General features: G+C 39.9%; 4 protein-coding genes across 5 annotated transcripts; 2 read left to right on the forward strand and 2 right to left on the reverse strand.

Annotated features, from left to right (window-relative positions):
- Positions 1 to 19,013: 19,013 nt before the first annotated feature.
- On the forward strand, positions 19,014 to 69,142 carry RXFP1 (relaxin family peptide receptor 1). The gene is made up of 18 exons (XM_075421631.1): positions 19,014 to 19,070; positions 37,254 to 37,409; positions 49,737 to 49,841; positions 50,663 to 50,768; positions 52,057 to 52,128; positions 53,748 to 53,819; positions 54,981 to 55,052; positions 55,893 to 55,964; positions 56,808 to 56,882; positions 57,157 to 57,228; positions 58,296 to 58,367; positions 58,939 to 59,010; positions 60,253 to 60,324; positions 62,480 to 62,551; positions 62,788 to 63,017; positions 64,261 to 64,671; positions 65,189 to 65,407; positions 67,475 to 69,142. The coding sequence occupies exons 1-18, from the start codon at positions 19,022 to 19,024 to the stop codon at positions 67,771 to 67,773; spliced, it is 2,298 nt and encodes a 765-aa protein (XP_075277746.1). The 5' UTR covers positions 19,014 to 19,021; the 3' UTR covers positions 67,774 to 69,142.
- Positions 69,143 to 69,475: 333 nt separating this feature from the next.
- On the reverse strand, positions 69,476 to 71,123 carry C5H4orf46 (chromosome 5 C4orf46 homolog). The gene is made up of 2 exons (XM_075421630.1): positions 70,959 to 71,123; positions 69,476 to 70,831 (listed from the first exon to the last, which is right to left on the reverse strand). Exons 1-2 carry the CDS (start codon positions 71,118 to 71,120, stop codon positions 70,676 to 70,678), a joined length of 318 nt encoding a protein of 105 aa, XP_075277745.1. The 5' UTR covers positions 71,121 to 71,123; the 3' UTR covers positions 69,476 to 70,675.
- A 308-nt stretch (positions 71,124 to 71,431) lies between these two features.
- Positions 71,432 to 92,602, forward strand: ETFDH (electron transfer flavoprotein dehydrogenase). The gene is made up of 13 exons (XM_075421633.1): positions 71,432 to 71,539; positions 73,342 to 73,488; positions 74,341 to 74,570; positions 75,486 to 75,567; positions 75,843 to 75,961; positions 76,273 to 76,350; positions 78,586 to 78,732; positions 80,125 to 80,265; positions 82,259 to 82,402; positions 87,647 to 87,815; positions 89,630 to 89,812; positions 91,299 to 91,520; positions 91,805 to 92,602. The coding sequence occupies exons 1-13, from the start codon at positions 71,506 to 71,508 to the stop codon at positions 91,966 to 91,968; spliced, it is 1,860 nt and encodes a 619-aa protein (XP_075277748.1). The 5' UTR covers positions 71,432 to 71,505; the 3' UTR covers positions 91,969 to 92,602.
- Positions 92,603 to 92,745: 143 nt separating this feature from the next.
- Positions 92,746 to 108,431, reverse strand: PPID (peptidylprolyl isomerase D). Of its 2 annotated transcripts, none has more exons than XM_075421634.1 (10): positions 108,288 to 108,431; positions 107,113 to 107,253; positions 106,571 to 106,677; positions 101,974 to 102,162; positions 101,077 to 101,199; positions 99,341 to 99,447; positions 96,734 to 96,875; positions 93,658 to 93,744; positions 93,534 to 93,576; positions 92,746 to 92,975 (listed from the first exon to the last, which is right to left on the reverse strand). In XM_075421634.1, the coding sequence occupies exons 1-10, from the start codon at positions 108,370 to 108,372 to the stop codon at positions 92,887 to 92,889; spliced, it is 1,113 nt and encodes a 370-aa protein (XP_075277749.1). In that variant the 5' UTR covers positions 108,373 to 108,431; the 3' UTR covers positions 92,746 to 92,886. The 2 variants fall into 2 exon arrangements, with proteins under 2 accessions (XP_075277749.1, XP_075277750.1); XM_075421635.1 differs by lacking the exon at positions 92,746 to 92,975 and adding an exon at positions 93,018 to 93,125.
- Between the last annotated feature and the right edge of the window lie 4,930 nt (positions 108,432 to 113,361).

Below are 113,361 nucleotides of genomic sequence, written 5' to 3' on the forward strand. Positions count from 1 at the left end.
CGTAATTACATGGGCTGTTACTCAAAACTGAAATAAAAAGAAGAGATAGAGGTTTTGATATCCATTCTGCCTTACCACAAGCATTGAAAATTCTAGGAATGGAAGAGGAATAGGATTTTCTGTGAAATTCAAGTGAAATTTAAAAAATAAAAATTTTTTTTCATTCATTTGGAAGATTAATCGTATTAAAGAATATTTTCCTCGGAATATTTTTAATCAGTGTGACATAGATATCAACTATCCTGTGAAAATTAATTTGCTAACATTTTGAAAGTAATTAGTATTTAGCATGAGATGCTGAATTTTTTTACTTTTACCAGTTAATATTTTATTTGAAGTTCAGTATAGTTTTTAATATACCATATTGTCAGTGTTTTTGTTGTAATAACAGGCTCAGACACATGGTATTCTCTATTTATGAAACAACTAAATAATCTGTCATTCCCTACTAAAAACAGAACAAGTACAGGAAGATTATTTTTAAGCAGTCTAATGCTAAAATCCTGAAACAATTTTAAAGTGCCTTTTTTTTTCCCTGTCACTTTTTTTAGAGTGAACAGGGTAGTCACGTAGTCCAGTTGAAGCTACTACCACTATACCCAGCAGCTGGATCACATAAGAATTTCAATCACAGCGAGACAGAATCACGGTGAATTGACTTTTGATCAATACGAAAATCTATAGAATATACAGAGGCAAGTAAAGAGTATATTAATTAAGAAGATTCTGCAGAAAAGACAAATATAAGTAACAATAAAAGGAAAAAAGAATAACAGAACTGTCCCTGTCTTGAGCTGGTGATAGAACTAGGGAAATAATCTCAGTGAGGAGCGTGGAGCACTGTTTTCAAAGTCTTGCACACCATGACAACGTATTTTTTATCCTTTTGTTGCAATAATACAGTAAAAAGCAATGTTTCCTGAGTTCATAAAAATGATCTCCAAAGTTCCTGTACCAAGGTGTCTTCTGTTGCTTCCTTAGGATAATTATGACATTTTAAAAGAAAATGAAACTAAAGGGAAATTCATTAACTCCTTGTAATATTGGAAGGTTACATTTCTCGAAAGAGAGTGAAACAAAATCAAAGTTTATTTCACATCTCTGCCAGAACCAGAGTATATTTAGCTATTTAAGTCTTAGTCCATGAAGTCTGGAAAAATGATGAATGGATCAATAAACGCCGCTTGCCCATCTCTATCAGTGCTGACTGCCCAGCATACCTGAAGAGAGACAACATAGAGATTTCTCTTGATGGCTTTTATTCAGTCTTAGAATGAATTGGCTGAGGAAAATGTCTGCCCAGGAGAGTGCTGGGCTTTTTGAAGAAGACTCCAAAACAAATCTGTTTTTCCAGTTCTGCAGTTTTGTGTTATTGCCCATCTATGTGCTAGCTAGAATTTCATGCTGCCAAATCTGATTGTAGGATCAAAGTCATAATTGTTTAACATTCCTCGCAGGAGAAGTATTGCAGAAGATGTAATCTCCATTTATCTGTCCCTTGTACTTAAATTGTGTGTTCTACAAAAAGAGAAAGAACGAAAAAAATCAAATCTCTGGAATCTCCAGAGAACTCACTGCAGCTCTTCAAGCTAAGAATTTCCTCAGCTAAGTCACAGCAGCTCATGGCATTTTTCTCCTGCAGACCCCAATAGTGTTTCAAGCAAACCCTAACACTACTGCTAAGGCAGGTTCTCACGGAGAGCGACTGCTACTGGTGTGAGAGTTGCTCCTCCTGTCCCCTGCTTTTTCCTACTCTTAATTAACACAGGGGGACCCAGCAAGGAACTGAACAGCAAACCAGCATAAAACACCTGCACCTGCTCAGTGGCGTTTGGGCAGGTCCTGGCAGAGGGTGTGCGGTTATTGCGAGAAGAGTATCAAACAGGGACATGTGTTGCACTGCAGAGCTCACCCAAAGGGGTCATCTGCCTGCAAGGCTCTGTGGCTTCTCTTCCCAGGTAGCCACCAAGCAGTTTTCCTTTTCTCTTTTCTTTTTTGTTTGTGGTTTGTTTTTTTCCCCCCAGAAAATGAAATTTTCACTGTTAGAGTCTCTGTGTGTAATCAGCCATGAACCCTCCAATAAGTCTTTGTGCACATAAGCCTGCGTAAGAAAGAAATAAGAACGCAATGTGATCACTCTTTAAAAATCCATCTTGACATCCTCTAGGACTGTATAATTACAACAGCATAATACATTCAAAGGCAAGTAGCGTCCTGATGTTGAACTAAACTTTTATATTCAGATGTACTCTGAGGACAGCATTTTTCCTCTGTGAGTTGTATTACATCTCTGCTATTTTAACCATCATTTTTGACTTGTGATGTAGCTACCATGACTAACAGCTAGAAATGCGAGAAAAGTGCCTACGCAACGTGAAAATATGATCACATACAATCCCATATATCATGTAAAGCTGCAGATTCCAGGGTAACCAAGCGTGCATTCCTCTTACTCTTTACTGCTACTTTCTTTCTGAGTCTAAACAAGAATCAAAGTAATATTTGAAATACAAACAGATCTGAGGAACAACATTAAATAAAAATTATGTGCTGCTTTAATAAAAGTGTAGAGACTTAAGTGAACTATATAAAAGTGAATATTATTTATCATGCTTTTCTTTTTTTAATATACTGACTGCAGACTTTCTTAATGAGGGGATGAAAGCACACAGGTGAGACTGGAAAAAGATTCATTTGGAAGCAGGTGAACTTATATGCCCCCAGCAGCTAATTATTCTTTAAAAGAAAATGTAAACCAAAGGATTATTATTCTTACATTCTTTTATTACTTGCTGTTAAAATAATTGTGTACACCCAACTATTTCAAAACTCAGACTTGAATAAGTTATACTACTGAATGTATATTTAGATACTCAGTTGATTTTTTTTCAAATGCTTGATTTAAAGGTAGTTCTGTACAAGAGTTTGTATAGTTTCCAACACAAGGAGACTGTAATGTATCATACTTGCTAAGCAGGAATTCTTTCTTCAGGAAATAAGAAAGGAGACCATAGGCAGAGAGACGAAAAAAGAAGAAACATCATAGGAATGCCGAGATAGTTGTTTTCATCAAATAGATTAACTCGAGCCAAATTGAAGGCAGCCTGGCAGACTGAAAGTGTGATGTTAGCAACAGTATTTGGTGAGTATAAGTAAAAATGTAAACGTAGTTAAATTTTATTTAACACACTTCAGCAGTCTCCAGTATTTTATAATGTCTGTCTAGAGCTTCTGGCAGTGCATATATAGAAGCTAACTCTAAGTACCCTATCACAGCTCCCTACAGTCAGGTGAACTTCCCAAAAGAAACCAGAAAACTTTGAATAATCCTTGTAAATTCCACTGGATACACAGGAACATCGGGTTCCTATCACAGACGTCTAGATAAGGCACCTAAAGCTGGAGTACGTGAATTACTTAGTTTCAATAATTTGCATTATTTTTTTTGAGAGAAGGAGCTATTGATACAAGTCAGACACAGAAATAATCTTCTGTTTGTTTCTGTACATGACTAACCAGGGATGCTAGGAAGTCTGCTGCCCACATTTTTTGGCTCAGCTGTTTTTGTTCCCAGATCAAATTCTCTGGATGAAACATATACTTATATCCAGTTATTACTTTGGAAAAAGGCAGATTTAGAGCTCAGTCAGGGTTATATGACTCAATTTCTCCTCTAGTCTCTGCAGTAGTGTTAGGAGGCCTTCTAGGTATTGCCTTCTGAATCACTACAGGGCAATGGAGTTTCCCCTGTAGGCCTTAGTGGAAGAAACTATGGCAGAGCCACATATGAGATTCATAGGCATTGTGTGCAAAAAGCTTTTTGTGCTACTGATGTGCCAGGTCACAGCCTGAGATCTCTTTAGAAGGGTCTTGCAAGAGCAGCCCAGCTTTTTACAACTGTTGCTTAGAGAATTTACCAACAGGGTAGACAGTAAGGATGCCAACATGAAACATAGGAAGGAATGATGAATGCAGTGGTTTCTACTTTAACGCCATGTATAAACTGGCATTTCTTTAGCAGGATAAGCCTAATGGCTGTCCGATCACCTCGCAAATCAGGAATAAATAATCACCATTTGTGGCCCGCAACATATAATCGGTGAGGAAACTGCATGAGGTTTAGCAGTCTCAGAACTTTGTGCAGGCCTGTTGCACTGCCTGCAATTATTTTTAGACTCCTGCTGTGAGGGGGAAGACCTGGATCGGTTTAAGATGTCATACATTAACTGACTAAATGCCCGCTCTAATGAGACCAACAGATGTAGTTGCAAAAGGATCTTCATGCAGATGCCATGGAAAATTCACTGCACTCATATGAAAACCACTGACCAGCACACAACAGCAGAAGTCTGAGGAAATCTAGCGTATGAGTACTGGCAAATGTTGTCTGTATGCCTGTGGCATGCTGCGTCTTCCAGAGTCCATGTTCTCATCAGCAGTGAGCCTAGGAAACCGGTGTCCAATATAGTAAAACAGGTTTAAAGTCTCAGGGTGGCAAAGGAAATGAGAGATGCAGCACACGATCACCGTCCATGGCACATGGGAAGATTTTGAATGATCAGCTACTATGTCACGTGCCATTTTGCTGATTTTGAAATATGGTGAAGCACATTGTACTAATACGCTTGACAGCTTTAAAGTGCCTGCTGATTTTATTCTTTATGCCCCTACAGAGAGGGAACTGCTAATCTGTATGGGGTATATTGTACCTGGTTAATTTTATAGAACATGTTGAAGAGGGGCTTATGTCTTTGCTGGATAAAATTTCAATTTAAATGTAACTCTCTGCTTGTTAGTCTAGAAGCGTGGAGTCACATTTAACTGGCTAGCATTGATTGTTTGAAACTGCTTATTAGTTTAATACAGTGTTTTGGCAAAACAATAGCTTTCTGCTTCCTTTCAAATAAATGGAAAGAGAAGTTAGTACTCACACAGAATTCTGTTCAACTTTTCCATTTCCTGATGTATGCAAAGTGGATTTATAACCTCTGAAATTTGCTGGTTTTTTTAAACTATGCACAGAAGTGAAACCTGCTTAAAAAAGAAGAACACGTGGAGGCTGACAGATAAGCATTACTTGTTTCTTCTTTATGAAGTGCTTGATCTACGTAAGTCCCGAGGAAATACTAACGATTTTGAACAGAGATAAGAGTAGTGCACCAAGAGAATCAGAGAATGGGAGCCTGCAATATCTCTTACACACAATTAAGCATTTATAAAGGGTTATGTGCAACACTGAAGACAAAAAATTCAGTTCCTCTATCTGTGTAAAGGTTTTTCAAACCTGCTGACCATTATTAGTGCAGTGTTCAATTAAAAATTGCTCTGCCAACTTACTAAGCAACTAAATATTCTGCAGATAGCACCTGCCAAAGTGAGAAGAGAGAAAAAGCAAACATAAACCTGGTGAAATAAGTACCACTTGATTTCTTGAACTTCCGTTGGTCTCATTCTCAAGAACTTCTGCTGAAGAGGAAAGATAAAACCTGACTGGTCTGCACATTGCCACTACTTCATCTTCAGAAAAGCTGCAATACTCAGGAGCTTTGCTGAAAAAACCAGGATCTGTTGACTGTTTCCAAGGGAGGGAAGCACTCCCTTAAAGTCAGGAGCTCTGTCTCTGGTAGTGCTCAGTAAACTCTTCAGCGTGGTGTCATAGCACAACCTTTATATTTAAGTCTTCGAGGTATATACCAGGGAAAAGAGACTTCTTGCTGCCTCAGTGGTCTGGTTAATAGGGATTATCAGAGCTCTGATCATGGTACATTCTTCTTCAAAGCAAACTTTCTATAGCACTAATGGCTTGATTGTTGTTTATTCTATTTTTACACCAGCCTTGCCTGCTGGGTCCAAATAAATTACACATTCACACCTGAAGATGCCCCTGTCCTTTCTTCATCTCTTGTTCACACTTCTAATTGACAACTCTTTTGAACTATTGAGTGACAATACCCACTGAGATGTTATGTGGACTGTACTAAACTGTAGCTTGTATTATGAAACTTGCAGTTTTGTATACTGGGTCGGACTTTTGCTGAAAAGGCCTTTAAAGTCCAGACTAATAAACATGGAGCTCTTTGGCGTAGCATTATTATGTTTTCACTCTTTGAAATAAAGGAGCAGAGTTTTCCAGATTTTCAGTGATATCTACACAGCATCTGTGAATGAATGGGATTCTATATAACAGTACCTGCCATGCCACAACCATATGTTTGTACTTAATTATATATTTGTACTTGACAAATGGCATGTCATGCTTTTATAAACCTGTTATAATCCAAATAAAATACTCATGTCTTAGCTGGAAAGAAGCCAAACTCTGTTCAGGTGATAAGTAATAAATGCGTATTCTTATTGTGAGATGTAATCTACGGCTCCTGCATGGCATCGTGGTCCCAAACGAAAAGGCATACTTATGCTGTTGTTGGTCATATGGATAAATGAGAAGAATTTCACAGGTTTTAAATCCACAATCAATAGCTGTAGGGAAGAGGGAACATAGCACACTCAGTTCTACAGAAATTTCCCCCAAATGAGCCCAAATTATATGTGTGTTGACTAAAGCATGGTTTATATAATGCTTCCTGTGGTCATTTATTCCACTGATTAATAATCCTCATTATTAGAAAGCCATATGTTATTTCTTGTCTGTGCTTGTCTGGCTTTCAGCTCTTAACTGCTGCTTCATATGACATCTTTCTCTGTTACATGAAATAGCCCGTTAGTACCCAGCAAAAGTAACTCTGCAAGGAAATGTTCATATACCATAATCAAGTTACCCTTTGATTTCTTTTTTGATAAACTACAGAGAAGGACTCACTAGAGTTCTTCTATTATTTTTAATAGTATATTCTCGGCATATTTTCCTAGTTTTTAACTCCCTCTTCCACATATTTTAGTTTATACAAACTGTCAGGAAAGTAGGTCAAGTATTCATACACTTGCCTGTTTGCAAAGATAACCATTAACCTCTCTAATTGACTTAGCCAGAAGTTCAAGGCACTTTAGGGTGAAGATCATTGGGCCAAGACAGTAGGAAGATATTTGACTTATTTGTATATACCCCCAAATGTTCATTACCTTCTTGCACCTTTTTGTTGCTCTTATGTTGGCTACCTAATCACCTTGAACTTTTGAGTGAAAACATCCAGATAAAGACATAGAACCCCTTGAACATCTGGCGAAGTCAATTAGAGACAATACATTTGTCAGTGAGCACTGTCACAATCCCGTCCTTTCTTTTTAAATTACTTGTCCAACAGTTTCTTGTTCTTCTTGATGCCCCTTGCTAGTTTCACCTCGTTTTGTCCTTTTGGTGATCTGATTTTGGCCAACATGCCTGGTCTATACCTTTGTACTTATCTTCAGCAATCTGATTTCATTTTCCTTTCCATTTCCAGTACAGTCCCTTCTTGTATTACAGGGCAACAAAAAGTTACTGATTAAGCTCTGCTGATTTTCTATTGCTCTGCCTTTCTTCCCCCTAGAATAGTATCGTTTACACTTTTACTCTAAATACTGAATCTCTAAGGAGGTGCCAGATTTCTTCAGCTATTTTTTTTTAAGATCAGTATCCCAGAAGATTTCACCTATGAAACCTCTGATTTATGAAGTCTGCTTTTGGAAGCCTGCTTTTTTTTTTGTGCTGCACCAGCTTTTGAAGCCAAAGCTTCTCCACAGCTGTGTTTTCTCCAACATGTCAAAAGTTTCAGACCGTTTTTGTTTTTGTTAGATTACATGTGGATGGTATAAAGAAGCAGTAACAGTCAAGTGCATGTAATAAGCATGAAGGGAACAATGACTGCCTAAAGGTGGCAGCTTCTTTGTCAAAATATTTTGTGATATTTTTTATTTCACCTCATGAGGAAATAAACAGGAGAGGAAAACTTGCCCCAAAGGAAAAACTGTGTGTCATTGCAACATAGTTTCAACATTTAAAAAGTGCATGCGGTAGTACACATGGCTAAAACTATGTGAACTGAACCAAATGGGAATCTTATGCCAGAAGAAACACAGAAGTCAGTTAAAGCAAAACAAAAATTTATTTTTAAAAAATTTGAAGAATAACCTGTCCTACCTAATGACTTTTCATGATCCATCCATGAAGAAAACCTCTGAGAAAAACTTGGAGTTCTTTTAGTAAAAATTACTCAGACTTCTATCTTGCTTGATGATGAGATTTCCTAGAACAGATTTGACTTGATGAGGAAAGAGCTTCCATAGAAACAGAAAGCGTAGATACTTTGTGTAATATCTTGAACCCTTCATTCATATGAGCAGATTTTGAAAACTTGAGAATAACTGCTAAAAATCTACTCAATTTCACTTCCCTGATTACTGCCTTATCCACACACTCAAAACCCTGGCACAGTTTCCTAGAATTTATGACAATTACCAAGAAGAACTTTCAAAAGTGTATTCAGTGTTTGACAATCTAGTCCCTCAGTCAGAATTTTGATGCTATAATACTTAGTTTCCATTTTCTGAGGTTAATATTCATTAAAATACTCTAATTTCCCAATCCAAGTGCATTTAGCTTTAAGATGGTTCGGTAACAGGAAAGTATTTGTGAAATAATATAATTAGGGGATAGGGAACTATTTCCAAAATTAAAGATGAAAAGAAACGACAAGTGTGAGCCATACAGTAACACGGGACTGACTGGTATCCAATACCAACGCGTTTCTACTACAGTAAGAAGGTGTCTTAGGCTGTTTCAAAGTAATAAGCTTCATGAGGCTGCAGGACGAGTGAACTGAAGTCAAGTCCTATCCCCAGCTTCAGTCTGGAGGTATTATTAGCAGCAGCAAAGACATTCCTGTAACAATTTGTAGTTTACAGAGGGCCATTTCCAAGTGCCGCCTGTATTCCTAGAAGCAGATAATAGATTAGATTATCAGTGCAACACTTGCAGATATCTCAGAAAAGGGTTGCTCTATATCTGTGCTGGAAAATAGAATCATTAATTCCTACAGGTCAGCTGCTCAAGATGGGGAGAAGCGTCACCCAAATTCTTACTACTTTCAGATCTTTTTGTGTTGCGCAGTCCATGCAAGACTTTTTCTAATCAGTCATTATGACCACTGTAAAAGGATACCAAAGGATAACTAAATGCAGGCTAAAATATAGGAAAAAAAATACTGAGCTTTTGTTCAGAACTTGAAAAAGTATTATATATTTCATATTATTCTGAGAACTAACTTCACCGTTTAATCATTTCTTACTTGTTTTCTAACATCTTCTGTTCTAAAAAGAGGTAGAATAATGGAAGCATTTTACAGTAAAGGTCAGGTAGGAATAAATTAATCATCACGTAAGGAGAACTACTTAAAACCCTTCCCTCAGCAATCTGTCTTTTGACAAGTGAAAAAATGTTACTCTCTCCTCTTTGTTTTTTCTATGTTGTTCTGTATTACGACTGTTCTTGGGGTAGGTGTATTTGTAATTAGAGGACAGTATCAGGCATGTTCTGCAGCCTTCTTAGCTGTGGAAGAGGAAGCTGTTGATATTCAGGAGCTCTGCTCATGCTTCTTAAACGCACCATAATAACCATATTTAAGGAAAAGTACTCATCTGGATCAGCAGTTACTAATAAGAGACTGATTTACACTTTGCTGATGCAGGTAGAAGAAAAATGAGCCAAGTCAATACAAACTTATTGTGCTGCTCATCTCAACAAACTAACCACTGACCTGATACATAGGCATCGTGTATACCACATGCACAAAGGAGAGAGCTGGTGTTTGGGCAGCACATGGGAGCGCAGCGTGCTGTGCTCGTGTTCGCAGCATCCAGAACTGCTGCATAGACCTCTGGAGACCACTCATGGCCTCGTTGCCCTTGACTTTACCTAATCCCCTTTGAGCTGCTGACACTGTCAGGCTCCACAGCAGGTTGAGTGCCTGCTGAGCAAAGCATTTGCCCAGGCGCCAGGTCATGCGAACAGACCAGGACACAGGAACCTGCTGGACACAAGACAAGAAGCTACTGGGTGTGAGAAGCTGCTGAAGGTCACCGAGAGCTCCCCCCTCCCAGGGATGGCTGGATTTCACCGGAGGGGATGGCTGGGGATCCTGGCAGCCCCACGTCAGGGCCAGTCCCAGGCCTGGTGGCACCTTCCCAACACCTTCCCGACATGATGAAGTTCTTCTTTCTCCCTGGTGCAGGGATGCCGGGCTCACCACCCTGGTACTGCAGTATTTGAGTTTCACTCTATTATGCCTTAGGACAATACCCTAATTAGTGAGTGGTTAGAGAAAGGCGTAAAATCATACATGCTTTTTGTCCAGTGGTGTTTCATGAGGAAACACATCATTTGATGTAAGGAAAAACTATTTCAAGAGAGATTCAGGGTGGCAAGCGCTGCTCGCTCCAGTCCCATGGCAGAACGGTCCATAAGGCACTTCATTCTCCTCAGCCTTTGCTAATGGCCATGTCAGGAGGGTCCCTGCCTCAGAGGCCACCATTTTTACCTGCCTTCATCTCCCTGCGTGTTTCACACAGCTGTGAAGTCCAAAAGGTTGCAGTGGCAAAAATCTGGGCACTGTAGTTCTTTAGTGGTTGCAGGGTTGTAGCATCAGCTGTGACATAACGCGTTACTGGAGTTGACAAAATGCAGACAGTAGCTTACGTGACAGCCGAAGGTGCTGCTCTAAGTTGCACGGGCTCACCGAAGCCAGCGTTGCATTAGCCGGTAAAACTATCATTGTGCTGGGGCCTTGGGAAGATACCCCAAAAGCTTGACTGGTTTTACACTTCAAATAAAGTGTAACTGTTGTCAGCTGCAGCATTATTAAAATCTAACTATCTGATTTCAAAACCAGGTATATGTTTGTATGGATTCCCACCAGATTTTTAGATTGCAGGTTAGAAGAACTTTTTTAAAGAGGTGCAAATTTCCCAGCTTGTTGTGGAATGGCACAAGCGTACCTTTAGCTGTGCTGAAAGTGGACGGTCCTTACGCTAAATGCCTTCTGCGTAAGGTTTTCGATTTATACTCTGTGTTATTGGAATTCAGTTATTTATGCTAAAACTGTTTCAGCACGCAGTTATTGATCCATCTTTTATAACAACAAATTTAAAAGGCTTTCTATATTGATAGATACAGATCTGGCAGAAGCCAACACTACTACCAAGACGTTTAAATGATGCCTGGATAAAGCACGCGCAGATCAGAAATACAATAGTTGTTGCTTCTTAGAATTGTACCCAACAGTTCCCATTTATTTGTTTTAACATTTTGGGCAATTACAAAGTTGAAAAAGGAATAATAACAGTTAATCTGTATTTCCTCAGAGGCCTGAAGAAAAAAGCCAATAGTTAGAAATGTCAGTGATCAAAAAATGTACATTAAATTGTACAAGATTAAAATCTGTAGAAATGTACCACATCTTTTAAGCAAGCAATAAGGGCTGAAGCTAAAAAGGGCACCAGATTTGTTGAAATCACATAACTTCTATACAAGTAAAATTCATTGCTACATTGCTGCTTCCAGGCCGCTGGAGACAGTTTGTTATGTTCAGGTTAAAGCACCTGCAAGTTCTATTTCACTTTACTTCCACAGGATCCAGAAACTAGGTATTCATCTGCCTGAGCCCTCTGAAGACTTAATTTCAGAGCACACCTATACACCAAAACAGAGTCCGTCCCCATACAAAGCGTAATGATGGCCCCTGCTGTTTCCTTTAACATAAATGTGTGTCAGCACCAACCAGTACTGAACATGTTGCCTCCTTTCATGTCATAGCCCAACATTTAAAGCTTTTGAGCATGATGCAGAAGATTTCATTCAATTCTCTCATATCTTAGAGGTGCACACAAGGGATCAAGAGGATGAGAATGAACTGTTTCTTTTACTGAAGCTGCATTCCTGAACAAAAAATCGTCCCAGACTGAGCCAGAAAGAGAACACAAGGTACAGCATGCCACTACAATGCTAGTAGTTCAAGCACTTTTCTGGGATTTTTGTCTTATTATCCCTACCCCAAGGATATTTTCTGGAATTAACACGGAAATCATCCTAGAATAAAATACAGAGACAGGCTAAATATACTGTTTAAAGTTATCTCACTATCCGTTAAGATTATATTTTATAATCTTAATGGTACTAGAACATTCAAGGTACTTAGAAAAAAATATCATCAAGGTGAAAAATTATTTTTTTAGTGTGAGCCAAGCACTCAGGGAAAATATCAAATATTTTTACTCAAATTGTTGATTTTGTAAAACTGTCACTCAGTCTTGCAAACCTAGCAGTTTCAGCTATATTTCAAACTAAAATCAGACAACAAAAGAAAAGCTAGAGGTCATAACTTCCCATGACTTAACCATGCATTCTACACGGTTACTTTGAAAATATTTTCTCCACTTGTATCACTCCCAGTGCTTTAGAACTGTATGATTAATATTGAAATCAATTCCTTGTTTTGGCTGAAGCTGCTCATAGAAATATTGATTATTTTCACGCACAAATTAGTTGGAAGAAAGGAAGAAAAGCTCACCTAAGTAAAAAAATCTCTGTTAATATAACCTACTTCACCAAAGGCTCTCAGCTATTCTCAAAACCAACATCTTTCTTAGCTCTGTCAAGCAATTTTTGTTTCATGTTTGTCAAAAGCTGCAATATTAGATACAGATAAATGCTATGCTTTCTTTGCTGATTGCATCAAATGTGTATCTGTGTAAAACAACACATCTAAATAGCACCCCAAACAATGAACTCAAAGCCCCAGTGCATTTAGATCCTGTATATTTACTGGCGTTAGGACAAAGTTATTTTACTGGTCACTTGTAATTACATAGTGATGACCTTGGGATTTCTGAATTTCACAGCTCCCTTGTGCTCTTTCTATTCTGTTTTCTGTAGGCTGTTGCAGAAATATGAAATTAGAATTGTAAATTAAGCTATTACATAAAAGCCACTGGATTGTAAATCATACCTACTTCACAAAAGGCAGGTTCATTTTGCAGAGTTTATTTTCTTTATAAGAGTGCAGTGGCAAACTGTGGGTATGGATAGTCCTACAAATAATCTCTCAAATGTATTCTTCACTTCAGTGGTTCCTACTCTTAATAGTGTCTTCTCATAATATGTATTTGCCCTTTAATAAGCCCGGCTTCCTTATATTGTAACTCTCCTCTTCCTTCTCACTTCTTATGAGTTTTGTGGGGTTTTGGTTTTATTCTTTTTTTTTTTTTCACTTTGGTAAGTGTTTATCCTACATCTCTATTTGGCTGTTCCTTTTCTTGAATCTCAGTTAAATGTTTCCTCAATTCAGTTTATACCTTGCAGGGAACATTGTGGGTTCTCATATAAAGTCATGGATGAGTATGCAAGCTGTAAGCAGTCCAGGAGGCTCTTGGAGTTGTTGAGGGTAATTTCATAATCCAGGTCATAGACAGCCCAACGGTATGACCATTCTGGTACCACACATCTATTTCTCTCTGACTTTAAAGTTGGCTTTAATGATTGTGTAACAGAAAGGTTCTCACAGCGGAGTTATCAAAACGCCTTGCCTCCTCAAAACTTTCTAAACTGCATCTTTTTAGAGTTCATTCAATTGAAGTGTGACTTAATTGTCAATGGTCATACATTTGGTACCATCTCATGTTAAAATATGTAAATATATCTCTAGTGAACATTTTATAAACTTCACGTCTTCTGATATTGTATATTCAGCTATTCATATTTGGGAAGCTTACCTTTTCTTCTAGAAGTGTAGGTGCTGTAAAACAAAAATTGCAATTCCCCAAATATGACAGAGATAACATGGAAAAAGAGTCACTCTGAAAAAGCAGGATGTCATATACAATTCCTATGACATTCCCAAACAGTATAGTAACTTATCAAAGCCATCATGCCTGTAGTCATACACAATCACAGAAATACTGTTACAATCTTTAATCAATCAAAAGGCTGAAAATGGCTGATTAGGAAAAGATATCATTGGCAAAACTTATATGTTTGGTTATTTTGAAAATGTGCTTTCTACATTCCAGGAGCAGCTTTGCATCAGACACACTGGTGAGTTTTTATCTGATTTAGTCAAAACACCCAGCTGGAACAGACATCTGGAGAAAACTGGGGAAAGCAAGGGAGGCAATGAGTAAGTTTGCTCTGACTGAGCACCTTCCTCCACACCAGCTATAGAGGGACAGCTGGACAGGGTCACCAAACCACCCAGCAGCAGAGAGTACCTTCTGCAGAAGGAAGGAAAGCATTTCAAAGAGCTCAGGGCTAGCTAGATGCTACTGCTTGTACACCATTGTCTACAGCCAATCTAGTGTCCCATTTACAAACAGCAAAAGATGTATGAGACAAGTAGTCATCCCTGAACCCTTCCTCCTTTGCTGTCTGCCTTTCTCCTGTAGAAAAGTGAAACTCGTTGTCTGGGTTCCCCTCCGTAGCTACAGCCACAGACAGAGCGAGGGAGTTAGGATCAATCTGCAGCTGGGAGCTGGCATTAGAGCCAGACTTTGTACAATTTCTTTAGCTTAAAATAAGGTTGGCAGAACTGGTTTCTGTTCTGAGATACTTGGTGAATATACATACGTACTGAAAAAAAAAAATTCTGTACTGTCCCTGTAGTAAAGCCCTTCAGAAGAGAACACGTAGCTCAGGTAGTTTTTCCAGCAGAGGAAAGTCTCTCCCCTTTCTCCAGATGCAAATGTCATTAATCACAGCTCAGCTGCAGCTCATGCTGATAAAGAGGGTCTGGAGAGGGGAGTGAGCAGTCAGGAGGTCTTACAGCAAGGGTGCCTGTGTGGTTAGCTTAGCCTGTTAGGCTAGGTGTCCAAGGCTCCGCAAGGTAAATCCTGTTAAATCTCTGCAATTGTACAATGGGGAAGTGTTATCTTTATGAATATGTTTTTACAATACTGGTTGAGTCATAAGTGTCTGAGATAGATAAAGGTACTGTAGCACAGCTTGCTGTTTGGAAAGAACTGCTGTAGATGAGGTCTTTTCTTATCTTTCTGTGCTTAGGCTGCTTAGATATTCTTGTACTTTTCTTAAGAGGTCTTTTAGTTTGATTTTTGGGGAATCTGGATGTAGGTGTTAAATAAGGAATATAGCCTTCAAAGGTAACGGTTGCCCTGTAAAATATAAATGTCTGCAAAGCATACTGATGGAGCTTTGAAAGCAGTGTAAATTAAATATAATTAAGCCAATTATGTTCATTTGCACAGTTAAATCTTTTGGATTGTAGGATTGACAGAAATAATAGTGGGTTTACATTTTAAATGCTATGTCCTGAAGTGTTATCTGTACATTAATTGTTCATATTGCTATAATACAAAACCAAAGGTTTGGTCATCAAATGGTTGAGAAAGCCAGAGGTTCACTTCTTGGGGAATCGCTTTTGAATATCAACTATATAGGCTTCATAACTGTGTATGGCAACATGGCCCAGTTTTACTTTCAGTGCTTCTCTCTGCACTGCTTGTTTTGCTAGGGCCACAAGTCAGCTCATGATTCAGTCAATATTTTCAGCTAAAAATTCACTTTGCTTAATGAGCAACTCTTAGTTCTAAAATAACCTTTGCCACACGTATTGTCTTGTGGGTCTTTGATCTGATACATGACATAAAGCATCCTTGAAACTATTCATAATTAAACCAAGGAAAATTCCCACATTAGGAAGGAGCAATGAGACCCATACTACTCAGTACTTGGAGCAGCATGGTAGCAGGTAGAGTTTGCATACCTCTGTCTGCCCCATGTAGACTAAAAGTTAGAGATACCTCTGCTCTCACCTGTACTAAATCTCCTTGAAGCTTATGCACTGTAACTGAGTTTGGTAGAGTCAGAGTTTGAGGTAAAATATTTGTTAACCTCCAAGGGAGTAGCTGCAGCCTGTAGGTAAGTAAACCTTTTTCTTCAAGCTGAAAAGGAATTCTAACTTATTTCTGCGATGATTTACAGCATAGTGTATTTTTATTTTTAAAGGTAACACTTACAATGGTGATGCATACAACTAGGATTTGTTTACTTGTAGGAATCCCCTTCTATGTAGCACCTAATGTGAATTACAGAAAAATAGACTACAGGATGCTAGAAGTTTGCTAGTAATGCTTATCTGCAAGTGCCTCAAAATTACCATTAATTGATTCTAAAACCTGTATATCCTATTTAATTTCTAACATTTTGTAATGAAAACATGAGGTGACTCTTCTCAGTAAAACAATAGCCATAATTATTTTGATAGCTTGTGGTACTGATGGCGCAATGTTGGTTGAATGGTTGGGGGTGGGGTGTCCCCCACAGATCTGACAGGTAGGTTCCTACAGTTTTAGAACTGCAGTTTTAGACCAACTCTTTAGACCAGTGCCAGACAGCAGGAAAGACAGAAAGTCAAACTGCCAGCGTTTGTCAGTAACCGATAAAGAAGTCAAATGACACCTTTTTTATTCCAGTGAATTCAGTTTAACCTGCTCATTTCTTGTAATTCAGAGGTAAACATCTGCATCATAACCCATACTAGAGTTTTCTATGATGTTTTTGGAATTTTAGTTGTAGAATTGCTGTAAGTAGAAGTACAAGCCAATACTGACGATCCTAATGATTAAGTCAAGTATCTTCTCAAAGTTGTTTGAAACAAAAACGTAATTCTGATGTGTTATTTCTTTGCTCTGTAAGGAATTAGCATATAAAGCCTATCATTTTCTTGAAAAGAGAGTTCTAATACACCAAAATGTTATAGCTTTTTATGTTTTAGGCAGGAGGGAAGTACATATTGCCTTTCTAATGTGCAGAAGTGCTTCTTCAAAGAAGAAGTAAAAATGCTTTCAAGTAAGGCAAGCCAAAACTATTTTTCAAAAGCTAGTAATGTCCTAGTTAATGGTTTGTTCTAATAATGTGCTTGCCTCTCCTCCTTTTTCTGCTCTGCATTCCAGAGTGTAGCAGTGTGCATGTCTGTAACTCTAGCTTCTTGGTTTAAATATAATTACACTGAGAGAATGGCCTGGAAAGTGCTGCTGCTTTATGTATCCTTATTATGAATGTATAAGCAATTTAGAAGAAGGAAGATCTCAGTGGATTTTCCACAGAGTGAGTGTTTGCAGCAAAATTATCTTTAATGAGTGTACTTGCTAAAGGTCCTTGAAAAAGAAGAAGACTGGAAAGTGACAATTCCCATTGGGGCAGAGCTTCAGAAAATGTATGTGGTTGGTATGTACTGCATTTTGGGGTTTTCCCTGTTTGCCCTGAGGTAGAAAATCTTGAGCTTTTATAGTGAGTCAGACTGCTTTTTGAAGAAACAGCTTCCCTGATTTATTGTATTATCAGGTAAAAAAAAAATTCCAAAAACACACATGATTCCTACACATCTCAAATGGAGGTGACTGAAGCAGAAAGCCACAGAGGAAACTGTACTAGAAAAACTTTCTGTAGAACATCAGTTGTGTCTTATCCTGCACTAAAGGGGTAGAGCTTTTATTTTAATTTTCCATGAAAGTATATTTCTCTTATTCTTCATATTCTTAGTTCAGTTTCTTCCTCTTATTTTCCCACCTTGGAAGCTCTTTTCAGCTCAGGCATTAGCCATGGAGTATGTAAATGTTAGCTTAACTCTTCAATAGTTGTTTGAAGCAACTGTTGTTTTACTTGATGTGCTCCAAAACTAGTCCCCACCTTATGAAAGATACCTTTTATAGGTCCCTAATCAATTTGATCCATTTTTATCTGTAGACTGCCTAGTACTGGTGTTGGTACAGTAGATGCCAACAGACTTTTTGGGGCTTTCATAGGCAAGAATATTTTGTTTTAACCCCTTCTAGGTCTTGTATTCTTTTATATTAGAAATCAAGAGACTGACAGTTCATAAGATCTATTTTATACACAACTTTGCCATAGCAACGATGTGGACTTTGCTTTTGACTACGATAGAGATTCTTCCCATTCTCTAAATTCACTGTTTCATGTATGTGTCTGTGCATGCACGTATTTCCTTCGTCTGAGAGGCTTTCTTCCTAAGCACCTGGTGTAGCTGCTGACATGTTAGCAGTGCTCCCTGACCCGTGTCATCCTGACAAGCTATTGAATCTATCAAGCTTTTTTTAAAAAGAGGAAAAGATAAAAAAATCTGAATCTGTTTGTAGGCAGGTAAAATTTAGCTCCTCATCTTGAGTTCATCTTAACAGACTGTCTCATTTTGAAATATATCTTGCTGTGCTGATGGGTCTTAGCCTTCACATTGTAAAAAAATATTTTTAATCGTGTGACTGTGTATGTGATCAAGTATACCATGATCTACTTGTAACAGCAAAGCCAAGGGTCAGCGGGGAGTGTCTCAAAGTCTTTAAGGAAAGAATCTGTGAAAAATCTTGCTCCCATACAGTATATGTTTCCGAACATCGCTCTCTGCTCTTTCAGATTGTTTTCTTTAGCATTAGTTGTGAAGAGTGGTTAATGTGTAAAAATAGTGACATGCTGTTATTGGAAATAAATTACATTGTGCATTTTTCTGTATTTCAGTGAGTGACCAATTGCTACAAAGGGACTATGTTTATAAATTTCACTTCCCCTTACTTAAGAAACCACCATTTTTCATCTAAACTATAGCAAATGTTTAGTTTCAAAGAGATTTGCCTAAATAAAACTGTACTTTTCAGGCCTCTAGCAGTATTGTGACTTAAGGGGAAAAAAAAATGAAAGGAAAAAAAAAATGTGGACTATTGATGACAATTCTCTGGACCTGGCTGTGTTTTGTGCAGCAGCAGCTTTCCCTGGGGCAGCCCTGCATCCACGCACACAGCCCAGCCTTCGCCTGGCACAGAGCAGACCCCATCCTGCAAGGGAGAGCCTGAGGAGCCGGTGTGATCCTGGAAACTTTCTTGTGTGTGTGCCAGAGAGGGAGACTAGAGCAGGGGAGAGTAAGGGAGGAAGGCAGGGGAGAGAGGGGAGCTTGCTTCATGCACTGCTGAAGGCTGTCGCAAGCAGAGCGTACGAGCAGCGCACTGGCTGGTGCGCAATTTAAGGGACAACGTTCATTGACTTTATTAATTGAATTGCTGAAGGACAGATATGACATCCGACTGCTGCTTCTATATGTTCTTGCTTATTGGTACCAAGGGTAAGTGTAGCTGGCTTTTTCTCTTGTTCTTGTTTTGAACATTGCACTTCAGCAGTGGATTTTTAAAAAAACTATGCTATCTGAGTGTTATTTTACTGTTCTTCACAGCAATTATTCTTTGATAGAATTGAAATATAATGCAGTCTCTCAAGGTTACTGGTTACATGTAAGGAGAAAATATTTTTATATTTAATGCTTTGAGAGTTACTACTAATAGTTACAAGCTGAAATTAAAAAATAAGAAAGAGTTTAACCATAGCATAAATACTTGCTGTAAATATTTAATGAAGATACATATAGAACTGACTCATTTCATATGCCTTGAAACCCACATTTTAGACTCAGTTCTGTAGTTTGTAGTGATACTGTGCAGTGCTACTGGAGTTGATATTTCTTAAAAAGTAGATTGTGTTCAGATAAGAGGAATTTTTACTGTCTGATTCAGCATGATCGGTAGTAGAACATAAGATGGAGACTGAATTAAATTTAAGTTTTCCTTCAGATGTAAATCCCTTCAGTGTGGTGGGAGTTATACCTGACCTTCTGCTTACTTTAGTAATGTTTTCTTCATTTAAGTAGAGTACCCTGTTCGTAAGTGCTGCTTTTGACTTGGGTAAAGCTGTCCCTGTGAAGCCGTTGATACTGATCTGTATCTTGGATTTCCTAATGATTATCATTTTCTTTACTTGTAACTTTTGTATTAAAATATATTTTTATTGCATTTTAATACTAAAGTAATGTCTTATTGATTTTTGTAGATGAAATCACTACCTTTTGCAATATCAACTATTTTATCAAACTAACAGGAGCAGAAGGTTGAATTCTGTCGTCATCTTCTGTATTGAACAATAGCTTGCTCTCTCTCTGCTTTTAAATTAAACTTTTTGGGTTTTGCGTGTGCATACTGTGCTGCTTAATGTAAGATTTGTAAGGGATTTGTATTGCCCACACGAGGAGTTTGGGAAACAGACCTCCACTTACACCTATTTTTACAGTTGCAAAGCTTAGTTAAATCCGTGGAAGAACTCTAAGCTGTTTATATCATGTTTGGAGGAATACCTAATATGCAAGCTGCAAGCGTGAAAAAACAGCAGTCTTACTGTATTTGGAACTAAGTAGGCTATGGCTATGATAATGAGATCTTATCAAGCCTGTGAGCTTCATATGCATTCGTGTTATCCACGAGCAATAATCCAATATTTAAAGGTAGTACGTGAAGGTACGCAGAACAAAACCTAAAGATTTCAAACAAATTAAGCCTTTCACATCACTGCTTTCTATATCAAAGCAATAAAATATTCAAACATTCATGCAAGATGTGCAAACCATTACTGGCATAATTTCTGCTGGGTTAAATTCTTTTCAGCTGTGGAATTTACAAACCCTTTCAAAATATATTAAAGCACTGCAAAATAGGATAGCAGGTGAGGACTGTGAAAGACTACAGGCCTTCTAGTATTATAGTTCTGATGGCCATTACCTTTTCAGGTGTTTACTGGCTCATCAATATATAGCATATTATACCACTTGTAAGAAAACCACATGGCCTGTTGAGATTTGTTGGAGAGAAGAGGTGCAGGGATAGATTAAAGCACGTGCGTGCCTGGAGTCTCTGTTGCCTGTCAGTGCTCTATTTTGCACCAAAATGAGTTCCTGTTTCGTGCCACTTCTCTGAACATCTCTGAGCACAGTTCCTAGCTTCGCTGCCTTTCAGAGTTTTAGCTGGCAATCTGAATTGTAACCTCATCTACAAGTTGGCTGGTTTCATCCATGCAGTAGATTTAAGCTTTGCTCAAGTCTTTAGGCTAGCTGATATTGAAACAAATGCTCCTGAAGTAAGTACAGTTGTGCTTAGAGATTAGGCTTGCTTATGGACCGCTAGAAGTTCAGTTGTAGAGTTTTGTTGTGTTCTTGGTTTTGGTGTGTTTTTTTTTAATTTCTACAGCTCACAGATGCTCCTAATTCTTAAAAAGTAAAATGATAAATATCTGTTCTTGCGTGGTCCATCCATATCAATTCAATCTACATCTGCTTAGTTTTCCATTCAACAGCTAAAGTGGCACACAAATAACTCCAATAGCTCTCTTATTTTATTATCGGCCTTCAGATTCTTCATTAAATCTCTTTATGTGAAACTTTTCCTTCCAAAATCCAAATAATCAAAGTACATGACTTTTTATGCACCTGCAATTCTCAGCAACTGCCTGGTTACTTTCCCATGTGGAATACACTATACCAGGTAGAGGGTTTCTCTGAAAACAAAGCAGCACCGTGGCTTTTGCCAGCACAAGAGCATCAATTGTACCATGAAGAAAAGCAAATTCCAGACTCCAGTTGTGGAACTGGCAGCATTGAATGGGTAGCCAGGACAAACATCTGCCTGGGTGGCTCACCCGCCCCGCGAAGCTAGCAAATTGCTGGGGCATGTGGCTGGTGCTGCACTGGCTGCTGCATCTTCTCTCAGTAAAATAATCAACTGTAGTCTCTGCAACCACTGTAGTGCACATTCAAGTCTTTAGGGCCACTTTGATTTGTTTTCTGGGGACAAACACTATTTTGTCTTCCTGGACTTTGGCTAAATGACAGACTTTTAAACAATTCGTTTATCAATCACAAAGTAAAACAGAAGAACCTTAGCATCTAAAACTATTCAAAGTGAATTCCAAGAGGGATTTGGCAGGCTCCTCGTGGAAAACAATTGCGATGGTTACTGTTTTAACCCTGTATGCTCTGTGCCCCTGCCTGAAGTTTTCAGATCCTATTTCTGCTTGTACCTACAGTTCCCCTTCCCTCCTCTTTCTGTTCTTCCCCTAGTGTATTTTTTTTTTTCTTCCCTTACTCTCCCTTTAAAATGCCAAGGAAATCTTTCTCAAAACCATCTGAAACTTGTTAGCCCTTCTGGTGCTGCATGCAAGTGACAGATGTTTTCAAGGCCAAGATCTCTCATACCAAATGCTTTCTGTCAAACGTGGGAAAGAGACCATCCAAAATAGTTTGGAGAAGTGCAAGTTTATAATTCTGCAGGATAGTGCTCTTGTTTACATAGTTGGTAACAAATTTTAAGATCCCTTCCAGATTTGTAAGTAGGAAAGCGCAATTACTTCAGCCTTTGCAGAAGCTTAAATAATCATTGTGTAATAATATTTTTTTGTTAGTTCCTCTTTGCTTTCATTTGACTTAAGTGTTATTCTGACTGGCTTCCCTGTGGCTAGAAGAATAACGTGCATCTTGTATGGAATCACAGAATCGTTTAGGTTGGAAGAGACCTTTAAGATCGAGTCCAACCATAAACCTAACACTGCCAAGTCCACCACTAAACCATGTCCCTAAGCACCACGTCTATACCTCCAGGGATGGTGACTCCACCACTTCCCTGGGCAGCCTGTTCCAGTGCTTGACAACCCTTTTGGTGAAGCTGGCCTCTCCTGGTGTAACTTGAGGCCATTTCCTCTTGTCCTATAGCTTGTTGCTTGGGAGAAGAGACTGACACCCACCTTGCTGCTGCAACAACAAAAAATAATATCTTTACAGAAAATCAGGGATGAAGATGATTTCCTGAGGAAAATTTCCACTAATGTCAGTTGGACGGTAGTGAAAAGTCTACACAGGGAAGCTCTGAAAGTCAGATTGTTGTCATCTGCACAGGCTGGTCTGCCTGCAACTGCTGCATGAGCCAGGCTTCTTGCACCTCTCAGCTAACAGTGCTAGGGGTACCCACATCGCAAACCGGTCTTGACTGTTCATAGCAACTCTACCAGATTTCAACCATTTGCTCTGAAATTTTGTGGGCAATGTGGGCTTTTTTTCACCTTCAGCAAGAAGACAAGAAAAGCCTTACCAAAATCATTTTAATTTTTCAGAAAGTGAGAAATTGATACTTCGCTAATGTTGAATGATTCTGGGAATCTCGTATTAAGCAATGCCTTTTCTTAAATGAGTAAGGGCTTCTGCAGTATCCCTCTACAGAATCACTATGTCTGAGAGAGAGTCCTCTGACAGGCCATCCCATTAGAGCTAATAAGCCTATTCAAGCCTGGTTGCAGTAGCGAAAAAAATTAACCTTCTCTGATGGATGTTTCTAGATGCTAGAGACAAGTGTGAAACTCATCTCGGGAACTGTTACCAGTAATCTTGTCAAGTGTTTCCTGGTGGTGCCATGAGTCCTACCCTTTGAGGCCATCAAACCAGACTTTGAAATGAGGGGTTTAAAGTGGGGAGCTGTAGGATGCTGAGAGGATCAGGGAGTCGTCGTAGTTGTGTCTGAAAATGAGAGAAGGGGAAAATATATTGGGAAAGGCTGAAAGCAGGGGCTAAAGGGAGAGGAAGGTGGGAGAACGGAGCAGAGAAATGAGGGAGGAGGCCAACGCTACTGAGGAAAGGGATGTGTGAGAGGGACCCAGCAGGGAGCAATGAATTAATTAAAGGAGAAGGACAAGGAATTCTGAGAGAAGGGAGTGTCTGAAGAACACAGGCAGAGAACGGTGAGACCTGAACTAGACCCTATGCGGACAGGAGGAGACAACAGGATGGGAAGCAGGTAGTGATTAGTCAAGAAAGGATGGCAGTGAGGTAAGCAGTCAGGATGAGGAAAAGTTGAGACTGAGCAGAAAAAGAAGCTGTGCTTGATGGGGTGAACACTGTTCTGCAAAGCCAGAAGGAAGCTCAAGATTGTCCTATTGCTTACTGTCTCCTTGCAAAATGTCTCCTCCTGCTGTGTAACAACTCTGCTCAGAGGCTGGTAATGAATGCTGTTGAATCAGCCCAGTCTCTAAATTGCCAAAGATCGAGAGAGCTCAAGGTTCTGAACTAGTGATGCTGCAGGGTGTCATGTTTTGAAACATCAGAAGAGAATTGATTTTCTCTTTTAATATTCTAGGATGCTACCTATATCAAAGAACATTATTAATTTTGCAAGCTTGGTGCTTGGGAATCAAGATGAAGGATGCAGTCTTAAATTGTCCTATGTGCACATACTACATTTTCTACATGATACAGCTCCACGAGAACTTGTGCTTCATGTACTGCATTCAAAGAATGAATCAGAAACATGCAGTGAATTATGCTGCCTGTGTATCCCCTTATTTGTTTGCTGTAGAAGATAGAGATAAAATGTGAATGACGCTGGGGATTACAAAGTGATGGCCATGTGATGAAGGCAGCTGAACTCTGGTGTGGAAGACTGATTTCTGTCCCTTTTCCTTTCCCCAGACAGTGATGCTCTAAATGCTTCATAAGTGGATAATAATTATGTGGCAGATTTTCTAATTTTTTGGCTTGATAATCCTGACGTGGCAGTGTTCATTTCGCAGCTGCCACTGAAATCTCTAAAAGCTGTGCTTTAAGTAGTCTGAGAAGCTGATTCTGAGAGTAGGAATCTAAAATTATCAGAAACATTAGCTGTACATATGTTAATGTCTCAGCTCCCCATCTGAGCAATAATGCCATATCCTAAACTGTAATCTAAGAAATCTGTGAGGACTTCAAGAACTAATTATTTAGTCTAATTATTGTAGCTGTATGACCAAACTAATGAGGAATGTAATATTGTAATTTAGAAGTGGTTAGACCACAGAATAAGCAGCAGGATGTCAGTAATCCATCAGAAGACTAATCAAAGTGTAGGCAAAATGCCTTTGGTATTATATGGAGGTGCATTTGCAGAAATGGATGAAATTCAAAACTGTGTGACAGAACTGGCATGTACACTGCTAATAACTGATGTTTGCACATGGTTCCTACCACAGGCAGAAAAGAAACTGTTTGGAAATTGTGTGATAGCCAGTACAAGGAGACAATGTATGATGTACAGAAGAGACTTTGTTTATGCGAATACATGACATTATGCTTGCTACCTGCTGTGTTGTCCTCAACGCTCGTGAGGCATCGAGCATGCAGTTGACTTGTATGACAGGGCAAGACACAGATACAGGGAGGAATGACTGGTGGGAAAACACAGATTTGAAAGAGTTTCTGGAGACATCAGCTGTGGCCTGTTGGGGAGAGCTGGCCCGGGAGGGCAAATTGTCCCCGTAGACCTGACGTCACGGGAAGACGGTGGCCAGACAGCGGGGAGGAAGAGCCCAGCGGCAGCTACGCTGATCCTGGGGGACCTGTGCATGAGAGACCACTTAATAGAACTTATCGAGATAGGATGTTAAATCATCGAGTCCTGTATACCACAGGTCACTCTGTTCCACCTGCATACCCTGTAGCAATCCTGAGGCTTTTTTTGTTGTGAAAATTGTGAAAATGTTTATTCTCAGTAAAGTAAGTGTTTCCTCCAGCGGAGAGCAAGTGCTGCTACAGCACTAAGGATGGCAGAGGCCATAGAGCCAGACTGAGACTTGAAGATGTGCATAGGCCTGTCAAAGCAGGTGATTTTTTTTTTTTCTTTCTCCTCTATTCTGCAGAGAAAATGAAAGCACTTGCTTGACCTGGCAGAAGAGTTTTTCTTCCATTACAGACTTAATTGCCAGTGCTGTGCTGAATTTGGGGAAAAAGGCACAGCGCTTAGAAGGATTTAATTGTTCTTGTTTTTACATAGAAATATACATACATTTCTGTTTACTTTGTTTTCCCATTGCAATTAAAAAAATAAGGCTAAAAATAGGTGAGAGAGCAGTAGACCAGCTCCTCTTCAGAATCAGCTACTAAGAGCAGCATCTTTTCTTGGAACTTAAAATCTGGCCACAACATAGTTAAAGCCAAATTTTGCACTGTATGGGAGGGAAAAAAGGGACTAGGATAATGAATTTAATAGCCATGTAATTGCAGGTCAACTGCCTTGATTAGTCTGAAGGAGTTAATAATTCAGTTGACAAAGATGATCTGCATTTTTAGAGGTTTGTTCAAGAAAGCCTGTCTACCAGGAAAGTACACTTTCTGCCATCATTTCTTGGTCTCCAATTCCGTGTGAAGACATGTGAATTAACTGTTATTAGGAAATATAGACACTAATTTTTCAGAAACTTTCATCCTTTTTTAGTATTCATATAACACTGCAAGCTTCTAGTTCTTTTGGTATTTCCTTCATATTTCAAGCCTTGTTGTATAATAACATTAGTTTCAAAGTGTTTCTCGTATAGTTCCTTTCAAATTCCTCCTATGGCTGATTTGAAAATATTTTTATTTAGAAATGCTGCTTTATCTTCAGTAGAGATTTTCAGCATCAAGCAGAAAGGATACAACAACTTTCTTTCTTCCAAATACCTACCAGAAATGGGTGCTGAATAGCTGGGCTTTTCTACACTCCTAAGACTTAAATTTCACGTGAGGTGGTTCTTTTTCCTAATATATTTTAGAAAAAAAAGTTATTTTTAAAGAAGTTCTGATTATTTCTTTAGCATGTCTACCTACATGTTTTTAGAGTTTATCAGTATTTGATTTTTATTTTCATTTCTTTTTAAAATCTTTCATTTACATATTCACTGCTTTCACATCATCTTTTAACCATATTGGTTTCTTGCCCAGAGAAATAGCTTTTGTATCTATGGATATACAGTTTTGGAGAATTTAAGAGATATTTTTAAATAATACCAAGTTACGAAGGATTTAATTTTCTAATCAGTTGCAGGATAACTGGGCATTGGGATATGATCTTGTAAGTTACAAATATGTTATCCTGATATAATTGCCTTATTCAACCCGTCAAAACAAAAAAAAAAATGTAGTCAGAACGTGACGTCCAGTAACAGACAGCTGTGTACCAGTACTCTTTCTTCTCCGTGCCCTTTCTAATGTCGTGGTGTGGCTATTACAACAGTCTTTTATGACCCCTGCTGAGACCAGGGCTGCATTTTTCTAGGCACTCTTCTGCATGCCTTGCCCCGAGAAGCCCACTGTCTGAGTCGGCGAGTCAGAGCTGGGGTGGACGGAGACCTGGCAGAAAGGCGTTGCAGGACCATGGTGACACATCAGATCACTGCTGGGGCGAACCGCTCCTCCTCCTGGCCCTGTGTCCTGCCTCCTGTGCCACGCTAGAGCTGGATCGTGAGCGCGCGACTCTCGTTGAAGCTGTGTTTCACAGAACATGGTTTTGATTGTGCTGACAATGAGAAAGCACTCAGTGTCAGGAGTGGGCATCATCACGTGTTGATTTATCTGGACCGGCGTCAAAAGGAAGTGAAGGAGAAGCTATAGCCTAAGTGGAGGCAAAATCCTTCCGTAATCCATGCAAATGTATTGTTTAGCCAAACTGTATTTAAAATGGAGACAAATTTCTGAATGTAGTCTCATGTTATCTTTTCTAACTTGGTTGGGAATAATTGATATCCAGATAACTTACACCTATATGCTGCTAATGCAACATTTCTTTATGTACATTAATAATTGTATAAAATCTAAAAGTTTTAATCTTAAAATCTATAAATCTTAGCCTGCATGCACATTTTTGTATAACCTGCAAAAGAAGAAATAATCCAGATGTCTCTGATCACGGTTCAACCAGCTAACTTTATTTACTTTAAGAAAGTCAGAAATCCTATTAGCTTGGGATAATTTCTGTTTTATGGCACTTTAACTGGAATGTCACAATTTATAGCAGTGAGTTATGTTTACTCATAGTAAAATATAGCACAGATTGGAAAACTTGTGATTTTTAAATTGTACCAAATATTCTTGAGTTGGAATCCAATAATAATGCATTTGTTTAAGCACAGTGTCAGCAAATTGATTTTTCACAAAATAGTCCCGTGAACTCTCTAAAATACTTTCAATTTATTTTACTTCAAAACAGAACAAAGGATTCCATTTTTATAATAGATTTATAGGGCACAGCAACCTCCCAAATCTGAACTTGTAGTTCTATATTAAATTTAAATTCTTAATAGTTATAAATGGCTGTTAAAAATATGTGAATAAATAAAATGTATCAGATAATCCTGTCTTAGGCTCACCAAGAAATAATATATTTTTATTGTTACAAAATTACTCTTCAGTATGCTTCAGAGCCTCATTTTAAGTTATGCTGGCTTAGTTCCATTGTAAGAACTATCATTAAAATCTTTTTAGCCTTTATTAAAGGCATGATGAATGAAAAAACAGATTATGTTTCATATTCTAAATATTTTCTGTAAGGCTCCCAAAACTCTTTTTTCCACTTCTCTCTCGGGATCCTAGATAGAAAAAGCTTACCTGAGAGTATTTCGCAAAGATTTATTTAGGATTATGGTACTGAGGAGAAGACGATAAATATTGTGGCTGAGGTGCAGCTTGCTTAGTTCAAATGACCTTGTAGCATAAAGAGCAAAAAAAGATTGAGAAAAAGAAAATAAAATCTCCCCCTACCCCTCTTCAGATTCCTTTCCTCAGCCTGTGGTCAGGCTGGCTTTCTCAAATCTATTTTACTGGCAACTCTGTGAGATGTTCATTCTACAAGTCTTTTTCTTTTTTTTTTTTCCTTCCCATCACAAGAGCATACCAAAGTTGGAGATGAAAGAAGTTACATCTAAGTCACGCAATTTTGGGGGTGTGGGGAGTGGAGGGTGGAGAAAAAAAGGAAGACAGTTTTGCCCTTTTTGACCTAAGAAAAGTTAGGCAATCTGTTATGATCTTTTGGATTGCTTTCTGCTGCAAGAAGTTAATGCTAGTCACGTAGTTCCTTGCCAGTCTGCTCATTTACAAATAATGTATTCTCGGAACACCATACAGTTAGAATATCAGCAAGTAATTTTCCTGTTCGTTGCCGTTTTAATTTTATTCCCTTTTTCACTGCAGCTTTTGCTTAGGCCTTTGCTACAAATACTTTCTGCTTCATCTCCTGAATTTCTTTTTACTTCCGTGCATGAATGCACATGTGCACAAATTCCTCTCCTGTATATGGTATTGCGTCATGAAAGGTCACTTAAATCTGCCTTTTCTTTATGAAACTGAAGAGACATATTACAAATGTCTGTTATTTGTTAATTTGCTTAGTTTTAGGTAATCAGTGTTTCACTTTTGCTTACTTTACATATGGCTATGGTTGACTTGTGCAAAGCAACATGTCTGAAGCGAACTTCTTTACAGTAATCTCTCATCACTATCATTATGCATTTAAATTCAGAATGCTGGTTATCCAGCTGAGATGAATGACTGTTGCTTGAGGGACACTAATTTATCGATAACCAGCTGTTCTTGATTCTCTAAACTAAAGTACATTTTAAATTATTTGATTGCCCAGATTCAAAAAAAGAAAACAAAACACCTTCATTATCTTTCTACTAAGCGTGCTATGAGACAGGAAAAAAAAAATGTAAGATACACAGCAAATGCTGCGAAAGAAGAAACATTTTAAACATTTTTCTCTGGGATTACAAACCATCAGAAATACCATTCCTGGTGTGAAGCTTCAGAGATTTTTTTTTTTTTTTTTTCCTTTTGTACATGCCTTTAAAGTATTAACTCTTACAAACGTGGTGTTTCAAAGGAGGGAAAGAAATTTTTATTATAACAGATTTCTCTTGTCTTTGGTGCTCAAAGAGCCAGCCCAAGCGCACTGCTCAGTGGTTGGAGGAAGAATCCCTTCCCTCTTGGGAAGGGAGCTTTCCCTGGTTTTGGTGGCGAACCATAGCCTCTTCTGGGCCTTTCAGGTGGGATGGTACTGACCAGCACAATGTATTTAACACATTTGCATTGGTGCCTTCATTTTTGTTCTATATCTAATGCCACCCAAACAAAACACTAGGGTTTCATGTGTCGAGCTTTAGACTTGATATTGCACCAGTGTGAAAAAGAAATTAGTGAAATCAAAGGAGTTACATCAACCTAAAACAACACTAGGATAAAGGAAAGTCTATCTTAATGTATTTTCTGTTGGAAATCATGTCAGAATATGGAGAGAGAACTTGCTTCTAAATAGAAATAATAGTCAGACATCATTTAAATTCTGTGTATTTGGGGAGAGCAAGAAAAGGGGAAGGGGAGCAAGTAAGGTTTGGCTCTGCTCATTAATATGTGTCTTTATTACACATTGTGCTGAACCCTCATCCTCTGGGAATGCCCTAAAAAATTAGAGTTTCTGGATAAAATTCCTCATACTTCATTTTGGGGCTTTTTTAGATAGTCTTTCAGCTCTTTCTGTACATTAGAACCTTTTTATTCTAAGTTCTGTATAAGCAGAACAAAAAGACAAATTAATAAAAGGTATAAAAGCCAAATCCTCTGGCAAGGTGCCATGTGATCAGTCTGAATTACTCTACTGATAGTTTCTGGCGCTGGAGCAGATTTATCTGGCAGTTATACACAGAGGATCTTCCAGTACTATAGCTGGATTAATTAGACTGAATTATCTGATAACTAACTTCAGTAAAGTTTTTATGAGATTAGAGTCTGTATTGTCTGAAAGATACTACGAATCTTCTGCTTTGGAAAATGCTTCTGAAATGAAAGTGCTGTGAAACCCACAGTAGGACATAAAGGTACTATATGAAATTAAAATTCAAGATAACGACCAGATTGGCATGCAATATAGGCAGTTGTGATACATGTATCTTTTATATTAAAATCCTTTGCACTGTACTGTGTTTAATGAAAACAAACATTTGATATACTCAGTCTTCAACTTAGGTGTGTAGTTCAAATACTACATATTCCTACAATGACATCTAATATGGTCTACTAAAGATAAATGTAATGCAATAAAACTCAATATGTAAATCTGGTTGCAAAAGTAGCAGCCAAAATATAAAAGTTGCTAGTGTTTTAGAAATGCAGCTGTTGCAACTATTTGGCATTCTGAATAAACAGCAATGTGTCACTTGTACCGAATAAAATGTAAAATGACAAACATCATTTATATGCTGTACAGATATTTAGTAAATGCTGTAGACATCAGAACTAAACAGTTAGCAAAGGAGAAGAGGAGCAAATCACAGAGAAGGCAATGTAGTGGTAACAGTTTAATTAAACTCTCATGGGGATCCTGTACAGATGTTTAAATCTGTTAAGTCACTGATGCTTTGCCTCAAGGACTAATGCTAAAGCATCTGTCACCACTAAAGCAAGGTCTATTTTGGTCTACAAGTTTTGCACAAGGGGAACACTCCAAATGCGTACATTAACAGCATTAAAATTCAAGTGCATAAACTGTTTTTTATTCTTGTGTGAAACCAGAATCTATTTTCAGTATGTTACTTATGAACAGTTTTTAAATGTTAATAAGAATAGTTTTAATAGTAAGGAAATCTCATTACATATTCACAGAAATCACTAGAAAGCATTTCTAAAAGAAATATCAGGTTAGGAAAGTCTTTATAAAATTACATGCTGAGGGGGGGAAAAAAAAGCATTCCCACTAATAAAGCTGTAATAAGTAAAGCATACTGAAGTTAACTTCATTGGTCTATCCTGAAATACACTGGACTAAATTCATCCTAGTTTATCATAAAATGCTCAAAAATTTGTTTTTTTAGTAGGAAGAATCTCAATAGTTGAGAACAAACCCAGGAAAATTAACATAAGACTGAATGAAATATCATTCACTTCTAGGTATTATTGTAATGGACAAATTCAGACAAATTATTTTTTTAAAAAATAATATCTTTTTAAGTTGTCCTATCTTTTTTTTTCTGCCATTTGGTGATTCAAATGCTTCTGATCAGCGTTGGTCAACCACTGCCACTGCTATTCTTTGTCAATTATTAATTAACTATCATTTAAGTTAAAGGAATTCATAAGTGAAACTTGTTTTCTAGACTTATTCTGATGATTTATCTTTGAAAATAAAGATTACAGGCCTGTGAGTTCTCCTCGTCTGTATTTCACTAAATGTCCCTCCAAGTCAGTTCACATGCCCTTCAAATAGCTTTCAGCAGAAGAAGAGGAATTTTTTAGTCTATGGTCATCTTGAAGTATCCAGGCTAGCACAAAAATGATGGGCAAAATCGATTTCAACTTTAATGTTTTCTTTATTGACTCTTGGTTTTTGTTTTAGTTGAAGAAAACATTCTGTTTCAAAACAAGCATTTCAAATGAAAATTTTCAATCTTCTCTTGCTCTAGCCCATTTCCCTTTGTGTCTAGAAGTACAGCAGCTAAAATAGGTTATAGGAGGGTGGGAAATTTCCTACTAGTTGATAAATTGCATTGGTCTCTGAAAAACTTTGGCTTTTGCAGGTAAAATAACTTTTCATCATGGTAAGTACAGGGTGGATTCTTCAGTACCATGGTCATTCCTTGGTCCTTTTCATGGAAGGACTCCTTTTTAAAAATAGTTGGATTTCCTCAGCCCTAGTACTCTTAAACTGAGAACTTACTCAAAGTGAAGAAAAACATGTTAGCTTATTTGATTGATGGAATTTGAGAGTGATTTTAGACTCATGACATTGGGTCTTCAAGCAATTCAAATTTTTGAAAATAGAGAAATATTTTCCTGATATTGTCCTTATTTAAACCTATATGCAATACAGTTGAGACTGGTGTGACTAGCAAGTACCAAGTGATGAGTAATGCTGCTTTCATTAGTTCAATTGCTTATGAAGCAGTCTAATCAGCACGGTATTTTTCCCATTATGGAGTCATATTTACTTGTTTTAGGGAAGTTACAAGTAACTGTGTTAAGTTCATGTTCTTCTAGTGCAGATGTCCCTTCTTTGGCTTCCCAAAAAGCATTTGTCACCCAATCTGTTTTCAAAATTTGGTGCCACTTTTCATGGGATGCACAAAAACATTGAGCTTCATGAGTCAATTTAGTTGGAAGGAAAGCTGTGTTCTCCTGGGAATATCTTGTTCTTGGCTTTCCCAAATGCATTCCCTTTTTTGCTTTCATTTTACGAGAGCTTAAAGAGGGCCTGCTATGTTCTTTCCCCAGTGATTCTTCACCAGACAGCAGAGGAAAGGGCCTTACCATCTTATACTAGGTGACAACCCAACTCTTGCTTACTCCTTTAAAATAGGAAAGCAGCGGTAAATCAGTCTTGCACTTGAAAGATTAGCAGGAGAAGACTTGTCAACTTTCTTCAGGCTAGAGGAATGATCACAGATGTCTGCCTTAGCAAAAAGTCCCTCAAAGCAGCAGGTCTGGACAAGCTTAAAAGGTGTATGACATGGATTCTTGTTTTGCTTTTAAAAGTATGAGAAGAATTGGGAGACAGAGGCGGAGCCTAAGCACATGATAGTCAGAAATATTTAATTTGCAGAATCATAAACATGCACTACTGGGTAGAACGTTGTTTTGTATTGAGATGGCAAACATCTTGTCAGAAAGATGTTTGTTTGTGGTTTTGCCATTTGTACTGATGCCAGTTCGCTTATTTCTTTTCTATTTGTTCTAGAAATGTTACAAATATTTTAATATTTACTCTGATCACTACAAGAAAAAAAAAATATTTGTTGGTACAGTATAGCTGAAGTTTGTGAAATTATGTCTATGTCACCGTAAGGCGGGAGATCATTTCCTGTATGAACTATACAAAGAATAGATTTTTTTTTTAGAGTATCTGTAAAAGCAAATCTTCTGACATAATCAAGTCTGTCACATATTTATAATTTTCATCTTCATAATTGAGAACTAAACAAATCTATCCTGAGTTTCACCTTTTCTCTAGTTTATACCTTTGTACCTAAATTCTTTATACACCAGTTAGAATTCTTTAGTCTCCCTTTACCTACCAGTCTACAATTGTCATCTGTCTGAAGGACATCACTTTTTTCTGTTGACTGTGTAAGATACCAATATTAGCCCAAACTTACTCATCATAAAATACAAATCATTTATATTAATCAAACCATATTAGGGTTCAATTTGATTTATAGTACTTCTTTTGTGTTATAGAGGGGCTCAAGTTTTACCATGCTAGCTTTGTAGTATGAAGCAAAGGTCAGATATTCTATCCTGGATGAGCTGTAAATGACAACTTATAAAACAGTAGAGGTACCTTTGAAGCTTGATACACAAATGGAATAGAGACATAGTCTACAGACTAATAAAAGGAGTACAAAATAACATTTTTTTCTTTTCCTTGATTTAACACAATGTGAAATAGCCAGTGACATGGTGCAATGAAATAATCATTAATCAATATTTTTTAGAGCTACTAGGATGTTTGGCTGCTAAAAAATGGACAGTGAAACAAGATACTAGAAGAGTGGTTCAATTTTTTGTTAGTGGAAAATCAGTAACAGGTAGAAAAGTCGACACCTGTAATACTGCATCACAAAGACAGCATGACAGATCTTAACAAGATAAACCCCAGTGTCAGCAAAGTTTGTATTTGCAAAATAAGAAGCATGGTTTTTTGTTGCTGTTGTTGCAGTGCTATCTTTATCCATTTTCTTCAAATAAAAGACACCATTTTAATTTCCTTAATCCAGAATAAAATTATTTGAATATTATCTAACATTTTACAACGGATTTTACTGTCTTATCCCCTGTCTCCTTTGGTCAGCTTTGCCAAATATTTCCTCAGAGGGTTGTGGGTTTTTTCCATTCATAAATCTCCTGCAATCTGCAGGGTCCAAACTTGTCTTTTTTTGCATAAACAAAGTGATATTAACAAGTCGATGGACCAAGACCAGTGCTTTCAGTGATTCGACTAGGATGAAGTTGTTAAGTGTTGATGACTTGTTATCTTCTTTCCCAGGCAGATATTAACTTGACAGGGTAATCCGACATAGCACAAAATGAGTAATGCAGAGATTCAGAATAGATATCATCAAGGCTATAAATTTACAGAGGATTCAAAACATTAAACACAGTGAGGGATTACGTACTCTTTCACAAAGAATGATTTCTAACCTGTGACAATAAATTCATTAATTAGTTCAGGGATTAATACTATTTGACTAATTAGTAATAATTTCTGGAAAATGCTATGCAAATCCATTGAATGGCACTGTGACAAGATAAATTACACCATTTGAAATTTAAACTATGTGACCAACATCTTTAAAGACAAAGTTCTGCTCAGTCTGAATATGTCTCCAGTGTGTAGGGTAAAAGTCTTGACAAAATGTAAGGGGTTGTTCGGTGGTGGTTTTTTCACTTACATTTAAATTTTCCATATTGTTGTCTTTTACCAGGTGTTTCAGTATTTACTCATATTGTGACAGATAACTGCAGTGAGTGGAGCCTCCATTGTCTGTGACTTCTATCCTTTTGCAGCAAGAGACTTTAGACATTGAGCATCACACATATTGTTTGCTTGACACTATGCCTGCTGAGATTTTTTTGCTACTTGTTTTTAGGTGGAGCAGGTGAAACACAATCTTCTGAATACAAGCAGAGAACAGCAGAGAGGTTTATGAACAATATGCAAGTGTGAATTCACCCTAATATTAGAGTATAGCCTTATGTTTGGTACCTGGACATAAGAGGGATAAGGAACGAAGGCAAAAGTCTCTTTGAGCAATTGCATGGGTTATAGAGTTGTGGATAAAAGCAAATCAACTTTTCAGAATCATATGGTGATTGTTAGCTGGAATATATGACTTTCTATGCAGGGTGCTTCTGAGAGCAAAGATTATTCTGTGCGTGTAGGAATAACAGAATGTTTTTCTCAATTTCCTCCAGATACTGCTCCTACATTTAATTTTTCCATAGTTGTAAACACTGTCAGGTGTTTAACATGTGAAAGTTCTTCCAGAAGATATTTGTTATGAATCTGAAGTACTTCATTCAGTTTCAGGTGATTCCCCGACTCCAGGAGAAAAATTAGGACAAAAATCAGATGTTGTATAATAGCATACTCCTTGTTAATCTGAGAAAATTTTGTAAAAGGTTTATACTTTATCTTATTAAAATGGCCTGAAAAAACAGTTGCCTGTTTCAGAAGTAGCAGTTTACTATCTCAACAAGCATCACATCACAGTTAATGAAGTTTGTATGGAGTATTTCAAGTGCTCTAAGACAGCAATGAAACTCAATATATAATTTGTATTGGAATTTTTATCTTTTTTATTGTAACAGTATCCACTAAGTCAAATGCTAGCTACAATGAGGAAGTTATATTCCTGTTTGTCACCGTTTAGAGCAGGGTTGCAATAGTACTTGAAAAAAAAAAAGAATCTTCAAAAATTAAATTAGCAGGCTTTTGCAGAATGGCACTTTACTAGGTAGGCTTACTGAAGCTTTGCGAGCACAAAGAGCACTAGATAACGTTCTATCCTGATGATGCTTTTCTCCATGTTCAATATGTTGGAGACTGAACAAATTGCATTCTAGAGTAATTTAAAACCCTCTCTATCGTATTCTCCTGGGAAGAAGCTGGTCTTGTATGACAAGAAGTCTGAGTTGGCACCCGGCAGTCCATTACAAAAGCAGCAGATCAGTTGCGCTTACCCTGGAAAAAGTGGTGGCGGCAGAGTTTGTCCCTCAGGTGCACTGGAGGGACTGGTAAGGCATCGTGCATCTAGAGATGTGGGTAATTGGAGCTGCTGTAGCACAGAGAGCTTAGGAACAGAGAATGGGTAGAGTCTTCCAGCTGTCCTGGCTGTCCCTCATCAGCACCCTTCTATCCCATCAGCGCTGCTTGAATGAAGTCCCTGTCCTCTGTGAAATTACTTCCTATAAAGCATGGGCTACACAGAACAGCATCTGTATGTCTGAACTTCAGACTAATAAGTTCTGACCAGTATCTCCAAATTTTTTGAACCAGGATGAGAACTCTTCTAAAGAATTCATAATGGCACCTTTATGTCGTCTTACTCATTCTTCAGCAAAACGACGTCACAGATTTGATCTTACTTTCCTTGTTCTTTGATCCTTGATCAGTTTACATCTAGTAATTGCTTTAAAATTAGAATACATTTAAAAATACATATTTCTGACTTTATATAAAGAAGACTTATCTATCTGGGTCTAAAATTTCAGCACAAATTAATATAATCCATATCTGCATAGCTTATCTGTTATATTGCTATAATAAATTAATTTTTAGTGAAAAGCCAAAAAATCCTTTTAAATAGTAGCCTTAGGTCGTTTGTCTTGTATAATTAACACTTTCATCTTATTCCTAGGATGTGTGGGGAGGAATTACCTGGTTGCTTTATGTCAAGGCATATTTTAATTAGCTGACGATACAAATTTTTCTCGCCAAGTTACAGGTGCTTAATACACTATTGTAATTGCATGTCAAATGAACTAATATGAATTTATCATTCGATATTCACATTCATATGTAAATGAATGTTTATAAAAGCATAATCTCAACGATCTTTAAACATCCAGACAATGTCTTAAAGTAAGCATATTCTTTTTTTTTCTGTTTAGTCATCCGTGACTCTTTGGAAGATCACATTTATGGAGTTGGGGTCAGGTGCCCCCTGGGCTACTTTCCGTGTGGCAACATCACAAAGTGTTTGCCCCAGCAGCTTCACTGTAATGGTGAGGATGACTGCGGGAACCAGGCTGATGAAGACAACTGTGGTACGTGGCTGAGACTTTTCTTTGTGTCTAGCACCTGAAGCTCCTGCACTGCTCACACTGCATAGAGAGATGTGGACTGTTAGGAACAGGAAAGTTAGATGTTTTGCAGAGCACACAGCAGGTGTTTGGCCAGTTTGTCCAATTTTATGCTTGTTTTGCACTTGTTTGCATGTGTCATTTTGTTGTGTACGTATGGATGTACATGATCTAGCAAAGACCTTTGCTGAGGAAAGGTAGACATAGGCACTAACAGAGTTATATTAAGCTTAATGTGACTTTTAAAGTTGTTTGGGAAATGTAATTTAGAAGAATTTTCAAGATTTTTCAGAAATCTGTTATGACCTAACTCCGGAGAAAAAAACATAACTGTAGGAGTGTGCTGTGCAAGCTGTACCCCTCCTAGGCTTCGGGGTTTGGAGATGTCAGAGTCTGAGGGAATACACATTGTCAGGCCACTGCTGCTGGCTGTTGGGAACCTTGTCACTCCCAGCCCCACCGAATCATAGCTGAGAACTTGACTTGGTTCGTAGGCTTTACCCCAGCTGCAGGCTGAGTGGGGCAACAGCATGGGCTTTGCACTGGCTTTGCCTGTCCATGCTGCGGATTTGTGGGCATAGCCCCGGCACAGCTTTAGTCTGTGCTGAGCAGCATCTCTCACGCAGAGTCTGGACACAGCTCAGAGGGTGGCACAGACCTGGGGTAGCCTGGGAACGACCTCCCCCATATTTTGTGAGAAAAGAGCTTAGCCATTTGGTTGTGAACTATGACTACAGGGAGAGAAAATCAGCCCTAGTACATTTTATTTACTGGTATTGTCAGCTTACTAACAGCCTGGATAGCTTCAGAGTTACTCTCCAGAACAGTTGATCCATGGCAGATGGGGAAATGAGACTTCCTACTCCGTAGTAGCTTGCCTGTAGCCATGGAGGGCAGCCAGATGCATGATGCCCTGCCTCGCACGCTGCCTCCAGTTCCCTGGAGCCAAGCAGGTGAACAGTCTGCCTGTCCCAGCCAGGCACGCTACCATCAGAGCTGCGGGAGGGAGGCAAAGAAAAAAAGAAATTAAAATATGAAGTGAAACTTCCAAGCTATATATACCAAAAGAAATTAGGAAATTTTCTGAAAGACATTTCAAACAAAATATGGTGAAGATATTTTTCATAAGTGTTCTCAGCAAAGTCAATGAGATTTTGAAAATAGCAGTTCTCACTGTATATATGCAAAGCTGATTTTTGTACATATGTGCAGTATCTTTATGCCTATCAATTTTCAGTGTCATACTCCATATGAAAGTCAATTTTAATTCTAATCCCATCTAATGGACCTGCAGCTTTTTCAAGAATGGGTTAGCCTCAGAGTCATTGTATTGACTTACTGGGAAAACTATGCTGTTAGTGCTTTTTTCGTATCTTGATCCCATATTCTCATTTAGAAATGCGTGCCACGTATAAACACATTAAGGTCATATTCAGCAGTAAATTTTTCTCAAAAACTGGTGTTACAGTCAAACTTTGTTCTTTGAATAAAGGAAGAGTCGTTTCCTTGCCTGAGAATATGGAATGTCCTGGCGAGATTGGAATGTCCTGGCGAGATTTTCTGCAACACCCCTATGCTGTAGTAAGTGTGGGGATCTTTGTGGGACAGCTCTGTTTTGTGAGCATTCATCCTGCTTAAAATCCAGGAAAGGAAGCCTCGTTGATTAGCTCCCAAGACAAAGAAACTACCCAGCTATTTCTTTTGCTGCAGTTTCCCAGGACTACTTTAGTATGCCTTGCCTTATGCCAGCAGTTATATCTGGTTCCTTCGAACCATTTTTTAAATTTACAACTAGTTTTCAGTTCAAGTCATTGCTCCTGGTAACAGAAAAGCAATTCAAAATGAAATTATTCCAGTGTAGCCATTGTTTCATGCAGTACCATTGGAAATATTAATCTTATTCACGAGGTACTCTAATAAAGTAGCTCAACTTCTAAATTCTTCCACACTTTCATCTTGCATAAATTTGAATAAGAGCTTTGAGGTGGCCAGTCTACAACATTCAACCCAACAAGTGTGGGGAGGGAAAAAAAATCAGTCTAGACCTTCAAAGGCATTCAGATTTTTAATTTTTTTTTTTAAATGCATGTATCTCAAACATAGCTAGGTAAAGCAACTGCTTTACTGACAATTTCTTCAGGAATGATAAAGCACTATCTTAAGCCTACAGAAAAATGTTTTAGTGAAGACTTGCAGATATCTTACATACAAACCAGTATTATAACATAAGGAAACACAAAGCAAAAATTTTTCATGGACAGTTCTTTCTCTGATGGAAAGGACAACACTGATGCAGAAGAAAAGGAAGAAAACCTGCTTGTTTTAAAAACCATAATACCGTGTTTGAAAACAAACCCAGGTACTCTAAATATAAGAAAATCCAAAGTCCAGCTGTTCAACATAAGCCTCTAAGTGTGCTGAATATTAGCAGCAACTGCTATTACTGAAACAGTACTTTTAAGAAACATCAGTGAATGAAACAAGCAGAGAAGCAACTAGCATAAAAAGCAAATGTAGATCTTTAAGAGAGTCACTTTATAGAAATCTTTAAATGCCCTCAAAACAAAATAAAAGGCATCAGTGCAAGAAAGAACAACTAGGTAGGAGACTCTGAAAATACTGAAACTGGTCACTCCAACTGTCTTATAGTAATTCTGTCCCTTTCCTCTTTTAATGAGTAAAGTTCACTTGTTCCCCACTTCATTCCTATAGAGATATTTATTGTTGTAATCTTTGAAACTATTTGCAATATTGGTCCTGTTTCATGCACTGCCTGCCCAGTAACAGCAAAACATGATTGTATATATTTCACACTAAACCGAATCCTCACGGAGAGAAGTGTGTTCGGATGTGCTGTAATAGCCGCTCACGTCCAACCCAGGCATGTGAAGACTGGCTTCATGATGCCTTCTTCATATCTGCTTCCTCTTCCACTTCCACCATGCTCTCCATGTTGAAACAATAAATGTAAAACTAAGGTCCATAGAAATGAAATTACCTGAAATTAGGATCACAGGCAGAGTTGGGAACAGACTCTAGGTCTAAGACTGCTGCATTAGTGCTCAACCTCAGGGTGTAGACTTACTGCTGGTCAGCTCATCTTCAGCATTTCTTCTACTTATGGAAAGGAGTGAACTGTAGCCAATATGTTACACTAGAGTGAAGCCACTTTTTCTTTGAAAACTCACATGCCTTTGTCACCTAGTTGGGTTTCCAAAACCAATAAAATACTATGTGTGATATGCTGATGGGGAAGAGCTTGAGGCAATGTAGTAAAGTGCAATACGAAGAGGAGGAAGATAGCAATTTATCATGCCCAAAGTGATGAGAGGCTCTTTTGGAAATATCACTAGATAACCTTAAATGTGCATAGAAAATACAGCCTTACCTTTTGAACTTGAAAACATAGTCCATGAAGTAGAAGGGGGTGTCTCTGGAAATTTGTCATGAATATGATATTTTAAAATAAAAATGTTTTATTTAAAGTTTCATAATTTGTCGTAAAAACTTGTGGGTTTGAGGACTTTCCTTTTTTAGGCTTGAGTATGGTAGTAAATTTTTCTCTGCTGTTCTGCCCTGTGCTCATCCTTTCTGAAGCACTGAGTTCTTGAAAAGGCCGAGGAGGTAGTTCAACAGTTCAGCCTGTATCACACGTTTCACTTGGAGTTGTTTTTGTATCTGTTAGCAAAACTCAAAATGTATGGAAAAAAAATTACAGCAATTCCAGCATCCGTCTGTGCTCAAGCTTGATTAAAGCTCAAGCTGGCAAAGCAGAGCGAGTTTGATAGTGTTTAGTTCTACCGAGAAGACATTTAATTTCAAACGTAATGGATTCAGCCTAATTTTGCAGAGAAGATCTTTTCCTGTTTATTTACAGCTGTAAGATTTGATCCTGTAGCTACTTGATATTTGTAGATGGGAGGTTAGAACATTTGTTTACTTCATTGCTTTTTTAAATGTGAGCAGGAAGGATAATCACAAATTCCGCTCACCTAACACTACGGCAGTGTGGGCATGGGAATTGTTCCTAAAGCAAGTAAAGCATATTTTTTTACATCGAAGATATTACTGCAGTGTTACTGGTAATGTATTCTAAATAATCTCCAGGTAAAGCCTTTCGAAGCCCAATGGCACAGTAAAAGTGCTGACTACGTATTCCCAAGGATGTATTCATGGAAGAAAGCATTTTGGAATCTCTGCTTTCACAGTGATGCTTAATGATAAACAAAACAAAATTAAAACTAACAACAGTAGATAAAAAGCAGAGTTGTTTAATGCAAAACAAAAATAGCAGAACAACGGTATTTGTGATGTAGCTTTTCACTGAGTCCACATGTGTTTTATTATCTTAAAGTGCATGGTTGTTTAGTTGAACAAATTCTGACACATGACAAATTGCAAAAACATACACAAAGTTAAATCATAGCGTAAATGTACTCTGCAGATTTGGACAGAAGGCAAGGAGTGTTGCCAGTAATCATCGATGGATACTTTTGTTCAAAATACTAACTCTCTGAGTAGCTTTAGACGAAAAAAGATTCTTTAATCTGCTCCCTCATGAAGTGTTTAGAATTTAAAACTTCAAATTTTCTTTTTTAAAGTTCTGTGATATGCCATCTGCTTAGAGGGCTGAAAGAGCAAACTTTTGTCCTAGATAAGGGTCAACTTTCTTTGAATAAAATGTTCCTACTTTTACATGCAGTGATAAAAGTGTAGTGTTATCTGTCTAACAATTTCTGTGTAATTAGTTGTTCTAGATACTTCACTGGGTCAGTTCTCATTCTGTAGTCATATCGTGCTAATTACAAAGTGCTGCAAGAAATTCTCAATGCAGTTAATTTTTACACCACTGGGAGACTGAATATTTGATTTTCCTGTGTGACCTTCGAAGACCTTTTTTGCAATTGACCCTAATATTCTAGCCATTCTGCTGGACAGTCAGCATGGTTTGTTCATTTTAACAGTAAATTAGATGTGATGCTAATATTATGCCAGTTCTTGGGGACAAGCCTCCCAGTAAATTGCAGTGTAGCTTACCTCAAGTTTCCTGTTCCAAAACCACCCATCAGCTCTTGAATTTAGTTTGGTACAAAGTTGTAAATAGGGAAATATAGAAACATAATCAGATCTGAAAAGGTACTAAGCTTTTCTCCTTTCAGGGGAAACTCTGGACTTTACACCCTACCTGGCCAATTTGAAAGCATATTTTATGATATGACTGGAAGTCCAAGATTAATCCCTACTGCTTTTTGTCTGGTATATTTAGCACTATGTGTCAGCATCCTGTGGTTACAGGTTCTGAAAAGCCCTTGGATGTAAAGTATAAGTACACTCATTTCTTTATAAAGAGTCCTGCTTTCAGATTTAAAAGTTTTTCCTAACTTCCATTAGGGTTTGATAGTACCCAAAGGTGCAGTCAAAATCTATGTAGTTATTGAATTTATGATGTTCTGTTCTAATTTAGAATGCAAAAAATAACATTGATATAAAATCTTCAGTCACACCTCCTGGTCTTTTGACCACAACGTGTCTTACGAACCAAGGCTGACCCTGGTGAGAACTGACCTGGACTGACTCCACTAAAATCAATGGAAAGGCTCCCACCGTCTTCTGTCAGCAAAGAATCGTAACTTACCTAAATTAGGAACCTAATGAAAAGCTCAGGTGTTTCAAAAAAAGTTTGTGACTCATATGCTAGCCTTCCTAAATAGTACTGGATAAGACTGTTTAGAAGGACTGTGCTAGTGGTGATTATTTTTTTTGCCCTTTAGATGAGATGAAGAAATCTAGGTTGTGATCTCCTGCAAGTTATCACAGAAACAGGAGATATAAAATATAGTATCTTGCCATGCAGTCTGTGATAAATAACTCTCGTAAATAAATGCCTTATTTCTTCTTTTCTTAAGCTTAATTGGGAATTCAGTAGATATGGTTTATGCTTTGTTTAAAATTAGAGTTACTGTCATTTCACACTGCTGAATAGCTCTTATGCTCCATCTCAGAACTGGTTGTTGAAATAGACTCTATGGTTATTACTAGTAAATCTCTGGAGGAAATGATTATGTGCAAATAGCACAGGTATAAGTCATATTTAGAATAAAAAGTATTTTAGCATAAGAATTGCTAAAATGCAAACACCAGAATTCTTATTAATTTCAAAACACAAATCACGTGCATTGGGCCTAATCCCTTGCACCTATGTAGACAGGACTGTTTCACCATGAATGGGGCATGAAAAAAACAGTGACTGCTGTTACCTATTTGACTCCCACTCTACTTACTAGCAATAATAAAAGGGAAATGGAAGGAACACCATGCTAGGGTGTTTCATTTTATCTTTTTTTCACAAGCAGGGTCTTTAATTATGTAGAGTCATTAATAGAACAAAGTAGCCTGAGTTATTTTGAGAGCAGAAGTTTCTTCATTGTTTAGAAATTTGGCTTCTAGACAATTTTGCTGATAGTTCTGCAAAACTGTTTTTTTGGCAGATGGGCAATGGTTGTAGTGTGTCTGCATTTGTTTTTTAATCACAATGTCATAGCCACATTTTTCCAGTCCAGTGAAGCAAGAAAAGGCATGCAGATTTAATTTAGGATGTTCCTGACTCTCCAGAGGAGTTCTTTACTGGTTAAATGTATTTACCATTGTGTTTCTCCCAGGCCTAAGAGGTCTCCGAACAAAAGGCAGCATTCAGCTCCTCAGTTGTAAAGTTCATTTATAGATGTTCATTAAGATCTGTCTAGCTTATAGGCTGGAAATCACAGAGAGAGGTTTCTGAAAGAACTGGGGCAGGGAGCAGCCGTTTGAAGTCTTGCACCTATTTGCCTCTAACAGCACAGGCCTCATGTTACTGTGTGCCATGCAGTCATCGGGTGACTGGCTTGCCTGAATTGAGAAGTTATAACACACTACCTCTTTTTTAAAAGGGCCTATAAAATTCAACAGGAAGAAAGCAATAACAATTTGTGCAGATGTCATGCTGGTTTTGTATGTGTTTCTTTGAAGGTCTCTAAACTTACAGAGAACTGTTGCAGTTCTGTAGAGTCACTAAATCATCTTCTAGGTTTCCATAGCAGAAATCTATATTTCTATGGGATGTTTCAAAACATCTATATAAAAGATGTATGTTTTAATATTACAAGATTGCTTATAAGGGATTAGAAATTTCGGAAGGTCTGAGCTTCCCACCTTTTCCTCAGCACAGTGCAGAATAGCTTGATGACTTTACAATTCAAATCAATACTAATAATGAATAATGTTATTGTTAGTCTCATCTGTTCCTGCCATGGCATTTTTTTCCATCTTACTTAAAATATGAGATTTAATGTATGAGACACCATTCAGTTTTGAGCCCTAGATGGTAAATTCTGCTTATGAAGTAAAAAGAAAACACTTGGACTCCAGCAGCATGCTCAAAATGTAGCAAATACTTGGCAAAAGATCAGATTTTCAAGCTTCACATTGAAATTTTTCAGATATGGCCAAATTTTATTCTCACTGTCATTGCCATTCATCCACACTATATGGCACTGAAATAATCAGGTTTACACTGACGTTAAAATATCAGCAAATGGGATAGCTTTGCTGAATTTCTGGAGGCTTTTAATGAATTTCGTTATTGAGATCTTTAAATATTGTTGATAACTAAAAGGAATTTATACATTTCACTAAACTTGTGTCTCTTCTGGTCTCCACTATAGTGGCTTACTGCTGTGGGAACTTTCAAGCAACTCAAGGTTTTACAGATATATTCATGCTATTAGCTTATTTTAATTTTTTCTGTCACATTTATTTAAAAATTGTAAATACTTTGAGAAAAACAGAATAGAAAATTGGACTAAGCTATATAGATTGTAAGTGTTGTTATATAAGCTGGAAAACTCCCCTCCACAAGTGTTTCATAGGAATAAAGGTGCAATACTGAGAAAATATTTATCTTTTAGAAATTTGAGCCTGCCTATTTTTCTTAGAAGTTGCACTGGATTAGTGAAGTTATTTTAAAATCAAGAATAAACTTGTGTAAGCATGTAATCTAGCTCATCCAAAAGAAGTGTAAATCTTATTCCTGCCTATTTTTCTGTGATTGCATTGTCACGTATAAGTAGGCAAGCTACATTTCAATTAATGTAATTAATGCTTCGGCAGGGGTGCTGGACTAGATGACCCACAGAGGTCCCTTCCAACTCCTGCCATTCTGTGATTCTGTAATCAGCAGGTACAGGACACAGCCAATGTGCAGTGACACACAGTTTGGTGTGGGGTAAATTGCCTTTGCCTTGCCTGGTAGGTGTCCAGTTTTAGGTTCTTCATTTTTTCCACTTGGTATCTAAACTGGGGCTGTGAACTTCACTCCCGGAGCTGAATGCTCTGGCCACTGCAACACTCCGCTTTGTAAAATCTCAGTGTGCTTTTGGTCTTACTGTAAGTTATTAGACTGTATCAGTATGCCCCAACACTGTGGAAAAGGGCAGTTCTGTTCCTTTATCTGTATGCATTCCAATTGCTGCTTGTCTGGAAGACACAGGTTTTCCTTGTTGTACTAAAAGGTACCTTTGTGAAAAGCCTGAGGTCATTTCTAATAGCAAGAGAAAGTATATTTGAACAAGCGGCAGAAAGAAATACGTCCACGGGTTATGACCACCAACAGCAAAGGTGAAATCAAAGCGCAACACAGTGTCTCTCTAGGGTGCTATGCATTTAACTGATATCATTTCTCTGCATAATAACCTATGAAGACGTGGCCGAGAGAAGGGGAAAGTCGTATAGATAACGTCCTGTTCATAAGCTCCATACTAAATAAGAGATGTGTCTTTAATTAAGCAAAGCTGATGTTTTCTCAGATCTGTCACTGAAAGGATTATCCAAATCCGTAGTTTGTCAGGATTAACATACTCTTTCTCATTCCTTTCCTATCAGAAATGGTAATTGACAACTTTCAGCAAGGAACGGTGTATTAATCTGTAGTCAGATAAATCCAGTTTACAATTACTTATTTCACTTATCCCGTGTAGGGGAAGATTTGCTGATGCCTTGTTTTCTCAGATCTCTTTTTTTGCAGAAGTGTAGCCAACATAGTCTATTTTAGAACTGGCTCACAGCAAAGCAATTTCTCATCTGAGCTGTACTCCCCCAAACGATAGATTTAGGATTTCAGGACCACTACTATTACCAGTCATTTCTTAAAGTGTTTGGAGAACCTCGTCTCAACAGAGAGTAAACAGATCACAAACCCACCATATAAACTCTAAATGATCACAAGTGATTTACAGTTCTGGCACTGAGTGCTTCACTGGACGGTTGTACTAAGTATAGTTATTTGCACAATACATTCTTCTGGGATTTGACAAAACAGTTCGTATAAAATAAAGACTGTCTCAGGCTTGAGCACAAAGTTTGGCCCAAAGCAAAGATTTCTGAAGGTCAGAAAACTTTGAATAACTTGTTTTGTTATATTGAGATATGCCTTTGTGTTTCTAATAGAAGGCAGGAAAAATCAATGCCATGAGAAAAGCCCGTTATCTAACATGGACTGACCAGAAACTCCAGATAACTGGAATACTTCCAGTACAAAATAATCCATCTTCTCTGTGTTTTTTCCCCCTTCTCTTTTGTGGCCACCCAGAAGTGCACAGCTGCCTCTGGACTTCCTTGAAAACGCTGGTGAACTTCCCCTGCATAGGGAACTGCTCTCTCGTTCCCATCAGTGCAGGAGGCACTGCTCATCCTTTTTCTCTGCAGACAGGAACTGCAGCAGTGGTCACCTCTCGTACATGCTTTGTCACTTGGAAAAGCATTTTAAAAATATTAAAAAGTGGAACAAAATCTCATCTATCCCCTCTTTAGTGTCAGAAGCGGGGAAAATGCAGAAAAATGATACTTCATATGTTCATTGGCTTACAGGATGATTAGAATTTACGGTTTTTAATTATACATTCAGAATCTGCAGATAAGCATTTTGCTGTCCAAAACTTTCTATGACTGTAATTATGAATTAGAAAGTCCAAAAATATTTTGAGACTGTATTCCTGACTGCAAAGTATTTATTTGGTATGACTACACTCCAAGATTAATCTTATTTTTTATACATCTTCACAAACTTCTATATAAAAATCCTCAGTGAAAGATTCCTTTCATCTTAATTCTCACCCCCTCTGCACACATTATGTTCCCACTAGTTTCTTCAGGTCCCAGTTGCCAGGTCCAGTCGTGCAAATGAAAGTCAATGGATGTGCTCCAGTTAAATATTCAGCAACAGTGACAGGGGAATCCTGATTACAGCCCTAACTGCAGGGCAGTGGGTTGATGCGTCACTCACCTCTTGGCAAAGCATCTGTTCTCATCACTTCATCAATTAGGGATTCCGTGTTGCAGGTAGTCCTAAAACTGAACTCCTGCTGAGCATTTAAAACAGGCAGAAGCAATATTTCTGCAGGTTTGCCAACACCTTTCGTTTTGTCCAAAATGCATGAGGATGCTTCGGGGTATCGGCTTAATAATCTAAACTGGCAAAACTGCTAATGGGTCAGAGCATAACGGGTGCGCTTAAGGAAGTTAGTAAAATATGCTTAAATGCCTTCTCTTGGCGGGAGGCTGGAATTCTTGCAGGGCATAAATGAATTCACATTAATTTTCGAGTGAAAAAGTCACTTTTCACGTCTGTATTTTCTCTTAATGGAGCAATTCCTGAAGACAGAGATTTTGGGTTGCTTTGAATCTTCCATCTTTTCAATTTATGTATAACAAACAAATAACTAGATAATAGATAGTTTGCCTGAAGTTACTTCATATTTCATAATATCTATTAATCAGCATGTATAGTACATTTTTTCAGCTTAGGCAGCGAAGAGGCAGGCATCTCTCAGAACGGCTCCATTTGCTGATACTCCGTAGCCAGGCTTCAGGAGATGCTTTTAAGGTAATTTCCCTACCTAGCTGAGAGAACAATTGAGTTGTAATGTGGCATGAAAAATGAAACACCATTTCAGAATGGTAAAAGTTGCAAAGAAGTAAATATATTTTATTTTTCCCTGCCTATTTTGAAGGCAATCCATACAGTAGTAATGTTTACTTGAATATAAAGATTTATAGAGAAATGTCTGTGAGGAACTGTATTTAACTGTAACTAAACAATTACCATGTAAAATTGCAAGGGGAAGGACTGTTGCTAGCATATTGCAAAACTGAAACTAAGACTGTAATGACCAGCAAGGCAGAGCCATCCTCAGAGTTCTTGTATAAATGCTGTTTGACGGTAGGTATCCTCACAACGCAATGTTTTTAGTTATCACTGATGGGTTGGCTTACCAGCTAGTGAGTGCCATCCTAAGGAGCATCTCTGCTACTGGTGTGTATTCATTAAATGAGCTGCTTTAAACTGAAAGGCTGTGGGCATTGTCAAAGCTGAAAAGAGGTCAGACTCAAATTAATAAAACTAAAATCAGATCACAGCTTTCAAATGAAATTTCCTTTTTTTTCTTTTTTTTTTTTCTTGGGTGGTGTGTCTTCCCGCCCGGTTTTGGAAGTGGTTACCTGATCAGTTAATTTACAGACATCAGCTATACAACAGACTTGCAAGAAAGATCTCTGTTGTTATTTCCAACAGTGCTGTATCTGGAAATCCCCATTTGTGAGAAGGAACTGAAAGGTCTGCTCTTCAGTTTTCACCTTTATAGCCGTAAACCACTCTGTTCCAGGGCATCCATGCACAGTCACCACACCTGTAAGACGCAATAATGTTTTGTTTAAGAAGATGCATATTAAGTTTAACTTAAACATACTGACTTGAATATGTTACATGACACCACTCATTCTCTTAGAAAGCAGTGTTCATTTGGCCTTCATCTAGATTTTCAGCAAAGAAATTACAGGCTGTGACAGTGCGAGACAGCCCTCTGAGAGGAGTAGTGGGAGCTGTAGTAGTCATTTGAGCTTTCCTGGACAAAGTGACAAACCCACACATTTAAGGAGGTAGAAAAATATGATTGCCTCTCATTTTAAACTCCTACATAAACAAAAAGTTCTGAAGTGAAATATTATACCTTTTTGGTGCAACTGCTCCAGAAAATGTTGTTGAAAGTATAATAAACTGTTCCTGCTATGCAGCTCATAATGTCCGTACATACGTGTGATTAGGCAGCTGTATAAAGATAAGGGCATTTGATGGTCCACAAAATGTTCTGGAAAAAAACACATTATTTAGATAAAACTTGATGATAAAACTAAATTTGGTGAAGATATTTCTACTTTCAATTTCTGTTCTAATGTGTCTTCTATTTGTGGTTTTCTTATTAGAAGACAACAATGGATGGTCTCTGCAATTTGACAAACATTATACAAAGGACAAATACAATAAACTGAGATCTCTGTATGCATTTCAGACAAAGACACCTGAGTGCTGTAAGTAATTACAGAAACCATTTGTGTGATTATTACTGATGATTCCTAGAAAGAAATAAACAGCAAATATGCTTCTCAGAAAGAGACATACAGTGCAGTTTCATTTATAGTGAAACAGAATTAATGTCTCAGATGAACAGATGCATTGAAGCTAATTTCTGTTCCTCGAGTGGTTCGTTTTCTGTAACAGAAATATTAAACATATGTCAATTAGGAGGGCAATATAAATGTTTATCTGAATATATTAATACCACTGAAAGACCATGAAACACACATCTTTCAGAGTGATCCAAATTCACTTCTTTGTATATGAAATGATTCTTGCAACCTCCTCTCCACTTCTTCCAGCATCCATCCCTTTGTACAGATTTTCTGACTCTGCTGTCTACTATGAGCACTAACTTAAAGCACAGAGATAGAGGAAAGGGAGTAAAGACCCCCTGACCCATTTTCATCCTTTTCTCACCTGGACAGAATTGTGCTTATTCTAGTAAATAGAAGAGGGCTGAATAATCTTCAAAAGAGCCACAAAAAACCCATGCCAGATTCTTGGTATATCAAGCCTAAAGCTCAAGAGCTTTTACGAGCTCTTTCACAGAGGTCAGGAGGTAACATTACTTTTTGTGTCCCTTTATATTTATCCTTAGGGTCTTCCCAGGTCTAAATCAATTACATAAAAACATGTGCCTTAATTTCAGTTTAACACAGCCTGGTAGGTCTGTCTTTGCCCACTGCTCTGTTACACTATGTTTCTTTTCTCCCCATCCCATCACACCATTCATCCCACCTTTTGCCACAACTATGTTCTCGTTCTCACACAGTGGCTGGTGCTGTGCCAGCAGTGTGTACCTGCCAAGGGCTCGAGATCTTCTGCGACGCTGCCAAACTGGGTGCTGTCCCATCAGTCTCCTCAAACATAACCATCATGTAAGTAGAGCAGAAAAGTGGTCTCTTACTCTGTTCAGGCTTGACTATCAATCCTACAACTTTTTCACAACTACAGCCTTGTAATTATGACCGGTTGGCTCAGCTGGTGCTAGTGAAAGCACAGTGTCTCCCTGTTGACAAGTCCTTTAATGTTTTAAGTACAGACTTTTCCCTACATAAAAGGAGACAAAGGGAACTAAAAAACTCTGCATGAAGTGTTCGTTTCATGTTTGTAACAGTGGCTTGAGCTAGCAACAGTTTCAGGAAATCTAACGAAAACTTCAATAGAAATGTTTCTTTTTCAGACACAATGCTTAGGACCTTTTTGTTATTCTATGATCCTGCCAACAGGCCTAGCCTGTATTCTTGCCAATAAAGCCAATAACCTTGAACTCAGTGGAATTATGTGCTTGAACAAATCCTTTTAGTTCTCACTTGATGTTTCTGAATATGCCGTTATTTAAAAGGATTTAATCTGAGCTGGGTCATTATACAGGCGCGTATGTGTAAGTCACACTATTTGAAGAGATGAGGGAATGATTGATATTACTCTTAGTTTGCACACCACTGTTTGAGAAGCCATCTTCTGTGTGGTGAGCAGAGGGCAGCATCACGTGTCGTTATCCGAGGATCTTCCCTGTAGAGCAGCGGTGCGGATCTTTCTGTTTGTTACCAGTTTGCGCTCACGTGCGGCTGAGGTTCTCCTTGTTGGGTCCATGCTCAAATACCACAATACTTCATAACAAGATTGATGTGGAATGTCAAATGTATATTTAAATTGGCTGTTGGCTCAGGGTCAACAAAGAGTTCAAAAGCAATGTCCCAGTTCTAGCTTTAGAAAAAGCAGGGAGTCGGTTCAGCTGGCTTTTGGACTAGGCTGTCTTCTGATCCAACCATGCCCTGAATGATTTTTGTTCTTGACAGGACACTGGAGTCCGTGCCCAGTGAACATAGGGACATAGGGACACATGCACTGGGAAATAAGGTCTATATGCATTTGAGGTTTGAAATAACCCTGTGGTTTTGTTTATACTCCAATCTTTTAAACTCTTAACTATTGTTTTGTCCATTGCGCTGGGGACATGGAAGAATATTTTTTGATGATAAAGAATTTGGCTTACTGCTTAAATAGACACATATATTCAAACAAACAGATGTGGCATGTTCAGATGGCTTCATGTTGCTTTTATTATTTAGCTGTGTGAAAGGTGCTCTTACAGAATAACAAAAGCGGCAGCACTGTAGGAAGCTGAGAGAGTAGTTTTACTCTGTGCATTCATTCCTACAGGTCTCTTCAGAGGAATCTGCTACGGAAACTTTCTGCTGACATTTTCAAGAAATACCAAGACCTTAAAAATCTGTAAGGGAGTTCTTCAACCTAAAATGTCTATTTAGTGCCTAAAATATTCATCCTTTCCCACTCACATACATACACACACAGAGCTTAACATCTAAGTGACAACCCTCGGTTTATACTCAAAATTCTGTTCTGTCTCACCCTTCAGTACCTCATATAATTGTGTAAACTCTTTGGCTCAAATAGCTTGATTTGACATCTCTCTTTCTGAAAAACCATAATTTCTGCATATTTAAATTTTTTATATTGACTGTTTTATACCAGAGAAATGCTAAACTTTTATTTTCTCTGAAGGAAGTTACATTTATAATGAACAGTAATATGCCAAAAGAAATTAAATAGCTTAGTCCATTTATTCTACAAAACAAGAGTTTGGAAACTTAAACTTCCCATTGTCACAGGAAGCCCACTCACGTGGCACTTGGCTTTGCTCCTAACTATGTCTGGTACCAAGTTGATAATACCCCAACTCGACAAATTGTTATGGCAACACAATACTGCGTTATGTTTTATGATGAGTAGCACGTATGTTGCTCAAAAATCATCACCTTTAATAAGCTTGCTTCATATAGAATTGGTGAAATTAAGAATTAAATACAGAAGTCTAGAGCAGGGCTCCTATGTCACCAATTCAAGGTACTGAACATTCCTAGAAAACGTGATTGGAGTGCAACCTCTGCAGAAACTGTGCTGTACTGCAGCACCATCTTGTGCTCCCAGCGTGAAGTGCCATTGTGACCTGAAAGTCTTGAAAGACGTGTTTTCATTAGAAGAAATACATCCATATCTATCTGTTCAAAACACCTCTTTCTAATGTTAATTTCAGACCTTTCTGATCCATAGCTCTACATTCTGTAAAAGCTCTTGAGCAGCGTTTGACACAAACCCATTTTGTAAAAGCCCATGTCAGATTTCTTACTGCTTTTTAACACAAATGCATCTGGACGCTTTATTAAATGTAATTTAATTAAAAGTATTTATACTTAAATGTTACTGAGAGAATAACACTTTAAAATTATTTGAAAATTATTTAATGTTCACAGTTGATAATATTTTTGAATTCATTATTTCATCAAAGTAGATAAAAACAGAAGGAAAAAATTAGTATTCTTTCGCTTACAGAAGATTAGTAAGACTCGTTTTACATTTTTACTATATTATCTTAAAAGTGCAGTGTTTTCAAAATCTGCTGATACCATAAACAGAAAATTCACAAATACATGTTGATTTGACATTTGCCGTGCAAAATTTTGCTTGTGGCAGGGTTCTGGCTAAACATAACGATCAGGTCACATAAGTGAGAACTGCAAGGTTAGGACCTAAAACAGGAGAGCGCAAGCAACCACATTGTTGTTCACCTTGGCAAACCAAGCATCCCTTTGAATGAATTTTGTAATTCCACAGGGGGCGGGGGTGTATTTCTTTTAAAACACCTTTCCTGTCTTTTCAGCTATAGCTGTGAAATAGTTATTATCAAATTTAAGGTGTAACAAGTTTGACAGCTTCTTGTCAAGTATCACACGTGCATTCAGTTTAGCTGATAGATTTCAGTTGGTTATTTATGCTTGCTTTGACTTTGCATGCTTAAAGAATTAATCGTTGGTGGTTTTGTATCTTCTTAGGTATCTTCAGAACAATAAAATCAGAGCTGTATCTGAACATGCTTTCAAAGGTTTATACAACTTGACCAAACTGTGAGTATTGCTTTTCAAACCTTGAGGTAAAAAGCACCGGGAAGAGCTCTGAGAGCCGCTACGGACATCTCTCTCTTACTTGATTCAATGTTAGGAAGCTGCAAGATGGTCCAAATCCTTAACTCAACAACTGGGTTGAGAAAGCACACATAGTGCAAGTTTATCTGGCAGGACAATACCTTGAAAATACTAGTGGGCTCCATACTTCACTCCTATTCCTCAAAGCTGCAGAATGGAAGAAGGAGATGGTGTGGTAGTTACCCTGCAGAAAGCCAGAGAGAATCAAAAAGGAGTAAAACAAAAGCGAGAGCTTGTGATGGATGAAAACTCTGTAGCATTGTATTTTGGTTCACAGAAGCAAACAAAAGTAACCAGTCCCAATAATGAAAAGAACACTTCTTTGTTTATTTTGCAGCAGCTTTTTAAGAGGTACCTCTAACTTTTATGGAAAATGCTCAGTGAAAGAGATGACACACAAATTGCATTGTTCGGTTGGGTTTTTTGTTTCTGCAGTGTTTTCAAATGGAAAATTTTAAAATGTGGTACCTCTTATTTTTCCGTCGCACAAGTGTGGTTGCTTATCTGTTATTACAGCTGCTGTTATTACCTTCCCAGACCATTTACATTACCGGTTCCCCTTCATTTCTAAGCCTTTCTGTTCCCATGATTCTGGTATCGACATTTATGACTAAGGTCCTCAGCAAAGACTGAACGGGATCCTGGGAACGTTCATGGAATGAATCGCTCCACAGAAGGAAACTGGAAAGATCCTAAACTGTGACACAGTGAAAATATTTAGCCTGCTGTGTTTTCTTATAGATAAGACAAAATGTTCACCATAATTGTTCCCAAAGTCCTCACCACAGAGAGCCCTGCCTTGCTCTGGCATTTCTATGAAAGACACAAGCCCGCACATTTGCCCCTCTCACAAAAAAATTGGCTTTCTTGGGGAGAGAGAGTCTGGAGTCACATATAAGGGGCTTTTTCACTTCCTTAGTGGGGTTTTTTTTCAAAGAAAAGCATGAAAAATTACCCTAATTAAAAATTATAGCTAAATTATCAGTATGCTGATAAATCATCAAGGGAAAAATCTTAAAACTCATTTTCACATGTATGATGCTAATTAATCATTCCATTCATTTACCTTTGGTCTTGTTTCAGATACCTGAGTAACAACAAGATAACCAGTTTGAAGCCTGGTGTCTTTGAAGATCTACACAGACTCGAATGGCTGTATGTTGTTTTCTTATTTTTACATTTATTTTCTCAAGGACTAATTAAAGCAAGATGAAGAAATATTTGGATTGCTTTTATTTTTTGTGCATAGCAGTACTTTATGCTAGACAGTAACTAAGGAACTGCTGTTACACTGTGCAAGGTAAAAATCCAATTCACTTTGGTAAGAGCAGAAAGTAGTTCTTGGGCATTAATGGCTCCATTGACTGATGACTTCTACAATGCTAAATAATGTTTATGAGTAATTTTTTTGTTACATACTAATACACGAAACAACTCAGGTACTATAAAACAGTAAAAAGAATTTTGGGGAGCAGGTCTTTCCCTGTAAATAGTGCTTGAAACATCCCACACAAAATGACTGTCTTAATCTGAGATATTGGTTTATCACTGTTTTTCAGACAGATGAAAATGAAACACGATTTTGACTCAGTAAAGTTATTAAAAATAAGCAAATAGTAAAACACCTAACATTTTTCTCTGTGTTTGGAACTGTTGGATTGCTGTGGAACACTGTTACGTGATGCTGCTTTGTTTTCAGAGAATCCGTTCAAAGTTTCTTGATCAAAGAATTGTAAATACTCGCAAGAACACAGGGGTTTTTTAAGTTGACATTAATTGTGTTCTCTAACCTTTTCTTTTTTTAATTAAATTCTTCTGAAAGGAAATTAATTCAGTGAATACCCTGACCTGCGAAGGAGTGGTGTGTTAATTTTTTAAGTAATTTGAATGGAATTTTTAAGAAATCCACTTCTAAGTATGTTACTTTCTATCACTTGTTCAATTTAAGACTGCAGAAAATTGTAAAATTAATGCATGCTTTGCTGTAATTTATAGGATAATTGAAAATAATAGGATAAATCGGATCTCGCCATTAACATTTTATGGACTCAAATCACTTATTCTCCTGTAAGTATGGAATAAGAACCAAAAGTGTTATTTAAAAGAACAGAACAGAAAGGGCAGATAAAAATATACGTGTATATATATAAACCTTTTTATAATGACTGTGCTTGCTCACCCTGGAGTGCCAGCAGTACACCTGCGGCTTTTTCTTACCCCAAGCAAAATGTGCTGGAGTAGAAGGCTTTTGGCAGCAGTGGACATGCAGCGTCTGGAAAAGTGTAGGGAGATGGGTAGGAAAAATGGTAAAAAGACAACGCCACTGAGAGGGCAAGGATGTGGCAGGTGTAGCAATGGGTGCCAGTCGTCCTCCAGAGCCATGGGGCAGGAGGCGGGGGTCCCGAAGCTCCTGCCCCTGCCAGCAGCCTGGTCTCCCTCCCCAGGACCCAGTCCATCACCTGCTGCTGCCCTCTCCAGCCCCAAAGATGAAGGACCCTCTTCCCTGTAGTCCAGAGGGAAACCGCCCTCTGTATCCCCCTTCCTCCGTCTCACCCACAGAAGCTACAGGTTATGACCGAATAGTCAAAATATTTTTACCGACTCGCTATGTTTTATGTAAATAGCATTGAACACCTTTCCTTTACGTGGTAATTAAAAAAATAAGGATAAAACACTGCTCTGCAAAATGCCAGCAGGAAAATATGTGGAAGTTTAAGAAAATAATGTTACTTTCAAGACTATGAGAAACAAATCAAGCTATGACTGCCTTTTTTCAAAAGTACAAATATGAGACATTAATTTTTTTCTATAATGCAATTTTTGGCAAATATTATAAATAATATATATAATTTTTTCTATAATGTAATTTTTGGCATATATAGCCAGCTATACTATTTCTCTTTTTTTCAGAGAGATGATGAATAATTCTCTTGCTCGTTTGCCTGATAAACCTCTGTGCCAATATATGCCGAGACTAAACTGGCTGTAAGTCTATCTTATTTCACTAGAAAAATATTATTTTGTTGTCTTTGTATGGCACATCAATGCCACTTTTCCTAATGGAGTGCTGGATCTTACAGAGTGTCTGCTGGGTCACTGCAGGGTTGATGACCTGAAGTCATCACTTAAGTGTTCAGAAATATTACATGTCTGGTTTCCACCCTCTTCTGTGCAATCACAAAGTTCTGGTAGTATTTTTCTTTAATTACCTTAGAATAACTGTCTGAATTTGTGATCAATGTTTGTTTTTATATCCCAGAGACCTTGAAGGTAACCATATCCATCATGTACGGAATGTCACTTTCATCTCCTGCAACACTCTAACTGTGCTGTGAGTAACAGGATACGCTAGCCAGCCAGAGTGAGATATGTCAAGGGATGCATTACAGCTAATATAAAAGTTTCCTCGGTATCACGGCTATTAAGATCTCAAGAAGATTAAATTAAAATTCTTACTTTTTAATGAACGCCATACAGAATAACCACTGTTTACATTTAAAACGGAGTTCAGCATTGATACTTCCAACTAAATTTCACCGAAGCGATTTTGACTGATATTCAGATTTAGAAATTTTTGTTCTAACATTTTACTTGGAAAAAGAGGAAAAACTCTCATCATAAAAGGCAGCAAACATACAAATACGTAGCTTGTTTCTTCATTTTAAACAGTTTGATTGGCTGGTGGATTGGCTGACTTAGGAAATTTAGAATTTTCTCCAAAGTTTCTTCAGTGATGATGTGATCATCTTCAGGAAATCCCTTCCACTCTTTGACAGATTAGTAGGCTGCACATTAACCTGTCATTTTCAGTTTTTAACTCTTGCACAGTACCCATATTCTTGGTTTTCTCTTTGCTTTTAAAATCCCGGATGTTACAGAATCACAGAATCACAGAATAGTAGGGGTTGGAAGGGACCTCTGTGGGTCATCTAGTCCAACCCTCCTGCCGAAGCAGGGTCACCTACCGCAAGCTGCACAGGACCTTGTCCAGGCGGGTCTTGAAATGTTCATTTAAGGCATAAGCTCTGCGGCAGATGAAATTTGGGTGAAGGAAAAGTTGCACAGCTGTGTGCCTGTGTCCAAGACGTGGTTTGGTCACAAGCCTTCCAGCCCTCTTAAACCTCCTCCTACCCTCAACAAATTTATACTAGCCTCCTATCGGGGGGGGGGGGGGGGGGAGTGTCTATATTTATATACACAAATACATGCTTGTATAGACAACAGAAGTTATTTATCAAATGGTAAAATTGTAAGCTTCTAGATATGATTAGCTTATTAATTGAATTAGGCAAATATTTGAAGATGCAGAGAAGGGAGAATTTTAAGTTTATAAAAGGTTTTCTCCAAAACCAAATAGCTGTCAAGAAGCTGCAGCATGAGTTTGTTTTATTCTTTCAGGGTGATGAGACGAAATAAAATCAGCTCTTTAAATGAAAACAGCTTTTCTTCTCTCCAGATGTTAGATGAATTGTGAGTTGATTTCTTCTTACTTGTACAATAAGTCACAAAGTTTTATAATTTATATTGCAAACTTCATTTATCATAAATTCTAGTTAATATAACATGCTCTGGAGGTAGCACCCATCCTCAGGATTTTTTTCTGTGTATTTAACAGGGAAGTCATAGTCGATAAAATACATACTCTGTATCAATAATAATGGGGTTTTTGCTCATGACATTGTTGTGTTCCCTGAATAGAATTATACTAATTAATCTTAGATCATCACAGTGCCTTTTAGACTGGTTTGCCAGTTTCAGTCAGACTGAGACCTTTACTCCTCTGTCCATAGTTATTAACATGTGCTTAGTGAAAGCAAGCAGACAGGTAGAGAGAAGAACTAAGGGAAAGATGCAGCACTGGTTAGCCCATGTGAGAAAATACCCATCATGAAACAATAAACCAAATTTTCTGATAACCTATATAATAAATAATACTTGTCAAATAGAATAAAACTGTGTTTCTTGAAATTGCAAAACTGTTTGGTAAAATTACTGAGCCTAGTAAGAACTTACTGTATCCTATGGGTGGTTGTTTCTGCAGAGATTTGGCTAGCAACAAGATTGAATCACTTCCTCCGTACATATTTAAGGATCTAAAGGACCTTTCACAACTGTAAGGATTCTTGATTGTTATTATTATGTATAACTGTATATTACTCATTTGATATGATGCTTTCTGTCATGAATGCTGGGAAAGAAAAGAGCACTTGTTTATATACATCATTTAAAGTCTGCTTAAAAAATACTTACGCCAAAAGTAATTGTATATAACATTTTTGCCCAGACTAGTTTTGTATAAGATGTGTATTTTCATGTCCCAAAAGACAGCAAGTTCAAATTTTACCTTTTTCTAGATCTTGTTAGCATATACAAAATGAGCTATGCAAGCTATATCATGAGAAATCAATAATTTGATGGGAATGTTTAATGTGATATCAGGATTTGGCTCTAAAAATAAATCATAAACATGTAAGCAAGCGCATCATACAGATGCCTTGTTTGCAACTGCTTTTTTCCTGTGATAGAGTTCTAAAAAACCATCAGGTATTACAAAACCAGAAAGACATTATTTCTTTTCCCCCATGATGCGTTTATAGGCAAATTCTCCAGCGCTGCTGCTGGAAAGCCCCAATCTTTCTCACGTAACCTGAAAGACGTGCTAGTCACAGAACTGAAGACCTCTCTGGAGGAGAGGAGGTAGTATGTGAGATAACATTTTTGTGCTTTTCCAGCATCCTTGGAATCCATCGCAATACACTGGAACAATGAAGTGTGTACAGCTGTGTTTACTGAGTTTGCGCATTTTAGTTACAATATCAAAACAAAAACATACGCAAAAGTCATAGGGAGAAGAAAAAGGGGCTGTATACCTAGAAACACTCTTGCACAGAGCGATAGCATCTAATGCTACTGTCTAGTTTTACATTCCACTGCCTCTGTCTCTGCTTGAACTCACACAAGTAATTACAAAAATATAGATCTTAGCAGCTAGCAAAGTCAATTGTAATTTATTTCTAAACGCATGCAGTTCAGCTAGGCTCTTTAACTTGAAAGACAATTACGGGAAGTTTAATAACTAAATACTTCTATAGTCAAAACCCTTAAGCATCAGGTTAGGGGAGGCAGTTGTGCGTGTGTGTGTGTCTCTACGTGGCCATAGAATGCCTGTGAAGCATCCGACTGCTCTTTCTACTGGCTTAGCAAGCTGAGTAACGCTAAATGAATGTCATCATTTGAAGTTGGAACTGCCAATTGTACAAGTTCTTCCTGTCAGAACTGGAAAAGCAAATTGATTATTTTTAGAACAAGCTGTAAGGAAGATGTACCGTTACTTATGTCTGTGTTGTATTTACAGGAACCTTTCTTACAACCCAATGAAGAAAATACAAATAGATCAGTTTGATTTTCTAATTAAACTCAAATCTCTGTAAGTATCAAGTTTTTATATTTTAGCTATATTTTCTATGTGATTATGCACATGTTCTTCAGAAGGATGTGATCCAGAATATGTTTTGTAAGAAACTCTCTTTGAAATAGTTTATAGTTATGTCGATGTTCCTCAACAATTCAAGCCTGGAAAATAATTACTAGGAATAATCAAATTTTTCCTTCCTAAAAATACCAGTTTCATAATGGAAATTTTTTCCAACAAAAAGAGAACATAAATTCAGCTTAGTGAAGGACATTGTCCTTACTGCTGTTATAAAACAAGAGTAATGCAACCCTAGTCTGACCTTGCACAATTTGTTTGCAGGGATTAAAGGTCATGTAAGGTCCAGTTGGGGCTACTAAAGCCATGGGCAGGTACCTCTAGAATACATAAAAACAGAAGTTTGAAAGGAATTTGGTATATGTAGAAGTTTGGGGACATATTTCTGTTCTTACCACTAACACCATGAAAAGAACAATGTAACCTAAGTACAATTCAGCTGCCGTGTCAGGGGGGAAATGAATTTTACAAACCTTTCTGAAGAGTTTAGGGTGAGTTTTTGCGGGTGCACTAACACAGCAGCTCTAACTTGAATTCGGCCAGCAGAGCTCTTCCTAAAACTGCATGACAGTGCAGAGACAATCTCGCAAAGCTGAAACTACCCTGCAGTAGATTTAAGTACAATTTCACAGGCCACTGCACATCTGCAATAACCAGTGTGGTAGAGCACAGCACTAGTTCTTGGCAGTCACCATTTCAAAAGGTTATGGAGATCCCAAAAGAGATGTCTCCTAGGACAGCAGCATAATCGGAGTTTATGATTTGACCCCGAGCTGCAGCCAGCAGTGCACATGCCTTCGTTGATCAGTCCCACTCCCTTACAGTCATTTGGTATCCAGTGGCCAAATTCAACTAAATTTGGTAAATGCCTAACAACCTGAAAATATTCAATCTGCAGAAGTTTCATGAAATTAAGCAGCTGAGCACAGAAAAAAGTAATTAACTACCTCCCTAACAGTCAGGCTACAGCATCTATTTTATCTATTATTTAACATCAAAGAACTCGTGCAATTGACTGACCTCGACCTTCCATATTTTTAAGTTGAGAAAGTTGTTAGATCTTGAGACAGATCTGTAGGAAGCTGTATGTTTCAGCACTCAGCTTGCAGACCACCAGTTGCCTCTTTCCTAGTCTAAAATAGTAAGAGCAGCTGGGGAAATCATACCCCAGGATTCGCTGCAGTGCTTGAATAAAACTAAGAATTTTCCATATTTGGGGCTTTATTCCTGTCTCCTAGCAAAACTGCCCACCAGCCCAAAGCAACTAACCAGTAAGACTGGTACCTTTCTCCACTTATGCCTAAATACGCTCTGCATTTATGGCAATATTGCACTCAAAGCATTGAACAGTGACTTCAGATAAGGCTCCCCACAAGAAGAACCAAAGACCTCTGACCGGCAGCAATTTAGCAGACACGTTGCATGTCTAAGCAGTGAGTGGGATGGACTAGAAGAATGCAGAAACTTAAGTTCTAAAAGGACAACTTACACAGTTACACTTTACTGATCCTGCACTGCAGGGGAAATAAAAGTGCCATTTTCAAAATATTAAAAAAAAAAATTAAAATAAGAAATCCCCTCTATGAGTCTCAAGAAAGCCAGCATTTTCCGTTATATGCCGTGTTCTGTGTCCCAGCTTCCTGCTACTCTTGACACAATGAAGACTGAATTCCTGCAATGGTTTGTTTATTTAGTAAAGCACTCCCTAGGTTAAAAAACAGAGGAGATATGTGAAATATTGCTATTGGAACAAGTTATTATTTTTCCAGAGATGATGAAAGGACATCAGTAGAACAATACTTTGGAAGGGCATCATCATAATCAGAGATTGCACTGCTGAGAGCACTAAAAGAGCCTTCTTCATGATTTTGGAAGAACAGCGAGTTTATTAGAATTAACTGCAATTCATTTTATTCCACTTCAGCTTTTACGCGGACTTTCTGTTCAAGTTTGAAAGGCACGACAGATTAGATGCAATTAAAGTTCATCTCCAGTTACATACAATCATAGAAACACAATTAAACGCTCATAAAACTTATTCTTTTACTACTAAGTTTCCATTGTCTTTTTATTGAGAGTATATTGTTTACAGCAGCTTGGAGGGCATTGAAATTGCAAACATCCAGAGAAGAATGTTCAGACCCCTCAGAAACCTTTCCCACATGTAAGTAGATAATTCCAGTTTGGTTTCTTTGGTCTGAATTTTACAGTTTACAGAATACTGGATAATGAAACACAAAAATGTATGAAAAGCAGCACGTAAGCAGTTATCAAATTTGACAGTTTTTAATTAATCTCTCTTATTTCCGAATATGTTTTCTGAGTTGTTACTAGAGAGTTTTGATATTCTGGTAACCAAGCTAGAATGACCTCTTTTCTGTTTTTCTTTCTCACAATCAGATATTTCAAGAAATTCCAGTACTGTGGATATGCCCCTCATGTGCGCAGCTGTAAACCCAATACTGATGGGATTTCATCCCTAGAGAATCTTTTAGCTAGTGTCATACAGAGAGTGTTTGTCTGGGTCGTATCTGCCATCACCTGCTTTGGAAATATTTTTGTTATCTGCATGAGGCCTTACATCCGATCAGAGAACAAGCTCCACGCCATCTCAATAATGTCTCTCTGCTGTGAGTATGTCATGTGTAAAAATCTATTATTTTAATCTGCTCATCACGTGTATGATATTTGTTGTTATAATACAGTGACATACTTCCAGCACTGGATTAAGTGAACTTTCATGTTCTCGCGAATGACAATCTAAAATGCTGTGCGCCCTATGCATCAGGAGGTCTTGTTAGATGCTGCTTTTGTTCTGTACCAACAGGCAGTTGATAAATTCCAAGGGTTTCATGTATGATTTTAATGTTGTGGGTATTGTGTCAAATTCACACTTTCTTCAGCAGGGAGAAATAAAATTCCAAGTTTTTCAACGGCCTATAAACTTAGATTTTACTATGAATTTTTGAGTAAATAGCAATCTGCAGGTGAAAACGTTGTGTTCAAGACAGTTCTTCTATTTTTCGCACAAGTGAAAGGCTACTTATTCAAATATAGAAACTATAGAAATATTCAGAATTAGGGTTTTTTTATTTTAGTCCTAAAAGCAAGAGAGGTTTATGGATTAACTCTTTGGCAGTACAGTCACCATAATCTCAAGTACTCTGCCTCAGTACAGGAAAGTCTACAGGTGTTTCACAAATGCAATTAGTTGCCTTTTGAAAGCTAATTGTCAACAGTGTATCAAATAATCACAACGTTTCTAAACACAGCATGACAGTTATTTTGAAACTTTGTTGTTTAACCATGGGAAAAATCTGAATACCGTAAAAAACTTCTAGCCAAAATACCTGAGGAGCCTTCAGCCCGGTGTTGACAGCCCCTCTTCCCTCGCCAGCCGCAGAAGGCTGTGCGCATCAGTTTGAACTAGCAGAAGGTGGACAAACCAAAACTAAACTTTGAATCCAAGCAGAGATGTCCTACTCAAAGCAAATTTTCTTAAGCCAAATGTCAATACCGAAAGGAGTAAGACCTAATAACAAAAAGATTGCAAGAATATTTCTATAAAAGAAGCCATATCTTTTTCTACTTGCAAATCAATTTTATGTGAGCTTCAGAAAATCAGGTTGGAAACCAGTATGAAACATAGACCATCAGTCCAAATGATAATTAAACAAAAGGAAAAAAATAAAGGAATGGAACTGAATTATACTGCTTAATTGTAATTCATGATAGCATTCCAACTATAATATTGATTTTGTATTTATATATAAGCTGATTTATAAATATGTACTCATCTATAAGTGTATACATATACACAGAGAATGGGAAATTCAGATGTGTAAATAATGATGTTAAGCACTATGCCCACAGGTGCTGACTGTCTGATGGGAATATATTTATTTGTGATTGGAGCTTTTGATCTTAAATATCGCGGCGAATACAACAAGCACGCTCAGTTGTGGATGGACAGTATTCATTGTCAATTGGTGGGATCGCTGGCGATTCTGTCTACAGAGGTGTCAGTCTTACTGTTGACTTACCTGACTTTGGAAAAATACATCTGCATAGTTTATCCTTTTAGGTGTTTGAAGCCCAGAAAATGCAGGACAATTTCCATTTTGATTCTTATCTGGATAATTGGGTTTGCTGTTGCTTTTATCCCACTGAGCAACAAGGAATTTTTCAGGAACTACTATGGCACCAACGGCGTCTGTTTTCCTCTTCACTCCGAACAATCAGAAAGTTCAGGAAGTCAGATTTATTCTGTTGTCATTTTTTTAGGTAAGTTGCATTTCTTCTTTATAGATGATTAGAGCTGCAAATGAACTTAATTTTCAGACAAACAAGATAGCTTTCCTGTGATGTTCACACCTCATATTTAGATGCTCCAGTAAGCACTTAAAAGACCTTTTCCAGCCTGAATTTTTTACTGATTAGACAGATACTTGTGTAACTTAACACGCATGAAAGGCTGAGAAATTAGAAAGAAATTCACGACCATTAAGTTCCTGAATGAACAGACTTTGTCAGGGAAGTAGAGCAATGATAAGACCAGACGAGAACCACGTAGTTTGGATCAGAGGGCAGCCAGCTGTCAGGTAATGATGAGGGAAATAAATACCTGAGTAGAGGAGAAAATTCAGTGTTCGGGTGAAGACAAACTCAGCTTCTGGCTGCCTAATTCTGTGAGACTAGCAGTTTAGGTGAAACATTTTTCTTTGCTACCCAGCCTGCAAATAGGTGATGTGGAATTGCCATTATGCTGTTAAACTATAACTCATTTTAACTTCTTAAACAGGTGTAAACTTGGCAGCTTTTATCATCATTGTATTTTCCTACGGGAGTATGTTCTACAGTGTTCACCAAACAGCTATTACGGCTACTGAAATTCAGAATCACATAAAAAAAGAGATGATCCTTGCTAAACGCTTTTTCTTCATTGTATTTACTGATGCACTATGTTGGATACCCATTTTTATTTTGAAACTCCTTTCTCTACTTCAAGTAGAAATACCAGGTACGTCCTTTCTTTTGTGAGGCTGTTTCAGCCCTATCTGTATGGAGAGTGTTGTTTCTACTTTGGAAGAAAAAGAATTAAATACATTGAACTATATCACTAAAATGAACTTGATGTTTATATATATCTGTAGATATATGACAGGATGTACACACGATATAATGAACTATATAGTTTTACTACTGCGTTGAACTATATTACTATAATCATCAAAGATTAGTCACCTTTCAGCTAGCCAAAAAACTCCAAAATTCAAATTCTTCAAGTCTGTCTCCACTGAATACCTATAAAATGTACAAAATGTATTTGAAAACCAAGGCTGAATTTCACTGGCTTTTCTCGTCTTGTGGCTTTTGCTGGTTCTGTTGCCTCAATATGATTTAGGACAATACGGTGTTAACTATATAATTGTTATCCTGAAATAACTTTCTTTTACAAACTGGTGCTTATAGTTCAAAACATTAAGTTACGTAAAGCTCTGCTTACTTTCTTTGTGCTATGAATATATTCCCATGAGAAAATAGCATAACTCAAAAGATTAAAAACTGCAACTTATTTTTTTCCTTCTCTTCGCAATGCCAGTACATGGCAGAAAAGCAGCCTCTTTATGCAGAGCTTGTCAACTCTTAGAAAGAACAGGTGAACATGGACAGCACCAGGAGCAACAGTGGATTCAGACTCCACGTATTTTAACTCGGAGAATTTTGTCTTATGTGCTGACCGGGAGCGCTGGGAGTTACCTTTTCAAAGTTTTGACTTAGGTTTCAAATGTCTGAAAGTTATGTTGACTATGTCAAACATTTTCAATTATTTTAAATCTTCTAAAACGCTTCTTCGTGAAGTTATCAAACCACCGAAGAGATTTTAAAGAAAATACTGTGAAAAGTAGAAGCAGACGTACTCTGAATCAAGAAACCTTGAAGAAATCTTGCTGAACCACAGGGTGATCTCGCATTCAGCAAATGAATGCTTGCATTAGATAAACCAGATTAAACAGTAATTACTCAATTCATAAAATTAAAGACATCACAGATAGTTGTCTCGGTTTACAGAAGTTTTAAATTGCAGTTGATAGCATTTCTTTTTCTTTGGAGATACACTGTGACAGCTTTTGAACCAAGCATTTGCTTGTTTCCAAAACTGTAGGCAATGTTTTGGGCATCAATAGGAAGGTACTGATATTGCAACAAAGTCATAAAGCGAGAAAGGCGGGGGAAGGGAGAGTGAATTAAGCTTTTCGTGCAGCTTGGAACAGTTCTGTAACTGTTTTATAAATCAAACAGTGCAGCCAGGGGCACTCACGAGCATCTTTCAGCGCTTCATTCCCGTCCCTTCTCCGCCTGCCCCCCAGGTAACAAGCTGGCTTGTCTCCCGCACGGTAAGGATGAGAAGGGGGTGCTGGAAAAATGCGCACAGACCCTGATACAGACAGGAGAGCGGGAAACCTTCAGAAAGGAAGATGGTGTGAGCACAGAAACTTTTACCAGCAGGGCAAGAAGGAAACAAGGAGGATGTATATAATGCCCTTTGCGGGGGGAAGAATGGAGAACTCCTGCTGCAGAGGAGGAAACCAGCCTCTGAGGGGACACAGGGACTGGAGGAGACTGCTTTGGAGGAGGACAGGACAGCAGGGACGTTGTTAGGATTGGATGTCACTGGTCATGGGAAGAGGATGGGGAACAGAGATCACGGGAAGAGACAGGGAGCAAAGGAGAGACAAAAAGTTTTGGGGCAAGAAAATGGGGTGCAGCCAGAACAAGAAGTGTGCCAGGGCAAGTAAGGAGCAACGGTACAGGAAAGTAAGAGGGCTAAATGGAGATCCTGGGAGAGTAAAAATGTCAGGTTTTGCAGGGAGTCCTGGAAACAGAGGGAGGTGAGAGAGCAGTGCAAGTGTAACAGTGAGAAGAAAAAGGAAAGGGCCTGTTGTGACAGGAACTCGGCCTCAGAGCGCACAGCCACCCCTCTCGCCAGGAAGCCGTGCTGCACAGGCATTAAGTGCCTGTATTAATTAACGGGTACAAATGCTGGAATGCATATTACAGCTTCCTTTCTTTTTCCCTCCCTAAGGTACCATAACTTCTTGGGTGGTGATTTTTATACTGCCAATAAACAGTGCTTTGAACCCTCTCCTTTACACTTTGACTACACGACCTTTCAAAGAAATGATTCATCAGGTTTGGTATAATTACAGACAACGAAGAGCAAAAAGAGGTAAAGGCAGTCAGAAAACATACGGTCCATCATTCATCTGGGTAGAGATGTGGCCAATGCATGAAACCACGCGAAAGCTAATGAAGCCTGCGCTTTGTACGGACTCCTCTGATGCTTCGGTGACTACGCAGTCAAGACTAAATTCATACACATAAATATGTTCTGAATCTCCACGGTGACATCTGCACTGTTAGCTTCACATCTGTGGGCTCACTGCTTTACAGCAATGAGGAAAAATGAGGGAGGTACCACACCCAGGCTCATGCAAACCGAGGCGGGAAGAGGGAGCAGCGTGTGCGTTTGCAAGCAGAACTGACACAACGATAATGTTACCGTCTCACAACGGTACCTGACATTTTGAGAACTCATTCCAGATCAGAACGAGAAGTCAGCTGTTTGGCTTTTTCCTCCCAGAAGCCAGGAGTGTGGGGAAAAAAAAGAACTGCCATTTAAAACATCTCACCCTGAAAGCAGAATGTTTCAAAATCATCTGTCTTGGGGGGGGGGAGGTTATTTTCATTAAACTTTTTTTTTTTTCCAATTCCCCCTTTCAACAGCTGAATTTTTTTAAGACTTGATTGGTTTCCTCATCAAGAATTTTTTTTCTCCTCAAATTTTCAGACTGGCTCTATTTATCTGCATCAGCTCTTAAAAGCTTTAGGGAGCAACGGCCCTAAGAAAAATATTTAAATTTCATCATTAGACCAGTTTGTTATATTTGTCAAAGCCAAACAAGTGAAAATTTTATTCCTTTTAAAAATTTACCAACTATTTCACTCATGTAAAGGCTATCCTCAAATTGTTGTGATTGTTCCAATTCAGGCAGAACCAGAACTGTGGGGAAGGAAAAAAACCAAAAGTTTTTCTCTCAACTGAGTGTCCCCCTGCTGTAGCTGGTGGAGTTTTCCCCCTCCAGACAAGCATCCTTCCCTGGAAAGACTGGACTGAGTATCCCAACATCTTGATGCTGCTCTTTTCCTCACTATTTCTTAATGGACTGCCATAAGTAGCTCCCCATGGCTTGCAGACTTAAGCAAAGTCCAGTCTTAAGATGTCTGTCTCTGTACAAGGAATAGTGGGAGACGGACAGATAGAAGACTTAATAGGTGTCATGACATCTACATTTTAATCCCGTTGTGCATCTGATTTGGGTGCATTACGGTTAAAATAATTTAAGAAGCACAGGCATTCAGCACTTCTTGGGGCATTATTTTACCTCCCAGAATTACAAGGATAAAAAAAAAAAATTATCCCATCTGAAACAAGCCTCTAGAAGCAGTTCCTCTGCATACACTTACTAAAGAGAATCTTTTCCATCCTGAATTACTACGACTTCCCGAGTTCTTTCAGTACCACGCTCACAGTCCAACAGCCTAGAAACCCACAAAGGTGAACGAAATGCTTCTTTTGCATAGATGATTTAAGAATTTTAAAATGAAGTCAACAGATACTTCCAACGTTTGCACTTAACTTCTTAACAGCATAAGAAGTAGAACTAAAAAAAGTGTGACTCACACTTCAACTGTTTACAGAACTTTGGATTATCTTGAAGATTGTTAAGCATCTTGTTTCCACTACTGTATGTTTTACTGAAATAAAAGATTATCTGCTGAACAAAACGAATCCTTTTCCAAGTTGCTTAGCCACATTTTGGGTTGTGGGATTAAAAACCTCTAAGTGAAATCCTGCCACGTGGATTGCCTTTAACTGGCACAATTAGAACTCAACAGAACTTGTGTACTTTGAGCAGCCAAGCCTTTCTAATGACTGTAACTGCTTTTGATGAGATATGCAAGGATGTCTGTCCTTACCACTACTTTCATTTTTCACTTAAGTTGATTATGGATATATTCAATGTCATCTTCATTTCCACGAGTAACACAAAAATATTCATTGTTGCAGATTTTTTTGTAACATCTTTATTGTTTTGATAAGAAAACTACAGTTTGTTTTTTAAAAAGTCCTTCTACCAGTAAAAATAAGGCTGACTAATAAATCATGGTACAGCCATGTTCTCCTGCAGCCTCCCACTGCATTTCAGCATTACTTTTTTCACATTGGCCTGGTAAAGGTGCAGGAGTTTCAGCACAGCTATTTATTACAGACGAGCGATCTTTCAGACCAAACGGTTCTGTTAACAGTAAGCGCTAGACTACAGAACTAGTAACTGCTTAAGGCAAAGACATAAAATAGGACCAAATGCCGAAAAAGCTCTAATGTGCTTCCTGAAAGATGGGAGAACACGTCACGGATTCTTTTCTGATGGAAGCTTTTACTCACAGTTCAGAATAACCTGCCCCATCAGTAAACAATGCTGTTAAATTTCTACCATGCAGAGATATATGGTCCCTCAAAAGGCACTTTATTACAACAAAAGATGGTGTAAAATTGTTTGCAGTAATCAAACACCTTGTGAAAAACCTGCAGCTTTATAGAAATATATTGCAATACTGCTAGAAATAGTAAGGTTTGGGATACAGGGCTTATCTAAAGCTCATAAATAAGCCATGTCTTGCCATATTATCATATCCTGAACATGAAGAAAAAGTGTACATAGAGAAAAACTGAAGCTCAGCAAGTTTCTCTTGAGTTGGCAGGGTTTCCACTGGAGACAGCTCTTAAAAGGGAGGGTTGACAACACCCCCTCGCAGGGCAGCACTTCCCCACCAGTCATGAGCTCTGGACGTACCACACGTACTGACTTTGCATTCACTGAGTTTGCATTCACCACGTTAGTAAAACAAAAAAAAAAAAAAAAAAAACAAAAAAAAAAAAGGGGAGGAGTACTTCATGTATGAGATTGCCTGAGCTGCAACGAGGAGTCCAAAAGTCAAAACTGATTCCCTAAATGAAGTTATTTCACTCGGTGACTTACACACAACATCCATACGAGTCATCAAGGATTTCTGACAGAACTCCGGGCTCACGGGGAGCCGGCTGAGGCAAAACAAAAGTCCACGTGAAATCCCTAAGAAAAACCCCAGTCGTTTAAAAAAAAAAAAACAAGCCGCCCCGCACTCCGGCCCGAGCGACGCAGGGCTGGCGGCGGGGCCCGGCTCAGCCGCTGGGCTTGAGGGACTCGTAGCCCTCCTTCAGCAGGTCCCGCCATGTTCTGAGGAACCGGGCGTTCTCCGAGCACTTGGTGGCGAGCTCCTCCACCTGGGCCGACACCGCCGACGTCGCCTCCAGGATCCTCGCCAGGGAGAAGGCGGCCTGCAGGGACGGCGGAGAGGTTGGGGGGTCGCCCGCCCGCGCCCGCCCGCCGTGAGGGGACGCCCCGCCCGCCGTAAGGGGAGCCCCGCAGCCCGCCCGCCCGCCCGCCGGCTGCGCCGGCACTCACGTCGCCGATCTGCATCTCCACCTCCTCCAGCAGCTCCCGCGTGTCACCAGTCGGCACCTCCGGCGGCCGCGACCCCCCGCCCCCGCCGCGGGTCCTCCGGGTCCCGGCGCCGGGCGAGCCCTCGGGCACGGCGGCGGGGCGCAACGTCCCCGCCTCCGCCATGTCCCGCGCCGCCCCGCCCATCCCGCGCCCAGCCCCGCCCATCCCCCGCCCCCGGCGCCTCGGCGCGCACCGGCGGGGGGCGCGCTGCATGCCGGGAGCAGTAGTCTTTCCTTCGGCGGCAGCAGCCGGGGCACCGCCCCTCCCGCCGCTCCGCGCCGCCCTGCTTCCTCACCGAATAAATCAGTGTTAGGCGGGCGGGTCCGTCGCCCCGCGAGGGAAGCCGGGCCAGGCCCGGCCCTGCCGCCGGGGGCTCTGGGAGCTGTAGTCCTGCCCGCGGGGCGGGGCCGGCGCCCCCTGGCCGGAGCCCCGAGTGCGCAGGCGCAGCCTGTCCGAGGGGCGTGCGCAGGGCGGTGGCGGGGCGCGGAGGGGGTCGCGCGCCGCCGCCATGCTGCTGTGCCGCTGCCCGTCCTCCGGCCGAGGTAAGGCGGCGGCTCGCTGCGGGGCGGCCGGGCCGGCCTCAGGGGACCGGGCTGGGGCGGCCCCTCGGCTCGGCGCGGCTCGGCAGGGCCGGCGGCTGGCGCGGGCGGGAAGCGGAGCAAAGGTCGCGGCTGGGGCGCGCCCGGGTGTCCGGGCGGCGGGGCCGGGGCTCCCAGAGCGGCGTCTGTCAGGGTGGCAGGGCCTGCGGTTTGCCGTCGCGCTGGGTGCCGCCTGCTCCGAAGGATAACAGAACGCCGCTGCCCTTCCTGAGGAGGTGGCTGTCGAGACAAGGTCCTGGCGGCAGGCGTGAAAACCTTCCTGAAGGCTGGAGTTTCGTGGCGGGCGTTGCTCGCGTCGCGTCCCTGAGTCCCTCAGCGCTCGGTGGCGGGGCGCAGCCAGCCCGCTTCACTCGCCGGCGGGGAGCTGCCTGTCCCGTGGGCCTGCCTCGGCGATTGGCAGGCGTGTTCTGGGCTGGATCTCGCTTCTCTTGCCTGTGTGCGGAGTAATTGACGTTCTTTAACTATACGAGTACCATCCGTTATCCTCAAATAAAAATGTCTCAGAAATTAAGTGAAGGTGTCATGTTTTAATATGTATGTATAGGTGTAGTTGTCATCATGCTTATAAATACATTGCTTGTTCGTAGATCCTGCCTGGTCGCAGGTAAAGCGTGATTAAGAGCCATGAGATGGTGTAATAATAGCTTTTACTTTATGTTGGCTAAGTGCAAGATTGCTGCTAAGAAGCCAACGTAGAAAATACCAATTACCTTGCACATAGAGACCAGTATCCCGGCTGTTAGTGTGTGGAGTTGGAATGGAGGATGTTTGTGCTGGCCTTGCCAGTTGCCACTCTCAACAATAAATTTCAGTGATAGGATGTTGGTGATTCTACTTATGTAGTTTTGCAGAAATACTCTACTTTAAATACAATATTCTCCTCCTGCACCCCTGAAATTCGAGAAAGGGAATCCTTAAAGGAAGGAAAAATACCTGTCAAGGTGCGTTAGTTCACAGACCTGTTAACTGTAACTAACTGCGCTAGTTTTCTCAGTACAAATCACGCAAGTCTTCGTAATTTTCTTGTGAAAGAGGAAAATTAAAACATGAATGCGATATGTAATAGCCCTTATGAGCAGAGTCCTGGTTTGATCATTTTTAACTTTTGTTTGGTCCATTTGCTTAAAAAGAAACTCTAACATGTTCTTGCAACAATTAGTGTGTTTGCAGCAAAGGTAAAGATTAACTGTATCTACTGTTCCTAGCCTTGGCTGACGCATACTTGGGTTCAAGTCTGAGCTGTTATTGTAGACCATGACATTCACTTTAGATGAACTGTCTAGTTTCAGTAGCCCAAACTGTGTCTCGACACGTGTTGGCATGTCAGCAGGAATGAACTTGCATGCCCTGTTACTACAGTTGTTTGGCCGCTTTTAATGAAGGCTGAAATAAATCTCTTAAAGTTCAAAATGAAATAGGAACTTAAAATGTGTTTTACCTGCGTACACGCATGTTACCTACCCGATGTCAGCTGTCAGAAGTGGCTGGCCAGTGTATTGAGTGGTATTACATGAAGAATGCTTAAAGCGGAAGCTCTTTATTATTTTTTTTCCCTTGATATAAAATTATACCGTGCATTCCTAACTCCAGATTTTAAAAACCTACGGTTATGGTTCCTCATCTTCACATCACTTGGTAGCCTTTGGGCAGGGGGGAGCTGTCATATTTGTTGTGCCACTTGTGTCTGAAAAGTCAAAAAGTTTGGGAAGTGACTGACTTGACAAATTTGTTCCTTGTTTTTGCAGCACGTCAGTGCTTGCATGCTCTGAAGCTGACAAAGCGAGACTGCCTTCCATCACTGCATATCGCAAGATGTGCATCTGCTGTCGCTGTGCCTCGCATAACTACGCATTATACTATCCATCCTCGGGACAAAGACAAACGATGGGAAGGTAAGCGAAAAAATGTGTTCTTTAAAAGCTTTTCTATTATTATTCTTGTTCCATTTTAAAGACACTGAAATGTGTTGCTGTATTTTTCTTTTTACAGAAATTCTGTACTCTTAAATACAGTACTAGTGTTCCAAATGAAATTTTGTGGTTGCTATGTCACAATGAGTGTCTTTAGTGCTGTAAAATGGGATCAGATTAAACTTGATCCTAGTTATTTAAAGAAAATATATAAGCAGCTTTTGCTTTAGTGACTATCACAACAAGATTTAATTCTGTCAGGTATGTATCTGTTGGACTTTTTTCAGTTGTTCTTACCATGAGACTTTGTGAGAAGATAAGATTGATACATATCTCTGGGCATTCCAGTCTCTGTATTCAGCAATTCTAATGGTTTCAGTTCCAGAAAAGACAGTGTTTGATTAATTAGTGTAAAATAAAGCCACGTGTTCTGACTAATGGTCTTTTTTTCTTTTCTTTCTCCCTTACCTAGAGTTTCACAGAGTGTCTTTGTGTGAAGGAGTGTCTTTATATGAAAGCCCAGCTAGCCAACTGGGCTCTAAAGTTTAACATCCTAAGATGATACCTACTTATGGTGCATAGAGATTGAGTATATGTTTTTATGGTATATCTCCTTACAACTTAGAAAGAGCTAATTTTACACTGGGATGCTAATATCCTTCTGCACTCTTCCGAGTACTGAAGTGGGGATTCTGTTGAATATTTAGCCTCCTTTTGTGCAAAGTCATACTTCTGGGATACCCGGTAGCCAGTATCACAGAACAAGGCTTAGTGAGAGACAGGCTGGGAGAAATTAGAGATTGGTTTATGTTATTATCTTTTTTTCTATTAAAGGGGTAAACATGGAAAGATTTGCGGAGGAAGCTGATGTTGTCATTGTTGGAGCAGGCCCTGCGGGTCTTTCTGCAGCTATTCGACTGAAACAGTTAGCCGCTGAGCATAGCAAAGAAATACGTGTTTGTCTGGTGGAAAAGGCTTCTCAGATCGGTGCACATACACTGTCTGGTGCTTGTCTTGAGCCACGGGCCTTAGAAGAACTCTTTCCAGACTGGAAGGAGCGGGGGGTATGTATGAGCATATAAACACTGAAATGAATCGCTAGCTTGTAATGAACTCCGTATCTGTCTCGTGTTGGTGGGGCTTAGTACTTTGGTACTGTTGGTACTTAGTACCATCTTAAAATACATTGAGCTAACAAAACAAAACAAAAAAACCCTACCTTCTTTTTAGCCTGTTTCCTCTGCTTCGACGACATTGAACTTTTGTGTCTACACAGGGATCCTGTGGCCTTTGCTCTTTTATGTAATAGTCTTACTGCATAAATGCAGCATGTCTGATGCGTCCTGGCATGCGCTGCACTTACTGCATTTCTGCAGAATCCACCTCTCGTGCACAAGTGGTAAGCTGGTCGCTTCTTAGCAATGTCAGACTTGTTGCTTCTGCACAATAGTTCTTCATAGTCTCAGGAAGTGGTGCATAGTACACTGATTTTTGTGCAGACACAGTGGTGTGACTGAGGCCTGAGATGCTTTTAGGAGGGAGGATAGCAAGAAACAAGCTACTGTCTCTGCCAGAACAGCCATCTGACTTGCAGCCAGCTGCCTGCTGTCACCTGGGAGCTGCTAGAAGTGGGCTGTCGACTAGTTGTTTTGTTTTACTGCAATAAATATGCAAGTTGAGCTGCCTTCCCTGGAAAGGTGTAGAATATTGATGTAGTACAAGCCTGTGAACAAGCTATAGAAGTGATTTGCAAGGCCGTGTTAAATTTTATTTTTTTTTAACCTCAGTAGTTGTGTTCATTCTTGGCTAATGACTGCCTTATGCGGTACTTAATCTTCTCTCTTGTGATGCCTTCCTACAGAAGTGCTTTATTAAACCTTCACTTGACTGCCAGTTTGATCATTTGTTGGTTGGGTTTTTTTCTGTTGAATTGGCTGGAAAAACATAATTCTTGGTACTGTTTCTGTTTTTTTATGTAGGCTCCACTTAATACTCCTGTAACTGAAGACAGGTTTGGAATTTTAACAAAGAAATACAGAATTCCAGTGCCAATTCTTCCAGGTAAAGTTCAGCGGTGTGGTAGAGGGTCATCTTTCTCTGTGTCTTTTTCAACTTTTCCTTGAATCAAGCAATTTTGATTCAGTGTAGTACAGCGAGTGTATGTAGAATGTAATAGCATACAGTGATAGGGTCTGTGTGGGTGATGGCTGTGGTAACACGTGGCATTACTGTGAAGGTAGTGGCTGTAGAAGAAGATGCAACATCTGATATGTACAACTTCCATTATTTTGCTTAGTGTTCTGTGTTTTGTGCGTGTGTGTGTCTTTTTTGCCTAGGACTTCCGATGGTTAATCATGGGAATTACATAGTACGCCTGGGCCACTTTGTGAGTTGGCTAGGGGAACAAGCAGAAGCTCTGGGAGTTGAGGTGTATCCAGGCTACGCAGCAGCTGAGGTAATGATGACATCAGTGCGTATATGAAAAGCGTTTTTGGAACCTGCTTCACTCCACTCCCAATTATTTGTACATTCACAACTTTCCTCCTAGGAGAAGTGTATTGTGGAAAAGGTTTCAGTGTTGAAATTCCCTGCCTAGGTCCAGCAAAGTGCGAGTGGATCGTACAGCGTGTTAATAAATACATCGTCTTTGAGATTGACCATTAAAGACGTAGTGCTTAAAAGTTCTGCATTAGAGCTTTTAATGAATAGAATAAAGTGACAGATCATTAAAATGTATTGTGTTTGTTTGTTTAAATGTTTCCAAAGGTTCTTTTTCATGAAGACGGTAGCGTGAAAGGGATAGCGACTAATGATGTAGGCATTCGAAAGGATGGAGCACCTAAAGTAAGTAGCTATCTTCCCCATAACTAGGGGTCTAATTAGGAAAATTGTGATTTGTCTGCTTCTGCTGCCATCAGTAGTCTTGCTGCAGCCAAAGAAAAAATATAAAATTCAGTGCCTGTCTTCCCTCTCCGTATATAAAATGTATCGATTACCTGTGAAAGCTCTGGTCTCAGAATATCATAAACTTTTTTTCTAAGATTAGTAGAAAAAGCCTTTGCAGACAGGAGGTTTGTTTGAGGGTGACTGAAGGTGATACTGTAAGGGTGCTTTGGCACATGTGAAATCAGGAGGCAAAGGAAAGGGTTCCAGGCACCCCCAGGAAAAAGATGTGAAGAAGGGGAAAGCTGTTGTCCAGCTGGTGAATCGCAGCACACAGGAGAACGTGTTTGTGGCCGGGGTGCGTTCTGTGACAGGCGCCGCTGCGGTCGCGGTTGCTGGCCATCCGTCCACCTTGCGGGGGCGAGCTGCGCGCCCAGTCGTGACGCCTTGCTGCCGACTGGCCACGGGTCTGTGCCCGGAGGATGGGGGACTCCCTGCCCTCCCTGCCGGGCTCGGCCCAGTTTTTAGCAGCCGGCACGATACTAGGTTGGGGCATTGGGTTGGTTTTGCAGTGGGAAGGAGCTCTAATTTTATTAATCTTTAAGCATCCTTAAAACCTGGACTTTTTTTTCTCCATTTATTCTGGAAGAATGTGTCTATTAACTTCTGTAATGTACGTAATCAGTGTGCCACTGCTGCAAGCGCTGTGAGCGTTCAGGTGTGCTAGCTGTCGGTGAGGTCAGCTGATGGTACCTCCGGTGTAGAAGGGCTCAGATGAAGAAGTGTACTTTGTGTAACCTTCAAGGCAAGAGTATCTTCAGTGTGTTTGTACAGAGCCTAATCAAATGAACTGTGGTTAATGAGTAGAGTTTCACCTTGCAGTCGGCACAAGTTGAACAAAAATGGCAGTGGTAAAAATACATAGTAAAAAGTTGCTCGTTGATTCCCGTGTGGATGCTTGAGAAGGATGTTAACTGTGAAATACAACTTTGCACATTGCTGGAAGCTTTCAAATTAATGAATTTCTGATATTTACAATGTGGAGTTGTAGTTAATTAATTTAATTTATATAAATCTACTTCATATTGAACAATATATATTTTTCATCTTTAGATCAAGTAGTAAGTCCCTGTAGTTCTCTTCAGTGTTTTGTAAGATTAATTCATTTTCAGGTTGACAATCGTAAATTCAAAGAATACACAAAAAAGTGGCAAAATCTTGTAACTCCTGGTTAAAGGAGACAGAACATTTTAATTTGCTCACCTTTTTCAGACGTTTCCAACCAGTCAGTTACAAGCAGATTGCACCTCAGAGACAATTCAAAGCAATAAGCTTCTCCTGGAGCTATGCTGGCTTACCTTGAGAAGGTTTTATTTGGTACTGCTGGACATTTTCATCCAAAAGTGTTTTGATGATCTTTTTCAACATCAAACTTTCTGACTCAAATCAAGCTTTTTTCTTTTTAAAAAGTTTGGGTTTTTACGTGTATTTAGAATCTTGCATCCTTACGTTGCAAATATAATCTAGGAATATTCTCGCCCAATGTGCTTACCTGTGTGGGGGACGTGCTCATACTTGAATATGCTGGTTCACCTTACCTTACCTTAATCTCATTGTTGGAATTTTTGATGAGAAATCTTTTTTGTAGTGATACTTAATGTTTGTTTCATTTTACTGTATGTTTTAACATGTAAGATTGGTGTAATATTATAGTAACTTTATTCTGAGGTATTCTTTTGGGGGCGAAGGTGACACAGGTTTTTCTGATCTGGTGTTTCTGCGTAGCCTCTGTCATACATGGTGGGGGGATGAGGACCACAAGGTTTTATTGTAAGGTGACTTCATGGGCAGCAATTAAAGTGTGGAATTATAGGTTAAGATTCTTTGTTCTGTCAGTGTTCCTTTACATCATATGAACTAGTGGATGCGATACAAGTGGGAAAGATTCTCGTTTTCATTAACGAATGGCGATTTGCTGTCGTGCTGCTTTACTGGAATCCACTTACAAGATTTGCCAGGGGTGCATCATGGTTAGGTGGAAAAGACAACTGGACTAGAGCCGTAGCTTGTAGTGGTTTCTGGGTTCTGAGCAGTGCCACGAAGTCGTGTCAAGTCGCTTTATAGTCCTCTAGTTTCTTGCTCTTGAGTTCGATGTGGCACAGATTTAACTGCTGATGAAATGCTCCACTTTTGCAGGCTACCTTTGAAAGGGGCTTGGAACTCCATGCGAAAGTCACAGTCTTCGCTGAAGGTTGTCACGGACATCTAGCCAAACAGCTGTACAAAAAATACAATCTAAGGGAGAAATGTCAGCCCCAGAGCTATGGCATTGGACTGAAAGAGGTATCACCTACACAGTTTTGACAGTTAAGGGTAATGCTGTAAAGCTATAAGGCAGTTTCTGTTTGCTTTCAAGATAATTTGTGTAAGACATTAGAATGATAAATTTTGAGTTACACTTTCAGACTTCAGAATCTTTGCTATTCTGAAACTGATGAGAGAAGATGCTCCCTGAATGTTGTGACTGTTTCGTTTCAGCTGCTTCTTCTCTTGTATCTGTACTATAACTAGAGGTGTCTGTGAATCCACTCTGTTAATGTCTTAATTTGATTTCAAATTACATTCATTTGTGAAATCTGTTTTCAGTATAGAATCATAGAATCATTAAGGTTGGAAGAGACCTCTGAGATCAAGTCCAACCGTCAACCCAACACCACCATGCCTGCTAAACCATGTCCTGAAGTGCCACGTCTGCACATTTTTTGAACACCTCCAGGGATGGTGACTCCACCACTTCCCTGGGCAGCCTGTTCCAATGCCTGACCACTCTTGCAGTAAAGAAGTTTTTCCTAATATCCACTCTGACCCTCCTCTGATGCCACTTGAGGCCATTAAGTACTTTTACTAAATGAGAGAGGGATTCATGCTGACGAGTTTTAGGGGGTTTTAGTAGCTGAGGAGGGGAGAACAGGCTTTCTGTGGGTTTTCTGTATATTCATTAGAGAGAAAAGGGCTATTGCAGATGAATACTCATGCTCTCTGAAATACCTTCTGGATGGCCTTTTTTTTTTTTCCCAAAAAAAATTCCCTTCACTGGGCTTATAAAATTGGGGTAAGTATCAGGTTTCCTTTTTGAAATACTTTGTACTTGGGAAATATCACTCATGAAAAAGAGCTGTATTATTTAGAATATGTTCAGTTTGACTGTAATGTATTCTTGTTTTATTACTTTAAGCATGTGCTTCCACTGGAGAAGTGCAGGAGAGAGCTAAGAGAGGACAACCTGTTTGACAGCAAATATTTACATCAACTCGGGTGTATTGTTAAGCCTGACCTTGAAAAACTTGTGAGGAAACTGCAGTGAATCATATGAAAAAATAGTGGTTTTTAAGAAAAAAGTCAATGTAAGCATTGTAGTCCTTGGCAGAAATACTTATCAAAGTCACTAATATAAAGGATCTTGTGGTTGAATGAAAATTTTGGGTATAGTGCTGGAATCTTAGTCACATTTTCTGATGTGCAGCATTTCAAGAAATAAAAGTGTTAGGACATTCTTAAATGATAATCCCCCAAAAAGTGTACTTATTACCTGTTATTTTGCTGTATGTATTTATGCATTGGTCATAGTAGTACATTAATTTTCCTCTGTATTTAATTGCATGTTTTTCTTCTATTATATTATTGAAAGGCCATTACTTTGCAATATAAAGATTTTTTTTGTGATCTTCGTTTCAGTTATGGACTATTGATGAAAAGAAATGGAAACCGGGAAAAGTAGAACATACTGTAGGCTGGCCTTTAGACAGACACACGTATGGAGGATCCTTTCTTTATCACTTAAATGAGGGTGAACCTTTAGTTGCTCTTGGATTCGTGGTAAGGGAAATTAGGTTTTTTTGTGCTTGTTTGTTGTTGTTTGGTCTTCATTTTTATGCAACTTTGTTTTAATGTGAAGATGAAAACACAAGAATAGCAACAGACCATATTTAGTACTTTCTCAGTCTTAAGTGCACTTACTCCCATATTAGGGAAGGTTAATTTGTCATATTAATCTGTCTTTAATTCAGTGCCTTTTATTAAGAACAAAATGGAGAACTTACAAATAAAATTTTTTTTCAAACCAAGCGTATTTTGATAAAGCCAAACCTGGATGATTAACCAAAACTGTGCTCACAAAATTTTGACAAGTTGGGAAATGTCTAAATTATATACACTTTCTACAATTCCATTTCCTTGTTCATGTGTCAACCTTGGGTGCATCTCCACTTTATGAGAAGCATCTAAAGTGGAAGCAGTCCGCAGGTCCGCAAGCAGTGTCGCTTCCATTTCTGAGCTCTTCGGTTTGTTCTTGCCGTTCTTCACCCCCGTTCGCTTCGCTCTCTTTAGCAGCTGTCTTGCTGAATTGGGCAGGCAGCTTCTTTCTCCCTATTGCCTCTTTGTCAGAAGCATTGAGATCACTGGAGAGACTGTCGTTCTGCCAGCCAGTGATGCAAGGAGCAATGGTAGGAAATGCTTTTCTAGCACCTACAGTCCTAAATGAAGCATTCACTATTTATTCTGTGCGTGTGCTTTACACACAGATGTCGTAAGAGTCAGGGGGAAGATCTGGACTCTTAGCAGCATGGGACTGAGGTGACTCTTTGGTCTTCTAGATTTCAGAAGGATTCCAGAGTGTGTGTCTGTGTGAAAACTGTATTTTTGTGTAACCATTTTGTAAGAAACATTGAAAAAAGACTTGTTAGCTTTTCTCTGGCATGCATATGTGTCCTGTGCAGGTTTCTGGTATTGGAGTTAATAAGGACAGGCAGTAGACATTCAAATTCTGTTTGTTTTTAGAAGGGTAAAGAGCTTTGATTCTTACAGACAATGGTAATCAGTAATGTTCATATTATCTCTAGTTCAGACAGGAGAGAACTAATTTTTGTGTGAACATACAAGCACTTTTTTGTCTTTGAACTTTACATGTATGTCAATCTGAGCTGATTCGTATAGTAGGATTATCATGCACTTATTTTGAAAGTTGTTCGTTAACTTTATCTAGTAAGGAAAGTAGATGCAAGCAGTGGTCTAAAAGCAGTGAGCTTCGAGAGAAATCAAAGTTCTTTTTGTTGCTGACTCATGATATATTTTGTTATTTGTCTCAAATAAAGCTCACAGGAACCAGAAATAATCCATTTCTCGAAAGAGAAAATTTGGCAACAGAAGTCCTTTTAAGAGAATATTAAAGATGGGAAATGCAGAGTGTATATCAGAGTGAATTCTCAAATGCATAAGATAAGAATCCTGGGCATCCAGCCAACTGGCTACGTCTTTTCCCCACATTTTTTGCTTTCATCATTGCTCCCCTGTGCTTTATTACAATGGCTCACCTAATTGGAAATGATAATTGGCTCTGCTAAATGATGTGAAGAACGGCTTAAAATACGTGAGCACAAGGACATAACTATCTAGAAGTAACTGTTACCTCTCCTTCCAGCTTTTCTAGGGTATAGAGGTTTTGAAACACAAATTTAAAACAAGTTTTCTAACTTATCTTGCCTGTTAAAGCATGCTTAGTTTACTTTCACTATTTTGTTTCAAAGACAGATTGGAAGGCGGTTACAATGCAATTAAATATTTTCCGTGCTTCAGGTTTCAGGTAGGGCAAAGAACAGTCTTAGAAAAGCAAATTCTCAGATTTGCTTCTACTATACTGTTAATAGAATGTATTTTTGCAGTAGTTTCTTTAAGTAGGAAGATTCTGAGGTTGGTTTAGTATAAAATAGATTTAAAGAGTTGATGTGGTAATACGCAATTGTTTTCTTTTCAAACTTTTGTTGAAATTTCATACTTTATTTTTGTTAATGTTGCACTTTTTTTTTTTTTTTAGGTTGGTTTAGATTATCAAAATCCCTATTTGAATCCATTTAGGGAGTTTCAGAGGTGGAAGCACCATCCTAGTGTACAGCCTACTTTGGAGGGTGGAACAAGGATTGCCTATGGTGCCAGAGCATTGAATGAAGGTGGTTTACAGGTAACTCTTACTTGATTTTTTTTTTTACTTTGAGTTCTCTATAGCCATGGTTTTAGTGCTCTAGATTTGGGTTGCGTGCTGTTAGAATCATAGGATCATGACAGTTGGAAAAGACCTCTAAGATCACGCAGTCCAACCACCAACCCAGTACCACCATGCCTGCTAAACCATGTCCTGAAGTGCCACATCTACACGTTTTTTGAACACCTCCAGGGATGGTGACTCCACCACTTCCCTGGGCAGCCTGTTCCAATGCCTGACCACTCTTGCAGTAAAGAAATTTTTCCTAATATCGAATCTAAACCTTCCCTGACGCAACTTGAGGCCATTTCCTATTGTTCTATTGCTAGTTAGTTGGGAGAGGAGACCAACACCTGCCTCAGTACAACTCTCTTTCAAGTAGTTGGAGACAGCAAGAAGGTCTCCCCTCAGCCTCCTCTTCTCCAGACTGAGCAACCCCAGTTCCCTCAGTCACTCCTCATAAGACTTAACTCTCCATCCCCTTCACCAGTCTCATTGCCCTTCTCTGGACACGGTCCAGCACCTCGATGTCTTTCTTGTAGTGAGGGCCCCAAAACTGAACACAGTACTTGAGGTGTGGCCTCACCAGTACCAAGTACAGGGGAACGATCGCCTCCCTACACCTGGTAGCCACACTATTCCTGATACAAGCCAGGATGCCCTTGGCCTTCTTGGCCACCTGGGCACACTGCTGGCTCGTGTTCAGCCGGCTGTTGACCAGCACCCCCAGGTACTTTTCCACTGTGCAGCTTTCCAGCCACTCCTCTCCAAGCCTGCAGCGTTGCATGGGGTTGTTGTGACCCAAGTGCAGGACCCGGCACTTGGCCTTGTTGAACCTCACACAACTGGCCTCAGCCCATCGATCCAGCCTGTCCAGATCCCTCTGCATAGCCTTCCTACTCTCAAGTAGATTGACACTCCCACCCAACTTGGTGTCATCTGCAAACTTACTGAGGGAGCACTCAATCCCCTCATTCAGAGATAAAGATGTTAAACAAGACTGGCCCCAAAACTGAGCCCTGGGGAACACCACTCGTGACCGGCCGCCAACTGGATTTAACTCCATTCACCACCACTCTCTGGTCTTGGCCATTTAGCCAGTTCTTTATCCAGTGAAGAGTACACCCATCCAAACCATGAGCAGGTAGCTTCTCCAGGAGGATGCTGTGGGGAACAGTGTCAAAGGCCATTTGGGAAACAACTGAACTGTTACAAAGGTGAATAAGGCCAAAAGTTTCGCTGGACAGAAAAGCTTTGTTGTCTTGCTGGGTACTGGCTGCTGAGATTTGCTAGACTTAGTCTCTGTCATACTAAAAATCCTCTGACATAGCCACTTTACTTTCTAAATGAAATATGAAGCAGACTTTACATTACAATCAGATGTGTTTAGCAGCAAAGAAGCTACAGATAATTCTTTGTTGTGCCTGGAATGCTGGGGAAGAGAGCGTAACACCACTCATGTGATGTTTTTGTGGGATTTGAGGGGTGGATGTATTTTCCAAATTGTTTATCCTTGCAGAGGGAACTTCTTTCCAATGCTTGACCGTTAAGTCAGTGATGGTGCTGAAATTGTTATGTAGCTGCCAGATAAAATTGTCTTCACCTCCCCAAGTAAATATACCTTTGGTGTCCATCATGCACAACTTTGAATTTCTGCTTTCTTGGAGGTGGAATACCTTGTTCGTTTTGTTCCCTTAAGGAGTCTAAAAGGTGAAATTTAAAAATGTATTCATCAAGACTTAAGGTCAGTTGAAAGGGTTGGAGCAACTTGCAGGAGAAATCGTCTAGAATTTATATTTGACAGCTGAAGTCCTTTCAGCCTGTTAGCTTCTCATGTGGGAATCTTGAAACACAGGACATAGCTGTGTGTCCTGGACTCCCAGATCCATCTCCTAGACTCCTTTCAGTTTGGAACTTAAGGTTAGCCTGAGTGTTCACAATCTGCAGCCTGTGTGTGAGGCCATTCCACCCTGCTCTCCGACTACTTTGTCTTTCCTTTTTGAAGCTCTTCTTTAGTATAAATGTGGCTTCATGCAGTTTCTGCAATACAAGTAGAATTGCAGCAGCAGCGTTAACTGTTGTCACAGTCTTGTGGAGTTAGGCTTTGGCACCAGTGTGCATGCCTGGGGCTGAGTCAGGAGGGTTCGTGAAGCAGCTTCTTGATTACACACGTGATACACGTTTAATCAGTCTGCAGACTGATTACTTTGTCCACTCTCAAGTGGAAATATGCCATACTGTGTTGTAACACAGCTGTGTTACTAGCTTGCTTTAGAAAGCGTTGTTGGTCCGTTATTAACACAAATAAGATACAAAATACCAAGGTGTTTTCATCTTGGCTTCATACAAGAGGGGCTTCTCTTTCTACCCCAAGCGCTGGCTTCTCTGTTGCACACAGTCACTACTGAATTTCTGGCATTGATGAAGTAGCCAGATTGTGACTTTGGTTGCATACTCCTGGTACCGCTTGAAACATATGGCTGAAAGGACATGGTATTTTTTAAGTCATTTAGAAACATTGTTTGCACTAAGTTGCACAGACTTAGTAGGGCTACAGCTCTTGCGGATCTCTGCCTAATCTTTGGACTCCTTTGCTGCACCTAAACAGCATGTTGCTTACCTTGCACTGTTCCTAATATGAAAGCATGGGTTTGGGTTTTTGTTTTTTAATTTCTTTCCTGTAGATAAATTGTTTAGTTTATCATGAAGTCACACTTTTAAATGGCTTTTTTTAATACATGCTTTCAGTAAAAAAAGCTTTATTGATGAGTCACTTAGGAAGATTTTCAAGATTAGCTCTTTTTTTTGCATGTGTTACTTTGATTAATAACTGTAGCAGTCTGACTCATTTGCATCGCTGGAGTCCAGGAATATTTTCTTATGTAAGTCATTCTGTAGCTCCAGTTTTCATTTTGGTGACAGTATTGCATCAAATGAGTTTATAACATTACCATCAAACTGAGGTTTTTTTATCTGTTATCTATAACCTTATGACCATGTTCTTTAGTCTTTAACATGCAGCGATGCGAAGTTGGTGTGAGAGAAAGGGAGCAAGAGTTCTTGGATATCCGTTTCCCTAATTTTGTAGCTTTTGGAGATATGTGGAGGGAGGGGACAGAGTTTAACCGACTGTGCCTACATAGCATACATATGTTTCCTTTGTTTATTAAAATTACAAGATCAAGCACTTAAAATTAAGAAATTCCCATGCAACCTCTGTTTTGTCTTCATTGTATCAAAAACTTTGAAAACATTTAAAAGTTTTGTGGAAAAAGTGAAAAGTGTTGCTGTTGTTGAGCAATGTGTATTATGAATATCGGGGGGAGGACGGGACACATCTTCATATTGATGACCCGTGCAACTGTCAGATGTTAGACTTGCTTAACAGGTTTTCACCCCTGAGCTGAGCTAAGGGGAGGAGAATGTGGGGTTCCCTGTCTGCTGGCGGGGAGCGCTCTGCAGGGAGCAGGCATCTCCACTTCTTCCCTCTTCCACACCAGCCTGGCTTTGTCCGTTTGCTGCCGAGAGGGTCGTGGCTTCTCCGTGTGCAAGGGCTGAAGGGATTTCACCCTGTCGCTCGGGACAGGGAGGGCTCATGCCATGCTGGCACAACGTGTTCCTTCGACTGACTACGAAAACACGAGTGCCGTAGTACTTACAATGAGAATTACTAACAAAGCTGCATTAAGTCTAACCTTTTGTGTTATATGACTAATCTTTAATCTTATTTATACTTTGACAGTATGTTGGTCACTATGTACCTATTAAGTGAAAGAGTTGTTGCAGAAGAAATATACTTGATCACCATCTTTTTATGTAGTTCAGAGTCAGTCGAGAAATCTTTCTACGCTTGTGTCAGTGCTGCATCATGGCATCCTAATAGATATGACAGAATAACAGTTTTCAGCCAAGAGTCTTATGAAAAGAGAGGACATCCTACATGCTAAATTCCTTTGAAATACTGTTATATAGCTGAACTTAGGACTACTGGGCACGGAAAAGTAAGTTAAAAGTTGTAGTTGTGTTTTCAGCCTGCTTTCCTATGAACCAAATCACGAAGTCTGTGGTTAAACAAATTGTCCAAAACACGAGGGGAAATGCTCTGTCGTACAACTTTTTTTAGTGACTGCTATATGAATATTCAGAAGTAGCCAGCCCTGGGTGAACAGTAAACAGATAACAATTGAACAAGCAGGAGAAACAAAACACTTGTTTCAGATTTTCTTGAATTCCAAGGGATACTTTTTTACATTTTTCATGAAATAAAACTGCATGTTTGTGGTCAAATTATTTAGGCAGTTGACAAATGAATTCTTTCAGGCAGCTTTAATAAAAGCAGGATGCTGTATTCACAAGCATTGCTCAGTACTAAAGACTTTTGGAGGAATGCTGTGTTTGTAACTTACCTTAAGCAATTTCAGACCTAGGATCTGATCACAGCTTTCTGCTTGAAGTGCTTCGGTCCATCCACATTTTGAAGCTTTTCTCGGTCAAAAATCTTAATCTCATTGGATGAGGGTGAGAATAACTGTCTTGATAGCTGAGGTATTCATTAGTTAACACAGGTGTATAAAATAGTATGTTAATACTATAGACCCGATGTTTGCAAATCGTCTGGCTGTCGTAGGTTTGTGAGTTGACTGTACTCGGTAACATTATGCTTCTTACAGAACAGGAGTAAGACAATGATTTTGCACCAAAAATGTATTTCTTGGCTGCCGAGCAACTTCGAAAATAAGTGGGACCTGGGGAAGATGGGGAAGGCACTGTGCAGTTTCATAGAAAAGATCTGTAGAAAAAAGCACTGATTAATAAATGGTGAGATGAGATGAAATGTGTACAACTTAGTGGAAAACAGGGACACAAATGTCTTTTTTTTTTTAATAATTCACTTAAGCTTGAAGGAGGACAGCTGTATCGGTGGGTGACATTACCACAGTCTTGTTGCAGATAAAGCAATTGGAGAGAGGATATAAGAAAAATGTTGTCTTGGCACTATTTTATACTCGGCCCCAGTACGATGTCTGTATTCTTACTTGCTTACTATGCCAAAATTCCTTGATTGAGTAGAGTAACTGGTATATTTTTAGATAGTGCACATGCAAGTCTAAAAATGTAAAGGACACTCGAGCCTTATGCCAGGTTCATTTCCAGAATGTTATTTTCACTTTAGAAAAACAAAACCAACCAAACCAACCACCTTTCTTTCTGTTTCCTCTTCAGTCTGTACCCAAACTCACCTTCCCAGGTGGATTATTAGTCGGTTGCAGTCCTGGACTCATGAACGTTCCTAAGATCAAAGGGACACATACCGCAATGAAGAGCGGCATGTTGGCTTCAGAAGCCATCTTTAGCCAATTAATCAATGAAAATCTCCAATCAAAAACAATAGGTAAGATCGCTGTACTTTGATTTGTGATTACTTTGGGTTCAACTGGAACCACCAACAGCTTAGCGGTAACTAAATGCATCTGAAAGAATGAGTTGGGAATTTAAATAAATCATAAATGAGTGTGGTGGTTTAAAAAGGTATATATTGTTTATTTACTATTTGTACTGTTAAATGATTTAAGAAAAGAGGAAATTAATAAAGTTTTGCTTCGTTATGATACTTCTGCTATAGCAAAAATATGCCTCTTAACGAGCATCTGAAAAGTAAGCTTATGCTTCCTGTATAAGTAAACACGAATAGTATATATTTCATTCCTACAAATATTAGCACTTTATGGTTCAAAAAGTGTTACTGAAGGACTGCAGCATCGGAGAGAGAAACATTACAAGGAATAGATTAAATGTAAGCAAAGCAGGGTGAGATTTTTCAAGTTTGCTCTTCACTGTTTTGCTAATTCTTAGGATACTTTTTTCCTTCAGTCCTCTTTTTCTGTCTTTTACAGTCTTCTCAGTTTGAGACTTTGTGTATTTCCTATTGTATGTAATGCAAGCCCATTGAAGTAATCACCTGATTCTGACCACACTGCAGAGAGTTATTTAATCCTTGGTCGTTCCCCTAGATCTGTTAACAGAGGCTGTACAGTGGGAGAACCCAGTCAGAATTTCAGTCATTCTGGAAGTGAGTGCTGTAGCCAGGTGCCACATGATTGTTGGTTTAGAAATGTCTTCCCTGTAGCAGTGGACTCAGTCGTAGCGAGCTCTCGTTCAGCTGAAACATGCAATGCATGGTGCCACACAGGGTACGCTGAGCAATTAAAACCTCAGCTAGTACATCAGAGCAAAATGCTTAGAGCCCATCTGAAACAATACACGCTTAGTGGGTAGCATGCCACTCTTGTTTAATTATGGACAGGTTTGGTACACTGTTTCCAGTTTTGTCAAGACAGTAGAATATTACAGCCCACTTTCTTCCCTGTGTGTAGATTACAAGCTTTTTTCAGAGCCATATGTGAGACAGAAAATATGGGCTGAAGCATGTTTTCATGTACAGACGAGGCTTAAAACTTATTATTTAGAACATCTTTTCCTATACAGTAGTAATGGAGAATGGTGATGGGGAAGGTCTCAGAAAATTTTCATTTGAAGAAACATTTTTTTCTTAAGATAATTACTTGGCTTTAACTATGCTGTAGTAGATGTGTCATGTGTCAAGTGTGCAATGTCTGGTATTGGTGAAGAATACAATCAAAGAGTTTTAAGTCAAAAGTTTGTAGTCAAATATATCTCATTAACTTGCTGATTACAAAGGGAGAAAAATGTTCTTGAGCACTGGCATCATCCATTGGGCCACAGTCATAGTTACTGAAATTGGAAAGTTTGTGGTTGCGTAACTTGTAAAGAAGAAGCTTTTGAATTTGACGTTAAAATTACAAACCTGGCTCTTGGATAAAAGGGAGCCTCTCCTGGTCAATTCTTAGATGCTGTGAGTGAGTAGCTGTTTTCCCACAGAGGTGCCAATACAGCCATCTGGCTGGTTATCTTTATGTTTTGCTGAGGTTTCAGGCAATTTAATGCTGCTTGTGGGTCATTTCATATAGGCTACAAAGAGCAGCAGGTATCTACTGACAACTGCCAACAAAACAGATCTCTTCAAGAGGCTGAAATACGTTGTTTAGTATATTCCTAGCTTACTGTTCTGAAATTCTGATTTTGCTGCTTTCGTTGCTAACAAGTGCCTTTATTCAGCCATTATTTCTTATTTCAAGGACAGTCTTTATGCACTGTAGGTACCTAACAAGTAATGTACTGCCTTAGGACTTGATGTGCAAGAATACGAAGAGAACCTGAAGAAGTCCTGGGTCTGGAAAGAGCTGTATGCAGTTAGAAACATCCGACCGTCCTGCCATTCAATACTTGGTGTCTATGGAGGAATGATTTACACAGGTATCTTTTATTGGCTACTGAGAGGAATGGAACCATGGACATTAAAACATCCAGGTAAATTCGTTATCTCCTGAAAGAAGACACTAAATGTATATGTCAGTCTTTTCTGGTCTTAGTTGAAGCCGGAGCACATCTGGTCAAGTGGCGAGGCCTTGCAGTGTAGAAATCAGTGACAAAGCAGTGAAGCAGACCTTGTCATGGTACCTAGCATATAATGTAAATGAAGACATTAAAACACTATTCTACTTGGCAGTTTTTTGTCTCATGAAAAAGGCTACCTTTTATGACATAATTCATTCTGATGACAAGGTGTGCTGTCCCAGTCGGTGGGTAAGGGGAGGTGATCTTTTTCAATTCTCTGCACGGTACCCAGGAGTCACAACAGTGACCCAAAAGGCGTGACTGAAAGCAAAGCTTTACTTGGAATTCAGCAAGATTACAAAAGACGTTACTTTTAATGCAGTGGGGTTAGAACAGATATTGATTTGGCAAAACTTACAACAAACTACAAAATGTAGCAGGTTGACAGACTATAACAACATTGCCCTTATGTGCCTAGGTCAGAGATAGAGGGGAAAACAAAAGGAAAAAATAAAGAGAAAAGATGTCACCACCCTTGGATCTAGTGACGGTCTCTGCTGGTGGTTGGGGTCCTCTGGTGGTGGGCGCGTGCCTGGGGACTCGATTTCAGGGTTGCACAAGCACACTTTGGCTAACATGCGGTCAACACTTACACATTTTGAGCAACAGTTGTCAGTACTTTTACAGTTATGCTTAATCATTCTCTTTCCCCATTGGTCCTTCCATGTCTCGTCTCCATTTAAGGCTGTAGTGTTCCTAAAATTCACTGGGCATGCCCCATGAGTAGTGGTCTTTGCTCGGGCCAGGGTCTCCAGCTCGGGGGGGGGTGATTTTTAGCATTAGAGCATGGGTAGTTCAACTAAGGGTTCATGAATGCTCCGTTCTGCTGCCAAGTTTGCAGCAGACAGAAGACATTCTGATTAACTGTCCTTCTCAAGGTCCAGCTGCTCTAGCGTATCCTTGGTTAAAGACACCAAGTGTCTGTTCTTCTGACAGGAGACGATTCAGTGTCCTCGGCTGAGCAGGTCTGCACCCATGAGATGTTTCTTATCTGGAACACTGGCTGCTATTCAACAACAATTAATCAGACTGTTGTGCTTCCCGCTCGGAATGAGTCGGTGGGCGTGGGGGGGCCTTGGTGGTCTCACAACCCCCCTCTGCAAGGCTGGTGGCTGCCTTGCACAAGCACGTAACTTAGAGAGGTGGGTTTCGCAGGCTGACACGCTGCCTCTGCACAGTCTGCCACGGTCCCGTATCAAGATGAGGAAGCCCCCAGATCACAATGCCTCACTGAGGAGTTCGCTCAATTCACGCATCTCTGTCTGTGTTTCTCAGGATGTTCACTTTGCTCTGGGCCAATACACAAGGGAAGTTAAAATAGCTTAATTATAAATTGTTCTTGAGTAACTGCAAATTACAGTAATTTGTACTGAAACTTATTTATTAAAAATATATTTAGGACCAGATTTTGCTCAGCTCAAGCCAGCCAAAGACTGCACGCCTATCGAGTACCCGAAGCCTGATGGAAAAATCAGTTTTGATCTCCTGTCATCTGTGGCTTTAAGTGGTACAAACCACGAACACGACCAGCCTGCTCATTTAACTCTCAAAGATGACAGCATCCCCGTGAGCAGGAATTTGGCTGTATTCGATGGACCGGAACAAAGATTTTGTCCAGCAGGTAGGTAACAAAAATGTGTCTGAGCTGTTTTGGCAAGACAAAAGTACTTGAGGAAGAATCCACCTGGCCTACTACTTACTTCAACCATTCTATCCCAATCCTCCTCCTAGAAGAGGGTTCAAGTGCAGGTCTTAAAATACTGTATGTTAATGTTTGTCTCCTGACAAAATAGTATACACGGAAGGCGGCAGTCGAATCACACTAACAGCAGCCTTCCCTCGTTGCGCTGGCTGGTCAGGGGGAGGCTGTTCAGCGAAGTGATGGCTCTCTTTTGCTCTTCGCAGGAGTTTACGAATATATTCCTCTGGAAACAGGAGAAGGATCACGACTGCAGATAAACGCTCAGAACTGTGTCCACTGCAAAACGTGTGATATTAAAGACCCAAGTCAGAACATTAACTGGGTAGTGCCCGAAGGTGGAGGAGGACCAGCTTATAATGGGATGTGAACTGATGGGAAATCTATTCAGGGACGTCTGATCACCAACAACTCTTTTATGCTGCAGTGTAATTACCGTACAGCACTGACTTGAATATTCAAAGAGTTTGAGACTAAAGTGCCATTCTGAATGTTACGTATGACTGTTGCATTAAATGGAAAGCTGGTGCCTTCTGGTCAAACCCTAGCCTTATTTAGATAGGACTTCTTTACAGGAGTTGTGTGGCAGGCAGAAGAAAGTTCTTCTCAGGACTGACAAAGGAGCTTTGGATCTTGGATTTATTGCTGAAGTTCAGTGATAACGGGAGGCATGTCCAGAATCGTGGGTATGGTGGAAGAATTTAGTACCTGCCCTTAAAAAAGCATTTTCTCTCTCTATCTGGAGTGATTTACTATATGTAATCCTGCCTGGCAGTAGGAAAAATACATCAGTCTAGAAAATTGTCGCCGTTTGTAAGTGTTGCACATCTCACGTCAAATTTACAGTTAAATTTTTTCCTGATGATAATAGAGAGCCCAGCTGCAATACAACCTGTAAAGCAGTTTAAGAAGAAAGTGTTATGTTGCACCTTTGTTGTATGTCTCTCGGCATTTTTATTCCTTACAAGAAAGAAGGACTGTTCTAATAAAAACTCTAAGAGAAACTGCCTAAATTGTCTTGGTGTGAAACCAAGCTTCTTGGGAAGCACTAACTATTAAGCTGCAAAACCACAGCCACTACTGATTAACACATTAGAAACACATTTCGCAAAACAGAAGATATTACAGCCTAAAAAAAGAAAACCACTTCACCTTTGAATAGTCTGTCTTTATTAGACTTCTGAGTTTTAAACACTGAAAACTGCAGTACAGGGCAAATGAACGAAGCAGCTCCATTTATCCTTTTGCAGGAGTTAGTGCATAGGTTTGTCAGATTAGAAAAAAAAAATCAAGCAAACATTTTAGCGTAAGCTGCCTTCTCTTTCTCCTTCTGGGCTTTTATCTTCTGTTTGATTCTGAGTGTTTCTGTCTGGATAGCTGTGTAAAAAGAAAATCCAGGATACAGTTACAGTAATGTCTTTACATTAGGTCTATCTCCTAGTATGTCAAGACTGGGTCACGCTGCTGCAACTTACCCATGTTATTTCGCTCAATTGAACTGCATTTAATCTTCTGTTAGGTCAGATACTAGCAGCAAAAAAAAAACACTTGTCCCTTACTTTGTTTCACCCAGTAAGGTGACCAGGTAGAGGAAGGTGTAGCAAGCATAGTATTGGTGCCAACACAGAATTTATGAGCTAAAAATCTTACCCAGTTAGAACCAGGAAATTAAGCAGGTCGGTAAGAGCTCTGTGTGATAGGGAGGTGGCTCAAGAGGCGTGCTCTTGAGCTGCATAAGCAGGTTTCCCAGCGCAACAGAAGCATCGCTGCTGTACAAAAACAGGTCTTCCACCTCAGTGGGCTCTGTGCTCAATGCATCAGCCAGAAGCCAGCATTTTAGGCATCACACTGGTATGATTTCCTACTTAATACTACCCTGGTTACTTTGTTACAGTCTTAAAAAAAAAAATCTATTAAAAAACAGCTTTATTTTACCTTTGTCTTCAGGGGCTATTTCATGAGCCTTCTTAAGATCAGCCTTAAATAAAACGGAAATATAAATTAATGTTCTGATTAAATGTTTAGATTTGAAAAAAAAAAATTAAATAGTGGTCATTACCAATGCCTGATCGAGATCTTTTATTCCCTGCCATCCTTGAGCCCGTCTGTAGAGAGCTTTAGTATTTGCTGGATCTATTTTAAGAGCCTGTAAATTTAATAAAATTGTCACATTAACATTTCATATCCTTCACAGCCTCCCATCTCTGCAAATGGCACAGTTCACACCAGCAGACAATCTCTCCAGTTGGTTTCAGGGTAAGCTGTCAAAACATTAACAGCCATGTAAAACGGAACGCTGCATCGTAGCACACGGTATAGGTCGCTGATCAGTTTAATATCCCTGCACCAGAAGGGGTCTGTTCTGAAGGACAAGCGTACATGAGGATAAAATGGAACCTCTGTCTGTCTGTCTACCTATTTGTCAAGGCAAAGGTGTTGCTGCAGTTCAAATTACCCAAACGAGTCTCACAGTACAACTTTCTACATTGCAGCTCCTTCCTTCACAGCAAAAACCCTTCAAATGGCATCATAAGGAAAGCACGCAGATTCCTGTAAAGCTTTTTTTACTGCAGGCTAGGGGGAGACACACAAGCAATCCATCTCATGCTTCAGGAGCCCTGCCAAGTTCCAGTCATTACGCCTTTTTTGAGTTGAATGGTTTCACAAATGTGTATATGCCAGCTCTAATGTGACAATATCAAAATAGGAAATACAGTGGCTGAACAAAGAGATTGTTCCACTATTTAATACGTTATTTTTTCAAAGTATCTCAGTTAGTTTGGCTAGCTAGGTGTGTTGTTTTCTCGCCTGAGAAGGCTGCAGTCTTTTTTCTTATTGCAGATAGTTCTATAGTGTGTCTTTTTATTTTTTTAAAGAATGTAGTTTCTTAGTGGTTAGAGGAAATCTCGTTGTGTGAATGTGTGGCTTTATTAACTTCAATTCATTAATTATTACAGGCATTAGACAATGCATCCAGATTTTTTTAAACCACTTCAGTACTGGCTGTTCCTATAAAGGAAGCATCACTCTGGGCGCTCACCCTCATCTGTCTGCTGTAAAGCCTAGAGCCTCTTCTGTGTCAAGAATTAGAAAATGAGGTGCCTCTGTTACATACACGTAGGCAGCGTTCCTTGCTTTTAGCTTGAGCACTGTGCTTACAGCTATTTTAAAGTAAGGCTTGTTGGAACAGGTTCAGCTGTTTGTAATTCCTTATTTACACCAAATAATGCGTGTATTACAGATTGCTAAGTTAAAATGCTTTTGGCCTGAGGAAATCATAAAAGTGAAAGTGTATAATTTCTCATTAACAATTCCCTTGTACTCTACTAGTCAATCTTAAGAAACTGGTGTTCTGATTAAAACACTGATCCACTGGTTTAGACTTGTTACGAGAGGTAAGCTAAATACCGTACAGAAGTCTATTACAGCTATGGAGTTCCCTTTATCTAATAATTCTGTAATCTTAAAAAAAAAGGAAGGGTTTGGGGTTTTTTTCCACAATGGCAAGTCTCTTAGTGAATCTTCCTTACAGCTAAGTTCTTGTAAGTAACTGCATTTTTCTGAAGCTGGCTGCGTATTTTACAGACACTGTCTGCTCCAAAGCTGGTAACACCTACTGCTTGTAGTTTTACTGAGCTAATGGTAGGAAAGGAATGCAGAAAAAGGCCTCTGTTTGTAATTATTACCATAGTAGGCGAGGTCACTGACAGACCTCTTAGGTCCCACAAGTGAGGAGTCGCAAATGGTCGCACTTGCAGGGAGGGATGGACAGGACAGGTGACCCGATAGTGACCAACGCGCTAATCTATGCCGTGCACATCATGCTTAGTTCAAAGCTGGGGGATCACGAGGGTCTCACTCTCTTCGTCCACAGCCGCCTTCTGAAGAGCACCCTGCTTGTTGTCCTGCCTACGATCCTGATCCAGAATCCGATCCATATGTTCCTGAGTCCAGTTCCTGCCCACTGCCAAGTCCAGTCCGGAGCTTCTGGTGCTGCCTGGCAGCTGCTGGTGGGACGCCAGCGCCCCGGCACCCAACTCCGGGAAACTCAGTGTCAGTTTTGTGTATTTTGCATTATTTTTCTCATTATTAGTAAAGCTGTTTTAATATCCAATTTGTAAATCTCTCTCCCTTTTCCTCCTTTCTCCCTTCCCATGGTGGGGAGGCAGGGGATAACAGAGAGCATCTGCCCCTCTGCTTATGGCCGCCCTGCTCTAAACACCGACACGAGTATTAGGATGAATGATTTCTATCTGTGATACAAACGCTGCTTCAATTTCTACCATCTTCTAGATGACAGACATAACATTACACAGCTTTCTTTTTTTTTCATTTCCTCACCCCCCCATTTGCCCACTCTGAATACAGGTTTATGAGCATTTTCTGTGTGGTAACGCCATCGGCAGGCTAGAAAGCAAGCCAGCTTGCTGAAGACCTCTCAGCCACGGATGAGCCGAGACTCCTGCTTTCAGCATGAAGCCCTAGGAGGTGCTGCTCAGGATCCTCTGCTAACAGGTAAGAGCATTCTTCACTCTGTTTCCTTCAAAATTTCAGAGTTTTGCTGAATTATTTAAAGTTTCCTCAAACGTACTAAATTCTGTCAGTATGTCTATCTCACCTTTCCTTTTTTTTTTCTTTAATTCTATTATTTTTCAATATTTCCATATTTATTGTTTCCTTCCTTCTTTCTTCCTATTCACTGGCTTCATTTTACCACTAAGCCTACCTGAAAGGGCCTTCAATAAATAAAATACAAGACCATCAAATCTAAAAGCAAGTAAAATGTTTTGCTCATACTAGTCTTCCAGAGGAAAGTATTCCCCTTTCACTGAAGACAGTTTAACTGTTTGTAATATAAAAATTAGCCCTGCAAACCAACCTGACAATGACAGGGTGCATTTTTTCTGGCAGTAAGCAACAGCCCTCTTTTGTGTGTTTCTAATGAGTTATTTCAATTTCAAAATCTTTTTAAAAAGCCACATACTGGAAAGTTAGTACTAACTTCACAATCAGCCTTCTACTTTGTTTACTTTCAATTGTAAGCTTGTCGGAAGACTCTTAAAAAAATCTGTAGTTTCAGTCTCCATTTTCTATACAGGCCAACTGTTAATCAAAATACTAAACATTAAATTTACCTCTGAACAGCTTTCAATGGCTCCCTGCCAATCCGACAGTTTTAGTTTACAAGCACCGATGTTTAGAACACAGCTCAAAGCCACGGTCTTTAACTTTGGTTTGTCTGCCTCCTCTGCCACTGCTTCAGAAGCTTCTACATACCTGCAGAAAAACAGATTTACAAAGAACACATATTGGTGTTGCAACTTCTATTTTGTTCTGCCCTCAGCTATCTTTCCACGTGTGAACTGGCCCCTCCAAACTGGTATTTTTAAAGCAGCTTAAATTCCACTATTACAAATATTTATTAAACTAAATACGTAAGACCTACCCTGACAAAAAAGATGAGCTCACTGGCGAATGTTTTCCTGTAACTCCTATCCCTCCACTGTACTGACAGCATTCTTAGACAAATGCACCATTCTAGATGGCATAAAACCATTAGCATTTATCTCAGTGAGTGTTCATTCTCAAAAAACATGTGGCTCATCACTGGCAAAACGTCAACATCACCACTGCACCATCTGCATTCATGGGAAGCTTCATTTCTTCTTCAGTTCCCTCAGTAATATTGTAATTAATTTAGGCATTTATGGCTAAAATGTGAAGCTAACTTTACTTTGTAAAGGAGGGTGTTTATGAGCATAGTAACTCCACCTTCTTTCCACTGTCTTCCTTCATGACTTTCTTCCTCAGCTTCGACACTGACACCAGTTCAGGACTAAGCCGCATCATTTACTGCATCTCCGTTTCACAGGCAAACTGACAGACAAACCGTATCTCATTCTTCTGAATTTACAATGTGCCTGTGCTGTCAGGTTTTTTATTTCAAGTGGCAAAGGTCTGTTGTGGATATAAAAGTTGTAACTCTTTTAATGGCCTGACTGATAGAACTTCTGTGGTTTTTATTTAAAAAATAAAAATCCTGTGCTTGCATACATTCGCATTTTAAGCATGCCATGATTAATGCAGCCTTCACAGATCAGTGCCAATGTACGTTTCTTTTGAGTGTTGCATGGTTTGTATACATCTTTGGACCACAGAAATAAGCAATACTTAAATTAGACATAGTCCCAGTGATTATTCCACTTGCTGGGCATCATGCAGAGATGGGAAACAGAAGGGAGAGAACAAGGTAAGAAGCTAAGGAGAGCTCTAATACAAAACTGTGTTATGTGCGAAACAAACAGAATACCCCTATAATATTTATAAATTACACCAAAACATGAAAGACTGCAACCATCTGGAAACAGAATTAGAGCTTCCAAGTCAAAGAAATTAGTACGATAAATATCAAGGGAGACAACAGGAAGTAATACATCTTTTGACAAAAAAGTGTCAATTGTTACATACAGAATAAATTAAAAAAAAACCTCATTAAGCAGCAATAAGACAAGAAAAAGAACAGAAGGTGATAATGGTTACTGTTGGTAAAAAGGAAAAAACAGCGTTGCCAGATGGTTTGCTAGGTGAGTTGCACGTCAGATACGGGAGATACCCCAGTACGAGTGATTCTGTTCCTATCAGTTCTGGCAAAGTGCCAGCCAAAGTACACCATCCTACATAAAGTATGAGATTTTAAGATACAACAACAAGGCATGTCCACAAACGTGTGACCTATAGAGAAGAGCTGGAATGATCAGATTTGTTTAGTCCAGTAAAGTTACTATCCTTTCCATCCACAAGGACAAATAAGCACCAAATAGAAGCTGTCTAGTCAAACTGGAAGAGCCTTCACTGGGCGTGCTTAAGAGTGAACAAAACAACTAATTGTAAGGGATAGCATAATTACACCTGATATTTACCTGAGAAGGGGGGGGGGGTGCGAAATGGACAGATACAACACAAAGTTCCTTAAAGATCCATTCCAGCCTTTTTTTCTGTATGATTTACAAAAGGTTTACATAGAAATCCTATTTACTTCAGGGTTTCTGTTGGGCTGTGATGGGCTTTTTGAAGGCAGGGGGAGACACTGCATCTTGGGTTACTATCTGTAATTCAAGGATTCATTTTTATGCTTCAGAAAGATTTTATTTCTTTGAAACCCAGTCAGTTAAAAACTCAGCTGAACCATCAGATATGCCTGAATTCTTTTTCTTTCATTATCGTTACTGCTAGTTAACCAGTGATCATTAACAAGTTAGGGATAAAGGTCAGAATAACTTTAAAAAGAAACAATGTTTTTTAGGAGAAGCTCATATACATAAAGAAAAAAGCACGCAAAGAAGAAAGGAGCAGTATGGAGACAAAAGCAGAAGGACCATGACTTTGAAGGCAAGTCTGAATTATACATGGAGTCAGGATGATGGTATGGAGCCTCAGAAAAAAACTGTAATGAATTAATAAATGTCACATTTGGAGGTACTCTCTCTTGAACTCACTAATTTCTTAAATCTACTCGTTTTTAGATATCGGAGAAAGTATCTCCTTCCTTTCCTGTCCATTAACTACCCTGTATACTACTGTGCTTCTCTTCCCAGTTGTGCACCAGCACAGCAAGAGAATTAAAAAAGGAGCATTTAGTCAGTTCTGAACAACACTTTCTGCCTACAGCTCTCACCTAGAAATGAGGAGAAGATCTAACTTTGAGTTACAGGAACTACCTGATTGAATGATGATAGCCTTACCGTAAACTTTTACTATACTTTTTAGCTGCCACTGCCCAATTTTGCGATTTGAAGGAAGTATTTCCTATATTCTTTATGTCTTCTGCTATGGCCACAATCTTGTCAACCTAATAAAATAGATGAAAAATATAAAGTATGAACGCACTTACGAAAGAAGTCTTGATTTACGTAATATTTAACAGTAGGATCCCATGTCCATCCTCTTTCAAAGATTATTATAAAATCTTAGAATAAAAATATTCCAATCTTAGACAAATACTAGCTTCAAACCACTCCTAGAATATTCTCTACTTTATGTATCACAATAGTCTGATATATGAAATTCCTAATGGGTTTTCTACAGTATAAAGGGCGAGAAAATACCAGAGACAACACAGCAGTTCCAATTCCTTCCTCTAAATGCTGCTACCCACACAGAACTATATATAAAGGTGTTGACCGTTATTCATAGAAAAGACGACATGTTAATAGTCGAAGTATTCAACCAAGACCGCCTTATTCCCGAGAAAATTTTGTCTTCTGCTCTCAGAATGGTGTTAGTCACCTGAACTCTGCATGCTCTCATACTAGGAGTCGTATCAACACAGTTCTCCTTCTCTCAAAACACTCAAAACATCTGTGGAAGGAGAAAAAGAACCACTGCCTGTCTTTATCAAATGCATCATTTCTATTTCCAGAACGGCATACAGGTTCAAGTGTTAAGTTACTTTTCCAGGGGCAGAAAACACTTTATAATTACTGCTGCCTATACCACAGTTGTCTTAAGGTCTGTCAGATGTATTTATTGCCATTTTTAATACTGTCAATTTACACTTCTACCCTTCTAGAATTAATAACCTTAAAAAAACCTCATCACAGCATGAGACCATCACCATGGTTTCTGTAGTTAGTTTATATGAAGAAGTTTGAAGTTAAAGGAGGCAGGCACCTGCTAACTTCAGTTCTGAACAACAGCAAATGCCATCCAAAAACATTTCCAGAAGCTGAAGTGCTTCTCAATAGCCAGATGCAAGGAGTTTCTGGTTTCTAGCTGTAATGTTTTTCTGCTATTCCATTTCTAATTCTGTATTTGGAATCTACACATGCAGCCCCCTTTTCTTCCCTCTCACAACCCACTGTCTGATTGACAGTTTGTCTGTTTCACTGCCACAATAAAGTAAAAACCTGCAGAACAGCTGCTTTCACCAGTCTGCTCCCTAACTCTCAGCAAGCGGTCTTCCTTCTGTTTGAACAACCTGAAAAGCAAACTGGGAACGGAGAACAACTAGCTCTGATGTAGTAAAAATCTTCTAAAAAGGTTGATCCTTTATCATTTCTAGTAAGTGAGACAAAATCTTTTTAGGGGTAGATATTTAAAAAGTTACACAGAAAAAGTGTGTAGGTACAACATTAAGTTAGTAGTCTGCTGGATGGAGTTCTAGTAATTACAATCTGTCACTGCAGCACAAACAGAAGTAAAAAGAAATGAACAACAGAAAAAAATTAAGTGTAGTAACTGCAAGTAATGTGTTTTTAGTTACTAGGGAAAAAATCAGCTGCAATTAGCACTGAAAAAAGATAGCAATCCCCTCCCACAGCATTCTCTTTCCTAAAACTGAATGTCCCCGTTTAATCAGAATCTTGATCGATTCTTAAGAAAAAAGGCTTAATGAACATCATCACAGACACCATGTAACTCAGATTGCCTACAAGTCTTGCATTCTGTAAAATAAGTACCTTAAAAGAAAAATACTTACATCTTTCAAGTCTATATCTGAATCTTCAGGAAAATCTGGATAAGCATCTCCAGATCCATCCTGGGGAACAATTCCCCAATCATCTCCTTCCTTTAGCTCTCCACAGTCTGCAACGACGCACAACTGAAAAAACAGAATTGTAAACAGCAGTATTGCTTATTAAGACAATTTCCAAAAAAAAGAGCCACAACTTCTGAGTGCTCTTTGAGATTCAGTCAAAATGAAAATCATCTGTTGTTTGGGTGCGCTGATTTCAGAAGCCCATCACATCATTAGCCTGTCCTCATCAGCAGGCTTTTATCACCCAAAGTGTTGCCTTCAGAGGAGCAGCGTTCCTCAAACACCAGACCCACGCTCCATGGAGAGGCTCGAAGAGGGACTGGCAGCAAGCTGAGCTGCAGCAAAGCACACGACAGGGAAGTTCTACTAAATTAGAGAAGACGGTTCTTTCTCAAACTGCCAACTCTTTTAAAGTTACAGAGGTATTAATATCTCAGACAACCATAGACTGACATGACCTACACACTGACTGCTCTTCCAGAAATACAACAACTTCTGATATAAAATTCCTATCACTTTGGTAGGGCTATGAATTCCACCTTTTTATTTCGTCACCCATCCTACACTTCTAGCTGTGTGTTTCCACCTTCACCCTGAAAAAGGCCTCCACCTTCACGGCTGTGCTGAATAAATCAGTTGTTTGTGCAGGGGGAATTTACAGCAAAAGAACAAAAGCCTCTTAACAAGGACAGTAAAATGGAAGTTAACACTGTTAGTAAAAATAACCGGTTAACATTTAATAGTTCTAAACATGACACCAAGCGTTTAGAAGAAATGAATATACATAATGTAATGGAAGAATAAACATCATCCCTAAGTGCTCTGGATTTTGCTTACCTTAGCAGGATTTTCTCCTTTTACTTCAACGTTTTCCAACATTTTGACTACCCCCATTCCTTTGATCACTTGGCCAAACACCACATGTTTGCCATCCAGGTGAGAAGTGGGCACCGTCGTAATAAAGAACTGAGAGCCGTTAGTACCGGGTCCCGCGTTCGCCATGCTCAGCAGCCCTGGTTTATCATGCTGCATTGGGGGGGCGAAAAAATCACAACCAACACATAAAAGATCTGTTAGAAAACCATACAGAAGATTCTGTAGGGCTGTTAATATATACAGCAAGGACAGCCATAGTGACAACCTGGTAAACCAGACAGTTACGTGCAGTTGGCAACTAACTTCACGTATCGTGACAGAAGAGGGCGAGCGCCCAGCTCTGTGCCTTTCCTCGCCACCCGGCAGCTGAGCAAGCAGAGCCGCGCGTGTGACCCGATGCTCACAGCGGCTGGCGTTCATACACACCGCCTGGGAGAGAGGTGAGGTTCCTCACCGCACTGTTCAACACTGCTGGGCCTCAAGAAACAAAGCAAAACACCACTTCAACCAACTCTAACGCTACACTGTCAAGATGGGTATGTATTGTTAATTTTATAAGGGCTACTCACGCAAAGTATGTTGTAGAACTGCGGGGTTTAGGGGACTGCAGTCTTTATTAATTAAAGGTTGGTGGGGTTTTTTTAACGCCTTCACTCTCCTAGAGAGATAGTTCTTGTTCTGCTGGGATTTTTAACCATCTAATTATTTTGGCTCATGCTGCTAGGGCACAAATGAACAAAAATTACTTAAAACAGGCCAATATGAGAAAGCACTGTTTATCTTGTTTCCCTAAGTACTTTTTCCTTCTTTGAAATAAGAATTATCTTGCGCCATCACACAGACCATTTCATTTTCGCTTGTAGTGCAAAAATGTACATTTCCTATGTGTTGTGAATCTCTTGTTGTTGAACTGGCATGACACAGTCATTTCGGTATTATTCTCCCCAAGCTGATCTGGTTGCTCAGCGCAAAGAGCTCTGTTTGTCAGTATGTTACACCAAGACACTGGTGCCTGTCTGAAGCATGCAAGCTGCGGTATTCCTAAGGAACCTGATACTGTGGGGAGGAGGGAAGTGGGGGGGGGAAATAGGGGGCATGACAGCGTAGAGGAGACAGAAGCAGGAACTGTTGTGAAGTAGACCTCAGAGGTCAACGGGAGATTGACTGGTTTGAGACAACGGTCTGAGACAGCCGTATTTAATCATCTGGTTTGTCCCTGTAGTCTCTACCACTTTGAAGAACTTGCTGTTTTGAAAACTGTTTTTCCACACAGTGTTTGGAATTCCACAGTGGCAGGGAGATGTGCACCCGGTCATATGGCACAGTGAGTCTCAATCTTTCAGCCGGGATTTGGCTCAGGAACTCTGGGCAAAGGTTGTACAGCTGAGAGCTACAACTGCAGCTAGCCAACAGAAAGCTACTGGAATAATCTTGACTTTGTCTCTGCTAATCTTGAGAAAGTCACCCTGGGAATCAGAAGTGGCAAATGACAGAGAGGAAGCCTGTGTTCCACAGCAAGAGAAGGCATCTGGTACCAAGACTGCAGGAATGCAGCCTCCAAAACAAACATCTGACATTTTGCATCATAGTTGCTGGCAAACAAGTTGATCAGAAGAGGTTCCCCCACAGGAGATTTTTCCAGATACCATCTGAGGCTGGTTACTGATTCATTGCCTAACAGGCAGAATAAGACCTGTAAATCCTACCTTTTTTATTTCCCCCCAATTGCAACTAATGCTGGACAGCAATGATTTGCAAACAAAGAGCCAAGGAACACTAAGCTCTGGTGTTGCCTTACGCCTCCGCATTTACCTTTTGTCTGTAAAGATTTGGAGGGCAAGCTGGAAAGCTAGGGACAGCAGCCTGGTGGCTCTGATCTTCACATTTACATGCAACCCCATTTCGTTTGGGACCAAGTCTCAACATTAGTCCCATGACAAGAGTCCCTATTTATAAAAAAAGGTGTTGTCACTCACGTATTTTCTTCCCATGAGTGTGTTGAAAAATACTGAGTGCCTTTCCCACGATGGTTTCTGCTTGTCATTTTGTAAGCTTATAAAGCAAGTATTCTCTGAGAGATTCAAGGCTTGCAAAACTATGCCATGGTAAGAACAACACTGCATGAGGGCTGTGTAAGCTGGGTGTTCCCCAACAGCCCAGCCATGAGCCGGAGAAGTGACACCACCAAGAGCCCAGTGGGATCGATCTGACACGGTAAGGTGACTGCTGATAAGAGTCTTGCAGTCTACTGCAGTTTACAGGAAACCACACAAACAACACAAGAACAAACAGGTAGCTCCAGTGTCCTCACGCGTCAACAAAACCAGCTCGCTGTTGTCTGAGACAGTGGTTTGAGGAGCCTTTGTAGGACTGCTAGATTAAGTGCAAGATCCAGTGAATTTCTCCGTAGTAGAGGCATTTTAACTCCCACTAAAATCCTAACGTATTTGGCCAACAGGTGATGGGAACTGAGCTTCCAGACTCTTTCTTCAACTCATCCCTGACACACCCACAACTTTTGTAACAGCTGAGCAGCCAGAGAAGTACAGAAATGGGGATCATTTGCATTCCATTCATAATTACCTCCAGATCTCACCTGACAGTACAACCAAAAAAGTAACAATGACACAAAGTCTCCTTCCTCAGGGAGCCAGAGATCCCGTGACAAGGACCAATGTACACCAGTAACTTTAAGCAGCAGTGCTACAGGCACCACCACTGTATCAAGTGTCAGACTCCAGAGAACATCTCCAACAGCTGTAACTAACTCTACGATGAATGCTGGAGCTACATTTCCAGCCATTGCTCCGAACTTGGTAATGGACTGTGATGCCCTATTAGTGGGGGATCGCTGGATTTTCTTTTCCTAAAATACTGTTTGGAGGCAAGCACAACTGCAGCCAGAGCTGTGCTTTAACCACAGGACAGCGACGTGTGTAAGGTTTTTTGCGAGTGCTGTTGAGGAGTCACTCACACGCTATCACGTAATACCATGGTTTGTGCCAGTGCTGAGGACTGTCACACCTACCACAGCGGGTGTCCCAGCTGGTGTAAAGGGCATTTGCAGAACTTGTTATGTTTGTTGTTTCCAGGCAGTACTTCCACCCAGGGTCAAGATGTGATTACTGACAGTTCAATCACAGGGGCTTTTTTCAAGCCACGCAGCCCTTTATGTACAGCTGACAGCACAGATGAACACTCAGAACAATTATTATGGTTGCCACTTTTCTCCAGAATAGCCAAGTCTGCTAGCCAAAAAAAATTAGTCACAGTGTACAGTTAATACTTAAATTTTGAGATCTTCAAATACTGTATAAATTGTAGGCTTAAGGTACACACACCTGGTGTATAGCATGGTGAAAAGCAGTCCTCCTTCCTTTCTAGAATACCCGTTTTTAAAGAAAGGCAGAATTAAAATGCTTTTAAAAAAAAAGATTTAAAAATACAGAAGGCAAACATCTCTTCTTCAAAAGCATAAAAAAGAAGTCAATCTCATGTCAAAAGACAGACCCTGGAGGCATCAACTGCATTTGATTCTGATGACAAAGAGAAGCCTGAAGAATGGCAATGGACACTTTGAAGGTTACGCCTTTGCAAAGGAAACACGACAAGACACAGGACACATCCTGAGAAAACTGCTGTTCAAAAACTGTACTTGTGTGTGTGAAGCACGTGCAGCCTTCCTGGTGTCACTAGAAGTAGATATCGAGGACAAAGACGGTTTCAGAATGTCCTACGCTCGCAGCACAGCTCCTGCCTCTCTTCCCGCCGCTGGGCTGACAAAACTGCTCGCGGGACTGCACGAATGGCTGCCAGCAACGAAACGGGGAGCTCTGATACTAGAGTGGGAATAAGTAACATGAGGGGTAGGATTTTCTGCCATCAAAGCCAAAATCTCTTAAAATGACATCCTCAAATCGAGAACTTTGCATATACAAAAACTTGCTTTGTTTGCAGCACATCTTCCCCACATTTTGGATAGGAAAAGCCATTCATAAACATCCTTCTACTTCTCATGCCATTGAAAATAACCGTAGTGGGGGAAACGCTTTGTTTTAAATTTTCCTTTAGATTAACTCTGCAACCTACCATGAATTCCCCACTTCTTAAATAAGAAAGGTATTTCTCACATCTAATCTTAGGAATGTTATTAGTATATGAAAAAAAAAAACATAAAATCCATTTAACGCCAAGATACTGCACATGCTTCAGAGTGTCAAAATTTGCCACTCTTTTAAAATAATATCCCTACTTCAGTGAGAACTAACATACTGTTTCAAACGAATTTCTAATGGTGCAATTAAAAAGAAAATTTAAACTACGGTTGTCGTTGCCTTAATGAGGTTGATCTCATATTTTATGTATTCATTCATGTATTTGTTCTTTATTCAACAAAGACTTTAAGGACAAACTAGTTCAGGGGTTTTCTGCTGCATTCTTTCCATTGCTTAAAAATACGTTAACCTTGGCCTAGAGAGCGCTAATTCTGAACCTGAAGAAAAGTAAAACTCAGTGACATTTCAAAAACTGAATACAATTAGTATTTTCAGTAGAGTACCTTATAATGAAAGTTTTCATCTTCAAATTTTTCACCATATATACTTTCTCCACCTGTGCCATTTTGGTTTGAGAAATCTCCACCCTGGACCATGAATTGCTTAATAACTGTAAAAGAACATCATTATAAAATATAGCAGCAAAGCAGGAAAGGCACGAAGAAAAACAATTCAGAGGTGAAGAGCAATCCCTGTCACCAGAACCTGCGCCTAAATAAAACCGAAACCCGCCTTTTATTTACCAAGTGTCCCCCAAGTACTCCTTTTCAGTTAAGCGGACATCACCTGATATTTAATCCGTTACCTGAAATCTATTTCAACCTACTCACAGTTCATGGTAAACTAGTTTTACTTACTTACTAGTAAATGTGTAATTTACTATTGTCAATGCACGGTAAAAACATCCAGTCACTAGGAGGATCAAAAAGTCAAACACTTACTTTCAGTCAAGTTATTTCTTAAATAAGTACTCCGAAATACAACAACATTATTTCAAATACTGATAATGGGGGAATAGGAAGACAGAGGATTTCACAGCACTCACTCCTGTGGAAGGGACATCCTTTATAATGGAGAGGTTTCCCAGTGGTGGGTCCTGTTCCTTTCTCTCCTGTACATAGCGCACGGAAATTTTCAGCGGTTTTGGGTACAATGTCTGCAAATAACTCAAAGACAATGCGTCCAGCTGAAATGACAAAGAGAGAGTGAGACGTATTTTCAAGTCCCGTCGTTGGCATGGTGATGTGCTGAGCATTACAGGGCAAAGGAAATGAATGTTTCAGACTGGATTGTTCTAATTACTGTTAAATTTACATTTTGGGGTTGTTCCATGGCAATCACTGTCAGAGTTACATTAGGTTTTTAGCAAGGTTATTATCAACAATGAATTCCGCTATCAAGAATAATTTAGAGGGGATAAAGGCAGATTCTGCCAAAAACTACCAAAAATGCCAAACGCATTTTCTGCCCAAAAAATGTGCGTGGGAAATCACAAAGACATATATTAAAGCCAAGTGACGTGTTTTAACATGCATACTTATGGCTATTTTAACATACATATATATGCACCTTGCTCAGTCAGAAACAGATACAATAAAAAAAGACTGTTTTGTGGAGACCTGTTAGATCAAAAAGCTTGCGCCAAGCATCCACCTCAACCTTATTCTCCGGAACTCCAGCGCCAGTAAGACACTCGGTAACGCCTGGCACGCGCAGGCATCATGGCCCTCTGCCGCGCCCGACGCCGCAGGCAGGGTGAAACGCAGCCACGGGCACGGCTGGGGCGCAGGAGGCGAGGGCAGCGCGGCCAGCAGACCCCGCCACGAGCGGTGCCGGGACTCTGCGCCGGGGTCGGCGGGGCCGCGCCGCGGGGGTCGCTGGCGGCGCGGGGCCTGCGCGGCCGCTCCCGGCCGGGCAGCCCCGGGGCCGGGGTGCCGCCATGCCGCCGCTCCCTCCGCGTGCCGGCGGGGAAGGCCGAGGGGGAGCACGCAGGGCCCGCCCCGCTGCAGGCCCGGCCGCGCTCCCCTCCTCCCCGGCGCCCGCGGGGCCAGCGCCCGGCCCGGCCCAGGGCCCAGCGCTCCCTCCCCGCCGAGCGGGCTCCCGCCCGCTCCCCGCCGCTCGGCGCAGGGGCGCGCCGGCCCTCCCGCCCCGGGCCCGGCCCCGCGGCGCGGGTCTCGCCCGGGTTCCCGCGGGGAGGGCCGCTTCCCGCCCGCTCCCCACCTCGCTCGCCCCCGATGTCCACATCGAAGAAGGCGCGGGGGTTGCAGGGCTTGCTGGGCCGGGCGACAGGGGACGGGTGCGACATGTCGGCCGCCGCGCCGGCCTCAGGGCCGCTCGCCGCTCCTCCCACCGGCGGGGCCGGGCCGGGCGCCTCGGCGGCGGGGCGGGGGCGGCGCTGGGTGCCGCTGGCGGGGCCTGGCCGCGCTCTGCGGGGCGCCGGGCGGCGGGCGTTCTGCCGGTGCCCCCCGCCGGGGAAACGCGCGTCTGGCTTGAGGGGGGGCTCCCACGGGGGACCCGGGAAGGCGGGCGAGGAGAGGGAGGCTCGGGTTTGCCCGAGGCTGTGTCTGGTGGGAGAAATGCGGGCTTTGTGGAGAGCTGCGAGCCACGGAGAAATGGGCAAATTGTCGCGAGGTCAGCGTTCGGAAACACGGAGTAACGCGGGTCTCCCTAAGGCCTGGAAACAGACCGTGCTTCTTCCAACAGCAGCCGCTGCGAGGCGGACGGTCTCCGCCGGCCGCTTGTGTCGACCAAGGGCTGTGAAAACCATCGCCAGGCTTGGTCGGGGCTCCTCGGGGCGCAGAATCCCCACGCAGACGGGCGGCCAGCGCGGCCACCTCCTCGGCTGGCGTCGGGGGGCGAGGCGGGGGCTGAGGCCAGAGCAGAAGAGGCAGAAGCGCTGGGCTCCGACTCCTGCACACCTACAGCCCCTTGGGGAATGCTGCTGGTCAAAACGAGCCGCTGGATTGCTTGGGCTTCTCTGATCCATCCCAGAAACCTCTACATTTGTTCTTTGGTTCACTGTGTCTTCCACAGGCTTTCTCCTCTTAATTCATGTCATCTTTACATGTTTGGACTTGAGCTTCGTCAGGCTGGTTTTCATCTCTCTCTCGGTATGTTCTCAATGTTAGATGTGTCAGAGGGCAGTTGTAATTCCCAGACTGAAAGAAAAGATAAAGTAGCATTGATGCTAACAACACTGCAGTCCGTGTACTGCATCGTGGTCATTCCCACAGCCGCCGTACAGATGTGGGGAAGAAGAGCTGATCAGCACCAAGTGCTGTTGCGTATTGCATCTGGGAACCCTTAACAGAAGGAAAAGCCATCTGCTAACATCTGGGAACACTCAGCGAGGAATCAGTGGAACCACGCTAAGGCATTTCTCTCTCTCTGAGCCAGGTCGTGCAGCTGTGTCAGGGATTTCGCCAGCTCCACAGTGTCAGAGGCCACCAGGGCTTTGTGTCATCTGCAAGTCACCAGGCATCTGGCCGTGGCCACTGGCCGAGATATTTTCGTCATTATGCTTAGCGTAGGTGAGGTGCAGTGGTGTAGGAGAAGTGATCTCAGCGAGGCAGTTGCTAGCCAAGTGAGTATGGTCTAGAAGAGGTTTCTTTCGCAGACACCAAAGTGTGTTTTGGTGGTGTGTGTCCCCCGCAAGAGCTGTTGGCAGCTTCCTCTCAGGAAGAAGTAGTGATTCATTCTTCCAGCAGCAGACTTACGCATTCCCTGCAGTTTTTTTTGCTGGCCAGGATGGAATAGTCTAGATTCAAGATTAGTAATTCGTATTACAGTAGTTGCTCGGAAGTCCCTATGTGGAAGGTTCTTTAGAGATACAGAGAAAGAGGCAATCCCTGTGCTGATTTGGAGATGTGAGCTGAACAAGAGAGAAATTAAGCAACTTTCTCGGTGTCAGTAGGAGATTCTGGAAAATATGTGAGCTGAATTAATATCTCCCAAGCACTGCAGTTGCGTAATTACTACACATATTAATTTATAGTCATTGACAGATTGTAAAAAACAAGTACAGTGTGACTTCTGTCAAGATTTTACTGAGTGATTTTATGTTCAAATTAATAGATTGTTACACACTAAATTGATAAATGATCTCTTTCAAAGTCAGACTTAATTTATAAAGTCCTCCAAAATCTCTGTTTTCAAGCAGCAACATTGCCTTTGTGATCCCCTAGTGCTTTGTGATCTTGTAATTTAAAAGTGTTTCCCATCACCAAAACATCTCTTGTATTTAGACACTTCCAACAGTTTATGTAGTAAATACTTGTGAAGCAGTACTTTGACAATAGACTGAATAACTGAATTGTCTGTTAAATGTTTTAATTCAGATATTTATTTTTCTGCACATACAGCTTTGGCTACCCAGGGAAATTAGTTTGACTGTTATTACTAGATAAACATGTGTTGAGGGTGCTAAAAACCTGAAGCTGTTGGCTTCATGTACAGGTCTCCCTTCCACCATTTACATTGGCCTTGCTGGAGTACGGCACTCCAGCCTAGCTGAACTCAAAGATCAGTCAGAGCAAGGGATGTGGACCTTCTCTGTCCAGCCAGTTATGAAATCTTTGGTTTCACCTCTTCTTCCCTCCCTGACTGAAGAAGCTATCATTAATAAATGCATAGAAATGCATAGATCATTCTAAAACTGGTACTCTGGTGGAAGACAGCATAAGCAAAATTTATTTCATAATCATTCTAGCCTGTCAAATAGCATTCACAAAAGAATCCGTTGTAAAAGATTATTTACAATTGTTACTGATTTTGTAAGATGGGCAAATACGTACACATTCAGACTAGGATTTTTTTGCTTTTTGTTTGATTTTCTTGCTCTTTTTTCCACATCTAAATCTGTATTTGATGCTATGAAGAAAACAGAAGCTTAAACATGTTCATTCCACCAGAAGGTCAGTGCTTTGGCTCAATGCAGAAGTGCCCTGTCTAAGGAAATGAAAAGCCATTTTGGTTTGCGTAGGTGTAATCGTACGTTTGTGGGGTTTTCACGGGACTGAACTGTAGCTCCAGAGTACGGCCCAGGGGAATACTGATGGGATCCAGCTGACAAGCGACTGAAACGCACCCCTCACCAGCTTTCCAGAACAGCTATCAAGAAGCTTCCGATACGCAGTTTTTTGGTAGCAGCCTTGGTAAGGATGCTCTCGCTGCCTGCTGTGAAGCAGAGCGGCCACTCAGCCTTCCCAGTGCTGCGTGACACATGGGGCACATCATGTGCTGTTCCCGTGTGACCTGGCACATCAAGCATGTCACCTTCATGAGAGAGACATGAGACAGGAGAGAGGGAAACAGATCTGTTTTCTCATCATCAGGCTTATTGTTCCCCATCTGCACAAAGTTGTTTTCTGCATAAAGCCGAATAAAGAGGTCCCAGATTAAACCCGTACTGAGCAGTTACTGACTCTGAGTCAATTCCTCTAAGCTGAATTAAAATGCAACGTTAAACAATGAAAGAACCATATGTTCTTGTCTCAGGATGTTTTAAAAAGAAAATTGTCTACACAGAGCTGACATAATGTGACAGAAATTGAAAGAAAAGTCATGCATTTACTCATCACTAGCTTTCAGATACGCTGTTCCTTAAAGAAATGGTTTAGCTAAGAACAAAGCAAAACCAGGCAGAGTTTTTAGCTATGTGTTTTAGCTCGGCTTAGAACATTGGTTTAGAGGCAAATAACCACAGCAGCGTTTAGGACCTCGGGAGAGGTGCCTGTGATTTCTGATGGCAGTACAAGCCGTGGCTGGCAAGGAGAGGCCCGAAGCATTAGCGAGCTGCTGGCCGCTGTCGCCACAGTGCTGATGCGGGGTGTCGGGTTTGTGGCTAAATTCCTGCCCTCGCTTTGGATACTAATATATGTCCTGTATATTGCTGCAATTTCATGTAGATATTTAATGCTGTTTAGCATAGTTATCACCAAAAGGTATTAAAATATCAATTGTGATGACTGCATTCTTTATTATGTAGAAATCCTTTTTGGTCTGCATCTCATGTGGGCAGGATGGAGTCCGAGGTGAACTACATCAGCATGGATTTAAAGGCAAGAGTGCAACCAGCAAAAAGTAAGTCCTACAATGGATTTTGCCGTTGAAAATCTGGGACACAGGGACTTCCAGACAGGCTTTGGATGGAGTCCTGGGCAGGAAGCTTGGAAATACAATCTACCAATGCTAACAACTCTCTGTTGTACAGAGGAACCAAAACAGGTTCTAAACAAATGTTTGAACATTCACAAGTATGTACATCTTTGGGCTCTTCCGGAGGAAACAGTATTGTACCTTTGCTTTAGGAAATTTGACAGGATATGTAATTAACAGTAGTGATTTTAGAGGATATGTAAATACCTGTTACCTTCACGCAATCCAGTTCTCACCATATTACTCAGTATTTATATTGTGGTGATTAAAGGAAGACATCCCTCATCTGGCCTTTCTCTCTATTTTTAACATCACTGTTGAAAACCAAATGTTTCATTACATACATCAATACTTCCCAGTAATTTTGAAACAATTAATATTTCCCTTTAAGCTGTCTTTCATTTTCAACTGGCTGTATCTTCTACGCAAAAAGACAGTGAAACTGCTTGTCGGTATTGAGGCAGCACCTTTGTGGCACTGTTCAGGGGCTGGGAAAAGTTGCTGCAGCAACAGTGCAAGTTATGTCATGCTCCGTTCAGCGAAGGATGAGTAAACTGGTTTGCAGGGGGCTGCAATCCCAGGCTCTCCATTGCTGTCTGTTTCTGTCCCTGCTTGCAAAGTGGAATACATTTTATAATAGGCTGTAAAATTGTCTGTGTGGAGTAATTTAGACTTACTGTGCTAAACAGTAATAACAACAATATGGAGAGAGAATCATTCTAGACATTTCTTGATACCACATTTTACTTGTCGTGTTTGAAGTGGCAATAGAAGTCGGATTTTAATTATTTTACAGAATCCAAAATGTTGCTGATGCATTGCAAAGTGTAGCAAGATTTACCCGTGTTCGTGTAACTTAGTGCTTAGTGTAAGTTACTGCATGCTGTGTAAGTCATTAGCGAGCATCCTGGATTAACAAACTTTTTGTTAAATCTTCAGAGCTTGCCTGTTGTGGCCTCTGGCTTCTTTTTGTGGTCCCTCCAAAGCCTAGTTCTGACACCAAAGGTTTAGGAGCATTTTGGATTTGTGTGCTCAGGACTGAGCAGGGTGGAAGGGAAGCGGCCGCAATGAAACTCCAAGTTTCATCCAGGTCTAAGCAACAGGGAGGCAAAGTGTGACTTCGGAGACTTGGCTTTGA

Source organism: Opisthocomus hoazin, chromosome 5 (assembly GCF_030867145.1).
Source record: "Opisthocomus hoazin isolate bOpiHoa1 chromosome 5, bOpiHoa1.hap1, whole genome shotgun sequence".
In the NCBI taxonomy this organism is placed as follows: domain Eukaryota; kingdom Metazoa; phylum Chordata; class Aves; order Opisthocomiformes; family Opisthocomidae; genus Opisthocomus; species Opisthocomus hoazin.

What these genes read in the sequence shown, in the direction of transcription:
- RXFP1 (XM_075421631.1), top strand. Translation starts at nt 19,022, where the DNA reads ATGACATCCGACTGCTGCTTCTATATGTTCTTGCTTATTGGTACCAAG. An exon ending in CTTGCTTATTGGTACCAAGG is followed by an intron (nt 19,071 to 37,253) that starts GTAAGTGTAGCT and finishes TTTTCTGTTTAG; the next exon opens with TCATCCGTGACTCTTTGGAA. An exon ending in CTAATTAAACTCAAATCTCT is followed by an intron (nt 60,325 to 62,479) that starts GTAAGTATCAAG and finishes TATTGTTTACAG; the next exon opens with CAGCTTGGAGGGCATTGAAA.
- C5H4orf46 (XM_075421630.1), bottom strand. Translation starts at nt 71,120, where the DNA reads ATGGCGGAGGCGGGGACGTTGCGCCCCGCCGCCGTGCCCGAGGGCTCG. An exon ending in TGGAGATGCAGATCGGCGAC is followed by an intron (nt 70,832 to 70,958) that starts GTGAGTGCCGGC and finishes CCGTCCCTGCAG; the next exon opens with GCCGCCTTCTCCCTGGCGAG.
- ETFDH (XM_075421633.1), top strand. Translation starts at nt 71,506, where the DNA reads ATGCTGCTGTGCCGCTGCCCGTCCTCCGGCCGAG. An exon ending in CAGACTGGAAGGAGCGGGGG is followed by an intron (nt 74,571 to 75,485) that starts GTATGTATGAGC and finishes TTTTTTATGTAG; the next exon opens with GCTCCACTTAATACTCCTGT. An exon ending in TGAATGAAGGTGGTTTACAG is followed by an intron (nt 82,403 to 87,646) that starts GTAACTCTTACT and finishes TTTCCTCTTCAG; the next exon opens with TCTGTACCCAAACTCACCTT.
- PPID (XM_075421634.1), bottom strand. Translation starts at nt 108,372, where the DNA reads ATGTCGCACCCGTCCCCTGTCGCCCGGCCCAGCAAGCCCTGCAACCCC. An exon ending in AGGATGTCCCTTCCACAGGA is followed by an intron (nt 106,678 to 107,112) that starts GTGAGTGCTGTG and finishes GTTCTTTTACAG; the next exon opens with TTATTAAGCAATTCATGGTC. An exon ending in AAGTATAGTAAAAGTTTACG is followed by an intron (nt 96,876 to 99,340) that starts GTAAGGCTATCA and finishes GTTTTTCTGCAG; the next exon opens with GTATGTAGAAGCTTCTGAAG.